Source organism: Schistocerca nitens, chromosome 10, assembly GCF_023898315.1.
Source record: "Schistocerca nitens isolate TAMUIC-IGC-003100 chromosome 10, iqSchNite1.1, whole genome shotgun sequence".
NCBI classification, from domain to species: domain Eukaryota; kingdom Metazoa; phylum Arthropoda; class Insecta; order Orthoptera; family Acrididae; genus Schistocerca; species Schistocerca nitens.
In genome coordinates, this window is record NC_064623.1 from 34,530,623 (window position 1) to 34,674,801 (window position 144,179).

The window sequence follows — 144,179 nt, forward strand, 5'->3', positions numbered from 1 at the left end:
TCCGCTGTGCCGTGCGTGTGATTATTGCTTGTACAGCCCTCTCGCAGTGTCCGGAGCAAGTATGGTGGGTCTGACACACCGGTGTCAATGTGTTCTTTTTTCCATTTCCAGGAGTGTATGTAGATGTAAACGTATATGTCTTAAGGAACACAAGAGAATATGTCACCTGTGCAATATGGACGAATCAGCAGTAGCAATCATGCACTGGGACCACAGAACCATCAAATTCGTTTCTGTGATACTGTGGTTTTTGCATAAGTAATCATTATTACGCAATGATGTACGGAGAGAGACCGCAGAAATTCTATATATCAAAAATATCTTCAATATACAATAAGAAGGGCTGAAATTAGAAAAGTTGTGGCCGATAGTACTAAACAAAACAAACAGTTCCAACACTCTCCCAGTGCAATAATCGTAACATACAGGAGATAGGCAAAATAATGTGAACACCTGTACTTACTTGGGAATGGTTTATTAACAAGGGGTTGGACTCCCATTTGCCCGTAATATAGCTGCAATTCTTCTTGGAACACTGGCATACGATGATTGTATAATATCCAGTAGAATGTTATGCCACTCTTCGATCAGAACCTCGGAGGCGGAGTCTGCCCTCCAATAGCGTCCGCAACGGTTCGATAATGTTCAAGACCGGGGACTGTGCTGGACAGGGAAGACGCTGCAGTTCAGTTGCACGTTCCTCATACCAAGTTTGTACTGTGTGAATGGGTGCATTATCAAAAATGGCTCTGAGCACTATGGCACTTAACTTGTGAGGTCATCAGTCCCCTAGAACGTAGAACGACTTAAACCTAACTATCCTAAGGACATCACACACATCCATGCCCGAGGCAGGATTCGATCCTGCGATCGAAGCGGTCGCGCGGTTCCAGACTGTAGCGCCTAGAACCGCTGGGCCACCCCGGCCGGCCGGTGCATTATCGCCCTGAAATATGGCATCATTGTTGGGGAAGAACATTTGAATCATAGGGGTGCATGTGTTCACCTATAATGTTCACATAATCGTTGTCTGTAAAACGGGCTTTGAGACTAATGATAGGACCAGCAGAATACCATGATATGGCTGCCCACACCATCACACTTCCGTCTCCATGCTTAACCGTTGGAATCAAGCAATCAGGATTGTAGGATTCTTTTGGCGTTCTCCAGACGTAACCCAGGCCCGATATTGGAAATAACGAAAAAGTTGGCTCGTAGGACTGTATGACGTGTTCCCACTGATCAGCCGTCCGCGATTTAGGCTCCTGACACCATGTTTTAAGCTTCCTTGCGTTGGTTGTCGACACTAGTGGTTTCGGTATAGCAGCTTGTCCACGAATATTCGCTTTATGGAGTTCTCGGCGGACACTGTCGATAGATACGTGGTCTAGAAGGTGGATATTGACGTCTGCAGTCCCTTTAGCCATTTTAGTTGGTAGAGCACTTGCCCGCGAAAGACAAAGGTCCCGAGTTCGAGTCTCGGTCCGGCACACAGTTTTAATCTGCCAGGAAGTTTCATATGAGCGCACACTCCGCTGCAGAGTGGAAATCTCATTCTGGAAACATCCCCCAGGCTGTGGCTAAGCCATGTCTCCGCAGTATCCTTTCTTTCAGGAGTGCTAGTTCTGCAAGTTTCGCAGGAGAGCTTCTGTAAAGTTTGGAAGGTAGGAGACGAGGTGCTAGCAGAAGTAAAGCTGTGAGGACGAGGCCTGAGTCGTGCCTGGGTAGCTCAGTTGGTAGAGAACTTGCCTGCGAAAGGCAAAGGTCCCGAGTTCGAGTCTCGGTCCGGCACACAGTTTTAATCTGCCAGGAAGTTTCGTTTTAGTTTTGTGTTGTTTTGACAAAATTTGTGTTGGCGTATGACGATCTCGTGCCCACTATTACGTTTACACGATGATGTTTTCCCATGTTTTGTGTAGGCTCTCATGACTGTTGAAATAGTTGCTCTTGCAACATTCAGTAAGTTGGCTGTCTTAACCGCGACGTTGCCGATAATCAGGTCCCCCATAATGTGCCCCCTTTGGAACTCTGTTAGGTCTTTCATTGCACGTCACGTCGGCCTATCAATGCTGATGCGAAGTGTGCACTATTCGTAAACAACGTGCCCTGAGGCTTTGTCCGTACAGTCCAGCGCAACACGTGCCTTACCTGTGTTGTAAACATCCAAACACAACCATCACATTATTTTAGCTATCCCCTGTATGTCTGATTCCACCATCTTAGGCAGCTGTCTGATGAAGCCACGAACCAGCCGTTACGTTGATATGTACAAACAGGTCGGCTTCCGACTTGGTCCGCAGCCTAATGCCCATAAACTAAAAGTCACTCATCTGCCCGTGTTCAATGTAGCTGAAGTCAGTGCGTTTCCCCATTTTCAATCCTTACCGTTGCTAGACTGAATCACCATTCGTGTCCGCTCCGCTTGTTCCATACCACAGTCGGTGGAGAAGGATCCCTTATGGGATCATTTTGCTGTGCGTCTGTCTGTCTGAGTGTTAAAAACCCTTTTTTTCGGGAACGTACCAGGTTGAAATTTATGTCATGTACGGTCTATGGTCCCTTGGTAGTGTAACAAAGTGAAGCTTGTAAGACAATGCAATCAACAGATACGGCAATGGAAGCCACATATTTTGATACACGCAAACTCATTATTTAAATCCAATATAGTACTTTCCGTTGACCCCGAATCATGAAATTTGGCAAGAAGGAAGATTACACTGTGCAAGAAAAGGAAAAAAAGAAAGTTGTTAATTCTTAATTATATAATAAGAAAAAAATGTCACTCTCCATGTTTCATACCTCCTGATGTAGCCTTGTCTAGTAATAATTTTATTTTATTTTATTAGTTTTCTTTTTTAATAGAAACTGTTATGTGGGAATGCTATTCCTATTTTGTGTTAAAGGTTTCCCTGTTTGCTCTATTGTTATCTATGTACCGTCCAATTTTTACTTTTTCATTGCATTACCACCACACTGTCAAAGATGTTACTGATTGTATGTAACTACTTCAGTCTGGACGTGTTACTTCTCTTCCAACGTTGTTTGCAAACATTGTAACTTCTTTGGTGATAATACTCAGTAAATGTCTGAAGATGGCCTTGTAAGCCGAAAACCGGTTAACAATAAAAGTAATATTGTAGAACAAAAGCAAACTGATGTTTTTCATTTATTAAAAAAGTATTTCTTTCGTCAAAACCAGTATCTTGTCTCCCACCATCCAAACTTCACAGAAGCTCTCCTGCGAAACTTGCAACACTAGCACTCCAGGAAGAAAGGATATTGCGAAGACATGTCTTAGCCACAGCCTGGGGGATGTTTCCAGAGTGAAATTTTACCTCTGCAGCGGAGTGTGCGTTGATATGAAACTTCCTGGCAAATTAAAACTGTGTCCCCAGACCGAGACTCGAAATCGTGACTTTAGCCTTTCGTGGGTTCAAAATGGTTCAAATGGCTTTGAGCACTATGGGACTTAACATCTGAGGTCATCAGTCCCCTAGAACTTAGAACTACTTCAACCTAACTAACCTAAGGACATCACACACATCCATGCCCGAGGCAGGATTCGAACCTGGGACCGCAACGGTCGCGCGGTTCCAGACTGAAGCGCCTAGAACCGCTCGACCACTGCGGCCGGAACTTTCGTGGGAAAGTGCCGTATCAGCTGTGCACTTGCCCGCTAAAGCAATGGTCCTGAGTTCGAGTCTCGGTTCGGGACACAGTTTTAATTTGCCAGGAAGTTTCACATCAGTGTTCATTCCAGATTTCTTTTCTCATTTATGATCCGACTTCAGACTTTAAACTAAAATGTTCTGGAAAGTCGCGGAATTCCCGGGACCTACATCAGTAAAGACGCCGATAACAGGCAAAAACCGTCGGGATTCTCCTCTCCCGGTAAGGGTCAACTGTCTATACACCTAATTGTGGAGAACGCACAGAGCTCGAATCCTATTCGCACCAGGCCACTTTTTCTTTATTTTTACAACAATCGGTATTACTGCCCTGTCTCTCATTTCCTAATTCGGAACCAATGAGCAAAAATCGTGCGGATTTTTTGTGCCGGAATACAGTAATAAGCCATCGCTGCTAGACATAACCCACTAGTCTGTGAGGTAGCTATAATTCCGCACCTTACAGGCACTCATCCACATACTTTGCTGTAATCTACAATCACAATTAGGTATCATGTGATACGTTGTACATCGTATACAAGGTGTTACAAAAAGCTACGGCCAAACTTTCAGGAAACATTCCTCACACACAAATAAAGAAAAGATGTTATGTGGACATGTGTCCGGAAACGCTTAATTTCCATGTTAGAGCTCATTTTAGTTTCGTCAGTACGTACTGTACTTCCTCGATTCACCGCCAGTTGGCCCAATTGAAGGAAGGTAATGTTCACTTCGGTGCTTGTGTTGACATGCGACTCATTGCTCTACAGTACTAGCATCAAGCACATTGTTGGTGATGTCTTGATTGGGCCCCATGTTCCTCCACCTACGCTCAATGGAGCACGTTATCATGATTTCATACGGGATACTCTACCCGTGCTGCTAGAACATGTGCCTTTACAAGTACGACACAACATGTGGTTCATGCACGATGGAGCTCCTGCACATTTCAGTCGAAGTGTTCGTACGCTTCTCAACAACAGATTCGGTGACCGATGGATTGGTAGAGGCGGACCAATCCATGGCCTCCGCGCTCTCCTGACCTCAACCCTCTTGACTTTCAATTATGGGGGCATTCGAAAGCTCTTGTCGACGCAACCCCTGTACCAAATGTAGAGACTCCTCGTGCTCGTATTGTGGACGGCTGTGATACAATACGCCATTCTCCAGGGCTGCATCAGCGCATCAGGGATTCCATGCGACGGAGGGTGGATGCATGTATCCTCGCTAACGGAGGACATTTTGAACATTTCCTGTAACAAAGTGTTTGAAGTCACGCTGGTACGTTCTGTTGCTGTGTGTTTCCATTCCATGATTAATGTGATTTGAAGAGAAGAAATAAAATGAGCTCTAACATGGAAAGTAAGCGTTTCCGGACACATGTCCACATAACATCTTTTCTTTATTTGTGTGTGAGGAATGTTTCCTGAAAGTTTGGCCGTACCTTTTTGTAACACCCTGTATATGAATATATAAAGGAGGCTGACATTGTTACGTACACCTTGTAAATAATTGTTAACGCTTATTGCGTGAAAGGTGACGGATTGTCTTCACTATCAGAATGGCATAATGAATGATTGCCTATACTAGTAGAGACTGGAATGCCAATGGTGATGAAACGGCAGCCAGAAGCTCTGGGTGGAAGGCCCTCACAGGTGTTGGTCCTGCTTAAAAACAGGAAGTAGCTAGACGGACGTCGTAGCACCTGAGTTCTGGAGCACAATAGGGTGACGGCCAGCCGCTAACAAAGAGGAACAAAGAAGCGGCACCTCGGATTTTTACTCAGAAGCGTACCATTGTACGAGCATATGTTTTTCCTCGTAAACTTTCCGCACTGGACGACAAAAGACTAAAATATGGTTGGTCGGCGTTCGGAAGAATCTGTAGAGAGGGAAAATACTCCGTCGTTTTCGGAATTACGAGGGTGGGGAGCCGAGCCTTGCTGGGAAGTCAGCGGTGGAGAGACGAGATCTTCCATTGTGAGTCCCCGCGTGTAACGGTCGCTCGGTATCAGCTATATTGGTACACACGGACTTGCTGTCTTTGCTCTCAGGAGAGTTTATAGTTAGAACAGTTAGGCACTGTACTGTTGCGAACCTATACGATTCTGGACTTCACCTCCGGGTTGGAAGTCGTCGTTGCGTATGCAGCATTCAGTAATTGAGAGCACTTATTCTGCCTATACTTACGTTGAGACGTTATCTGAACTCCGTCCTTGTTGCTGGGAGATCGCATTTCTCGTCTGTAGAACACAGAGAGGAGAAGACAGTATTAGAGTTTATTAGTGAGAGGACAGCCTTCTGCCGACCTAGTGTTTGAAAGAGTTTATTTTGTGTATCTGGAGTTCTTCTATCGTCGCAGTCGAGTACGAGAACCATCGCTTCGACGCACCGGACGCAGTACATTCGGTGATATCACAAATTGCTTCGGCTTATTAGGGCTATAAAGCTAAACAGGTGATCGCGTTAGTTTATTTCCACTGAGGTTCCACACCAACGAAGATCATATTTGAAAGTAGTGTGTTCTAGTGTCTGTTACGTAGATAATGTCAGACATTTTGCGTTATTTATGTTAGATCGCGTGGCCAAGGGGCAAAGTTGGGCAATTGATTAATAATTTTACTTAGGAAATATTGACATTTGTAATAAAGGGTGTTTTTTCAATCTACAATATATGTATAGTAAGAAACAACGTTTTATCATTTAGTAGTATTAGTTGCTTTAATCATTCATTTATGCTTAGATTGTAATTTATATGATAAAAAGAATTAAGAGTTCCTAAGATCTTTATTATTATTTTCAGCCATAATGTTATACACACAACACAAGATGGCGAACTGTAGAATGTGAGTCTGTACGATTATCGAGGTTTGTGGACCGTCACTGTGTGGAATAATTATTTGTTTCAAGTTTCTGCTACCAGTCACTTTTTATTTTATTTTATGCTTAATCTGACATAATGCAACGCGTTTCGAACATGTTCTGTTCATTTTCAAGCGTTAGTACATACATACACCCATACATAGAGAAATGTTACTTAAAAATAAACAGTCTTCAACGAGATAAGGCTAGAACAGTTTGTACATTGTTTTTTAATTTTTTAATGTAGCTGCTGGTGTGGCATTTTTGGGGGGGGGGGGGAGGAGGGGGGCAGTGTATATCTAGAAATCGAAATCAGTTATGTCTTCTGCTGGTTTTCTTCCTTGTGGTTGACTATGTATATCACAGCCTGTATCGGATGCAGATAGATTTGCATCAGTTATGTGTTACGAAAATAGTGTGAAAGGCTTTTATATGATAGTTGATCACTTACAATTTCATAATCTTGCTGCTTCACTCGCATCACTGGTGTAATAGCGGAGCTGTTGATTGACATTACACTATAGCACATTATATTTTGTCACTGATTGCCACTGCACAAATTGCTTCGATGTTATACACTCAACACAAGATGGCGGACTGTAGAATGTGTGTCTGTACGATTATCGAGGTTTTGTATCGATATTCTTGGTTCTAGTCAATTATTCACGTTGACATTTCTTGAATATATTGAGTTAGAACTGGCTTAAGACTGTTGAAGACTTTCGAGTTTTTCAATACGGTTATTTCATTAAGAATGTTATCTTCATGCCTTGTGCTATGTATGAAAATTTCCATTTCTTCCATGATATCCATTCTTTTACTTTTCCCTATTTTGTGCAAAATTTCGAGGTTGTCTTCGATTTTCAAAGGGTGGCCTGTGCCTTTAATTTGAGTTGCTACTGCTGATTTGTTACATTTATCAAGCCTGTTCTTTGAATTGGATTCTGAAATTTCTGCCTGTTTGGCCGATATAATATTTATTACATTGGCTGCAGGTAATTTTGTAAATGCCAGATGCATCAAGACTTGTATCTGGTGGTTTTATATAGTGAATAAGCTTCCTACTTAGGTTGTTGTTGGTGCTGAAGCTAATTTTTACTTCTGTGTTTTTGAATAGTCTTGCTAATTTGTCAGATACTATTCCAAGATTTGGCATTTTTATATATTTGACTGCTGGGGCACTGTCAGTTGTGAGTGTGGTTTGAAGTTTATTTTTTATCTGTTGTGACATGGTATTAATTAGAGAAGGGTCATATCCATTCTTTATTGCAGTGTATGTTATGGTTTCTATTTCTTGTTGGAGTTCTGTATGCTCAAGTGGAAATTTGTACAGCATTGATCTATAAGCAGCTTTTTTTTGTGGGAGGAGGGATATGTTGAGGAGTTTGGTATAGCGGTGTCAGTGCCAGTAGGTTTTCTGTAAACATTGAAAGCTACCTTTTGGTTCTGTTTTGATATTTTTATGTCAAGAATAGGTATGGTGTTGTCTTCTTCCTGTTCAAGGGTGTATTGAATATTTTTATGTAGGCTATTAAATTTGTTAAATATCTGCTTGTTGTGTACATAGTTCCGCGTAGTCAGCGCGTACACAACTTTCCCACTAGAGCGCGCCCCGCTAAGCACAACAGCGCAGGCGCAGCGCTCGTCCATCTCCACACTACGAGATGGCGCTGTCTTAGAGACGGGCCAAATTCTGCTTCCGCTGATCCGCGTATTAATGTGTAACGCAGCCAATGAGATTGCTGCTAACGTAGAACCTTTTCTCCTCGCAGATCACACTCGTGCAGTGGTACCCGAACGCGCGAGGTATTATAATGAGTGTACAGACCTCCGATTAGTCGGTCTGCATTTGTCTGTACCAGTCTGTACCAGTCTGCATTTGTCTGTACCAGTCTATAGTCAAGTTTCAGTCTGCGCCTAATAAGGTTATCATATTCCTGTACATAGCCATGAAAATAAATGAATAGACACTTCGTCAAGTATCAGAGATATGTGAGAATAAGGTTAACGTACCAAGACCAAAGGAACTTCAGATTGTCAATTGTAAATAGCATCCAGAATCAAGTTAAGTAAGGTTTATGGTTTTTAATATTTTAATAAATGTGTGTGAAAATTAATCAAGTTCTGTTTAAAGTTGGTCACCATCAATCTGCTACTCTAAGCGTGCAAGTGGCGTTTCTATCGTCTGACCTAACGGCAGAAGATAAACACGCCACGATAAGACCACGAGACATATTGCTGACACTCGCCTACTTCGTTAGAGCGACAAGTCAAATAATCTGATGGTGTGTGTACCGAAGGTCTTACGGTACGCACACCACACTGGCTGGCTGTGAGCACTATGGGACTTAACATCTATGGTCATCAGTCCCCTAGAACTTAGAACTACTTAAACCTAACTAACCTAAGGACAGCACACAACACCCAGCCATTACGAGGCAGAGAAAATCCCTGACCCCGCCGGGAATCGAACCCGGGAACCCGGGCGTGGGAAGCGAGAACGCCACCGCACACCACACTGCTTCAGGGGGTAGTCAGAGAGGGCCAAATCATCATTTTAGCATTTATCATTTTCCATTGCGCACAGTCAGTTTACACCCGCCTGGAGTAGCATCTTGGAAGTCTATCAGTGGATCTCGCTGTAGTCTTGAAAATGTGCGGCAGAGAAACGCATAAAACGAAAGAGTATTTTCCTGTTACGTCTCTGAGTTGGCAACTGGTCTCTCTGACAGGAAAGAGGCTCCGGAATGGAGACATCATACTTCCTGTGGTTCACTCATCCTGCGGAAAAGACATCCGCTACGCGTCTCCTTATACCGGACCCGCGCTCCCAGCGACCCCCACAGTGCGTGTTTCTACCTCGCTCTCAAAGGCTTACGATGCATCCAGCCGGCGTGGCTACGTCGCTGCTGGCCATACTGGCTGCCAATGGCACGGCAGTGCTCGACTGCGTCTGTACCCACGTTCAGCGCCGCTACCGGGACTACGGCTACGGCGGACAACTAATATACAGAGGCTACTGTCAAGAGTTCAGTGAGTACTCATTCGTCCAGTACGCGTCCACACTACGTTACCCACGTTGCCGTTCTGAACAACTGAGAGGCAGCTATAAAATAATGGGACCGGTGGTGTGAACGACTGATAGCTGCGGAGCGTGAACATAGAGTACGTACAGGATGTTTCACAATTCATGTAACACACTACTAGGTTGTAGAGGGGACGTAGCAGATCAAGTTTTACACGCGAACCGTTGTCCGCAGACTTCATCCATCTACACCTACATCTACATCTACATGGTTACTCTGCAATTCACACTTAAATGCCTGGCAGAGGCACCAAATTTCGAAAGCTTCTATTCTCTTCTTGCCCAAACTATTTATCGTCCATGTTTCACTTCCGTACATGGCTACACTCCATACAAATACCTTCAGAAACGACTTCCTGACTATACACGATGTTAACAAATTTCTCTTCTTAAGAAACGCGTAAGCCATACAGTAAAGCTGCATGCCCTCGGTAAAAATTACGGCCGTAGTTTACCCTTGCTTTCAGCCGATCGCAGTACTAGCACAGCAAGGCCGTTTTGGTTAGTGTTACAGTCAATCATCCAGACTGTTGCCCCTGCCACTACTGAAAAGGCTGCTGCCCCTCTTCAGGAACTACACGTTTTTCTGGCCTCTCAACAGATACCCCTTCGTTGTGGTTGCTATATGCATCGCTGAGGCAAGCAAGCCTCCCCACCAACGGCAAGGTCCATGGTTCACAGGGGGGGGGGGGGGGGGAATGGTACAAATGCAAAAACGCTTTATTTACTGTGCCATATATAGAAGACTTTTGCTACAAGAGATGTGATACACAGAGCATAATATATTCATTATAGAACAAGGAAATGTGAGTAATTAATGCGAAATCAGTATAAGAAGCCGAAAAATAGTAGATATATACCAGATAACATTAAAATACCAAAACCAAAATTTATTGATGTGGTTCCGACACATACAAGACATTATTCGTTGTCTTTTAGTATAATCCGTACACAGAGTCTGTAGAATCACAGTCATTTCGTTCTGTGGTATCTCTTGAGGAATGTCCCTCCGGGCAACATTAGTGACGCTTTCCATTGTGTTGGGCATTTTTCAGTCTTCGTGGTCTCCGTCTTTGACCATGTCCTCTTCTCTCTCCACTCACGGTTCTCGCACCCACGGTAACTGCTGTGTGGGAGTGGGATGTACTGTTGTGGAGCACGTTATAAATTGGAGGGATGTAGTTCTACGTCTCATGAAGATTTTTCCGTTCCTAAACTTTTATTTCAAACCCATCTTGAGAGAAAGCCTGCAGAAGACGTATAGATGGGGGACCAGTATTGGGCCTCCTAAAATCAGATCACAGTTTAGTGAACACTTGTACTGCATTTTAGAGCATTTCATTCGCTATTTCCAATCTACCTCTGTTCCTCCGTTGTATTTTGCTTCTTTCTGCGTCTTTAGCAGTTTTATCCGTTGCTATGGCTACCACGTCTGTAACTGAAATAAAGTTTTCCGTTTTCATTTCCACCACGGGAAACTTACTCCCGACCTGCTTCCCTGCTCCCATCCTGTCTTGGAGAGCAAATACATGGCTGAGTGTTTTTTTGGCTTCTAGACTGGGCAAAATCTTCATCTACATCTACATGTCTACTCTGCGATTCACATGGAAGTGCCTGGCAGAGGGTTCATCGAACCATTTTCATACTACTTCTCTACCATTCCACTCTCGAATGGCGCGTGGGAAAAAGGAACACCTAAATCTTACCGTTCGAGCTCTGATTTCTCTTATTTTATTATGATGATCATTTCCCCCTACGTAGGTGGGTGTCAACAAAATATTTTCACATTCGGTAGAGAAAGCTGTTGATTGAAATTTCGTAAATAGATCTCGCCGCAACGAAAACCGCCTTTGTTTCAGTGACTGCCACCCCAACTGGCGTATCATATCAGTGACACCCTCACCCCTACTGCACGATAACACGAAACGAGCTGCCCTTCTTTGCACTTTTTCGATGTCCTCCGTCAATCCTACCTGGTAAGGATCCCATACCGCGAAGCAATATTCCAGCAGAGGACGGACAAGTGTAATGTAGGCTGTCTCTTTAGTGGGTTTGTCACATCTTCTAAGTGTTCTGCCAACAAAACGCAGTCTTTGTTTCGCCTTCCCCACAATGTTATCTATGTGGTCTTTCCAATTTAAGTTGCTCGTAATTGTAATTCCTAGGTGTTTTGTCGAATTGACAGCCCTTAGATTTGTGCGATTTATCGTATACCCAAAATTTATCGGATTTCCTTTAGTACCCATGTGGATGACCTCGCACTTTTCTTTGTTTAGTGCTAATTGCCACTTTTCGCATCATACAGAAATTCTCTCCAGATCATTTTGGAATTGATCGTCTGATGATTTTACTGGGCTGTGAATTACAGCGTCATCTGCAAACAATCTAAGAGGGCTGGTCAGATTATCACCTAGATCATTTATGTAAATCAGGAACAGCAGAGGGCCTATGACACTACCTTGCGGAACGCCAGATACCACTTCTGTTCTGCTCGATGACGATACAGAACGTCAAAGCTACAGTCGCTGCGCCTGTAATTCAGTGTAAATATAGCTTGATCCGCGACGATTTACAAACATTTAAGGATGACGGAGACGGATAAATGTATCAATTTGAGTCAAGGGTCCTTGGCTCGGAAACGAACGAGTCGAAAGTTACAATCGAAAACCGTTCTGATGCCTCTGACAGTGGAATACATGATCGGCACTGTTCTTGCTAAGAATGTAGGGCAAGCAACTTTCAGGGCGGTAGTATGGACCAAAAGAAGGGAAAAAGGCCTTTAAAATGTGAATCGTCCCCTTAGAACAATTATACATGACTGTGCTTAAACTGACACACAATGTTTTTAGCGCAACGCAGTCTGACTTTCAAAAATCCCTACAAAAGGATGGCCCTGACTAACATTAACCTATACCTTTCACAAATCACTTATCTCATCAAAAATCTTGGTTACTCGAACTACTGCAATACAGCGAGCGCCACTACTGCCAGCTAAATAAAAGATTCGAACTACTGAAGGCACTAACTACTGATAGGCATAGTTAGCAAATGAAAGATTTTGATAGAGAACAAACAATGTATTTACCTCAATAGTGTTCAAAAGTCATAATGTATATAGCAGTTCATGACATCCAGTCTTACAAATTTCAAAACTCCGCCATCTCTCTCCCCACATCCACCAATGCTGTCGGCTCACCTCCAACTGCGCAACGCTACGCGCTGTTCACATCCATTTGCCCAACACTACAATGGCAGACAACAATGCAAACTAGTCACAGACTACACACAGCACAGCCAGTGATTTTTCATACAGAGCGCTACGTGGCGTTACCAATAAGAAAACCTAAACAGCCTACTTACTTAGCCCCCATGCTCCCCACAAAAAATTTTACAAATTGTTTTGGGCAGTGGCCAATAATGATTTGATAAAATTTTTCATAATTACAATAACAAAGATATCGAATGCACACACTTATTGATACAATGTTAGTCAAAAGCTAAAATTTTCTCACAGTCCATAAAGACAGTCCTGATCGTTCATCACAGTAAAATAGCAGTGTTTTTCTCAAAGTCTGAGCAGTAAAAGAAAATGCACACGGAAGTAGTGGATTTCCATGCAGTTTTGAAGAAGTAGTGTTGTCCTTCCAACGGAAAGACAGTGCTGACTCTCGACATGCAGACAGGTAATGGGCCACAACAGAGCAGACCCACAGCAGAGTCAGTCGAAGTTTTGAAGAATATTGGTAGGTAGGTCATCACAGAGTAAACCCACTGTAGTCCTGGTAGAGATTACGGTATTGGTGGGCCCTCCAGAGGTGCCAGACTTTGAGAAAAACACTGCTATTTTACTGTGATGAACGATCAGGACTGTCTTTATGGACTGTGAGAAAATTTTAGCTTTTGCCCAACATTGTATCAATAAGTGTGTGCATTTGATATCTTTGTTATTGTAATTATGAAAAATTTTATTAAATCATTATTGTGTTCAGATGTGTGTGAAATCTTATGGGACTTAACTGCTAAAGTCATCAGTCCCTAAGCTTACACACTACTTAACCTAAATTATCCTAAGGACAAACACACACACCCATGCCCGAGGGAGGACTCGAACCTCCGCTGGGGCCAGCCGCACAGTTCGTGACTGCAGCGCCCAAGACCAAAATCATTATTGGCCACTGCCCAAAACAATTTGTAAAATGCACCCCTGAGGAGCCAGTAGCACTTGTTCACCTTCGCTGCTGTGAAACAGTTCTCCTCTATTGAACAAGTGCTCATAGGCCTTACGGTATGCATTTTAGAACCCATGTTTACTGGATATTTTTGCTTTTTTGATCCTTACCACCACCGCTGAAAGTTGCCTTAGCAAGAACAATACCGGTACATGTATTCCACTATTAGAGGTATCACAGCGGTTTTCGCTTGTAACTTCCTAGTCGCCCGTTTCCTGTAGAGGTATTCTTACCTCAAATTGATACATTCATCCTTCTTCATCATGGGTTCCGACATAAAACTTCATCTACTGAGTCCCAGCTGCAACATCGAGAAGTGTGTAACAACTGTGAAACACTCACCTACACAGGGAGAAATGATCATCACGATAAAATAAGAGAAACCAGGGCTCGCACAGAAAAATTTAACTGCTCGTTTTTGCCGCGTGCCGTTCGAGAGTGGAACGGTAGAGAGACAGCCTGAAAGTGGTTCATTGAACCCTCTGCCAGGCACTTTATTGTGAATAGCAGAGTAATGACGTAGATGTAGATGTAGATCTATGCAGTGAACATAGCCTACTGCGTATGTTCTCAACATCAAACCGGGCTACTCACGTGATTCTGGGTCAACGTTGCTTGTCTTCAGTTTGCGGTGTGATAGCGAAACTTAAACATTGCCTTGACTGACACGTTTCTGCACGTCTGAGTTTTAGTAACAGCTGTGATACAGTCTTGTTGTTGCAATGGATATAAAGAGAAGTACGTGAAAGGACGAACAGCTACTTCTCATAGGTATGTAAAACAAATGTATAATTGTAAATGTCATATTGAGATGAGTGACTTTACATGTTGAAAAATATCGAGGCAAGGTACTATAAAGTCTTGTAGTGTACAGATGATTTCTGCGACCTTATGGCTATTTGTCTACGAGACACGTGCTAGATAAATTTGCAACTGTATTTGGTAAATTGCCAGGCAGTGTATACATTTTGGTGCTGTGTTCATACGCAGATAAAATTTATACTGGCAGTCTGATTAATTCCCTCCAATTTATGTAGGTTCTCAAACTCTTGTGCGTAACAAAATATTTCTTAATGAGACAGCTCCATATACAGTGTCATCATAATTTAATTAAATAAAACAGAGTCAGCAATATGCACCTAAAACAATATTGTTGGCGGTCACTTCTTTTATTGCTCCAAAATTGGAGCACTGATCTTGTATTTTTTATTTTTTTCTGCGTAGTGTATGGTTTCACTTTACTGATGAGATGGCGAAAAAAAGTTGCAGAAATTTTACTTCTCTATAGAACGTAGCATGGTAAATATAGGCCTGTCGGTGTGGCCGAGCGGTTCTAGGCGGTTCAGTCTGGAACCGCGCGACCTCTACGGTCGCAGGTTCGAATCCTGCCTCGAACATGGGTGTGTGTGATGTTAGGTTTAAGTAGTTCTAAGTTCTAGGGGACTAATGACCTCAGACTGATGACCTCAGATGTTAAGTCCCATAGTGCTCAGAGCCATTTGAACCATTTTTTTGGTTAATATAGAAAAATTAAAAGTAATAATTGACAGGCATGTGGTGCAAATCGGTTATTGTATGTACTGTAACAATTTAATGGATCCAAACGTGTTGCTTTTTCATAAAACTTTATGGCCGTGTACATACGCTCTGTCACGGAGTATGGGACCTCATAATAATCACCATCATCACAGTGTCGTTACAAGCTAATCAATTAGAGCAGAGATTCGAGAATATGAATAAGTGCAGTAGTAAAAGTAAAAAAAAATATTGTTGTGTATTACTTTTTTCGATTACTGAAAAAACATAAATATAGTGGAATCTGAGCTACGATATTGTGGTGAAGAATTACAATATCATTGCTCTTCACATCTTTAGGCCAAGTTCAGTTCCTGGCACCAAATTGTTAAAATGTCTGTGAAACGCAAATACAAAGTTCCACGGTAGGTGAGCCATCTCTACCAGCGAAGTAATAACACTCAAAACGCCATGCGGGCTAAAATGAGAAGTCCCAATACCACGTGACTTGAGCTGCAGAGACGCTGAGTTCTGCTCATCCGAACGCTCGCTCCACAAATATTTATGCTCTATGAGCGTGAAGCCTTCTTAATTGAACGCAGCACCTCTGTTGTCAGTGGACAAATCACGGTGACGGCGGTCTTAGTTTTTGTAAGCACTGTTATTTTGTTTTGGCGGAAAAATGTTAAGTGAAATAATAAGGCAGCGAATTGTCGTAAGGTTGCACATAAAACTTGCAAAAACCTCGACTGAAGTCTGCTACTAAAAGCAGTGTGCAGCGAAGATTGTTTATCACGTACGTGAGTTTTGGAGCCGTTGAAGTGTTTTCAAGATGGCCTAGAAGGCGTTGAAGATGACTCACACCCGGGACGCCCTTCATCATAAAGAAAGGTTGGAAATATCAATGAAGTACATAATCTGCTTCTATCGATAGTTGAAAATGTGGGAATTGCAAAGGATTCATAATGCAAATTTTACAAAACTAATTTAACACGACAAAAGCGCGATACAACAAAAACAAGCCCGTGAAAATGTTTGTATTGACATTTGTAATATAATGAAAACAATCCTGATTTATTGGAAAGAGTGATAAAATGTGACCATCTCGGTTTTTCACATTTGATCCACAAACTATGCGCCAGCACATGCACTGGAAGCAACGAACTTCACCGAGAGCGAAAAGAGCTCGAATGAGCAAATCAAGATTCAAAGCCATGACGATTGTTTTTCTTTTTCATAGTTAAGAAATTTTGTATCTTCATTGGTTTCTTGAAGATCAAACTCTTAATAAACATTTATACCTTAAGGTTGTTGCTCAGCTCCGTCAGAAAAAAGGAAAAAAAACGACACGAATTGTGGAAGAGCAAGTCATGGTTCTGCATGAAGACAACGTACCGGCTCACACCGCGTTGTCTGTTACGAGGTTTTTAACGAAAAACAGCATCCCAGTGTTAGACCACCCACCTTACGCGCCTGACCTAGCACTATTCCCCAAGGTCAAATTTGCATGATAAGTAATGAGAGAACGACGTAAATACTGCATCACGTAATGGAGTTGCAATATTTACGTTGTTAAAGGCAGTGTCCGAAGAAACAGTTGTATCGAGTGGCAAAAGAACAATAGTACACCGGATAAAAAAGAAGGAGAAACATGGTGAACGGTGTGAAAAAGGTCAGAACTCAAAGTTGTGCTTATATGTCAGTAATAAAGTGGTAGTGCAACCTCCAGGCGAGATGAGAGGAAGCGAAGATCAGCAAATCGTAAGTAATTACTTTTTTACATAAATAATCGCGAACTGAACTGTTCGATAATCTAAAAATAACAAAACTGTATCGTTATAGGTCCCACTGATGATGCCTTAGAACAAGAGAAGGCGAAACGGGTCTGGGAAAATAAATTAAGTGGCAGCAGGAAAAAGAGATTTTATTTACAAAACAAGTATTTCTATGCTTGCTGTGCAGGATGGTCACGCAAACTGAAGCTGTATATAGGGTGTCCCTTTTATCTTGACCACCCTAAATAACTGTTTGCCCAGATGCAGATTACAAAATGTTTCAAGCAAATGTTCTTAACCCGTCAGGGGGACATCAGTCAGCATGATTGCCTTCGTTGTAGCTTTCTTTTTTACAAAGATATGAACAGCGGTATGACTTTTTTAAATGGCACCCTGTATTTTTTATTCGGTAATTCATTTCCTCTACTAAAGACCTATTCAAAAATGTATTAGTCTACCATTCTCTGAAACACAACGCTATTAATTACATAACACTGACTTTGAGCCCGGGGTTACAAACTCGCCCACTTGCTGCAGTTGTCAGAAAACAAATGAAAACCAAGTAAAAACATAACAAAAAATTTACTTTTAGTCTCCTGTACCGTTGCCCAGGAGTAGAACATTCAAAGGTGCCCAAAGTGGTGACCCTGGACACCGGTACACTGGTGCACTCGTTGAATGAAAGAATTATTTACTGCTTTCTGTGTTTCCTTCTGAAGAGAATTACAAGCAAGCACAATACGTTCCTGCATGTCCTCTGGAGTTGTTGGAATATCGCGATAGACAGCGTCTTTAACGCGTCCCCAAAGAAAAAAGTCCAGAGGTTTTAAATCAGGAAACCTAGCAGGCCAAGTAACTGTTCCTTCTCGACCAATCCATCTGGCAGGATACCTTCGGTTCAGAATACGACGTGTACGCTAGGCATTATGTGCTGGACATCCATCGTGTTGATACCACATAAGCATTCTGGTTCTTAGCGGCACTTCATCCAGAGGAAGTTGGCATACGCTGTGCCATTCGGACCACCATTGATGAAATAAGGGCCAATAAATGTAGTACCGAGCATCCCACATCAGACGTTAACTCTCCATTGACGCTGATGTTACACCTGTCTAAGCAATCGTGGGTTGTCGCAGGACCAATAATGCATCTTCCTTGTTTTTACCTGTCCTTTGTTTGAGAAGGAAAATTCATCGGTAAATAGAACATTGGAGAAGAAGTTCGGGTTGGCGAGGATTTGCTGCTGTGCCCAGCGACAGAACTGTACACGATCTGGAAATCACCCCCATGGAATTCTTGTACATGGTAAGGATGGAACCGGTGACGTGTAATAACACGCTGTACGCTGGATTTAGGAATTCCAGTCTCGTGTTCAAGCTGTCGTGTGCTCACATGTGGATTCTTAGCAGCGGAAACGAGAACAGTAACTTCGGCAGCTTTGTCTGTGCGAGTGCTGCGACGATTGCGTTTTCGTGGGTTGAAACTTCCCGTTTCCTGAAGCGTCGCAACGAGACGAGAAAACATCCGCCGGAAAGGTGAGTTCTTGTCAGGATATCGCTCTCCGTACAGTTCCGCTGCCCGCGTAGCATTTCGCCTGCCTTCAACAACAACAACAACAACAACAACAACAATAAAAGAAACGTTATGTGGATGCAGTTTGTAGGAAAGACAGCCGTTACTGTATGCCTGCTCTACACAACAGTGTTTAAAAGGACTAAACTACTGTACTAAATGTACCAGTACATAAGAAAACAGTATTGCAATTACTGTTCTGCTAACTTACATTCCCCATACATGGTTAGCGTTTCTACCTTCTCTTCGTTGGTATACATTCCGCTCACACAACTCTTCAACTGACGATGGTTGACAGAATGAAGGGTGTGCAATCTACTTATGTTTACGTTTGTCCTCTGTCAACGTCAGCACGTGGATGTGTGTCATTACCCCGAGTACCTGCACTAAGCGCTGGGAGCGTCAACGTCAATGTTGTGTTGTGTAATTAATAACGTTGTGTCTTAGTGAATGGTAAACTGTCAAACATTTTTGAATAGGTCTTTAGGAGAGGAAATGAATTACCGAATCAAAACTAATGGGTGCCATTTAAAAAAGTCATACCGCTGTTCATATCTTTGTAAAAAACAAAGCTACAACATGCTGATTGATGTCCCCCTGACGCCTAAAGAACATTTGCTTGAAAAATTTTCTAATTTGCATCTGGACAAACAGTTATTTAGGCTGGTCAAGATAAATGGGACACCCCGTATACCCAGTCGATCGACGATGGGGTGTTGATGAAACATTACTAGCTACACTGTAGCGAGGTCTTTGCGGGTTTACTGAAGAAACATTAGTATTCCGTGATTTCTCGACGTTCGAAAGGCTATTTTTTAAATTAAATTCTTCGCCGAACTGTTTCTTACATCACCGAGTCTCAAAGAGACTCCCGAATTTCGACACATTTAAACCATACAGAGTGTCGAGTATGGGTACAGTGCTCTGTCATTGCCGATTTATTGGGCTGTAAGAGCCGTGTGTATACAACGGTGTCCCATGCATCTTTCCTCGACGGTACGACAAAGGAGTAAGTTTAGAAGTCATGCATCCCGTGCACCTTACGTGAATCTGAGAGGAAGAAACTTTAGTGTGCTCACGGTAAATGATAACAGCCAAACAGTACAGGATAAAGATTTATTGAAATCCTTGACCACGGTTTCGGTATATCTAAATATACCTTCATCAGAAACAAAAATACACCTAAACAGGAAACGTAGCACCATAAGTGAGATAGAACAAAAAAACAAACACTGATAGCTTTAAGTAACCGTGAAAATTACCAAAGTATTACAAGCACAAAAACTTTTAGTCACTTACTAAAATCATATCTTTCAGTGGAGATACGAGGGCTATCCACAAAGTACATTACGTTTTGGAATTAAAAATAAATAAAGTATTGGAATTTTTTTAATTATATACAGATGAAAGCCACACTTAAATACTACTTTTCTATATAGTTGTCATTTAAATTAAGGCACTTATCGTAGCGATGAACGAGCTCGGAAATTCCTTCGTCGTAAAATTCGGCCGTCTGCGCCTTCAACCACGTGGTTACCTTTTTTGGGACAGATAAGGTGTGATTTTTGTGGATTTCCTGGAAAGTGGCACTACAATAAACTCTCAAAGGTATTGCCAAACTCTGCACAACCTCAGAAGAGCAATACAAAACAAGCGCAGGGGAAAGTTGGGCTCAAACATCTTGCTGATTCACGACAACGCCCGGGCCCACACGGCAAATGCCACTCGTGAAGTTCTCGAATCTTTTAAGTGGGAGTTGTTTCCTGATCCGCCGTTCAGTCCCGACCTGGCACCGAGCGACTTCCACTTATTCCCAGCAATGAAGAAGTGGTTGGCTATGCAGCGTTTTCATGACGACGCACAGCTTCCAGAAGAGGTAACCACGTGTTTGAAGGCGCAGGCGGCCGAATTTTACGACGAAGGAATTTCCAAGCTCGTCCATCGCTACGATAAGTGCCTTAATTTAAATGGCAACTACGTAGAAAAGTAGTATTTAAGTGTGGCTTTCATCTGTACATAATAAAAAAAATTTCCAATACTTTATTTATTTTTAATTCCAAAAGGTAATGTACTTTGTGGATAGCCCTCGTATATGAAACAATCGTGCCAAAGGCGTCGTCCGTAGTTAAAATTAAAATATTACCACCATCTGTACAGCATAATTATGAAGAGAAGGTCGATGCGAACACGGCATATTAACAGTACTTAGACTGTGAACTACCGTAAAGAGGGTGTGGAAGCCCTAGGGCAGACAGTTTCATCGAGAGAGGGCACTTGTCGTATGCGCGAGGCACTCGCGCACATTAAACCCAGGTATACATACTGAGGCGCATCAAAATTTTAAAGGTTGTGTTATTTCAAACCCTCTGTCTTAATGAATAAAACATATGAGAACCATTTAAAACACCTACATACAACAGAAAATATGAAACCAATTTGCCCGTGTCCTAGTATCAAGCAGGTGAAGCTTGCGCTAAGGAACACATCTAACGAGAGAGAACAGTAGCGTTATGCGCAAGAACCTCGTGCAAAGTAAAGACTAGGATACATACTAGCGAAAACGAACAAAATGTTATAGTAAGTCGAAACCATCTGTCGTCGTAAATAAGAAACATAACAGAGTAATTTAACCCACACATATACATCGAAAACCGCGAACTACAACAATAAAAAATACGCAAAATCTCAACAAGACAGGAAAGGAGCATCTCACCAGCATCAAAAGACAAGAAAACTAGCTTCTAGTCAGCCAGACTATATTACGTTAGAGCAAGGAGGGTTGGTTCAAATGCCTCTGAGCACTATGGGACTTAACTTCTGAGGTCATCAGCCCCGTAGAACTTAGAACTACTTAAACCTAACTAACCTAACGACATCACACACATCCATGCCCGAGGCAGGATTCGAACCTGCGAACCGTAGTGGTCGCGCGGTTCCAGACTGTAACGCCTAGAACCGTTAGGCCGCCCCGGCCGGCAGCAATGAGGGGTTTGTCATATTAGAAACAATAGTATCCTAAGCAAATCACAGATTGGGTTTCAGAAGGGTTGCTCTACTGAGAATGCTATTTGCATGTTCACTCACTAGACTCTACAAGCATTAAACAATACAGTAGCACCGACTGGTATTTTCTGTGACCTATCTAAGATATTTGACTGTGTGAATCACGGTATTCTCCCAGCTAAATTAAATTTTTATGTTATTGATGGTAAAGCGAACCCATGGACTTTGTCATACACTCCTGGAAATGGAAAAAAGAACACATTGATACCGGTGTGTCAGACCCACCATACTTGCTCCGGACACTGCGAGAGGGCTGTACAAGCAATGATCACACGCACGGCACAGCGGACACACCAGGACCCGCGGTGTTGGCCGTCGAATGGCGCTAGCTGCGCAGCATTTGTGCACCGCCGCCGTCAGTGTCAGCCAGTTTGCCGTGGCATACGGAGCTCCATCGCAGTCTTTAACACTGGTAGCATGCCGCGACAGCGTGGACGTGAACCGTATGTGCCGTTGACGGACTTTGAGCGAGGGCGTATAGTGGGCATGCGGGAGGCCGGGTGGACGTACCGCCGAATTGCTCAACACATGGGGCGTGAGGTCTCCACAGTACATCGATGTTGTCGCCAGTGGTCGGCGGAAGGTGCACGTGCCCGTCGACCTGGGACCGGACCGCAGCGACGCACGGATGCACGCCAAGACCGTAGGATCCTACGCAGTGCCGTAGGGGACCGCACCGCCACTTCCCAGCAAATTAGGGACACTGTTGCTCCTGGGGTATCGGCGAGGACCATTCGCAACCGTCTCCATGAAACTGGGCTACGGTACCGCACACCGTTAGGCCGTCTTCCGCTCACGCCCCAACATCGTGCAGCCCGCCTCCAGTGGTGTCGCGACAGGCGTGAATGGAGGGACGAATGGAGACGTGTCGTCTTCAGCGATGAGAGTCGCTTCTGCATTGGTGCCAATGATGGTCGTATGCGTGTTTGGCGCCGTGCAGGTGAGCGCCACAATCAGGACTGCATACGACCGAGGCACACAGGGCCAACACCCGGCATCATGGTGTGGGGAGCGATCTCCTACACTGGCCGTACACCACTGGTGATCGTCGAGGGGACACTGAATAGTGCACGGTACATCCAAACCGTCATCGAACCCATCGTTCTACCATTCCTAGACCGGCAAGGGAACTTGCTGTTCCAACAGGACAATGCACGTCCGCATGTAGCCCGTGCCACCCAACGTGCTCTAGAAGGTGTAAGTCAACTACCCTGGCCAGCAAGATCCCCGGATCTGTCCCCCATTGAGCATGTTTGGGACTGGATGAAGCGTCGTCTCACGCGGTCTGCACGTCCAGCACGAACGCTGGTCCAACTGAGGCGCTAGGTGGAAATGGCATGGCAAGCCGTTCCACAGGACTACATCCAGCATCTCTACGATCGTCTCCATGGGAGAATAGCAGCCTGCATTGCTGCGAAAGGTGGATATACACTGTACTTGTGCCGACATTGTGCATGCTCTGTTGCCTGTGTCTATGTGCCTGTGGTTCTGTCAGTGTGATCATGTGATGTATCTGACCCCAGGAATGTGTCAATAAAGTTTCCCCTTCCTGGTACAATGAATTCACGGTGTTCTTATTTCAATTTCCAGGAGTGTATGTAACCTTAAGAGTGCAGAAAGTTGTACTTAGTAATTCTAGCAATAAAAATCAGGAATATGATTCTGACGAATGAGGTTCCTCAAGCTTCAGTCTTAGGTCCACTGCTGTTCCTCATACATGTAATCAAGCTTCCATCTATATACAACAAACAGAATTAGTTCTTTTTGCAGATAACACTGGTAATGTAATTAATTCAAGAACACCTACACAAACAGTAGAAATTGTAAACAAGGTTCATTAAAGTATCATGGACTAGTTTTCCGCAAGAGATTTCACCCTCAGTTTTATGTAAAAAGACACATCTTCAGTACTGCACGTCTAGGGATACTACGCCAATGACTAGTGTAAGACATGGTGAGGAAATAATTAATGTGAATCAACTATTGTGACTGAGTTATAGTGACAAAAGCCTCCCCAGTAGGACAGGCACCATTCACGTCATTCAAATGATGGAAAATCTGAAGATGACTCGTAATTAAAAGGCCGAAGCCGGTCAGGAGTTAACATCGGCTGCGATAAAGACTTTTTATAATAGCTTTTCTGTATTTTTATATCGCATATCTCTGACAACATTCGCATTGCAAATAAAGAATTGTGAAGGAACTTATGCAGTTCTGCGATTTGCTCCTCCAAACTGAATTTATCGTCAAGCTGTAATCCCAATAATTGAACACCCTCAGCTTCTTCTGGATACTTGTCGTCATATTTTGTGCATTAATGGCAGGAAATCTCTTACAAGTTCAGAACTGCATATAGTGTGTCTTTTCAAAGTTTAGTGACAGACTTGGCTACTAAACATTTACGAATGTTTGTAATAATTTCATGAAGCGATCGTTCTATGACTATAACTGATCTGTGATACTACACTATTGGGCATTAAAATTGCTACACCACGAAGATGACGTGCTACAGACGCGAAATTTAACCCACAGGAAGAAGTTGCTGTTATATGCAAATGATTAGCTTTTCAGAGCAAGGTTGGCGCCGGTGGCGACACCTAACACGTGCTGACATGAATAAAGTTTCCAACCGATTTCTCATACACAAACAGCAGTTGACCGGCGTTGCCTGGTGAAACGTTGTTGTGATGCCTCGTGTAAGGAGGAGAAATGCGTACCATCACGTTTCCGACTTTGATAAAGGTCGGATTGTAGCCTATCGCGATTGCGGTTTATCGTATCACGAAATTGCTGCTCGCGTTGGTCGTAATCCAATGACTGTTAGCAGAATATGGAATCGGTGGGTTCAGGAGGGTAATACGAAACGCCGTGCTGGATTCCAACGGCCTCGTACCACTAGCAGTCGAGATGACAGGCATCTTATCCGCATGGCTGTAACGGATTGTGCAGCCACGTCTCGATCCCTGAGTCAACAGATGGGGACGTTTGCAAGACAACAACCATCTGCACGAACAGTTCAACGACGTTTTCAGCAGCAGGGAGTATCAGCTCGGAGACTGTGGCTGCGGTTACCCTTGACGCTGCATCACAGACAGGAGTCCCTGCGATGGTGTACTCAACGACGAACCTGCGTGCACGAATGGCAAAACAGCATTTTTTCGGATGAATCCAGGTTCTGTTTACAGCGTCGTGATGGTCGCATCCGTGTTTGGCCGCATCGCGGTGAACGCACATTGGAAGCGTGTATTCGTCATCGCCACACTGGCTTATCACCCGGCGTGCTGGTATGAGGTGCCATTGGTTACACGTCTCGGTCACCTCTTGTTCGCATTGACGGCACTTTAAACAGTGGACGTTACATTTCAGATGTGTTACGACCTGTGGCTCTACCCTTCATTCGATCCCTGCGAAACCCTACATTTCTGCAGAATAATGCACGACCGCATGTTGCAGGTCCTGTACGGGCCTTTCTAGATACAGAAAATGTTCGAGTGCTGCCCTGGCCAGAACATTCTCCAGATATCTCACCAATTGCAAACGTGTGGTCATTGGTGGCCGAGCAACTGGCTCGTCACAATACGCCAGTCACTTCTCTTGGTGAACTGTGGTATCGTGTTGAAGCTGCATGGGCAGCTGTACCTGTACACGGCATCCTAGATTTGATTGACTCAATGCCCAGGCGTACCAAGGCCGTTATTACGGCCAGAGGTGGTTGTTCCGGGTACTGATTTCTCAAGATTTATGCACCCAAATTTCGTGAAAATGTAATCACATGTCAGTTCTAGTATAATATATTTGTCCAATGAATACCCGTTTATCATCTGCATTTCTATGTGGTGTAGCAATTTTAATGTCCAGTAGTGTATTTTATCAATATTAGATCTTGTGAACTCCGCTGTCCTTAATGATGGTTTCCTAATGACGCAACCAGCCACAAATACTTTTTAAATGTTTTATTTTAGTGACGTAACTATTTTCGAGCTACCTGCCCAAATTCAGATGCATATTTTCGGCACATAGATGTTTTTTGAAATAGATGACATGCTGTTGACCAAGCCATCTATGTAACGAAAATATTAGCCTTTGAAAACGGGCATGGTGTCCCGGAACTGGTTATTGCAGTAAAATAAAACATTTAAAAAGTATTTGTGGCTGGTTCCTTCACTCACCAACTATAACTGATTTGCTATTTACTGTAGTGTTGATCTCAGATGCAAACAAAATAAATTTGGTATCTGGTAATGTTATAGATGAAAGAAAAAAGAAGAGACCTAAAATGGAATCTTGTGGAACACCACATGTAATTTGTTTTCAGTTGGGTCACGCCCTTGCCTTCAAATAATGGTTCAAATGGCTCTGAGCACTATGGGACTTAACTTCTAAGGTGATCAGTCCCCTAGAACTTAGAACTACTTAAACCTAACTAACCTAAGGACATCACACACATCCATGCCCGAGGCAGGATTCGAACCTGCGACCGTAGCTGTCGCGCGGTTCCAGACTGTAGCGCCTAGAACTGCTCGGCCACCCCGGCCGGCCGCCCTTGCCCTCCCTTTTTTTCCTATCAGAGGTATAGGATTTGGACTATTTTCCAGATTTCCCTTTACACCGTAAGATTATAATTTGCATGTCGAATCATGCAGAAAACTTCATTCCATGTTGACGTTTGTTGGTTGCCACTATCACGGTGTTTCACCTTCAGTGGCTAGCTGTGTCGATGTAGACGGAATTTCTTAGTTAAAGCTTGTCTGAACAGTGTATAAAACCTCAATATGACTGAATGAACCTTTTGCAGGACAGTTTGACGTTTCTCTAAAGTGCGAGACCCTCCAGCAGCCCTCCATCGCGGTGTCAGCTTTGCTGCGTGTGTTACCGAGCTGGACGTTGGGACAGCGAATATTCGGGTCCGGGGAGTGCGAAGACGCCCTGGCGGTCATCCACGGACTTACCAACGACACGGCAGAGCCACAGTTCATCAGAGACCTCCGGTGCTTCCTCGCTGACGACTGTATTGATTCCTGCTCTGTACTGGGGTACGTACGCCGTGGAAGGCACCAACCACCTATCTTATATCTAATCGAAATTAATTACAAAACAGTGTACATAGCAAAGGCACGATTGTTACAAGGTAACCCGTTTCGATCATCGCATGATCATCTTCAGACCTTCATACTGATGGGCAATGGCTGTATATTGATCAGGAACGGCTGAATGACGATAATGAACTTCTTTTTGGTTCAGCTGTTCCTGCTCCATGTACAGCCATTGTCCATGAATATGATGTCGTAGGTCTGAAGATGACCAGGTGATGCTCGATACCCGTCACCTCGTAATAAATGTCTTTGTGATCTAGTCTCTTTAACATCCGCCCCCGGTAACTCTGTGGTCAGCGCGACAGAATGTCAATCCTAAGGGCCCAGGTTCGATTCTCGGCTGGGTCGGAGATTTTCTCCGCTCGCGGACTGGGTGTTGTGTTGTCCTAATCATCATCAATTCATCCCCATTGACGCGCAAGTCGCCCGAGTGGCGTCAAATCGAAAGACTTGCACCTGGCGAACGGTATACCCGACGGGAGGCCCTAGTCACACGACATTTACATTTTAGTCTCTTTTACGAGGGTCGTTCAGTAAGTAATACCTAAAAATTTTTCTCAGAACCTACTTATCGTTAAGTCAGAATTTGGTGACAATATACATCAACATGTCTGGTCCATGTCTCCATCTCGTTCTATGGCCGTACGCCAACGTTGTGGAAGAGCAAGTATTCCCTGCTGGTAAAAGCTCTTGCCCTGTAGCAGAAACCATGTTTTCACTGCATGACTGACACTCCCTTCATCTTCATATTTCTTGTAGAGAATCTTTAAGTGGCCCAAGGAGATTCCGAGGTTGTCAGACAGAGTTAGGTCGTGAGGTGTACGAGTGCCGCTGCCAGATAAACTCCCACTCAGTTCTAAGCAATATTCTTCCCACTAATCTCACAACCAAAAGCGAAGAAGTGGAAATTCCCATAAGAACTCAGTTCTAAAAAGCGTTTCACAGGCTGCAGTAACCGCGCGCCTGAAGTCATTAAGGGCCACTTTGGCTTGAAGTTCAGGCAATAGAAGATCTGGATACCACAGAGAAACGGAAAGAACGATGGGATTAAGAGCCACCCGGGATGCCTATCTAGCTCAAAAACAGACGCATAAGGTTGTAGAGTTTGGTCTACCACGTCGTGAATACTCAAGGCAAAACCACATTCAAACGAAAGGGGTTGTAACGAAAGTGACCGTGGGGCACGTTCTGGAGAACTATCCGCTCTAAGTTTTTAAAAGTGGTGTGAAAGTGCACAACGTGACACTGATTGCTACGACCTGGTTAACAGATTTAGACATTAAGCTGTGGATACATTGTGTGTGTACACTGATCAGCAAAAACATTGTGATCACCGACCCACTGTCTAAAAAAAGAAAAATACTCATCCAGGAGACAGCAGCGTCACCTGGCAAAGTTCCTGATAGTCAGAAACACGCACGATGCTTGCAGAGTCAGTGAGCGTGCTGTCCGTCTGGAGAACATCTTCAGCTGTCCCCATCGAGGTATATCAACAACGCCTGTCGGCAGCTGAGGGTTTCAATTAATTATCATTTGTTCAAATAACTTACGGGTTTGCTGCCGGGTGACATCGTCGAAAACCGCCGATATTTCGACAGGAGCACACCCTGCCATTCTCAAGGCACAAATGCAAGGAAGAAAAAATGTGCAAGCAAATGTAGTACTTCGGTTCACAGAGGAGAAACAAGTAAGACACCACACACAGAACAAGTGTCAACACAACCAAAGATATTTCTGATGTTGGTTATCTTTGGTTGTGTTGACACTTGTTCCGTGTGTGGTGTCTTCCTTGTTTCTCCTCCGTGAACCGAGGTATTAAATTTGTTTGCACATTTTTTCTTCCTTGCATGTAGCAAAGCTAATGCAGTGAGCGCTCAGCTACGATCTACTCTCTTCTGCAAGAAGGAAGTCAGTACCAAGACTAAGTTATCTGTGCACCGTTCAATCTTTCGACCAACTTTGTTGTATGGGAGCGAAAGCTGGGTGGATTCAGGTTACCTTATCAACAAGGTTGAGGTTACGGATATGAAAGTAGCTAGGATGATTGCAGGTACTAGTAGATGGGAACAATGGTAGGAGGGTGTCCACAATGAGGAAATCAAAGAAAAACTGGGAATGAACTCTATAGATGTAGCAGTCAGGGCGAACAGGCTTAGATGGTGGGGTCATGTTACACGCATGGGAGAAGCAAGGTTACCCAAGAGACTCATGGATTGAGCAGTAGAGGGTAGGAGGAGTCGGGGCAGACCGAGGAGAAGGTACCTGGATTCGGTTAAGAATGATTTTGAAGTAATAGGTTTAACATCAGAAGAGGCACCAATGTTAGCAATGAATAGGGGATCATGGAGGAACTGTATAAGGGGGGCTATGCTCGAGACTGAACGCTGAAAGGCATAATCAGTCTTAAATGATGATGATGATGATGATGCATTTGTGCCTTGAGAATGGCAGGGTGTGCTCCTGTCGAAATATCGGCGGTGTTCGACGACGTCACCCGGCAGCAAACCTGTAAGTTATTTGAACATTCGATTCACCGGGAAAAGTTAAGGTCTCACATAATTATCATTTATTTCTAGGGGTGCTGCACGGTCATCAATCGTATCTGTTCTTTCGGGAACAGTTACTATCTTCATATACACTGTTTGAGTTTGACTGAGGGTAGATAGTGATGGCCCGGAGGTTCGGACGAGCATTTTGGAAACTGCATGACTTGTAGGGTGTTCGAGGAGTGCTGTGGTGAGCGGCATCAAAATGTGTCGAAACCGAGATGAAACCACGTTCAGACGTCGTGGGGTTGGGCTTCCACCCCTCATTACAGGTGTCGGACACAGTAGGCTGGGCAGAGTGGTGAAACAGGACAGGCGGCGAACTGTGGCCGATCTAACATCAAACATCCTGGGAAGAGTGCAAGTGTGTCGGAACACACAGTGACGATGGGGCTTCGCAGCCGACGACACACGCATGTGCAGATGTTAACGACACGACACCGGCAACTGTCACTGCCAATGGGCACGTGACCATCGGCACTGGATACTGGTGCAGTGGCAGAGCGTCGCATAGTCTGATCAATACCATCTTCATCATTCCGATAGGTGGGCACGAATCAGTCACCTTCCAGGGGAACGGCTCCTTGACAGAATGAGATTTTCACTCTGCAGCGGGGTGTGCGCTGATAAGAAACTTCCTGGCAGATTATAAACTACACTCCTGGAAATGGAAAAAAGAACACATTGACACCGGTGTGTCAGACCCACCATACTTGCTCCGGACACTGCGAGAGGGCTGTACAAGCAATGATCACACGCACGGCACAGCGGACACACCAGGAACCGCGGTGTTGGCCGTCGAATGGCGCTAGCTGCGCAGCATTTGTGCACCGCCGCCGTCAGTGTCAGCCAGTTTGCCGTGGCATACGGAGCTCCATCGCAGTCTTTAACACTGGTAGCATGCCGCGACAGCGTGGACGTGAACCGTATGTGCAGTTGACGGACTTTGAGCGAGGGCGTATAGTGGGCATGCGGGAGGCCGGGTGGACGTACCGCCGAATTGCTCAACACGTGGGGCGTGAGGTCTCCACAGTACATCGATGTTGTCGCCAGTGGTCGGCGGAACGTGCACGTGCCCGTCGACCTGGGACCGGACCGCAGCGACGCACGGATGCACGCCAAGACCGTAGGATCCTACGCAGTGCCGTAGGGGACCGCACCGCCACTTCCCAGCAAATTAGGGACACTGTTGCTCCTGGGGTATCGGCGAGGACCATTCGCAACCGTCTCCATGAAGCTGGGCTACGGTCCCGCACACCGTTAGGCCGTCTTCCGCTCACGCCCCAACATCGTGCAACCCGCCTCCAGTGGTGTCGCGACAGGCGTGAATGGAGGGACGAATGGAGACGTGTCGTCTTCAGCGATGAGAGTCGCTTCTGCCTTGGTGCCAATGATGGTCGTATGCGTGTTTGGCGCCGTGCAGGTGAGCGCCACAATCAGGACTGCATACGACCGAGGCACACAGGGCCAACACCCGGCATCATGGTGTGGGGAGCGATCTCCTACACTGGCCGTACACCACTGGTGATCGTCGAGGGGACACTGAATAGTGCACGGTACATCCAAACCGTCATCGAACCCATCGTTCTACCATTCCTAGACCGGCAAGGGAACTTGCTGTTCCAACAGGACAATGCACGTCCGCATGTATCCCGTGCCACCCAACGTGCTCTAGAAGGTGTAAGTCAACTACCCTGGCCAGCAAGATCTCCGGATCTGTCCCCCATTGAGCATGTTTGGAACTGGATGAAGCGTCGTCTCACGCGGTCTGCACGTCCAGCACGAACGCTGGTCCAACTGAGGCGCCAGGTGGAAATGGCATGGCAAGCCGTTCCACAGGACTACATCCAGCATCTCTACGATCGTCTCCATGGGAGAATAGCAGCGTGCATTGCTGCGAAAGGTGGATATACACTGTACTAGTGCCGACATTGTGCATGCTCTGTTGCCTGTGTCTATGTGCCTGTGGTTCTGTCAGTGTGATCATGTGATGTATCTGACCCCAGGAATGTGTCAATAAAGTTTCCCCTTCCTGGGACAATGAATTCACGGTGTTCTTATTTCAATTTCCAGGAGTGTATGTGCAGGACCGAGACTCGAACTCGGGACCTTTGCCTTTCGCGGCAAGTGTAGGTTCGCAGGAGAGCTTCTGTAGAGTTTGGAAGGTAGGAGACGAGATACTGGAAGAAGTAAAGCTGTGAGGACGGGGCGTGAGTCGTGCTAGGGTAGCTCAGACGGTAGAGCACTTGGCCGCAAAAGGCCAAGGTCCCGAGTTCGTCTCGGTCCTGCACAGTTTTTATCTGCCCCGGAAATTTCAGTTCCTTGATATCTTTACTGTTGGACGGAGACAAGAAGGCGGCGACTCCATTATGCTCTGCGTAACATTCACGTACGCATCTACAGTGGGGCTCGTGCAAGGCACCACGACAGGCAAGGAGTATCTTACACTGGTTGCGGACTACGTATATCCGTGGCGATCATGTTTCCTCACGGCAATGGGATTTTTCAAGAAGATAATGCTCCTTTTCACAAGGCCAGGAGTGTGGTGGAGTTGTTCGAGGAACACAGTGGCGAGTTCCAGTTGATGTACTGGCCGCCCAATTCGCCAGATCTGAACCGCGTCGAACACATTTGGGATGTGACTGAACGTGACGTCAGAGCTCATAACCCCCCCCCCCCACCGCTCCACGGAATTTGCATGAATTACGAAACATGTGTCCGCAGATGTGGTGCCAGCTTCTTCCAGTGACCTACCAAGGCCTCACTGCTTCCATGCCACGACGTTTCAACGCTGTTATCCACGCCTAAGCTAGACATACCGACTATTAGGTAGATCGTCATAATGTTGTGGCTGATCACCGTATATGTGTTTTTTCTGGAAAGCTGTACGATAGTATCCTTCTGTGTTAGAGCATCATGGTCTGTTATAGTTTTGGACAGATGTGTGCGCAGGCCTTGCCGCAGTGGATACACCGGTTCTCGTCAGATCACCGATGTTAAGCGCTTTCAGGTGTGGCTGGCACTTGGATGGGTGACCATCTGGGCCGCCATGCGCTGTTGCCATTTTTAGGGGTGCACTCAGCCTCGTGATGCCAATTGAGGAGCTACCGAATAGTGGCGGCTCCGGTCAAAGAAAACCATCATAACGACCGGGAGAGCGGTGTGCTGACCACACGCCCCTCCTATCCGCATCCTCAGCTGAGGATGACACGGCGGTCGGATGGTCCCGATGGGCCACTTGTGGCCTGAAGGCGGAGTGCTGTACGCAGGCGTACTTGCATGTCTACAGATACTGGTCGCTTTACCAAAATGTGGCAGTAGTTACGCATACCACCTATAATTTACAGCGCAATAACTCATTCTAATACCGTGATTCATTTCCAATTACCTTTGTTCGAAGGAACGGGAGAAGGGGTGAGTTGGATTTTGCTTTCACCATTTTGTAGTACAAAATGTAATCAAGATTCAAAATATCACTTGTTACATCAGATGATTATGTTGTATTTCAAAGGTTGAACGACACGGAGTGGAACGTGGAAACACTGGAAACTGATCTGAGGGAGCCTATCCTATCCCAGTTGCTGCACGCTGTTCGGCGCATCACAAAAGCCATAAAAACCAGGAGACGATGTGCCGAGGGACGTCAATGGAATTTTCTTCAGAAGTACGTGAACAAAACTGGTGAGTGACTTATTTAGGAGTATGTTGCTTGGAATTGCATCCTTGGCGGAGAATTTCATTCATGTAATCTTGTCGGTTTATCAGCGAAGATGATAAATAAGAAACTCATTTAAACGTTGCGACAATGTGACGCCATGACTCTCCTGATAACGCAAGAAGTATTCACGAAGTATAGTATTGTTAAAGAAAGTGTAGTGTATACATAACACCTCCTAGTACCACTATGGTCAATATGAGCCCACAAGCACTATGGAAAAATATAACTCTCTTGATTTCTAAACTGTTGTTATTGTGGTCTTCAGTCCTGAGACTGGTTTGATGCAGCTCTCCATGCTACGCTATCCTGTGCAAGCTTCTTCATCTCCCAGTACCTACTGCAACCTACATCCTTCTGAATCTGCTTGGTGAATTCATCTCTTGGTCTCCCTCTACGATTTTTAGCCTCCACGCGGCCCTCCAATCCTAAATTGGTGATCCCTTGATGCCTCAGAACATGTCCTACCAACCGATCCCTTCTTCTAGTGAACTTGTGCCACAAACTTCTCTTCTCCCCAGTCCTATTCAATACCTCCTCATTAGTTATGTGATCTACCCATCTAATCTTCAGCATTCTTCGGTAGCACCACATTTCGAAAGCTTCTATTATCTTCTTGTCCAAACTATTTATCGTACATGTTTCACTTCCATACATGGCTACACTCCATACAAATATTTTCAGAAACGACTTCCTGACACTTAAAGCTATACTCGATGTTAAAAAATTTCTCTTCTTCAGAAAGGCTTTCCTTGCCATTGCCAGTCTACATTTTACATCCTCTCTACTTCGACCATCATCAGTTATTTTGCTCCCCAAATAGCAAAACTTCTTAACTAGTTTAAGTGTATCATTTCCTAACCTAATTCCCTCAGCATCACCCGACTTAATTCGACTACATTCCATTATCCTCGTTTTTGTTGATGTTCATCTTATATCCTCCCTTCAAGACACTACCCATTACGTTCAAGTGTTCTTCCAATTCCTTTGCTGTCTCTGACAGAATCACAATGTCATCGGCGAACCTCAAAGTTTTTATTTCTTCTCCGTGGATTTTAATTCCTACTCCGAATTTTTCTTTTGTTTCCTTTACTGCTTGCTCAGTATACAGATTGAATAACATCGGGGAGAGGCCACAACCCTGTCTCACTCCTTTCCCAACCACAGATTCCCCTTCATGCCCCTCGACTCGTATAACTGCCATCTGGTTTCTGTACAAATAGTAAATAGCCTTACGCTCCCTGTATTTTACACCTGCCACCTTCAGAATTTGAAAGTATTCCAGTCAACATTGTCAAAAGCTTTCTCTAAGTCTACAAATGCTAGAAACGTAGGTTTGCCTTTCCTTAATCTAGCTTCTAAGATAAGTCGTAGGGTCAGTGTTACCCCACGTGTTTCAATATTTTTACGGAATCCAAACTGATCTTCCCCGAGGTCGGCTTCTACCAGTTTTTCCATTCGTCTGTAAAGAATTCTCGTTAGTATTTTGCAGCAGTGACTTATTAAACTGATATTTCGGTAATTTTCACATCTGTCAACACCTGCTTTCTTTGGGATTGGAATTATTACACTCTTCTTGAAGTCTGAGGGTATTTCGCCTGTCTCATACATCTTGCTCGCCAGATGGTAGAGTTTTGTCAGGACTGGCTCTCCCAAGGCCGTCAGTAGTTCCGATGGAATGTTGTCTACTCCCGGGGCCTTGTTTCGACTCAGGTCTTTCAGTGCTCTGTCAAACTCTTCACGCAGTATCGTATCTCCCATTTCATCTTCATCTACATCCTCTTTCATTTCCATAATATTGTCCTCAAGTACTCGCCCTTGTATAGACCCTCTATATACTCCTTGCACCTTTCTGCTTTCCCTTCTTTGCTTAGAAGTGGGTTTCCATCTGAGCTCTTGATATTCATACAAGTCGTTCTCTTATCTCCAAAGGTCTCTTTAATATTCCTGTAGGAAGTATCTATCTTACCCCTAGTGAGATAAGCCTCTACATCCTTACATTTGTCCTCTAGCCATCCCTGCTTAGCCATTTTGCACTTCCTGTCGATCTCATTTTTGAGACGTTTGTATTCCTTTTTGCCTGCTTCATTTAGTGAATTTTTACATTTTCTCCTTTCATCAGTTAAATTCTGTTACCCAAGGATTTCTACTAGCCCTCGTCTTTTTACCTACTTGATCCTCTGCTGCCTTCGCTACTTGATCCCTCAAAGCTACCCAGTCTTCTTCTACTGTATTTCTTCCCCCCATTCCTGTCAGTTGTTCCCTTATGCTCTCCCTGAAACTCTGTACAACCTCTGGTTTAGTCAGTTTATCCGGTCCCATCTCCTTAAATTCCCTCCTTTTTGCAGTTTTTTCAGTTTTAATCTACAGTTCATAACTAATAGATTGTGGTCAGAGTCCACATCTGCCCTGGAAATGTCTTACAATTTAAAACCTGGTCCCTAAATCTCTGTCTTACCATTATATAATCTATCTGAAACCTATCAGTATCTCCAGGCTTCTTCCATGTATACAACCTTCTTTTATGATTCTTGAACCAAGTCTTATCTATGATTAAGTTGTGCTCTGTGCAAAATTCTACTAGGCGCCTTCCTATTTCATTTCTTACCCCCAATCCATAGTCACCTGCTACGTTTCCTTCTCTCCCTTTTCCTACTACCGAATTCCAGTCACCCATGACCTTATAAATTTTCGTCTCCCTTCACTATCTGAATAATTTCTTTTATTTCATCATACATTTCTTGAATTTCTTCGTCATCGGCAGAGCTAGTTGGCATATAAACTTGTACTACTGTAGTAGGCGTGGGCTTCGTGTCCGCCAAAATTTCTAAACTATTATTTTCAAAATATATTAATTTTTCCTTCTGAGTCAACTTTATCCAATTATGTTAATTAGTATATTTACAACATAATACAATTTGTTCATGGTTTTTGCACTAAGTTTCACTGGAGTCGATATTAACCCAAAATTAAATTGTTCGTTTTTTTTGTGTAACTTTTACGAAATTGAATGACATCTGTCACGGTGAACAGCTGCTATACTAAACACTTGAAGTATTCAAAATAGTATATCCACTTATTTTTGTACCCATTTTAGGGTCTCTTTCCTTAGCTGTTATATCATTCCTGGTACCAATGGGGTCAATATAATTCCATAAACACAATGGAACTGTGTATCTCCCTTGTTTACAAAGCAATTAGTTTCCAAATATGTAATTTGCTCCCTCTGAGTCGATTGTAACGAAGATGTTGATGATTAGTGGTTTAGTGCGCTACATGGCAAAGTCACAACGTCAAATTGTATCCACAGATGTTTTGCTGGGTTTTATGTTTTCAGTACATTTAAATTTATTCACGACTTCTAGCAGTGAGTACTTTTTGTATGTCCACCATTCTGATTGGAGGTTTGAGAGATTTCGGCCATACACTTATGTAATAAAATGGAACACTCACAGGCGTCCTTACGATGTTATTTTTTACGTGGCTACTAGTTTCGGTACCCCAGTACCAGGCCTTAACTGAGGCATACGCAATTCATCAATGGCCAACATCTGTGAACTGGTTTTCGCATACTATCTGTAGCAACGAGGTTTTGTCTCCAACATCTACTATCAACTGGTAGCCATATAATAAATAACATCGTAAGGATGGCCGTAGATGTTCCATTATCATAAAAATTTCTTTTCGTTTCTTGAAGCTAACATTTTTAAAAATAGAGTTATAGTCAACAGTTTTAGTATATGTTTTTATCTTAGTTCATTGAAATACTACCAATATATCCTGTGTAAGTTGTTAGGGGTCTTTACGACCTGAGTAGTAGTCAGTGAAAGAAAAACATCCTGGTAGTGCATGATAAGGTATGTTATGAAGCAACATGAGCAACGGACGAAAAATTCTGATTTAAAATGAACGTAAACAGTCTTGACCGCAAGAAGCCTTTATTTTTATGGTTGCCGGTTTCGGTCACTTGCCGACCATCTTCAGACCTCGTACCATGATGGTAGGCGGTGGCGGTGAACGGAGCAGGTGTTACGAACTCCACGAACGTCAGCTGCTCAAAGGGATAACCATTAGAAACGGTTTCTTGTAGTCGAGACTATTTATGTTGATTTTAACGTACTTGGAAAAACCGCTGTTCTCCGCTTGAAAAGTTCTCAAAAATTACTGAAAAATTCTTCTGATAACCAGATTACACCTGTGGTACCTAGTACGCTTAATAATCAACACAGACGTTGAGGACAAATTTCAGTTGATGGCAAATAAGCTCGTCAGACAATAAGAGTCTACAAGATGCTTTCATCTAAATGTACATGGTTGCCACGCAGTTCAAACTTAAAATGCCTGGCACAGCGTTCATCGGACCACCTTCAGACTATTTCTCTACCGTCCCACACTCGAACAGTGTTTGGGAAAATGCGCACTTAAATTTTTATGTACGACCACTGATTTCTCTTATTTTTTTACGATAATTTTTTCTTCTTCTGTAGATTGGCGTCAATAAAATACTTTCGTATCCAGAGGAGAAAGATGATGGTTGAAATTTTGTGGAAAGATCTCGCCTCAATGAAAAACGCCTATGTGTTAACGATTGCCACCCCAACTCGCTTATCATATCCCTCATACTCTCTACTCCGTTTCTCGATGTTACAAAAAGAGCTGACCTTCTCTGGACTTTCTCGATGTCCTCTGTCAGTCCTATCTGATAAGAGTGCCACACCACACAGCAGTATTCTTGCTGAGGATGGATAAGTGTAGTGTAGGCAGATACTTTAGTAGACCTGCTGCGTCTTCTATGTGTTCTGCCAATAAATTGATTTGCGGTCTGCACAATATTTTCTATGTGATCGTTCCAATTTAAGTTTTTCGTAATTGAAATTCCGAGGTACTTAGCTGAATTGAATATATTTATGTTTTATATCGTGTAAGCGACATTTAAAACATACCGTTTAGTACTCATCTGGACGACTTCACACATTTTGTTATTCAGAGACAAATGTCATTTTCCGCGCCACACAGATATCGTGTCTGTGTCATTTAACAATTGGTTTTGATCTTCTGATGACTTTGCTATACGGTAACTGACAGCATCATCTGCAAACTGTCTAAGAGGGCTGTCAAAAAAATGGTTCAAATGGCTCTGAGCACTATGGGACTTAACTTCTGAGGTCATCAGTCCCCTAGAACTTAGAACAACTTAAACCTAACTAACCTACGGACATCACACACATCCATGCCCGAGGTAGGATTCGAGCCTGCGACCGTAGCGGTCGCGCGGTTCCAGACTGCAGCGCCTAGAACCGCTCGGCCACTGCGGCCGGCGAGGGCTGTCAGATTGTCTCGTAAATTCATGTATAATTGAAGAAGTGTGTCCGTTTGTTTGTTTGTTTGTTTTTAATTCATACAAATCTACAGTTTTATCACATCTTGATGAAATTGTGATACTTTACCTTCAAGACAAGAGGAAGCTAACTTTCTACAAAAGATTTCGTAACCTGACTTGAAACATATATATATGTTACATATAAAGGAGAAAGGTTATTACCAAACACTCTAAAAATCCATTGCCTATTTAGTTCACATTTCTATACGATCCGCTAATGAACTTTTGGGCAGACATAGGCTACACGTATTCTTTTAACATACACCATATACAAATATGTACATAAAATATGTAAAGGAGAGACGTTGTTAACAAACATCTTGAAACGTACTTGACCGATTTACTTCATACTTCTTGGCTGATTTACTTCAAATTTCTACACTCAGATGGGAAAAATGTAGAATATTAATGAAGCATCAAACATGAAGCCGTGCTTAATGCGTAGCTAGAGGTCATCCCAAGTAGTACGTAAGTCTGTGCCTGACTTTCTAGAGCGGGCCCAAATGATTTTTCCTATTTGCTTTTTCTATGTTATTATTTTATTTGTTTGTCTAGAGAATTGCCTAATCAAATATTAAGAGCCGTTACTGGGCAAGTGTTGACGTAGGTTAGTTCTGCTTGGGTTCATTTGTGCAGGGCACGCTCTTGAATGTCAGGCATAGACTTACGTTCTACTTGTGATGACCTCTGGTTACGCATTAAGCACGGCTTCATGTCTATTCGATGTGCGTGGCTAGCATCTATATCTACATCCATACTCCGCAAGCCACCTGACGGTGCGTGGCGGAGGGTACCTTCAGTACCTCTATCGGTTCTCCCTTCTATTCCAGTCTCGTATTGTTCGTGGAAAGAAGGATTGTCGGTATGCCTCTGTGTGGGCTCTAATCTCTCTGATTTTATCCTCAAGGTCTCTTCGCGAGATATACGTAGGAGGGAGCAATATACTGCTTGACTCTTCGGTGAAGGTATGTTCTCGAAACTTCAACAAAAGCCCGTACCGAGCTACTGAGCGTCTCTCCTGCAGAGTCTTCCACTGGAGTTTATCTATCAACTCAGTAACGCTTTCGCGATTACTAAATGATCCTGTAACGAAGCGCACTGCTCTCCGTTGGATCTTCTCTATCTCTTCCATCAACCCTATCTGGTACGGATCCCACACTGCTGAGCAGTATTGAAGCAGTGGGCTAACAAGCGTACTGTAACCTACTTCCTTTGTTTTCGGATTGCATTTCCTTAGGATTCTTCCAATGAATCTGAGTCTGGCATCTGCTTTACCGACGATCAACTTTATATGATCATTCCATTTTAAATCACTCCTAATGCATACTCCCAGATAATTTATGGAATTAACTGCTTCCAGTTGCTTACCTGCTATATTGTAGCTAATTAATATGGGATCTTTCTTTCTATGTATTCGCAGCACATTACACTTGCCTACATTGAGATTCAATTGCCATTCCCTGCACCATGCGTCAATTCGCTGCAGATCCTCCTGCATTTCAGTACAATTTTCCATTGTTACAACCTCTCGATATACCACAGCATCATCCGCAAAACGCCTCAGTGAACTTCCGATGTCATCCACAAGCAATGTGAATAGCAACGGTCCTACGACACTCCACTGCGGCACACCTGAAATCACTGTTACTTCGGAAGACTTCTCTCCATTGAGAACGACATGCTGCGTTCTGTTACCTAGGAACTCTTCAATCTAGTCACACAATTGGTCTGATAGTCCATATTCTCTTACTTTGTTCATTAAACGACTGTGGGGAACTGTATCGAACGCCTTGCGGAAGTCAAGAAACACGGTATCTACCTGTGAAGCCGTGTCTATGGCCCTCTGAGTCTCGTGGACGAATAGCGCGAGCTGGGTTTCACACGACCGTCTTTTTCGAAACCCATGCTGATACCATCAACATATCAGGCGGCCAGACTAAATACAGTAACAAGTTACTGAAACAATCAAGATAGTTTTCAGTGCACTCGGATATTCAGTTAACACGAATGAAATGAAATGGCGTGTGACGAGGGCCTCCCGTCGGGTAGACCGTTCACCTGGTGCAAGTCTTTCGATTTGACGCCACTTCGGCGACTGGCGCGTCGATGGGGATGAAATGATGATGATTAGGACAACACAACACCCAGTCCCTGAGCGGAGAAAATCTCCGACCCAGCCGGGAATCGAACCCGGGCCCTTTGGATTGACAGTCTGTCGCGCTGACCACTCAGCTACCGGGGGCGGACAGTTAACATGAATAGAACCCACCAAGGAACGATTCGACGACTCCAGTTCGTTCACTTCGAGTAACATGCAACAGACGCGAAGGAAGTCGGTCCTGCAAATGTCAAGGAAATCCCAATCACCGTCGGCAGCGGATCTGCACTCAAACGGCTAACCACTCCGCAGCAGCTGCCCACGCTCCTCTGTCGTACCGACTCGGCCACTCGCCAGCGCCGCACGTCACTGCCGCTCACACAGCTGATACTCGAACTCAGGCCCGTGCAGAGCGAGCGCACCGCAGTTAATCAGCCGTCCGCCAAAGGTGCGAAGAAGACAAGCAGGCATCGAAAATCGACTCATAACGGTCGGGATGACAATCAGAAGCTTCCTGGCAGATTAAAACTGTGTGCCGGACCGAGACTCGAACTCGGGACCTTTGCCTTTCGCGGGCAAGTGCTCTACCAAAGCACATGCCCGCGAAAGGCAAAGGTCCCGAGTTCGAGTCTCGGTCCGGTACACAGTTTTAATCTTCCAGGAAGTTTCATATCAGCGCACATTCAGCTGCAGAGTGAAAATCTCTTTCTGGAAACATCCCCCAGGCTGTGGCTAAGCCATGTCTCCGCAATATCCCTTCTTTCAGGAGTGCTAGTTCTGCAAGGTTCGCAGGAGAGCTTCTGTAAAGTTTGGAAGGTAGGAGACGAGGTACTGGCAGAAGTGAAGCTGTGAGGACGGGGCGTGAGTCGTGCTTGGGTAGCTCAGTTGGTAGAGCACTTGCCCGCGGAAGGCAAAGGTACTGAGTTCGAGTCTCGGTCCGGCACACAGTTTCAATCTGAAAGGTAGTTTCATATCAGCGTACACTCCGCTGTAGAGTAAAAATCTCATTCTGGGATGACAATCGATGGAGATTGGCGCCAGAAGCGCACCAGCTCACTAGGCAGCATAAACACTCCGTAAAATAGTGGAATATAAACCGTTTGATGAGTTTAACTATATCGAATTTTGCAGCTGATTTTTCAGGTACCATAGCTATTATACAGGGTGTTACAAAAAGGTACGGCCAACCTTTCGGGGAACATTCCTCACACACAAAGAAAGAAAAGATGTTATGTGGACATGTGTCCGGAAACGCCTACTTTCCATTTTATAGCTCATTTTATTACTTCCCTTCAAATCACATTAATCATGGAATGGAAACACACAGCAACAGAACGTACCAGCGTGACTTCAAACACTTTGTTACAGGAAATGTTCAAAATGTCCTCCGTTAGCGAGGATACATGCATCCACCCTCCGTCGCATGGAATCCCTGATGCGCTGATGGAGCCCTGGAGAATGGCGTATTGTATCACAGCCGCCCACAATACGAGCACGAAGAGTCTCTATATTTGGTACCGGGGTTGCGTAGACAAGAGCTTTCAAATGCCCCCATAAATGAAAGTCAAGAGGGTTGAGGTCAGGAGAGCGTGGATGCCAGGAATTGGTCCGCCTCTACCAATCCATCGGTCACCGAATCTGTTGTTGAGAAGCGTACGAACACTTCGACTGAAATGTGCAGGAGCTCCATCGTGCATGAACCACATGTTGTGTCGTACTTGTAAAGGCACATGTTATAGCAGCACAGGTAGAGTATCCCGTATGATATCATGGCGGTGAATCGAGGAAGTACAGTACATACTGACGAAACTAAAATGAGCTCTAACATGGAAATTAAGCGTTTCCGGACACATGTCCACATATCATTTCTTTATTTGTGTGTGAGGAATGTTTCCTGAAAGTTTGGCCGTACCCTGTACATATCGGAGCCCTATCCTGCGCGGTTATGAATAATATAGCTCTTTCCCAATAGCTACAGACGCCACTAACCTCTCATATCTTTTCATTTCGTCAAACTGCTGCTGCGAGTTTTCCTCATTTTCCAGTGTTCTGTCGACAGCTGCTACGCCACCTGCTACAGAGCCAGTCACTGATAGACTCGCCGATGTTGGAATTATGGATGGAAGGAATCCACCGAGTGTTCTAGGCAATGGTAGGACACTAGGCGTCTTAATCAGTTACCCTTTCGAGTCCTATCTGCTGAAAGTGATTTTAATTGGCCTAGTGTGACCTTCTTCTTCTTCAGCTTATTCTTTGTCTTCAGTGAATGATGAGCAGCACTCGTAACTGAACTGAAGTTTACACCGATACCCAGTTTAAGTTTTGTGTGGACTCCTTTATCTACTGCTAGTGTGATGCTATGTTGCCTAATAGCGATATCCCTACTTGCATTCGTTTCCATAAATCCGTCAGCTAAACTTCTATCGGCAGCGTGACATCCTGGGAGATCTTCATTTGCTGCATACACAGTGTCGTGATGTCTGCAGACCTCTTGCCACCACACACAATTCACTTTTTTGGCTTTGTTCTTGACCTCCAGGTCATAATTGGGGATGTGACGTTGTGTAAGTAATTCGCCGATAGTAATACAACCTCTGCTGGTGTCTTACTATCATTTATGTTATGATACAGCACGGTTTGACATCTTTGATCTACGTGCTTGGCTACGTAGCAAATCATTGGCATCCACTCACCTGTTGTGTGATAACTGTCAGCAGAACAATATAACAGGAGCCTTATGCCCCTATCGCCTCATGAGACAGTCTACAACAAAGATAACTGGTTCACTAATTTTCTGGCAGCGCGGGATTAGCCGAGCGCTCTCTAGCGCTGCAGTCATGGACTGTGCGGCTGGTCCCGGCGGAGGTTCGAGTTCTCCCTCGGGCATGGTTGTGTGTTTTGTCCTTAGGATAATTTAGGTTAAGTAGTGTGTAAGCTTAGGGACTGATGACCTTAGCAGTTAGGTCCCATAAGATTTCACACACATCTGAACATTTTTGAACACTAATTCTCTGTAATTCTTCTGTATACCTATTTCACTACTGCTGCTGTCCTTTATAAGTTCTAGGGTTCGTTATTTCACCTTTGGAAGCTGTAGATATCTCCGATGCCCAGTTGAGGAGTTGTAATTTCACTATTTCTGTCTTGCTTCTCTGAAATACGCACACATCAAAAAAAGTTTTGCATCACCTCGATTCCGAGAGTTCCGGAACCTGTACAGAAAATTGGAACTGAGACCAACAGTTTATTGCTCATGAAAACCGCACATTGCATGTTGTACCACCGTACAGCGAGACCTGCAGAGGTGATGGTCCGGATGGCTGTGCACACCGGCTCTTCTAATACCCAGTACGACGTCCTCTTGCATTAATGCGTGACTACATTCGTCGTGGCCTACTATCCACAAGTTTGTCAAGGCACTGTCGGTCCAGATTGTTCCACTCCTCAACTGTGATTCGGCGTAGATCCCTCAGAGTGGTTGGTGGGTCACGTCGTCCATAAACAGTCCTTTTCAATTTATCCCACGCATGTTTGTTAGGGTTCATGTCTGGCGAACATGCTGACCACTCTAGTCGAGCGATGTCGTTATCATGAAGGAAGTCATTCACAAGACATGCACGATGTAGACGAATGCCTCGCCAATATGCTGCCGATATGGTTCCACTATCGGTCGGAGGATTGCATTGACGTATCGTACAACTGTTACGACGCCTTCCGTGACCACCAGCGGCATCCGTCGGCCCAACATAATGCCACCCCAAAACAGCAGGGAACCTCCACCTTGCTGCACTCACTGGACGGTGTGTCTAAGGCGCACAGTCTGACCGGGTTGCCTCCAAACACGTCTCCGACGATTGTCTGGTTGAAGACATATGGGACTCTCATCATTGAAGAGAACGTGATGCCAATCCTGTGCGGCCCATGCTGCATGTTGTTGGGCCCATCTCTGTATGGTGTCGTGGTTGCAAAGATGGACCTCGCCATGGACGTCGACAGTGAAGTTACGGATCATGCAGCCTACTGCGCACAGTTTGAGTCGTAACACGACGTCTTGTGGCTGCACGAAAGCATTATTCAACATGTTGGCGTTGCTGTCAGGGTTCCTCCGAGCCAAAATCCGTAGGTAGCGTTCATCCACTGCAGTAGTAGCCATACGGCGGCCTGAGAGAGGCATGTCATCGATAGTTCCTGCCTCTCTCTATCTCCTCCATGTCCGAACAACATCGCTTTGGTTCACTCCGAGACGCCTGGACAGTTCCCTTGTTGAGAGCCCTTCCTGGCAAAAAGTAACATTGCGGATGCGATCGAACCGCGTTGTTGACCTTCCAGGCATGGTTGAACTACAGACAACACGAGCGGCATGTCTCCTTCCTGGTGGAATGACTGGAACTGATCAACTGCCGGGCCCCCTCCGTCTAATAGGCGATGCTAATGGATGATTGTTTACATCTTTGGGCGGGTTTAGTGACATCTCTGAACAATCAAAGAGACTGCGTCTGTGATACAATATCCACAGTCAACGTCTATCTTCAGTAGTTCTGGGGTGATGAAAAACTTTTTTTGATGTGTGTGTCGGGAATCATCCACATTAAATTTCTGCTTACATGTCTCTATCTTTCAAATATAACTTTACACGACATTTAGGAGCTCATTATCATGAATGTCAATTGCTTTCCTTTCCGGGACACAGCTCGGCTGTCCAGGGCAATGCTTTGTCTGAGGCTAATAGTTAATTATATCGTCTATAAGCATCCACGTTCACGCTTTTATAGTTTGGGTCAAACATTCCATGATACTTGCCTTCATCTGAGGGAACGTTGACTGGTAGCTTGTTCCATATCGTTCCATCACCGTCTTATATTTTATAAAGTTCTTCATCATCATCTGTTTGCAAATTGTCTGGGATGTCATCGGTTACACAGGCATCAACTGCGAAACACCTGTGCAACTACCTTCCTCGTCTTTGTTTTCTCAGGTAAGACCCAAGCAAATTTCGGGTACATATCAGTAATCATTATGATATATTTGAAACTTTTGTTCTCCTGTAAATATTGACTGATATATATCTACCTTCCATAAGTCACTCAAACCTCGAATTATAACTTGCCTACATAGTGATGTTTTGCATGCTGGTTTATGCAGTTCCTGAACAACTGTCTCCAGAATTATTATATGAAACGTCTTTCTCTAAGCTCTGACATTAATGAAATGATTTCATTCGATTTTGTTTTATCAGCTGTAGCCGATGCTCTGAGCACTTGTAAATTTTCTACTATTTCTTTTGGGTCGCCATATTAATTTTCTTATTCTGACAATGAATGTTGATAGTGTCACCACCAGGTATCCCCGATAATGCTGGTTTATTTATGTATTTGTATTCGGAAGTATTTTGTTTTTAGCTTCTACTACATAGTTCTCTCAGGTGTAGTATCTGATCAGAAATTTCAACATCTCTTGGTGGATACCTGTCGAGTTTTGTATTTTTTGAGCGTATTAGATTCAATTATATGAGAAAATCAGCCAGCTAGTTTTAAGCGTTAAGTTTTATTAACAGCCCTTGACCAATGTTTCAACTGCTGTGTCGTCCGAACAAGACACAGCCGGGGCAAAAGCACCACAGACGGAAAGGTGCGAGCTGGTGCCAGTGCTATAGACACTCGCCACTTGCGCGAGTACCACCAGCGCCACGGGCGGCGCTGAAGATGAAGATATCGACTTCTCCTCGGCCAATTGCCGGCCGACTACAATCCGCCAATGACAGGACGACAATGGGCAGACGCCTTCTCGGAAGACGGAAGGGCAGCTCTCACCCACTTGGTTCATCATCCAGGGCTGACTCAGACGGGCAACGTTGTTTAGTGAACTCTCAGAAGTGAACAGACAGTGGTTGTAAATTGCATTTGCCATGTACAGTGAAGTTTACCTAGTATTACTTTTGAATGCATTACGGGAACAGCAGTGATCAATGTCTGATAAATAATTACTATTAAAAACAGTCTTGATCACGATTTATTTAACAAGGTGACCGGTTTCGACCACTACTGCGGTCATCTTCAGACCATTGAGTAGGAACCTCTTTCTGTTGGAGAATCACTACTCCAACAGAAAGAGGTTCCTACTCAATGGTCTGAAGATGACCGCAGTAGTGGTCGAAACCGGTTACCTTGTTAAATAAATCGTGATCAAGACTGTTTTTAATAGTAATTAACTAGGATTATTTGCAGTTACCCATTGTGAACCTTTTTTGTGTTGCAGACTAATATTTCAACAAGTAACAAGGATAAGTAAACCTTTTTAACTAATTTGTGTGACTTTGTTACTAATTTGTTATGGAACCGTCGTTCTCCTATCCTGTTACTATGCCCTGGTGCATAGCTGTGTAACAGTGGCAGGGAGAAATTGTCTTAGCGGTTTACTGCACCAGAAGCCATTTCTCGAACTCACAAACTCGGCCTACCGTAACAACAGTGGCAACTCGGCGCCCACAGCAGTAGCGAAGAGGTCTTTACAAAATCAACAATCATAAAATTGCCTCCTTCGGTAGTACATGGACGTAATAACGCAATATTTATTTCAAAGTAAAAAAGAGTTACCAGGTTGTAAAGGATGTACAGAATCACTGGGCAAAAATATTATAAGAAGGTAACTTACATATGTAGTCACATATTGACGATGAAAAATTTCAGAGCTCTAAAATTTGTCGTCGCCAGTATATGATTCTGAGCAATTTGTTTATTATATTTTTACCCACTGGTTTTGTAATTCTTTACACTTTGGTCATTCTTTTTAAATTGTGATTTAAAATTTTCCTCAATACGTGCGTATACTGCTGAAGAAGACAATTTTAGAATTAGAAGACGTCAAATCAAACACCTATCAGCTGTCCAAATTTCCAACTTGTTGTTTCATTGGCTTACCAGTGTCGGCGGTATATTACGCCTTCTTCAAGCCGCTGATCGATGTGTAGGAAGATTACCGCCTCTGGTCCAATGAAAATACAGGCCAGCATTCAGTGACTGGTATCTGTAGATTTTTGAGACAGTGATGACTTCAAACACCACCTCCTGACTGTTAGTCAAACATTTTGCAATTGTTGATATCATGTCAGGAGTTGTTAACAAACCTTTATACCGGCAAATGGTCTGCTGATTTCCTCAAATAATTCTCTATTACCAATATGTATAGAATTCTTAGTTAAATTTTCAGTCTGAGTAACCAGGATATGCGTTTCTTCCCTGCTCACTTAGTACATTATATCTATCGTACTATCAATATAATGTTGAATGAAATCACCACCAGTACATTATAATTCTTCTTCTTCTGTTTTTTTTACCTACTAATATTGTTCGACAGATTCTGTAACAGGTTTAAAAGTTTCTTTCAGTGACCGGCCTCTTTCCAAATCGTAGTTTCTCCTAGAGAGCCTTGCGTACTTCAACGACGTCTGAATTTTCATTTCAATGTAGAGACGAATGTTCTGCCTTTCCTTGTGTAATTCATCTGTTGTTTCAATATACACTCCTGGAAATGGAAAAAAGAACACATTGACACCGGTGTGTCAGACCCACCATACTTGCTCCGGACACTGCGAGAGGGCTGTACAAGCAATGATCACACGCACGGCACAGCGGACACACCAGGAACCGCGGTGTTGGCCGTCGAATGGCGCTAGCTGCGCAGCATTTGTGCACCGCCGCCGTCAGTGTCAGCCAGTTTTCCGTGGCATACGGAGCTCCATCGCAGTCTTTAACACTGGTAGCACGCCGCGACAGCGTGGACGTGAACCGTATGTGCAGTTGACGGACTTTGAGCGAGGGCGTATAGTGGGCATGCGGGAGGCCGGGTGGACGTACCGCCGAATTGCTCAACACGTGGGGCGTGAGGTCTCCACAGTACATCGATGTTGTCGCCAGTGGTCGGCGGAAGGTGCACGTGCCCGTCGACCTGGGACCGGACCGCAGCGACGCACGGATGCACGCCAAGACCGTAGGATCCTACGCAGTGCCGTAGGGGACCGCACCGCCACTTCCCAGCAAATTAGGGACACTGTTGCTCCTGGGGTATCGGCGAGGACCATTCGCAACCGTCCCCATGAAGCTGGGCTACGGTCCCGCACACCGTTAGGCCGTCTTCCGCTCACGCCCCAACATCGTGCAGCCCGCCTCCAGTGGTGTCGCGACAGGCGTGAATGGAGGGACGAATGGAGACGTGTCGTCTTCAGCGATGAGAGTCGCTTCTGCCTTGGTGCCAATGATGGTCGTATGCGTGTTTGGCGCCGTGCAGGTGAGCGCCACAATCAGGACTGCATACGACCGAGGCACACAGGGCCAACACCCGGCATCATGGTGTGGGGAGCGATCTCCTACACTGGCCGTACACCACTGGTGATCGTCGAGGGGACACTGAATAGTGCACGGTACATCCAAACCGTCATCGAACCCATCGTTCTACCATTCCTAGACCGGCAAGGGAACTTGCTGTTCCAACAGGACAATGCACGTCCGCATGTATCCCGTGCCACCCAACGTGCTCTAGAAGGTGTAAGTCAACTACCCTGGCCAGCAAGATCTCCGGATCTGTCCCCCATTGAGCATGTTTGGGACTGGATGAAGCGTCGTCTCACGCGGTCTGCACGTCCAGCACGAACGCTGGTCCAACTGAGGCGCCAGGTGGAAATGGCATGGCAAGCCGTTCCACAGGACTACATCCAGCATCTCTACGATCGTCTCCATGGGAGAATAGCAGCCTGCATTGCTGCGAAAGGTGGATATACACTGTACTAGTGCCGACATTGTGCATGCTCTGTTGCCTGTGTCTATGTGCCTGTGGTTCTGTCAGTGTGATCATGTGATGTATCTGACCCCAGGAATGTGTCAATAAAGTTTCCCCTTCCTGGGACAATCGATTCACAGTGTTCTTATTTCAATTTCCAGGAGTGTATATATATGGAAATGGAAAGGAAGTTCCATGCTGCTTGACAGGGCGTAGGGGAACGATGCGGGAGACGCGCACCGCCGTACTAGGCAAGATCCTAATGGAGATGGTTCGCCGTTGCCTTCCTACGACTATAATAGGGGTGAATGACGATGATGAAGACACAGCAACACCCAGTCACTCGGGGCAGGTGAAAATCCCTGACCCCGCCAAGAATCGAACCCGGGACCTCGTGCTCGGGAAGCCCGCGAGAAAGTTCCTCCGGTATCGACCATCACTCAGTTGCCTCGTTTTATTGATAAACAGAAACCTGATTTCAGCAATCTCCGCATGAAGTTGTAAATTCTTCGAATGTCATTTCGGGTCCTACAAGTGCCTCATAAATGTGTTTTAAATTCATATTATCCCGTTTGAAAGCAGTCACAGTTTTTGTATTATCTCTTATCAGTTCCTTTGATATCCAAGAATACGTCTGACTTAGGTAGGAGACGTCAACCTCTCTTTGCTTGCCAAAGCAGAAGTGTTTGATCTTGATTTTTCACTGTGACATCGTCGAATACAAACACAGCATTAGGTTTTACCCTGGCAGGTTGTGGACATTGCCACTTTCGGTAATAGGTTTATATGTAATTTTGTCAACGTTTGAAAGTATCTCCTCTAGTATTTGGCGTTTGGGTTCGATAATGCTTCTGAAAAGAAATACACATTTTCAAAGCAAACACCATCAGAATCCACTAGTAGGGACACAAGAACGTTTGTCTGCCCACAACGCAACTGATCGGCAATTATAGTTCTGATGCTGTGTGGCAATAGTGACCTATTTTTTTCCATTCTGTTGTTCTCTCAGATTTTTGGACTAATAGGTGACGTGGATGTTACGTCCTAGCGTTCATGGCGAGTACTACACGATTATACTAGCATACATGAGTTTATATAGGAAAAATGAACACAAATGTCACACACACACTCACACACACACACACATACTTCATTTATTTCTGAATATAGGCAGATATATACACATGCACAAATAAGAACACCATTCTATGCCAGCATGAAGTACATAATTCTGGGTATTGATGAGCAACCTTCATCATAATATTGAGCCTCATCTTCCACAGGATTTGGAGTTTCCTGCGACAGTTATAGTAAATCCTTCTGCAATGTTTCGTAGAAGCTATAAACATAAGGTAGCCAGATCAATCTCATATGGAATGCATGTTGAATAGCACAGCTGGATTACATTAAATTCTTCAGTGACGGTTCGTGCATGTGAGTCGATTGTATTTCGTTAAGAAGTTTGATCTTGTGAGCACCTGTACTACTGTAAGTGTTTCAGCATTTCGAGGAAAACTTGCCACAAATCACAACTGAGTTATCAAACAGTCTACATCTCTCTGTGGGAAACAATATCACTTCAATGCCACAATAAGATGGGTTTTCAAGAATGTCAACAGGGCTGAATTCGCCATCAGACGGCATTACAAACCTAACATTACTTCGGCGTGACTCAAGGTGAAAACTGTATTGTAAATTGTTATATGACGCTGCTGAGACGTCGTCCACAATGGGTACCCGACAACATCATCTGGAAATAGAAATCGAGTTAAATAATGCACACACAGCACACTGTACGCACACAAATACAGAAGTACATTGGCGTGACTTAGAGAAAGGTGGCCATTTAGTTTGACAGTTCATGGTGGCAAAGTTACCTACTCGATCACACATTGCTTATTGATGGTATGTACATTATTTTTGCAATGCAATGTGGGTAACATCATAAAAGTAGTGTGTGGTCACTGTACCGCATTTAGCCGTGTGGGAATTACTGTTGGAATGTTTGGTGGTACAGAAAATCTAAGATCTGCGTCTGTGGAATGAACCTGCTACCATAACTCTTTGTGGTACCTGCCATGATTACTACTGCACCACAATGACCACATATCATTACTCACCTTTTAGTAGGATTATGTACAAGTATCACTTCCAGATTTATTATTTGACACAAAACGTATTCTGTGGAACAAGTCCCACACATTCATGACAAATGAATTTTCGTTGCTCTGCTATAAAAAGCCCTGCTGACTGAGTGCTTCCCACATTTTAGGGGGGATATATGTTAACATCTAACTAATAGATTTTCATGTTTCCAAAAGCAGGTCAGCTGTAAATACTATAGCAGTTAAGTTCAGACTGGTTACAACTGTATGGCGAAAATATGTTTACATTTCCTAAGTGGCTTCCCACAAATAATCAACAGGTTTAGGCAGACCACTACCTACAAAGCATATCTCACTGATTTCTTGCTGAGTGAATAATACACCTGAACAGTTTTCCACATTGCAAAAAAGTTAAACATCTACGAATAGCAACTCACAAGGTTTCAGGTTATCTGTGATAAAACATCTTTCGTCTAGGCTATGAATAACAGTCAAGCTTGGACGCATGGAGAAAACAAACACCTTTCCTACAGGTATGAAAGTGTGAGACCTTAATCTTGTGCGTGAATACCTGTGTCAGGCACCACCCTACACCATATATTGTGGAAGAGTGACCCTTACTGTTTCCTATAGCTTATATTGACCCAGGTCTAGAAAGTACAGGGTGATTCAAAAAGAATACCACAACTTTAAAAATGTGTATTTAATGAAGGAAACATAATATAACCTTCTGTTATACATCATTACAAACAGTATTTAAAAAGTTTTTTTTTCACTCAAAAACAAGTTCAGAGATGTTCAATATGGCCCCCTCCAGACACTCGAGCAATATCAACCCGATACTCCAACTCGTTCCACACTCTCTGTAGCATATCAGGCGTAACAGTTTGGATAGCTGCTGTTATTTCTCGTTTCAAATCATCAATGGTGGCTGGGAGAGGTGGCCGAAACACCATATCCTTAACATACCCCCATAAGAAAAAATCGCAGGGGGTAAGATCAGGGCTTCTTGGAGGCCAGTGATGAAGTGCTCCGTCACGGGCTGCCTGGCGGTCGATCCATCGCCTCGGGTAGTTGACGTTCAGGTAGTTACGGACAGATAAGTGCCAATGTGGTGGCGCTTCATCCTGCTGAAATATGAATTGTTGTGCTTCTTGTTCGAGCTGAGGGAACAGCCAATTCTCTAACATCTCCAGATACTGTAGTCCAGTTACAGTAGCACCTTCGAAGAAAGGTGACGCTGACGGCTAGTCAACAGCGCCTCAAGCGAACAAATGTACAACTAAATGAAACTTTATAGCTCCCTTAATTCGCCGACAGATAGTGCTTAGCTCTGCCTTTTGTCGTTGCAGAGTTTTAAATTCCTAAAGTTATGGTATTCTTTTTGAATCACCCTGTATATTCTACTTACGTACACTCTTTAAGCTGATGCTGGCAAAAAGTGAAAATTGCACTTGTACAGAAATCTGATGCATTGTGTTGCTCACTAGTACGTAGTCTGTCTTTATGTCCAGAATTCCAGGCCGAGGTGCCGGTCTACCTGGAACACCTGTCCAGCTACACTCGAGACGCTGTGCAGTTGCTGTCAGTGGGTGTGACGACTCTCTCACAGCTGTTCATACCACTGGCATTCAAACTAATGGTGAGTGATATTTTATTTCCTCTTTTTATCTGTGTTGTATGTGGAAGGGGTAAGAGAACGACACACATACAGCGTCGCGTAGTCAGTCTCAGAGTTTGTTTCATGTACACTATGTGATCAAAGGTACCCAGACACCTGGCTGAAAATGACGTACAAGTTCGTGGCGCCCTCCATCGGTACTGCTGGAATTCCATATGGTGTTGGCCCACCATTAGCCTTGATGACAGCTTCCACTCTCGCAGGCAAACGTTCAGTCAGGTACTGGAAGGTTTCTTGGGGAAGGCAGCCCATTCTTCACAGAGTGCTGCACTGAGGAGAGGTATCGATGCTGGTCGGTGAGGCGTCGCACGAATTCGGCGTTCCAAAACATCCCAAAGGTGTTCTGTGGGATTCAGGTCAGGACTCTGTGCAGGCCAGTCCATTAAGGGATGTTATTGTAGTGTAACCGCTCCGCCATAGGCCGTGCGTTGTTAACAGGTGCTCGATCGTGTTGAAAGATACAGTCATCATCCCAGAATTGCTCTTCAACAGTGGAAAGGAAGAAGGTGCTTAAAACATCAATGTAGGCCTCTGCTGTGATTTTTTTTTTTGTCATCAGTCTACTGACTGGTTTGATGCGGCCCACCACGAATTCCTTTCCTGTGCTAACCTCTTGATCTCAGAGTAGCACTTGCAACCTATATCCTCAATTATTTGCTTGACGTATTCCAATCTCTTTCTTCCTCTACGGTTTTTGCCCTCTACAGCTCCCTCTAGTACCGTGGAAGTCATTCCCTCATGTCTTATCAGATGTCCTATCATCCTGTCCCTTCTCCTTATCAGTGTTTTCCACATATTCCTTTCCTCTCCGATTCTGCGTAGAACCTCCTCATTCCTTACCTTATCAGTCCACCTAATTTTCAACATTCGTCTATAGCACCACATCGCAAATGCTTCGATTCTCTTCTGTTCCGGTTTCCCCACAGTCCATGTTTCATTACCATACAATGCTGTACTCCAGATGTACATCCTCAGAAATTTCTTCCTCAAATTAAGGCCGGTATTTGATATTAGTAGACTTCTCTTGGCCAGAAATGCCTTTTTTGCCATAGCGAGTCTGCTTTTGATGTCCTCCTTGCTCCGTCCGTCATTGGTTATTTTACTGCCTAGGTAGCAGAATTCCTTAACTTCATTGATTTCGTGACCATCAATCCTGATGTTAAGTTTCTCGCTGTTCTCATTTCTACTACTTCTCATTACCTTCGTCTTTCTCCGATTTACTCTCAAACCATACTGTGTACTCATTAGACTGTTCATCCGTTCAGCAGATCATTTAATTCTTCTTCACTTTCACTCAGGATAGCAATGTCATCAGCGAATCGTATCATTGATATCCTTTCACCTTGTATTTTAATTCCACTCCTGAACCTTTCCTTTATTTCCATCATTGCTTCCTCGATGTACAGATTGAAGAGTAGGGGCGAAAGGCTACAGCCTTGTCTTACACCCTTCTTAATACGAGCACTTCGTTCTTGATCGTCCACTCTTATTATTCCCTCTTGGTTGTTGTACATATTGTATATGACCCGTCTCTCCCTATAGCTTACCCCTACTTTTTTCAGAATCTCGAACAGCTTGCACCATTTTATATTGTCGAACGCTTTTTCCAGGTCGACAAATCCTATGAAAGTGTCTTGATTTTTCTTTAGCCTTGCTTCCATTATTAGCCGTAACGTCAGAATTGCCTCTCTCGTCCCTTTACTTTTCCTAAAGCCAAACTGATCGTCACCTAGCGCATTCTCAATTTTCTTTTCCATTCTTCTGTATATTATTCTTGTAAGCAGCTTCGATGCATGAGCTATAAGCTGATTGTGCGGTAATTCTCGCACTTGTCAGCTCTTGCCGCCTTCGGAATTCTGTGGATGATGCTTTTCCGAAAGTCAGATGGTATGTCGCCAGACTCATATATTCTATACCCCAACGTGAATAGTCGTTTTGTTCCAAGAATGAGATTTTCACTCTGCAGCGGAGTGTGCGCTGATATGAAACTTCCTGGCAGATTAAAACTGTGTGCCCGACCGACACTCGAACTCGGGACCTTTGCCTTTCGCGGCACTTGCCCGCGAAAGGCAAAGGTCCCGATTTCGAGTCTCGGTGGGGCACACAGTTTTAATCTGCCAGGAAGTTTCAGTCGTTTTGTTGCCACTTCCCCCAATGATTTTAGAAATTCTGATGGAATGTTATCTATCCCTTCTGCCATATTTGACCGTAAGTCCTCCAAAGCTCTTTTAAATTCCGATTCTAATACTGGATCCCCTATCTCTTCTAAATCGACTCCTGTTTCTTCTTCTATCACATCAGACAAATCTTCACCCTCATAGAGGCTTTCAATGTATTCTTTCCACCTATCTGCTCTCTCCTCTGCATTTAACAGTGGAATTCCCGTTGCACTCTTAATGTTACCACCGTTGCTTTTAATGTCACCAAAGGTTGTTTTGACTTTCCTGTATGCTGAGTCTGTCCTTCCGACAATCATATCTTTTTCGATGTCTTCACATTTTTCCTGCAGCCATTTCGTCTTAGCTTCCCTGTACTTCCTATTTACTTCATTCCTCAGCGACTTGTATTTCTGTATTCCTGATTTTTCCGGAACATGTTTGTACTTCCTCCTTTCATTAATCAACTAAAGTATTTCTTCTGTTACCCATGGTTTCTTCGCAGCTACCTTCTTTGTACCTATGTTTTCCTTCCCAAATTCAGTGATGGCCCTTTTTAGAGATGTCCATTCCTCTTCAACTGTACTGCCTACTGCACTATTCCTTATTGCTGTATCTATAGCGTTAGAGAACTTCAAACGTATCTCGTCATTCCTTAGTACTTCCGTATCCAACTTCTTTGCGTATTGATTCTTCCTGACTAATGTCTTGAACTTCAGCCGACTCTTCATCACTACTATATTGTGATCTGAGTCTATATCTGCTCCTGGGTACGCCTTACAGTCCAGTATCTGATTTCGAAATCTCTGTCTGACCATGATGTAATCTAATTGAAATCTTCCCTTATCTCCCGGCCTTTTCCAAGTATACCTCCTCCTCTTGTGATTCTTGAACAGGGTATTCGCTATTACTAGCTGAAACTTGTTACAGAACTCAATTAGTCTTTCTCCTCTTTCATTCCTTGTCCCAAGCCCATATTCTCCTGTAACCTTTTCTTCTACTCCTTCCCCTACAACTGCATTCCAGTCGCCCATGACTATTAGATTTTCGTCCCCCTTTACATACTGCATTACCCTTTCAATATTCTCATACACTTTCTCTATCTGTTCATCTTCAGCTTGCGACGTCGGCATGTATACCTGAACTATCGTTGTCGGTGTTGGTCTGCTGTCGATTCTGATTACAACAACCCGGTCACTGAACTGTTCACAGTAACACACCCTCTGCCCTACCTTCCTATTCATAACGAATCCTACAGCTGTTATACCATTTTCTGCTGCTGTTGATATTACCCGATACTCATCTGTGATAGTGCCACGCAAAACAACAAGGGGTGCAAGCCCCCTCCATGAAAATCATGACCACACCATAACGTCACCGCCTCCGAATTTTACTGCTGACACTACACACGCCATGCCCGCACTCTCCCATCGGACCGCCACATTATGTACCGTGACTCGTCACTCCACAAAACGTGTTTCTACTGTTCACTCGTCCAATGTTTACGCTCCTTACACCAAGCGAGGCGTCGTTATATGTGGCTTATGAGCAGCCGCTCGACCATGAAATCCAAGTTTTCTCACCTAACTGTCCTTGAACTTTCAGCGCTTCCTGATGCAGTTTGGAATTCCTATGTGATGGTCTGGATAGATGTCTGCCTATCACACATTACGACTCTCTTCAACTGTAGGCGGTCTCTGTCAGTCAACGGACGAGCTCGGCCTGTACGCTTTTGTGCTGTACGTGTCCCTTCACGTTTCCACTTCACTATCACATCTGAAACAGTCGACCCAGGGATGTTTAGGAGTGTGGAAATCTTGCTTACAGGCGTATGACATAAGTGACACTCAATCGCTTGACCGCGTTCGAAGTCCGAGAGCTCCACGGAGCGACCCCTTCTGCTCTCTCATGATGTCTAATGACTACTGAGGTCGCTGATATATACCTGGCAGTAGGTGGCAGCACAATGTACCTATTATGAAAAACATATATTTTTGGGGTTTCCAGATACTTTTCATCACATAGTGTATACCTGGCTCACACTGTTGTTATCTTTACTTTTGAGACTGCAATGCTACCTCACTGCAAGACTTCTAACCTATCAGTACGTCTTCGGTGATTGTGGGGTTATTAGACTGAGAGCACAAGATTGCAAGGCATAAGGATAGAAAATACAGTTGTTTGTGTCTTTATTTCTTGTACTTTCGCAGAATTTGCCTAACAGATTTACGAAACTTAGCATTAGTCCCTATTGTACAAGCATAAACCTCTTGGCTACTTAATCATTGGAGATAGATCGACGTACTACTGTGCCGTATTTTATCTTACCATTTACGTATTTGCTTATTTGGAATCTGTTACTACCTGGGGCTGGAGGAGCGGGGTCAGAGATTATATTCCCAGCATAATTATAATGTTTGATTATGTACGTGGCGCGTAAATTTTTGTGTGATGGTGTAGTTGTTGTAAAGAGTGTTCTTATCCATCATTACTTTTGTGAAACAAATACTAACAAAGACATAGAGGGGATGGCCAGTGCTTACCTCAGCTCAGTAAAGCCGATAGATACACAAAACAGAACAGAAAATTTACATATCCTAGCTTTCGGAACTTTGTTCCTTCGTCAGGGAGGAGAGAGGAGAAAAAAGGGGAAGAAGGGAAAGTGGATTCAGTTACTCACAACCCAGGTTATGAAGCAACAGGGAAAGGTAAACAGGGAGGGTAGAAAAGATGGAGGCATGGGTGGCAGAGGGAAGCCAAAGATATTCTACTATAAGTACTGTGCCAGCTTCAAACCAAAGAGGATGCATACAGATGTAAAGAGGTATATAGTATAAAGATAAACACACGCATCTTTTCATCCTAAACAGTTGTGTTTATCTTTATCTTTATACTATATACTTTTGTATGCATCCTCTTTGGTTTGAAGCTGGCACAGTACTTACAGTAGAATATCTTTGGCTTCCCTCTGGCACCCATGCCTCCATCTTTTCTACCCTCCCTGTTTACCTTTCCCCCGTTGCTTCATAACCTGGGTTGTGAGTAACTGAATCCACTTTCCCTTCTTCCCCTTCTTCCCCTTTTTTCCTCTCACTCCTCTCTGACGAAGGAACAAAGTTCCAAAAGCTAGGATACGTAAATTTTCTGTTCTGTTTTGTGTACCTATCGGCTGTACTGGCCAGCCCCTCTATCTCTTTGTTAGTATTTGTTTGACATCTTTATATGAGATTTTCCATTAACCATCATTACTTTTCTAATGTAATACTAATTCATTTGCTACGGAAAATGTGGGAGCACTCCCTTCCTGTTTCAGTTAAACTGCCAAGAAATAGTCTAAATTCACGAAATGCATCTGGTTTACTGGTAGGAAACGTTCTATTGATATCAAATAATTCAGCTTTTTATTGCCATGAAAAATTCTCCTTTGAAGAAAGTATACCATTGCTGTTGTTGTGGTCTTCAGTCCTCAGACTGGTTTAATGCAGCTCTCCATGCTACTCTGCCCTGTGTCCTACTAACCGATCCCTTCTTCTAGTCAAGTTGTGCCACAAACTCCTCTTCTCTCCAACTATATTCAGTACCTCCCAATTAATTACGTGGTTTACCCACCTAATCTTCAGTATTCTTCTGTAGCACCACCTTTCGAAAGCTTCTATTTTCTTCTTGTCTAAACTATTTATCTTCCATTTTTCACTTCCATACATGGCTACACTCCATACAAATACTTTCAGAAAATAGTAGACTATTATATGGTTTTAAAATTGATGGCAGAATACTTGAGAAATGACCATTGCTTAGTAAACGGTAACTACTGTTCAGAATAATTTAATATCTTTATTTACTTTTTCCTGGATATAAATTGTTTTAAAAAGAATTCTGAATGTCTTGGTTACCTGTATCACTCTCACAAAGGTCTGCTCTGAGAATAAAATTCAAAGACGTGATTCACACAAATGTACCTCCTCCCACTGTAGTTCCTTTACCATAGTGTCATAATGTCACTATAACTAAAGAATGAAACACACAGCTATAGGTGTTTGTTCGTATCCTGGGTATGATTACTTGTCTACAAACACCAATACAGAATAACAGCGACAGGCTTACGTTGCCCAGTCTGAAACTCGTAAGATCAATAAACTGTGCTACATTCCGTCAAATGTTTAAGATTCGAGACACGTTTAGGAGGACTCTCTTTTAGAAGGTCGTTCGAAAGCTCAAATTAATATTTCCGGTCTCCCAACAACGGCAGCTGCCTTTGCGTGAACAACTTCAACTCCGCTGTAAATCGTAGAGCATTATATTCAGGCTTCTTACCTCGACAGCATGCATTCATACATTCAAACGTTTGTATTGTAACTACCTAGAAATAACTGCCGCTCTCTTGTCTGTTCTTATAGGCTGAGAATTGTGTGTGTTCAGTAAGAAATCGCTGGAGACTTTCTTTGCATTAGTATCGCAATGCCTGCGTAAAACTGTATGTGTAGTCATGCGCCCGCATTAATTTAAATGTTTTGTGATTGCGGTACCTGTAATTATAAGTTAAGATTTGCTGCTGCTTGTGAATATTATGCAAGTAAATCGAATTATTTTCTGTGTGTCTCAGGATAAACAGACTAATGACCAGCAGCTCCAAGGGTGGATTAATAACATGGAACATCTGAGAGACATGCTGGACACGAAATTATGGGGTTGGGTACAGGATATGGAACGTATCAGCGAGCAGATAGCGAACTACAAGGTGGAAGAGGACGTGGACAAGCCTGGGACGTACATAATAAGGTATAAACCAGTTTGTATTGAAACCTTTGTCCAATTATTTATGATTCGCGAACGTTTATTTAGTATTAGGCGAACTACTGAAATTATTTCATGCAGGATGGTGTAAACAAATGTGGAGGATTGACAACAGCAGAGGAGACGGTTACAACAATTAGCCGCTTTGAGATTACGATTAGTTTTCAGTTTCTGTGTTTGTCTTTTGTCTCAAAATGGGCTACATATTACGCAGCGGCTGAGTAGAGCCACCCATTACGAGCGACTGTTACTACTCGGACTAGCGAAAATACTACTAAAGTTTTTATTATTTATCGAAATACTGATAACCTGTGAAAGCTTGTGTTACCTGACAAGAAAGTTGAATATGTTGTCACCATAACACAACTGCACGGAACTATGCAGACGCAACGAAAATAAATAAATAAATTAGTAAATAAAATAAAGATAAAATAGTCACCTACAGGAGAAATCAAACTGATACCGTGTAATATCGCTTATCACAAGTTGCGACTTGGTCGCGGACTAAAACAGTGATCCAGGAAATGTAGAAGGAATTTCTTTTATTTCCTCCACTGATCACAAAACTTTTGGCCCTTAGGCTACCGGGTTCTGTCAGGAAAGACAATCTTCAGATCTGTTTTATTACGTGTCGTTGGTTTTATTACATTAGAAAATGTTATAAACCAGATATGAAGATGGTCATTGCTGACCAAGACCGGTAGTCAAAGGACCGAAATTTTTTTGGTCATTGGCTGAAATAAGAGAAATTCACCATCTATCGCATATAGTCTTTATAACGGCATCATTTCGGTGAGGAAGAGCGTCCACAAGTCATGTGGGTATCAGTAAACGAATAAAAATGTCATGTAGAAAAAAAAATAAAATAAAAAATAAATAAATTAAAAAAATAAATAAAAAAAATGTTCAAATGTGTGTGAAATCTTATGGGACTTAACCGCTAAGGTCATCAGTCCCTAAGCTTACACACTACTTAACCTAAATTATCCTAAGGACAAACACACACACCCATGCCCGAGGGAGGACTCGAACCTCCTCCGGGACCAGCCTCACAGTCCATGACTGCAGCGCCTCAGACCGCTCGGCTAATCCCGCTCGGCAGCTGCGTAGGGATGAGGATTAAACAACATTGGTTGTGGCCATAATTTTTTTGGATCTTTAAATCCGTTCTTAGCATAGAGCTAAATACTATAAGTTGCAAGCATAGGGCAACAGATATGATTGGCCACTGGAGGACGTATGGGGCCATGGAGCAATGAAGTTTGGAATCTCGAGGATGGTGAGTCTATCTTGTGGGTAACAAGCGAAAAGTTTTGCTTTACTTGCATTTTCAGGGAGGAGCAGGTTGTTAAGAAGGAGTGGGTGATGAGGGAAGAATTGTTGTTAATAAGTCAATGCGAAGCCTTCCAGTCCTCAGTTGAGTTTGTGGGTCGTGTTGTATCGATTTTGGAGCATGTCTGTCGCCAGTGCTGCGATGTTTCGGCATTGAGGATATCGCGGTCTGCTGCTATTGGTTTAGGGGTTAGCGTTCTTCCTTCTAGATCCTGGACACTTGGGCCTGATTCCCATCCAGATCATGGATTTTCTCCTCCGGAGGACTCGGTGATTGTGTTGTCCTCACCATTTCATCTCATCATAATCGTCGTGCAAGTCACGGAAGTGGCGGCAAAAATGGTTCAAATGGCTCTGAGCACTATGGGACTTAACATCTGTGGTCATCAGTCCCCTAGAACTTAGAACTACTTAAACCTAACTAACCTAAGGACATCACACACATCCATGCCCGAGGCAGGATTCGAACTTGCGACCGTTGCGGGCACGCGGTTCCAGACTGAAGCGCCTAGAACCGCACGGCCACACCGGCCGGCGAATCGGCGTCACACAGAAAGACTTACACTAGGTGGTCAAACTAGTCCAGATGAGGTCTGTTGGCCAATAATGCCATACGAAAATTTCATTTTCAATTCAACGATATCGTGGATGTGTAATTGCCAGTGATGGGTTTGTGTGTCCAGTGATGGGTGTGAAGAAAATGGCAGTAGTGGCTGCAGAATTCATAGTATGTTGCAAGAGCTTGTGGCGTGCGGAGATTCTGTGGGATACACGGAATGAGTGTGTGCGTGTGTGTGTGTGTGTGTGTGTGTGTGTGTGTGTGTGAGAGAGAGAGAGAGAGAGAGAGAGAGCTTGCAGCTGCAGTAAAGTTTTGTTGCAGGAAAGAAGTAGTGTTGGAGGTATCTTCATGGTCTGGAGGGTGGCAGGGTGGCTTCTGATGTGAATATGGATAAATTCCCTGTAAGCATTTCAGGTTTTGTGGTGGAGTTCTTGGATTGTTTTATGTGGGTTACTGTGGGCAGGTTTGAAGGTGGGGTGATTACGGTTGACCATTGGAATGATCGCTTCCATTTGGATAAAGGACTTCTGCATTTATACACTCCTGGAAATGGAAAAAAGAACACATTGACACCGGTGTGTCAGACCCACCATACTTGCTCCGGACACTGCGAGAGGGCTGTACAAGCAATGATCACACGCACGGCACAGCGGACACACCAGGAACCGCGGTGTTGGTCGTCGAATGGCGCTAGCTGCGCAGCATTTGTGCACCGCCGCCGTCAGTGTCAGCCAGTTTGCCGTGGCATACGGAGCTCCATCGCAGTCTTTAACACTGGTAGCATGCCGCGACAGCGTGGACGTGAACCGTATGTGCAGTTGACGGACTTTGAGCGAGGGCGTATAGTGGGCATGCGGGAGGCCGGGTGGACGTACCGCCGAATTGCTCAACACGTGGGGCGTGAGGTCTCCACAGTACATCGATGTTGTCGCCAGTGGTCGGCGGAAGGTGCACGTGCACGTCGACCTGGGACCGGACCGCAGCGACGCACGGATGCACGCCAAGACCGTACGATCCTACGCAGTGCCGTAGGGGACCGCACCGCCACTTCCCAGCAAATTAGGGACACTGTTGCTCCTGGGGTATCGGCGAGGACCATTCGCAACCGTCTCCATGAAGTTGGGCTACGGTCCCGCACACCGTTAGGCCGTCTTCCGCTCACGCCCCAACATCGTGCAGCCCGCCTCCAGCGGTGTCACGACAGGCGTGAATGGAGGGACGAATGGAGACGTGTCGTCTTCAGCGATGAGAGTCGCTTCTGCCTTGGTGCCAATGATGGTCGTATGCGTGTTTGGCGCCGTGCAGGTGAGCGCCACAATCAGGACTGCATACGACCGAGGCACACAGGGCCAACACCCGGCATCATGGTGTGGGGAGCGATCTCCTACACTGGCCGTACACCACTGGTGATCGTCGAGGGGACACTTAATAGTGCACGGTACATCCAAACCGTCATCGAACCCATCGTTCTACCATTCCTAGACCGGCAAGGGAACTTGCTGTTCCAACAGGACAATGCACGTCTGCATGTATCCCGTGCCACCCAACGTGCTCTAGAAGGTGTAAGTCAACTACCCTGGCCAGCAAGATCTCCGGATCTGTCCCCCATTGAGCATGTTTGGGACTGGATGAAGCGTCGTCTCACGCGGTCTGCACGTCCAGCACGAACGCTGGTCCAACTGAGGCGCCAGGTGGAAATGGCATGGCAAGCCGTTCCACAGGACTACATCCAGCATCTCTACGATCGTCTCCATGGGAGAATAGCAGCCTGCATTGCTGCGAAAGGTGGATATACACTGTACTAGTGCCGACATTGTGCATGCTCTGTTGCCTGTGTCTATGTGCCTGTGTTCTGTCAGTGTGATCATGTGATGTATCTGACCCCAGGAATGTGTCAATAAAGTTTCCCCTTCCTGGGACAATGAATTCACGGTGTTCTTATTTCAATTTCCAGGAGTGTATATATATATATATATATATATATATATATATATATATATATATATATATATATATATCTGAAGATTGACACCGATGATCTCGATAGTAAGTGTGACATTGCACTACCTGTGTTATTCCGAACTACGATACGCATGGTTGACGACATACGAAAGTTTGGATCTGGCCGTGAGTCCCGCTCAGGTAGCCAAACCATAAGGCGACCACTCGCCACAAGCGGGAAATTGGGGGTCGAGTCCCAGTCTGGCACAAATTTTCCATGTCGTCATTCCATTATACAGCTGATGGTAGTCCATATTCGCAACTGAGAATACATTTCATGCATTAGATGGTAAGTGTTGATGAGTGGTGTAGATCATATTCTCATCTGGGGAGATGATGGGACATTGTCTTTAGGGTGGCTCTGGAACCAAAGGCTGAAGACCTGCTGAGTGGGTGGGTGTACAAATGGGGTCGATGGATATTTATGTACTTTGGAAATATTTTTGGATTTACTGTAATAGGTTTCTGAACTGTAAGGACATCATGAAGACTAAAAGCTGAGGGAGGTGAACTGCAAAGTATATGTGGGTATATTGGAAAATGATAGTTGAGAGGTTTCATGTCTATGAATCCAGTAAATTATTTTATTTTACAGGGTTATTACAAATGATTGAAGCGATTTCACAGCTCTACAATAACTTTATTATTTGAGATATTTTCACAATGCTTTGCACACACATACAAAAACTCAAAAAGCTTTTTTAGGCATTGACAAATGTTCGATATGTGCCCCTTTAGTGATTCGGCAGACATCAAGCCGATAATCAAGTTCCTCCCACACTCGGCGCAGCGTCCCCATCAATGAGTTCGAAAGCATCGTTGATGCGAGCTCGCAGTTCTGGCACATTTCTTGGTAGAGGAGGTTTAAACACTGAATCTTTCACATAACCCCACAGAAAGAAATGGCATGGGGTTAAGTCGGGAGAGCGTGGAGGCCATGACATGAATTGCTGATCATGATCTCCACCACGACCGATCCATCGGTTTTCCAATCTCCTGTTTAAGAAATGCCGAACAATATGATGGAAGTGCGGTGGAACAGCATCCTGTTCAAAGATGAAGTCGGCGCTGTCGGTCTCCAGTTGTGGCATGAGCCAATTTTCCAGCATGTCCAGATACACGTGTCCTGTAACGTTTTTTTCGCAGAAGAAAAAGGGGCCATAAACTTTGAACCGTGAGATTGCACAAAATACGTTAACTTTTGGTGAATTGCGAATTTGCTGCACGAATGCGTGAGGATTCACTACCGCCCAGATTCGCACATTGTGTCTGTTCAGTTCACCATTAAGAAAAAATGTTGCTTCATCACTGAAAACAAGTTTCGAACTGAACGCATCCTCTTCCATGAGCTGTTGCAACCGCGCCGAAAGTTCAAAGCGTTTGACTTTGTCATCGGGTGTCAGGGCTTGTAGCAATTGTAAACGGTAAGGCTTCTGCTTTAGCCTTTTCCGTAAGATTTTCCAAACCGTCGGCTGTGGTACGTTTAGCTCCCTGCTTGCTTTATTCGTCGACTTCCACGGGCTACGCGTGAAACTTGCCCGCACGCGTTCAACCGTTTCTTCGCTCACTGCAGGCCGACCCGTTGATTTTCCCTTACATAGGCATCCAGAAGCTTTAAACTGCGCATACCATCGCCGAATGGAGTTAGGAGTTGGTGGATCTTTGTTGAACTTCGTCCTGAAGTGTCGTTGCACTGTTATGACTGACTGATGTGAGTGCATTTCAAGCACGACATACGCTTTCTCGGCTCCTGTCGCCATTTTGTCTCACTGCGCTCTCGAGCGCTCTGGCGGCAGAAACCTGAAGTGCGGCTTCATCCGAACAAAACTTTATGAGTTTTTCTACGTATCTGTAGTGTGTCGTGACCATATGTCAATGAATGGAGCTACAGTGAATTTATGAAATCGCTTCAATCATTTGTAATAGCCCTGTATTTAACTGTAGGCTCATGGGTTATCTGCGCTATTTCGTCTGTGTGGACGTGTGACTGCAGCGATCAGGTTTGTGGGATTGTAGGTGGCACTACTTGGATGTAAGCAGGGACATTAACAGGAGGTCGTGATGGTCGGTGCAGTGGTGCCGAATACGGTTGCAACTTCAGCCGCAGGCAATGGAGCTGAAGATGGGCGAGTCGTGGTGCTGGGACTGCAGATGGTTTTGGTGATGGAGTGGCTATGCCGGTGGTGGTGGAGCCTGTGACAGTGACAGTGCAGGCGACCGTGCTGATGCAGGAGCATTTGGAGGAGGCGCTGGTGTAGAAGCCTCAAAACTGGAGCTTGTCAGTGGTAAAACACTCGATAGAACGGGTAAGGGTAAGAGGTTATTGGTGAAGAACCATTATGTGACTGCAGAGAAAGGAGCTGAGGTGGTGGCGTAAGTTACATGGTTACTGCCGGTTGGACCTCGGTGCGAAGTCGCAGACTGTAGGACTATCAGGAGCAGTGGAATTCTAGTGGCAACGGTGGAGCTTTGGTAACGTCCTTCTAGTTCATGGACGACAGCATTACGCGCAACGTGTACGAGGTGCGGCTAGAAAAAAACCGGACTGATGCTGGAAAAAACATTTATTTACAATTATTTACAATTTCATGTTATCTCCTTCAATGTACTCTCCTCCTCGGTCTCTACACCGCTCCATACGAATTTTCCACTGTTCATACCAATGCTGCAGATCATTTTCGGTAAGTCCATACATTACTTCCGTCGCTTTTTCTTTTACTGCTTCAACAGTCTCAAATCTAGTTCCTTTCAAAGCTGACTTGACTTTAGGGAAAAGAAAAAAGTTACAGGGGGCCAAATCAGGTGAGTAGGGTGATTGATCTAAGATGGGAATGTTGTGTTTTGCCAAAAACGTCTTCACTGACAACGCACTGTGAGCTGGGGCATTGTCTTGGTGAAGGATCCATGACTTTTTTCTCCACAAATCGTTCCGTTTTCTCCGTACTCGCTCACGTAGGGTAGCCAGGACGCTAATATAGTAATGCTGATTCACTGTTTGTCCCTCTGGTACCCAATCAATGTGCACAATCCCTTTGATGTAAAAAAAAAAACAATCATCATTGCCTTGAATTTCGATTTTGACATTCGTGCTTTTTTTTGTCGTGGAGAACCAGGAGTTTTCCAATGCATCGATTGGCGTTTAGTTTCGGGATCGTAAGTAAAAAACCACGATTCATCGCAAGTAATAACATTTTGTAAGAAGGTGGGATCACTTTCAATGTTTTCCAGGATGTCAGAACAAATCATTCTTCGGCGTTCCTTCTGTTCAATTGTGAGACACTTTGGAACCATTTTTGAACACACTTTGTTCATGTTGAAACTTTCATGAAGAATCTGCCTAACACTTTCCTTGTCAACTCCTGTTAACTCAGACACTGCTCTGATTGTTAAACGGCGATCTTGTCGAACAAGTTTACCGATTTTTTCAATGTTTGCATCAGTTTTTGCTGACAATGGTCTGCCAGTGCGAGTGTCATCACTGGTGTCTTCGCGGCCATCTTTAAATCGTTTAAACCACTCAAAAAATTGTGTTCGCGATAAACAATCATCGCCGTACACTTGTTGTAACATTACAAACGTTTCACTTGCAGATTTTCCTAGTTTGAAACAAAATTTGATGTTAACACGCTGTTCTTTCTGTACACTCAACATTTTCCGACGCACAGACAAAACGTCAACTACTTAAAACAGACGCCACGGGCAGACTGAGTGCAGGAGGCAGATGAAACTCGATCAGTAGGCGGAGCGAGAGTCACGTGACAGGCCACGCGACTTTCAGCCTTATTGCATTCGTTTTATTGTTTCACCAGTACTAGTCCGGTTTTTTTTCTAGCCACACCTCGTATAGCTGTAATGTCACCATTTACACTAGGTCATCCGAAAACTCCACCAGTCCACATAATTACTGCGGTTGCATTATATCTGTAGCAATGACTCCAGGCCAACAGAAACAGTGGATCGCACACTGGCCCCTGGGACAGCCTTGCTGCATCACCAACGACTGCCTGCCATGGTAGCAATCTTCCAGGCATTTGTACAGACACGCTGGGCACTCCAATTCCCTTTGGCGAGGAAACGAATACGGCCACCGGAGGCTGTCTAAGGCATCTATAACGACAATAATCAGTCAAAATCACATTATTTATTGCGTCCTCTGTCGACAGGTTGCTTCGTGCACCAATGCACGAGGAGGGAAACTGTGTATGGTAGTCAATATTCCATCGTACTACGACGGTAAATTGTTCATTAGTTTCGAGGCTTTTCCGTATGCCTTTATTTACTGGAAATTACGTGCTCACCTCCTTCATGCGCTGAAACGTATTCTTTGCTTACCTTACGGAAAGAATCCGTTGCATCACATCAGCAGCATCCATCTGCTGGTCTCCATCCCCACACAAACCGCCGTATAATGGTAACCTAGACCATGGTCAGTAGCCATCTACCACCATCTGCGTCATGTAAAACGAACAGAATTCATCATGGCAAAGGGGTCTAAATGTGCCTAGCTCGTAAGTGGAGTTGGAATAGTACTGTACTTCCTAGCACAACGGTCAGCACCGGAATCATTGCAATGAAATGATCTGTAAGCCTTATTACCATAACATCACATGTCCTGGAAAGGATTACTTTCTGGTGATATGGGAGACTCAGAAATCTATTCGTTATCACCCACCTTCGCCCTTTAACTGACAATGTGGTTCTCAAGTAACGTTGATATCCAAAGACCGCTCTACTTAGCTTGCGAGGCCTTTGCGTTTTAATTGGCCATATTTAAACTTTCCACCATTCATAGGGCTATGGGGAAAGCAGTCGCAGATTGATTAGAACGATACTCAGACTGCAGTTATTAGCATGTACTCTTCACCTTGTTACACCGCCATCAATTTTGAGGCCTCTAGCCTCATGATCAGATGTACTCCATACCAAACGTCGGATCGATGTGCTGTACACTAGTCTTACAAGGGAACCTCCCCATCGCACCCCCCTCAGATTTAGTTATAAATTGACACAGTCGATAGGCCTTGAAAAACTGAACACAGATCAATCGAGAAAACAGGAAGAAGTTGTGTGGAACTATGAAAAAATAAACAAAATATACAAACTGAGTAGTCCAAGTGTAACATATCCAACATCTAGGACTTTGTAACACAAAGAGCGCCGTGGTCCCGTGGTTAGAGTGAGCAACTGCGAAACGAGAGGTCATTGGTTCGAGTCATCCCTCGAGTAAAAATTTTACTTACTTTATTTTCGCTAAGTTACGATCTGTCCGTTCGTTCATTGACGTCTCTGTTCACTGTAATAAGTTTAGTGTCTGTGTTTTGCGACCGCACCACAAAACCGTGCGATTAGTAGACGAAAGGACGTGCCTCTCCAATAGGAACCGAAAACATTTGATCGCAAATTCATAGGTCAACCGATTCCTCCACAGGAAAACACGTCTGAAATATTCTATACGACACTGGTGACGGCATGTGCGTCACATTACAGGAATATGTTGTCGACCCACCTAACTTGCACACTTGGCGAATGGGTAAAAAGATTCTTCTACCTTGCCCGATTTAGGTTTTCTTGTGGATGTGATAATCACTGCCAAAAAAGTGATGAAAACATTGAGTTTGTCGCATAAACGGCAACAAATGAATGCAACAGTTTCACAGTCGCACAGTTTTCCCTGTGCTCTGTCAAAACAAACGTTTTTAACGTTTTCAAGTTTTTCCGTGTGTAGACCGTCAAATCCTGCATGTGTCCAAGCAAATCTGAACATGTCCTGGAATTTTGGAGAGCAAAGTTGATCATGTCTGAGTGCATGAACTTTGTTAATTGTTTGAAAATAAAAAATTAAAACTTTTCACTCGACGGAGGGTTGAACCAGGGACCTTCCGTTCCGTAGCTGCTGACGGTAACCACGGGACCACGGTGCTCCTCAATGAACAGGTACCTTAATGTGACATACCTTGCACACGGACTACTCAGTTTGTATATTTTGCTTATTTTTTTCATAGTTCCATACAACTTCTTCCTGTTTTCTCGATTGATCTGTGTTCAATTTTTCATGGCCAATCCCTGTGCCAACTTATAACTAAATCTGAGGGGGGTGCGATGGGGAGGTTCCCTTGTTAGGACTATAGCTTATGAACATGAATTGTTCTGTGATAACTTGCACTGTCAAACGTGAAACCTACAGCACAACCCACGAAGAGACCAGGGACTGATTGCAGAACTATGTACACGAACATTTGTATGCAATAGTGATGCGTTATTTTGTCATGTTTTATGCCAGGAAGCCTATAGTGCTGCAAATCGAGGTACAAATAGGCGAAGACTGGCAGTGCGAAACGCATCGATTTCTGACAAATGTGCATACAGACGACACGTGCAGTCGTGAGCAGAAACCAAACGAAAGTGCAACCACTGACAATGGTTTCAACGAGTAAAACCAAACGTGAATGTTAAAAGAAATACACGTTTCAGTGGTTGTAAAGGCGGACTTGAAGTACTTTTCCCCTTTCAGTAATTCTTTTTCACGTCTGGAATAAAAATTTTGTAATTTTGTTTCCAAAGACAAGCTTTTCATATAGTAGAAACCAAAATTGGACTATTCAAAACCAAGTTATGGATTGTCCACTAAAGGGTACACTGCGACTTAAAGGTATAATGTTTAACAGTTTTCAGATTTTCTTATTCTGTAGTTTTAAAATCTAGAATTACTGTGACATCTGCTCTTAGATAATATACTTGTAAAATATTTACGAACATTTATTAGAAAAAACTGTACAAAAGTGGAATGATGCTGGTGACATTGTATTTTCACGTAAAGTTTATTTCCTATGGAACTATAGATAGTACATGTACCCTCTTGCAATTTGTACAAAGATGGAGATCGCATTTGGTGCACTGTACGTGCTTTGCACCAGGATTTTTGCACCTAGATGCTGATTTCTGCTGATCAAAGCATGGTAAATGATTCACAGGGTCATATCTGACGTCCTCGAGCGGTTTCAGTTCATTTGTTCGTTCTTCAGGCACAGATACTTCTGTTGCTTTATTTGAGGATCTGTCTCTCTTCTTTATAGTCCGTTTTCGTGCCATAATTCACGATTCTGCGATATACTTCTTCAACAGCGCATGAATTGAGACAAAATAGGTTCTTTCAAAACGTGATCCTTAGAAAGTATATAAAAATAACGCTCACCATCATGATTGTCTTCATCTAAATCTTCCTTAAGATAACCCACTGTCTGGGAAAGTTCAATATTCCCGGCAGCCACTGAAGAAAAATTGTTATCATCTTCAGATATATCACTATTTTCCCGGATTAGTAAAATCTCTTCCACACTGAGCTCTCCCTTATAATTCCTGATCATTGTTGAAATAATTCCAAATAATTAATAATAAAAAAATGTTGTAGAAATGAGGTCAAACACTTGGAACCAGCACACAAGCAAAGTGTGTATTGTGGTTGGCAACAAGAGATGTGGATGACGAAGGATACTTTGTGCACTGTCGTTGACGGTTGACGATTGTTTGAAACTTTGCCATCACAACTATAATTTCAATGGCTTATGATTACAACTAGTTTTTAAGTTACAGAAACCAGAATTTCAGTGAACACTTAGAAAAAATTATGCAGTATCATAAAAGCTAAGTAGTTGCACAGCCACAATCATTGCATGCACCAGAAATTAAAACATCGTCAACAGATGGTACTTTAATGGAGCCTAGTAGAAGAAAACGTCCACTACAAAGTAAGCTATGCCCAGTGGATTACGAAGCTTTTAGAACGAGTACATAGACTGAAAATAAAATCATCCACTACATTGGACAAAAACACCGAAAGGGTTAAGTGATCAAACTTTGCTGTCGTCAGCTGCATTAGTTGCAATGGACTGGGTAAGTGGAACTATTTGACAGTACATTCGCACTTATTGGAAAGACGTCATCCTTCTTTGAGAGTTCTCTCTTCAGCACCCTTGGGAAACAGAATTACTGCAGCTGTCCCATCAGTTAATCCAAATAAGGTACTTCCCTGCAGTTTGCCGGCCGTTGTGGCCGAGCGGTTCTAGGCGCTACAGTCTGGAACAGCGCGACCGCTACGGTCGCAGGTTCGAATCCTGCCTCGGGCATGGATGTGTGTGATGTCCTTAGGGTAGTTAGGTTTAAGTAATTGGCTCTGAGCACTATGGGACTTAACATCTATGGTCATCAGTCCCCTAGAACTTAGAACTACGTAAACCTAACCAACCTAAGGACATCACACACAACACCCAGCCATCACGAGGCAGAGAAAATCCCTGACCCCGCCGGGAATCGAACCCGGGAACCCGGGCGTGGGAAGCAGTTTAAGTAATTCTTGGGGACTGATGACCTCCGATGTTAAGTCCCATAGTGCTCAGAGCCATTTGCACCGTTTGAACCCTGCAGTTTAAATCTGTTTACTTGACGAGAACTAGATCCTGGAAGTTTCAAATCAGTGCAGACTCTGCTACAATCAGGAAACAATCCTATAGCCCATGTCTGTGTAGCATTCTTTTTTGCAGGAGTGCTAGTCCTGCAAGGTATGTAGGAGAACTGTTAAATCTGGAAAGTAGGCAAAGAGGTCACGATATACTGTTACGGGACTGAATAGTAAGGGGTAAAAATTAGAAAACTGTATTAAACCTCATTCACATTGCCACGACCAAACTCAATTCATGCCTGGGAACGGAGGAGGAACTAGGAAGCGAGCCAGTATGTTGCAAGTGGGTCTATGTCTTCCACAAGGGCATGAAGCAAGGAACTGTAACAGCAGTTAACATCCAGTTTTAAGCGAATATAGCAGAATAGGGGCGACACATGGAGTGATTACGGAGTGGGCCTCATGTCGTAGCGTCATGTCAGCTCCCTTTAAATACCCCAGCTGTGGCCATGAATTGATCATGGGGTCAATGGCATTCACAGTAATAGCACTTGATTACATTATTACGATACTGTAGTGAATCTACGTACTAGATGCTCCATCACAGTCTATGAACTAGCCGAAGATGTGCTTGAGATTAACGGCTTCATATGATGAACTTCTTGCTGCTCGCCATGTACCATCTATTGTTGGAGAAACTACATCTACATCTACATGGATACTCTGCATATCACAACTTAAGTGCCCGACTGTCTTCCGACAACTCCACATCGCAGGTTGCTGCCAGCACTGAACTTTTAGAAGCGAGAAACAAGGCCTCTAGGGTTCCACATTCCCATTCAACACTCAGGCGCCATGTGCTGAATCTACAAGCCAATAAGGAGGAGATCGACCACACGACTACCGACACAAGTGCATAGCGGATGGGCTACGGAGGGTCACTGTACAGTTCAGGGTGGGACTAGGTACACACCTACAGCCAGCCCAAGACCGCTTCATGGTGGTCAACGGCGGCGCCTGCTAGCCGGCAACCCGCCACGGCGACAGGGCGGCTAAACCTCACCTGGGCGTGCAACCCTGGAGCTGACTTGGCACGCATCAACCAAAATCCAACACACAGCTGAATGAGCGAGAGCCGACGCTGGTGTGGAAGAACAACGACGTATAAACATTGAGAACTCTAATAATATTTTAATAGCGCCGTTGACGCTTCACAGGTCCCCAACACCTGAGTTCAGAGAGAGGTGTCTCCACTTTCCCGTATGCAGTATCAAGAACATTAGGCTTGCAGCTGGTTGTAACAACCTGAGGTCATATGCGAATAGCAGGCGGACAATTGGAGAATGTGGTGCCAAACAACGTGGCACTACACAAAACTGGCGCTAATAGCATAGGCACATAGCGAACACACACGACACAGATCAGTAAGTCCACGGTAGTGGTGATAAGTTGAGAAAACTGTCCCGAAACACATGTGCTACAAAACGCCACTGTTTCCTTGCTCATGTACCCCGACATCAATATGGAATATGATCACCATGCACACGTACACAGGCCGCACAACGAGTTGGCATACTCTGGATCAGGTGGTCGAGCAGCTGCTGGGGTATAGCCTCCCATTCTTGCACCAGTGCCTGTTGGAGCTCCTGAAGTGTCGTAGGGGTTTGAAGACGTGCAGCGATACGTCTACCTAGAGCATCCCAGACGTGCTCGATGGGGTTTAGGTCTAGAGAACAGGCAGGCCACTCCATTCACCTGATAGAAAGCTACTCCTCCACGATGGCAGCTCGGTGGGGCCGTGCGTTGTTATCTATCAGGAGGAATGTGGGACCCTCTGCGTACCCTGAAAAGGCGGACATACTGGTGCAAAATGACGTCCAGATACACCTGGCCTGTTACAGTTACTCTCTCAAAGACATACAGGATGTACGTGCACCAATCATAATCCCTCCCCACACCATCAAACCACGACCTCCATACAGGTCCCTTTCAAGGACATTAAGGTTCAAATGGTTCAAATGGCTCTGAGCACTATGGGACTTAACATCTATGGTCATCAGTCCCCTAGAACTTAGAACTACTTAAACCTAACTAACCTAAGGACAGCACACAACACCCAGCCATCACGAGGCAGAGAAAATCCCTGACCCCGCCGGGAATCGAACCCGGGAACCCGGGCGTGGGAAGCGAGAACGCTACCGCACGACCACGAGATGCGGGCAAGGACATTAAGGGGTTGGTATCTGATTCCTGGTTCACTGTTCAGACTATACCTGGACTCGTTCGTGAACATAACCATGGACCACTGTTGCAATGACCGTGTACTGTGTTCGTGACACCTGTCTTTACGGGTTCTCCTATGAAGAGGGGAAAGAGGAATGCACCTTGCAGGTGGTGGTGGTGGTGGTTGTTGGGATGTTTAAGGGGGACTAAACAGCGAAGGTCATCAGTCCGCCACCTTGCAGGTCTCCGGGAGAGTAAACCCTGTCTGTTCAGTCGTCTGTAGACTGTATGTCTGGAGACAACTGTTCCAGTGGCTGCGGTAAGGTCTGGAACAAGGCTTCGTGCAGTACTCCGTGGCCGTCTGCGGGCAATGATGGTGAGATATCGGTCTTCTTGTGGTGTTGTACACTGTGGACATCCAGTACTGTAGCGCCTGGACACGTTTCCTGCCTGCTGGAATCGTTGCCATAATCTTGAGATCACACTTTGTGGCACACGGAGGGCCCGTGCTACGACCTGCTGTGTTTGACCAGCCTTCAGTCGCCCTAGTATTCTACCCCTCATAACGTCATCAATATGTGTTCTTTGAGCCATTTTCAACTCACAGTCACCATTAGCACGTCTGAAAACGTCTGAACACTTACTCGCTGCACCGTACTCTGACGTGCACCAACACACCTCTGCGTATGTGGACTGCTTGCTGCCAGTGCCACCATGCGACGACCGCAGGTGAAATGCACCGCATGGTCATACCACGAGGTGATTTAAGGGGGGTAGGACGTCAAACGGGCCGACACTTGGAGCAGGAGAGGCACCACAGGACAGTTTATTTTGTACTGTCTATACTTTTGCAAGTAAATTCATAAACCTTTGTCAGCATGACCAGGAAGGATTCAGGATTCACAATCATAGCAGTGGAAGTGCAAAAACGTAACAAAGTAAATTTTTTTTTACATATGAAATTTCATCATTTTTTCACTTACTGTTGGCTGCATTTGTTGCTCTAGGTACATTTTTCTTCACAAGTAAGAGAGATTCTTTGATGAATTTTGCACAGAATACAAACCATACTTACAGGTGTATGAAACTGTAGAATGTTCCAAATCTATTAAAAACTGTGGTAAAAATGGAGATAATTAACTACAAAATATGATTGTTTTTTCCTAAACATGAAGTTTAAAACGTAACAGCTCATTCATTTTTTCATAAATTAAATAGATTCTAGAGTTTCAGACACCTGTAAGTATGGTATGTATGCTGTGCAAAATTCTTGAAGAGTCTCTCTTATTTATGAAGAAAAGTGTACCTATAGCAACAAATGCAGCCAATAGTAAGTGAAAAAAATGATGAAATTTCACATGTAAAAAAAATTATTTTGTTATGTTGTTGAACTTCCGCTGCTACGAGTGTGAATCCTGAATCCTTCCTGGTCATGCTGACAAAGTTTTATGAATTTACTTGAAAAAGTATAGACAGTGAAAATTAAAATGTCCTCTGGTGCCTCTCCTGCTCCAAGTCAGCCCGTTTGACGTCCTGTCCCCCTTAAACCCCTAAACCGCCCACCAGAGCGTTGTTTCACCATGTATCAGCATTATCCTTAATTTATGAGCATGAGTGTACATCAGGCAGACATCGCCAAAGCTGTGATTGCTCACCTTACGACTTGTCAAGTTGTGCCCATCTAAGAGAAAATCTCGCACGGTCGTGGCTCTGTTGATGATTTCACTCTGTGGATCTGTTACAGGAATGTGCAGGTGTACGTTTCTGTAAGGAGTGCGTTATTTTTAAAGGATGCCAGGAGAGTATTCCACGCTTGCAATGTCTGCCACAACACTCGTCACAATTGCTGATACAGTCACAATTAAGACCTACTATGTACTTCCATTTGTACGTTACTCCACTATTGCACAACATTATAGTTTACATCAGATCAGTTAGCCATAAATGTTACGAGCTACCTTGAATTATGCCCTTGAGTTATGCCTGGTTAGCTCAGTGTGTGCTGTACGCGTGTTCCACCTTTATTTTATTGTGTACAGAGTTTAGTTAACACGAATTTTGATACATTACCTTCGGGTATAGCAAAGCCCAACAAATCATTCATGTGATTAATATAAATATCAAACGTTCACTTTCTTGCAACACACATGATATTTTTATTTAAGGGAGCATGTATTCTGTGCCGATTGTTACATTTGTGCAGTTTTCATTTCTCCAGTTTACATCTACAAGGAGTTCGTCAATACAGAACAGACAATACATTCTGACAAGGCCTAGGAACAGTTAAAATAAATTTATGTTATTTCCTGGCAGATTAAAATTGTGTGCCGGACCGAGAATCCTAACAGCTTTTTCCGCCAGTACCTCAACTCCTGTCTTTTACACTTCACGGGAGTTCACCTGCGAAACTTGGAGGACTAACGATTTTGGAAGAAAGGACACTGACATTTATGTTGTTTATTTACAGGGTGGTCAAGAACAGTCCGAAAAACTTTTGAAGGTGTTGCATGAAAGGTTGTGCTGAGAATTAATTGTTAAGAAAATATCCGAAACGCCACGCCGAGTTAATTAGCACTGGAGTGAGGGAATTAGAACGTTGGGCGAGGAAATTCAGGCGATTCGCCAGATACAATAAGTGTCAGTTATTCTCACAGTGAAGATGACAGCGCTCAAGACTCCCCAGCCTGTGGCTCGGATTCGATCCTTATACTGTTCCCTGACCAATTTTTGTATCCCTTTCTTGTTCGGATTTAGGAAACGAAGCGAAGAACAGGTTTTGGCAGCTACGTCTCTGGCGAATCACTTAGATTAGGGAGCGCATCGACTTGACTGGCTGACTTCAGTCAGAAATGGCGGAACGTACACTATGTGATCCAAAGTATCCGGACACCTGGACGAAAATAAAGGTTCGTGCCGAGCTCCATCGGTACTACTAGATGACAGCTTCCACGCCGGCCGTAGTGGTCGAGGGGTTCTAGGCGCTACAGTCTGGAACCGCGCGACCGTTACGGTCGCAGGTTCGAATCCTGCCTCGGACATGGATGTGTGTGATGTCCTTAGGTTAGTCAGGTTTAAGTAGTTCTAAGTTCTAGGGGACTGATGACCTCAGAAGTTAAGTCCCATAGTGCTCAGAGCCATTTGAACCATTTTGAACAGCTTCCACTCCCGCAGGCATACGTTCAATCAGGTGCTGGAAGGTTTTTTGGGGAATGGCAGCCCATTCTTCACGGAGTGCTGCACTGAGGACAGGTATCAATGTCGGTCGGTGGGGCCTGGCACGAAGTCAGCGTTCCAAAACATCCCAAAGGTGTTCTTTAGGATTCACGTCAGGACTCTGTGCAGGCCAGTTCATTACATGGGTGTTATTGTCGTGTAACTACTCCTCCATAGGCCGTACATTAAGAACAGTTGCTCGATCGTGTTGAAAGATGCAATCGCCATCGTCGAGTAGCTCTTCAACAGTGGGAAGCAAGAATGTAGGCCGGTGCTGTGACAGTGCTACACAAAACAACTAGGTGTGCAAGCCCCCTCCATGAAAATACGACCACACCATAAGACCACCGCCTCCGAATTTTACTGATGGCACTACACACACGTAGGCAGATAACGTTTAACGCGCTTTCGCTATACCCACACCCTGCCATCGGATCGCCACATTGCGTACCGTCATTCGTCAATCTACACAACGTTTTACCACTGCTTAATCGTCCAATGTTTACGCTCCTCATACCAAGCGAAGCGCCCTTCGGCATTTACCTGCTTGATTTGTGGCTTATGAGCAGCCGCTCGGCCATGACATCCAAGGTTTCTCACCTCCTGCCTAACTGCCATAGTACTTGCAGTGGATCCTGATGAAGTGGATCTGGGGAAGTTTTTAGGAGTGTGGAAATCTCGCGTACAGATGTATGAGTCAAGTGACAGCCAGTCACCTGACCACGTTCGAAGACCGTGAGTTCAATGGAGCGTCGCATTCTGCTCTCTCACGCATGTCTAACAACTACAGAGGTCTCTGATGTGGAGTAGGTGGCAGTACAATGCATCTAATGTGAAAAACGTACGTTTTTGGGGGGTGTCCGGATACTTTTGATCACATAGTGTATGGAATTTTTTTCTTAACAATTATTTCTCAGCACAAACTACCACGTAACACCCTTACAAGCTTTTCAGATTGATTCTGACAACCCTGTATATATATTCTTGCAGAAACAAAATGTACACTGGTATTAGTTATCGCCTTTTTGCAAATTTCTGTTCTTTATGTAAATAGTTTTAAGAATGTGTACAGCTTTGCACCAAGATTTGGATAACTTTGTAAAAAATGTTCAAATGTGTGTGAATTCCTAAGGAACCAAACAGCTTAGGTCATCGGTCCCTAGACTTACACACTACTTGAGGGGGGTAGGACGTCAAACGGGCCGACGTGGAGCAGGAGAAGCACCACAGGACATTTTAATTTCTACTGTATATACTTTTACAAATAAATTCATAAAACTTTGTCAGCATGACCAGGAAGGATTCAGAATTCACACTCATAGCAGTGGAAGTGCAAAAACATAACAAAATAATTTTTTTTAGATATGAAATTTCATCGTTTTTTCGCTTACTGTTGGCTGCATTTGTTGCCAAAGGACATTTTTCTTCACAAGTAAGAGAGATTCTTTCATGAATTTTGCACAGAATACAAACCATACTTACAGATGGTGCAAAATTCATCAAAGTATCTCTCTTACTTGTGAAGAAAAATGTACCTATAGCAACAAATGCAGCCAAAAGTAGGTGAAAAAGTGATGAAATTTCATATCTAAAAAAAAAATTATTTTGTTATGTTGTTGCACTTCCACTCCTATGAGTGTGAATCCTGAATGCTTCCTGGTCATGCTGACAAAGTTTTATGAATTTATTTGTAAAAGTACAGACAGTGTAAATTAAAATGTCCTGTGGTGCCCCTCCTGCTCCAAGTCGGCCCGTTCGACGTCCTACCCCCTTAAACTAACTTATGCTAAGAAGAACATACACACCCAGGTCCGAGGGAGGACTCGAACCTCCGCAGGAGGGCCGGATAACTCTGAAGTTCATTGTAATTCATCACAATAAAAGAGCTTAAATTACGAAAGGCAGAGGTCCCAGATTTGAGTCCCAGCCAACCATATCGTTTTAAAACGATAGGTATTGTGAAACCAGTGCACACTCCGTTACTGAGTGAAAATTCATTCTGTATATTTTCACGTTCTTGCGTACAGTGCATATGATTTTTTTTTTTTTTTTTAATTTTAACCGTGCAGCTTGTATGTTACAGGCTCCCGCTGTTGAATGATCGCCTGCTGTCCTATCACGGAAAGTACCTCTCCTTCCGTAACGAATTTGCTGCAAAATGCGAGGAGCAGCAGCCAGAGGCATCAGTAATGTTTGGTCTCGCCGACGCGCTGTACGGCTTCTATCGTCGACTCTGGTTCGAAGAACTACAGAGATTTCTCCCATCTTATGAACATCCCTTCAGCCTGAACAACCCACGACGACATTACGCACGTCATATCGACATTATAGGTAAGTTTAGTACTGGGACCTACCCACGTCATGTTTATGCGCTGATCTGATGGCTATCTGTATTCTGATACGAGGAAAGAGGTTCGAAACCCCCCCCCCCCCCCCCCCCACAGCCCCCATTATCGAGTTCAGGTCTCCTCTGATTTTCTGCGTCAAGCAAGGCAGTAGCTGATATTATTTTTATCTTTAATTATTCGATTGGTTGGTTTGTTGATTTGGGTGGGTGGGGGGGGAGGGGATGGAGGGGACGAGACAGCGAAGTCATCGGATTAGGGAAGGATGGGAAGGAAGTCGGCCGTGCCCTTTCAATGGATCCATCTCGCCATTTGCCTCAAGCCATTTAGGGAATAAGTTTCCTTCAATTTAGGTCTATGGTCACAATCTTTTTTGATTAACAGATTACCGGTTTCGGTCTTTAATGACCATCATCAGATCTGCAGCAAAAATTGGAAAAATATAAATACACTCGCAAACTGTATACAGCTTAAGAACAATACATAGAGCATATTGAAAAGTAGTACTGACAAAATTTACATTTGTGCGCTTCATAAAAACAAAGTCCTAATGTACTGCAACCATAGTGGCATCGTCAAATGTTAAATGCGGAATCAGCACCAGCATCGTCAAATACATATAAATCACATCGTATGCACGAGTCATGTTGTCAGTAAAACTACAGTTTAAAACAACCTGCCGTACAGTAGCCACAAGATGTTTATGTAGTAAGTTGACCAGATGTCGCTAATGTCGGCATATACTAGTTTTCAATAATTAATTGAAACAGCGAAAATAAAAGGGGGATACAATAGTTAAAGTCTGTAATAAGCTTATAAAGTATAAAAGGTGATACAGTAATAAAAAGCAATAAAAGGAAGAACACGACAAAAGTAATATTGTTAAAAAGACGAAGAGTTAAAAAACAATGGTTGACACATGGTCTAGTGCCAATATTCTAGACAATGACATAAATATTAAACACCGTTGATACTGCACCGGGTAATATTAAACAACATAAAACAAATCGCTAAAGGCGCCACAAATGGCAGAAAATGATGTGCTGCACATAATCAGCGCCCTCTGTTGGCGCTGACGCCAGAATTCCGCACAGGCGGAAAGTGGTTGAGGGAACGTGACCGGCAGAGGGCCCCTCGTACCGTTGCAAGAAAAGAATGATAAAATTCCGTAACAGTGGATGGTCCACATTATCTGATTAATGCAGCCTATGAAATGAATAAAGAAGGAACATTTAGGGAAATCACGGAAAACATAAATCAACCGTCGTCCTCCCGAATGCGAGTACAGTATGCTAAGCACTGCGCCGCCTCGCTAGGTTTTCGCTTGGTTGGCAGGTATCCACCTACACATAGTAAAATCTAACAATTATTTTCTGTGCGTTATTGACTCCTGGACGAAACAGCGTGCAAAAAAAAAAAAAAAAAAAAAAAAAAAAAAAAAAAAAAAAAAAAAAAACCACAGAGTACAGGAAGTTTTACTGTGCTTATAGGAGACAAAAATAAACATTATTTTATGTGACAAAAATATCAGAGGTGCTAGGGATCTATGAAGGTTTTGACAATAATGATGTCTAGATACATTGTTCAAACTGACGTGTGATAAATAGTGTTTTAGAGATGTTGCTGAAAATGTCGAAGAGAAAAAAGACAGAAATCCATAGGTCAGCAACATCTCAAAAACAATATTCATAACACGGCAATTTAAACTTCATCCCCGAACATGACTAACATCAAAACCTCCATCGGCTCCTAGGCCCTAGCAGGGAACAGAGCACTTCCGACATATACCTCACATAGAGAAACTGGTTGCTTCTATCTTCTCTAAAAACTATAAAATATTGTATACGCAGATTTTTACTCTGTTTATACGGCTCGTTTGAAAAACGATAATTAACATCTGTAACACAACAGTTGCTGTTGTTAATTGTTTTTCGTTTTTGCAGTGTTTTAAATTTCTCTTACACTTTTTGAATTTTCTGTTTCTCTTTCATTCATTCATTCATATATGTTCTGACCTAGGACAGGTCTTCACATCTAGCTATCCATGGACTGCTGTCTTTTGCTATTTTACTGTCTTTATACTATCCACCATCAGGTATCTTCTTCTTCCATCCACCGTTCCTTTCATAGCATCCTTGAGTAAACAATCTTTTCTCATTCGTTGTACAAGCCAGTTGTATTTCTTCATCCTGATTACCTTTAAAATTTCTGTCTCTTCTCAATCATTTCTCACATTATTTATCCAGTTTATCCCTTCCATCATCCCCCACATCCACAGCTCAAATGCTTTTGTTCTTCTTTCTTCCTCTTTCCTCAGTGTACATGTCTCAGTTCCGTACAATCCCACACTCCATGTAAAGCACGTCTCTAGTCTGTTTCTTAGGCCCTTGTCCATGCCCCCACACAGAAACCTCCTCTTATTATTAAATGACTTCTTGCGTATTGCATTTTCACCTCTTTAATGCACCTCATGTTTTCTGTAATTAGGCTTGCAAGATATGTGAAAGTACTAGCTTGTTCTATATTTCCTCTCCTAACTTCATAGTTGCTCTTACTTTTCTCTTCACGGGACATCCAATAATAAAATCCGCTGCAGTTGTAAAAATTATTTATTTCTAAAAAGGGAAGCACTACCCAGTTTCAGGACATGTTTCATCTTCAGGTGCTTCTGCAAAGTTTTGAAAAGAATAATACCTACCCACAAGGTTTACTTTTGCTTAGCTTTGATAATATAAATGGTGTTGACAGGCAGAAGAAAATGATCAACGGCATGAGGATGCAGAAGGCAATGGAAACCACTGCATTAAAGACACGTAACGTGTATCCACAGGACATGTGTCCTGTAATTGAAGAAGTGTCATGATGATCCCTCCATTGACAAAAGATTGGTTCCGAAATAGTTCCCCATTCACATCTAAGGGAGGGGCCTGCCAAGGGGGAGGTGACCATGAGAAAAAGCTTCAATAACCAACGAAAGGATAGCATTCTATGAGTCGGAGCGTGCAATGTCAGAAGTTTGAACGTGGTACGGTAACTACAAAATCTGAAAAGGGAAATGAAAAGCCTCAATCTAGATATAGTAGGGATCAGTGAAAAAAAAATGGCTCTGAGCACTATGGGACTCAACTGCTGTGGTCATAAGTCCCCTAGAACTTAGAACTACTTAAACCTAACTAACCTAAGGACATCACACACATCCATGCCCGAGGCAGGATTCGAACCTGCGACCGTAGCAGTCGCACGGTTCCGGACTGCGCGCCTAGAACCGCGAGACCACCGCGGCCGGCAGGGATCAGTGAAGTGAAGTGGAAAGAAGACAAGGATTTCTGGTCAGATGAGTATAGAGAAGTATCAACAGCAGCAGAAAGTAGGATTCGTTATTAATAGGAAGGTAGGACAGAGAGTGTGTTATTGTGGATGGGTCACTGATAGGGTTGCTCTTATCAAAATCGACAGCAAACCAATGCCGACAACGATAGTTCAGGTATACGTGCCAACGTCGCAAACTGAAGATGAAGAGATAGAGAAACTATATGAGTATATTGAAAGGGTAATACAGTACATAAAGGGAGATGAAAATCTAATAGTCATGAGGGGACTGGAATGCAGTTGTAGGTGAAGGAATAGAGGAAAAGCGTAAATGACAATACGGGCTTGAGACAAGGAATGAGAGAGGAGAAATACTAATTGAGTTCTGTAACAAGTTTCAGCTAGTAATAGCGAATAGTCTGTTCAAGAATCACAAGAGGAGGGGGTATACCTGGAAAAGGCCAGGTGATACTGGAAGATTTCAGTTATGTTACGTCATAGCCAGGCAGGGATTCCAAAATCAGATACCGGATTGTAAGGCGTACACAGGAGCAAATCTAGACAGATCACAATATAGTAGTGATGAAAGTAGGCTGAAGTTTAAGACATTAGTCACGAAGAATCAATATGCAAAAAAGTGGGATACAGAAGTACTAAGGAATGACGAGATATGCTTTAAGTTCTCTAAAACTATAGATACAGCAATAAAGAATAGCCCAGGAAACAGTACAGTTGAAGAGGAGTGAATGTCTCTAAAAAGGGCCATCACAGAAGTTGGAAAGAAAAACATAGGTACGGAAAAGGTAAATGCGAAGAAAACATGGGTAACAGAAGAAATAATTCAAATCATCGATGAAGGGAGGAAGCACAAAAATGTTCAGGAAAACTGGGGAATACAGAAATACAAGTCGCTGAGGAATGAAATAAACAGGAAGTGCATGAAAAATGTGAAGTAATCGAAAAACAAATGATTGTCGGAAGGACAGGCTCAGCATACAGGAAAGTCAAATCAACCATCGGTAACATTAAAAGCAAGGCTGGTAACATTAAGAGTTCAAAGGGAATTCCATTGGTATATGCAGAGGAGACAGCGGATAGATGGGAAGAATACATTGAAAGCTTCTATGTGGGGAAAGATTTGTCTGATGTGATAGAAGAAGAAACGGGAGTCGATTTAGAAGAAATAGGGGATCCAGTATTAGAATGAGAATTTAAAAGACCTTTGACTTAATATCAAATAAGGCAGAAGGGATAGTAACATTCCATCAGAATTTCTAAAATCATTGTGGGGAAGTGGCAACAAAACGGCTATTCCCGTTGGCGTGTAGAATGTATGAGTCTGGCGATATACCATCTGACTTTCGGAAAAGTATCATCCACAGAGTTCCGAAAACTGCAAGAGCTGACAAATGCCAGAATCATTACACAATCAGCTTAACAGCTCATTCATCCAAGTTGCTGACAAGAATAATATACAGAAGAATGGAAAAGAAAATTGAGGGTGTGCTAGATGACGATCAGTTTGGCTTTAGAAAAGATAAAGGCACGAGAGAGGCAATTCTGACCATGCGGTTGAGGTTGGAAGTAAGACTGAAGAAAAATCAAGACACATTCATACGATTTATCGACCTGGAAAAAGCGTTCGACAATGTAAAAAGGTGCAAGATAATATAATACATATATAATATTTACAAGACCTACAGGAAAATTAAAGAGACCTTTGGAGATAAGAGAACCACTTGTATGAACATCAAGAGCTCAGATGGAAACCCAGTTCTAAGCAAAGAAGGGAAAGCAGAAAGGTGGAAGGAGTATATAGAGGGTCTATACAAGGGCGATGTACTTGAGGACAATATTATGCAAATGGAAGAGGATGTAGATGAAGATGAAATGGGAGATAAGATACTGCGTGAAGAATTTGACAGAGCACTGAAAGACCTGAGTCGAAAAAAGGCCCCCGGAGTAGACAACATTCCATTAGAACTACTGACGGCTTTGGGAGAGCCAGTCCTGACGAAACTCTACCATCTGGTAAGCAAGATGTATGAAACAGGCGAAATACCCTCAGACTTCAAGAAGAATATAATAATTCCAATTCCAAAGAAAGCAGGTGTTGACAGATGTGAGAATTACCGCACAATCAGTTTAATAAGCCACAGCTGCAAAATACTAACACGAATTCTTTACAGACGAATGGAAAAACTAGTAGAAGCCGACCTCGGGGAAGATCAGTTTGGATTCCGTAGAAATACTGGAACACGTGAGGCAATACTGACCTTACGACTTATCTTAGAAGAAAGATTAAGGAAAGGCAAACCTACGTTTCTAGCATTTGTAGACTTAGAGAAAGCTTTTGACAATGTTGACTGGAATACTCTCTTTCAAATTCTAAAGGTGGCAGGGGTAAAATACAGGGAGCGAAAGGCTATTTACAATTTGTACAGAAACCAGATGGCAGTTATAAGAGTCGAGGGGCATGAAAGGGAAGCAGTGGTTGGGAAGGGAGTAAGACAGGGTTGTAGCCTCTCCCCGATGTTATTCAATCTGTATATTGAGCAAGCAGTAAAGGAAACAAAAGAAAAATTCGGAGTAGGTATTAAAATCCATGGAGAAGAAATAAAAACTTTGAGGTTCGCCGATGACATTGTAATTCTGTCAGAGACAGCAAAGGACTTGGAAGAGCAGTTGAACGGAATGGACAGTGTCTTGAAAGGAGGGTATAAGATGAACATCAACAAAAGCAAAACGAGGATAATGGAATGTAGTCGAATTAAGTCGGGTGATGTTGAAGGTATTAGATTAGGAAATGAGACACTTAAAGTAGTAAAGGAGTTTTGCTATTTGGGGAGCAAAATAACTGATGATGGTCGAAGTAGAGAGGATATAAAATGTAGACTGGCAATGGCAAGGAAAGCGTTTCTGAAGAAGAGAAATTTGTTAACATCGAGTATAGATTTAAGTGTCAGGAAGTCTTTTCTGAAAGTATTTGTATGGAGCGTAGCCATGTATGGAAGTGAAACATGGACGATAAATAGTTTGGACAAGAAGAGAATAGAAGCTTTCGAAATGTGGTGCTACAGAAGAATGCTGAAGATTAGATGGGTAGATCACATAACTAATGAGGAGGTACTGAATAGGATTGGGGAGAAGAGGAGTTTGTGGCACAACTTGGCCAGAAGAAGGGATCGGTTGGTAGGACATGTTCTGAGGCATCAAGGGATCACCAATTTAGTATTGGAGGGCAGCGTGGAGGGTAAAAATCGTAGGGGGAGACCAAGAGATGCATACACTAAGCAGATTCAGAAGGATGTAGGTTGTAGTAGGTACTGGGAGATGAAGAAGCTTGCACAGGATAGAGTAGCATGGAGAGCTGCATCAAACCAGTCTCAGGACTGAAGACCACAACAACAACAACAAGACCCAAGACGGAATAATAAGAGTGGACGACCAAGAACGAAGTACTTGGATTAAAAAGCGTGTAAGACAGGGATGTTGTCATCCGACCCTATTGTTCAATCTGTTCATCGTAGAAGCAATGATGGAAATAAAAGAAGGGTTCAGGAGTGGATTTAAAATTCAAGGTGCAAGGCTATCAATGATACGATTCGCTGATGACATTTCTATCTTGAGTGAAAGTAAAGAAGAAATACATGATCTGCTGAATGGAATGAACAATCTGAAGAGTACAGAATATGGACTGAGAGTAAATCGAAGAAAGATGAAAGTGATGAGAAGTAGGAGAAATGAGAACAGCGAGAAACTTAACATCAGAACTGATCCACGAAGTAGATGATGTTAAGGAATTCTGCTACCTAGGCAGTAAAATAACCAATGATGGACGGTGGAAGGGGGACATCAAAAGCAGACTAGCAATGGCAAAAATGGCATTCCTGGCCAAGAGAAGTCTATTGGTATCAAATATAGGCCTTAATTTGAGGAAGAAGTTTCTGAGAATGTACGTCTGGAGTACAGCATTGTATGGTAGTGAAGCATGGACTGTGGGAAAACAGGAACAGAAGAGAGTAGAAGCATTTGAGATGTGGTGCTTATAATGATCGCCTAGTCGTAGATATTGCTATAATCGCACTATTTCACTTCCATTTACGGAGCTTGTTAGCACTTGATGTTAGGTTGGCACAATTAAAAGGCATTGTGGTAATCGCTGCTGCTTGCTGGATCGCTGCTGTGTCTCGATGCTAATGCTGGCTCTATATCTGGTTGTCTAGGGGTAAAAAGATGAGGTCCCGCGTTTTTGATGTGCTTTTGATGATAAATAATGAGCGAAACCAACAAATATTTAAACTTCAAATATTTCTTACTCTGGTGGCCATCTTAATTCCACTGTCCACCAAAGACATTGACAAACACAAAGTAGCACTTCTTTTACATGTTCTTTGCAATGTTTATCCACCTCGAACAATAACACACATACACTTTACCAAAGTGACATTCAGACTCCGCTTCCGATCCTTCCTGCTGCTTGTATTTATGCCGGCCGGAGTGGTCTAGCGGTTCTAGGCGCTACAGTCTGGAACCGCGCGACCGCTGCGGTCGCAGGTTCGAATCCTGCCTCGGGCATGGATGTGTGTGATGTCCTTAGGTTAGTTAGGTTTAAGTAGTTCTAAGTTCTAGGGGACTGATAACCACAGCAGTTAAGTCCCATAGTGCTCAGAGCCATTTTGCTTGTATTTATAACCTTGTCAAAGAACTACTAAAAAGAGATATAGTTTATAAGTCACATGTACATCTGTTACCGTAATTTGTGCAGAAAAGTTATTAATTTATATCGAGTGACATAATTTAACAGGTTATTAAAATGACAGACAGATTTGTTTACTTGAAAGAAAAATTCTTTGTTACAAAAAGGTCGTTTTTTAGAAGTTTGTCAATTGACTTCTCTAATTTGCATAAATAAGTAAATAACATGAATTATTAAGAATTACATTGGTTTTCGTCTAAAATAGGAGTGTTTACGTGAATACTGAGTGAAAACGGTCCTAGTGAACAGATAGGTTTCACTGGGTGATTTTTATTTAAGGAGATCCAAAACACGTAAGTTGGCCACTATTTTTCGTACTTCATATAAATTATTTAAGATGAAATTAGTGTTTTTAGATGATGACATTTGCTGTATCAGTGATCAAGTGATATTAACTTACGTGTGGGTCAGTTATTCAGTATAATTTAGTGGGTTGACTGTTTATGGAGACATGTTATGCAATCATTATTAACATACACAATAACTTTTTTATAATCATAAATACTCGTTAAAATGGTTGAATTTGGAGGGTATCGCATACTTCGGTAAAGTAAAGCCTTTAATAGGTTCCGTTACATGCTACAGACGAATGATGAAAATTAGGTGGACTGATACGTTAAGGAATGAGATGTTTCTGTGCAGAATCGGAGAGGAAAGGAATATGTGGAAAACACTGATAAGGAGAAGGGACAGGATGATAGCACATCTGTTAAGAGACGAGGGAGTGACTTCCATAGTACTAGAGGTAGCTGTAGAGAGCAAAGCTGTAGAGGAAGACAGAGATTGGAATACGTCCAGCAAATACACTCCTGGAAATTGAAATAAGAACACCGTGAATTCATTGTCCCAGGAAGGGGAAACTTTATTGACACATTCCTGGGGTCAGATACATCACATGATCACACTGACAGAACCACAGGCACATAGACACAGGCAACAGAGCATGCACAATGTCGGCACTAGTACAGTGTATATCCACCTTTCGCAGCAATGCAGGCTGCTATTCTCCCATGGAGACGATCGTAGAGATGCTGGATGTAGTCCTGTGGAACGGCTTGCCATGCCATTTCCACCTGGCGCCTCAGTTGGACCAGCGTTCGTGCTGGACGTGCAGACCGCGTGAGACGACGCTTCATCCAGTCCCAAACATGCTCAATGGGGGACAGATCCGGAGATCTTGCTGGCCAGGGTAGTTGACTTACACCTTCTAGAGCACGTTGGGTGGCACGGGATACATGCGGACGTGCATTGTCCTGTTGGAACAGCAAGTTCCCTTGCCGGTCTAGGAATGGTAGAACGATGGGTTCGATGACGGTTTGGATGTACCGTGCACTATTCAGTGTCCCCTCGACGATCACCAGTGGTGTACGGCCAGTGTAGGAGATCGCTCCCCACACCATGATGCCGGGTGTTGGCCCTGTGTGCCTCGGTCGTATGCAGTCCTGATTGTGGCGCTCACCTGCACGGCGCCAAACACGCATACGACCATCATTGGCACCAAGGCAGAAGCGACTCTCATCGCTGAAGACGACACGTCTCCATTCGTCCCTCCATTCACGCCTGTCGCGACACCACTGGAGGCGGGCTGCACGGTGTTGGGGCGTGAGCGGAAGACGGCCTAACGGTGTGCGGGACCGTAGCCCAGCTTCATGGAGACGGTTGCGAATGGTCCTCGCCGATACCCCAGGAGCAACAGTGTCCCTAATTTGCTGGGAAGTGGCGGTGCGGTCCCCTACGGCACTGCGTAGGATCCTACGGTCTTGGCGTGCATCCGTGCGTCGCTGCGGTCCGGTCCCAGGTCGACGGGCACGTGCACCTTCCGCCGACCACTGGCGACAACATCGATGTACTGTGGAGACCTCACGCCCCACGTGTTGAGCAATTCGGCGGTACGTCCACCCGGCCTCCCGCATGCCCACTATACGCCCTCGCTCAAAGTCCGTCAACTGCACATACGGTTCACGTCCACGCTGTCGCGGCATGCTACCAGTGTTAAAGACTGCGATGGAGCTCCGTATGCCACGGCAAACTGGCTGACACTGACGGCGGCGGTGCACAAATGCTGCGCAGCTAGCGCCATTCGACGGCCAACACCGCGGTTCCTGGTGTGTCCGCTGTGCCGTGCGTGTGATCATTGCTTGTGCAGCCCTCTCGCAGTGTCCGGAGCAAGTATGGTGGGTCTGACACACCGGTGTCAATGTGTTCTTTTTTCCATTTCCAGGAGTGTAACTGTGGACGTAGGTTGCAAGTGCTACTCTGAGATTAAGAGGTTACCAGAGGAGAGGAATTCGTGGCGGGCCGCATCACACTGGTCAGGAGACTGATGACCCCACGCACTCCCCCCCCCCCCCCAAAAAAAAAAAAAGTATTTTTCTTTTAAAAATCTTGCGGGTGCACTTGAAGACGGGACATACGTCCTGAAACCGGGTAGTGCTTCCCTTATTAGAAATAAATAATTTTTACAACTGCAGCGGATTTTATCATTGACCATGTTCTTACTGTTCTTGCACTTACCACCGTAAATTTGGTCTCTTTCTTATTAATTTTCATTCAGAATGCTTCACATGTCGTATTTAACTTTTCTAACATCCCAATTGCAGTTCTTTCGCTGTCTGCCAATGACACCATACTATTCGCAAATCGAATACGTTCTATCCTCATACCTCCAACTCGCACTCATATTTTTCCTTTCAAGCATTTCTGAATAATATGCACCAAATGTACGTCAAAGCGTGTTTGGAAGAGACGACTCCCTTGAATCACTCTCCACCCAATAGTGCATTCCTCATCTAATTCGTAATCAACCTTGTATCCCTTCAATCAACATTCCCTTCAATCAACCCCATTCTTCCTTTGAATATCCATTAACTTATTCCACTGTACTCTATCAAAAGCTTTCTCCAAGTCAATGAAAACAGTATGAACTTCTTGTCCAGTATATCTGTCACACGTAACTCTCTAAAGTCGGATTGCATCTCTTGTATCTTTTCCTCTTCTAACTACACCGAGTGAGGTTGAAACGTCCCCTTTGAACAATTATACACGACTGTGTTTAAACTGACCCACAATATTTTTAGCGCAACGCAATCTGATTTTCAAAATTCCCTACAAAAGAATGGCCCTGACTAACATTAAACTATACCTTTCACAAATCACTTACCTCACAAAAATCTTGGTTACTCGAACTACTGCAATACAGCGAGCGCCACTACTGGCAGCTAAATAAAAGATTCAAACTACTGAAGGCACTAACTACTGATAGGCATAGTTAGCAAATGAAAGATTTTGATAGAGAACAAACAATGTATTTACCTTAATAATGTTGAAAACTCATAATATACATAACAGATCATTGTATATCCTATAAATTTCCAAACTCCGCCATCTCTCTCCCCACATCCACCACTGCTGGTGGCTCACCTCCAACTGCGCAACGCTACGCGCTGTTCACATCCAGCTGCCGCTGACCAACACTACAATGGCAGACAACAATGCAAACTAGCCACAGACTGCACACAGCACAGCCAGTGATTTTCGTACAGAGCGCTACGTAACGTTGCCAATAAGAAAACAGAAACAGCCTACTTACAAGGTGGCGTAGTGGTTAGCACACTGGACTCAAATTAGGGGGATGACGGTTCAATCCCGCTTCCGGCCATCCTGATTTGGATTTTCCGAGATTTTCCTAAATCGCTCCAGGCCAATGCCGGGATGGTTCCTCTGAGAGACGACGGCCGACTTCCTTCCCCATCCTTCCCTAATCCGATGAGAACGATGACCTCGCTGTTTGGACTCTTCCCCCAAGCAACCCAACCTCCCTCTTCTAAATCAATATTGTGCCTCTGCAATACTTTCCCAGTCTTCCGAGAACAGCTCTGTTTACCACTCTTACTATAACTTTTACTACACGAGAAATGAGATTTGTGAGTGAAAATTCTCTTATTTCTTGGCATTGCTTTCCTTCTCAGTCACTATTATTACTGCTGCGAGAAAGATATCTGGCCATTCATATTTATCTGCGTAGATGAGTCATCTCTTTCACACAACTGCTCCCCAGACTCTTAACCATCTCTGGTGATAATCCATCAATTGTACGTGCTTATCATTCTTCAACTCTTTTAAAGTTTTTTTCTACTTCTACTTCCAGGATGCAGCATCTTTTGTCTCCTATTTTTCTTTAGTGAATAATATTTCAACTGTAATTAAACAGTTAATTACACAAGAAAAACTGCCTTTATTGATCTTAGAAATGTTGATACTCTGAACTGTAATAAGCCTGATAGACTCTGTATGATTAGGTATTACCAGTACAGTTTGTTGAAGTTCCACCCACCGACCCCCAGCATATGGCCAGCAAGGGGCAGGAGGTTGTACAGCGGGGTAGAAGACACAGTTTCATAATTTGCAGTGATGTCGCTACACGCGTGCTTCCTGGTTTGAATTGGCACGGCACTCCAATCACTTCGTAACGTTTGCGGTACATACACACATACTGTGTTGTTAGATCGCCAGTACCGACAGCGATTGGACGCAAAATAGTCCCGGCCCGAAGTGGACCAACTTCAACCAGCTGCAGATGAACTACAAATTGCGACATTGTGAATAGATGAACAAAAAGTAGTAGCAGTGGTGAAGAACCGCTTTTAGAAAGTCGTCGTTTAAGTGAGACGGGCGAGCGCGAGACCCCAAACTGCAAGGTATGATACGGTCGTGGTGAAAACAAGTGACGCCGTCACGGTCGCTGTTAGTAGCCATCTTCCATCAGTAGCTCAGCTACTATTTTCAGCAAAGACTCCTATCAAAATACACTATGTGATCAAAAGTATCCGGATATCTGGCCTTAAATGACTTACGAGTTCCTGGATTTCAATATGGTGTTGGCCCAACCTTTGCCTTGATGACGGCTTCCATTTCGCAGGCATACGTTCAATCAAGTGCTGGAAGGTTTCTTGGGGAATGGCAGCCCATTCTTCACAGAATGCTACACTGGGGAGCGGTATCGATGTCGGTCGGTGAGGCCTGGCACTAAGTCGGCGTTCCAGAACATCCCAAAGCTGTTCTATAGTATTCACGTCAGGACTCCGTGCAGGCCAGTCCGCTACAGGGATGTCATTGTCGTGTAATCACTCCGCGACAGGCCGTGCGTTACGAATAGGTGCTCGATCGTGTTAAAAGATGCAATCACCATCCTCGAATTTCTCTTCAACTGTGGGAAGCGAGAAAGTGCTTAAAACATCAATGTCGGTCTGTGCTGTGATAGTACCACGAAAAAAAAAACAAAAAAAAACAAGGGGTGCAAGCCCCCTCCATGAAAAAACCTGACCACACCATAACACCACCACCTCCGGATTTTACTGCTGTCACTATACAAGCTGGCAGATGACGTTCACCGGGCATTCGCGATACCCACACCCTGCCATCGGATCGCGACATTGTGTACCGTGTTTCGTCACTCCACACAAAGTTTTTCCACTGTTCAGTCGTCCAATGTTTACGCTCCTTACACCAAGCGATGCGTCGTTCGGCATTTACCGGCGTGATGTGTGGCTAATAAGCAGCCAAAAAAAAAAAAAAAAGGTTAAATGTGTGTGAAATATTATGAGACTTAACTGCTAAGGTCATCAGTCCCTAAGTTTACACAGTACTTAACCTACATTATCCTTAGGATAAACACACACACCCATGCCCGAGGGAGGACTCGAACCTCCGCCGGGACCAGCCGCACAGTCCATGACTGCAGCGCCTAAGACCGCTCGGCTAATCCCGCGCGGCTATGAGCAGCCACTTGACTATTAAATCCAAGTTTTCTCACTTCCCGCCTGTCATAGTACTTGCAGTGGATCTTGATGTAGTTTGGAATTCCTGTGTGATGGTCTGGATAGATATCTGCCTATTACACACTACGACCCTCTTCAACTGTCGGCGGTCTATGTCAGTCAACAGACGAGGTCGGCCTGTACGATTTTGTGCTGTACCTGTCCCTTCATGTTTCCACTTCTCTATCACGTCGGAAATATTGGACCTAGGGATGTTTAGGAGTGTGGAAATCTCGTGTACGGACTTATGACACAAGTGACACCAAATCACCTGACCACGTTCGAAGTCCATGAGTTCCGTGGAGCGCCCCATTCTGCTTTCTCAGAATATCTAATGACTACCGAACACGCTGATGTGGAGTGCATGGCAGTAGGTGGCAGCAAAATGCACCTAATATGAAAAACGTATGTTTCTGGGGGTGTCTGGTTACTTTTGATCACATAGTGTCTGTGCTGAACAATTATATTTCTTCATTTCTTTGCATTTTTTATTATTTTCTGCTTATTTTCTGATTACAAGACTCCTTCATCCCTTACTTGATCATTCCATCTCCCTACAGTATACCAGACATGGATTGAGCTTCGTAACTGTTTCATAACTTCTCGGTTGGTAGTGTGTCAGTCCATTTAAATGAAGGCAGGCGAGTGGCTTCAGCTTGTGCCCAGTACGTGGGAAAATTAATTGCTGCCTCTGGTCTCAGCTTTGACCACTTGATTCAGTCAAGTTCGTCCCTAGTTAGAGGCGGCTGTAAACTGATTAATTGATAAACTGAGGAGGTGAACGGTTGTTAACATACACTTAGAACAAAGTTAACATCAAAGTAGTCGTGTAATAGAACAAGGACCTTTTCAAAACGTCAAAACGTCTACACGGATACTCTGCAGATCACACGTAAGTGCCTGGCAGAGGGTTCATCGTACCACCTGCATAATTCTCTATTATTCCAATCTCTTATAGCAGGCGGAAAGAATGAACACTTATATATTTCCGTACGAGCTCTCATTTCCCTCATTTTATCGTGGTGATCGTTCATCCCTTTGTAGGGCGGTGTCAACAAAATATTTTCTCATCCGGAGGAGAAAGTTGGTAATTGGAATTTCGTGAGAAGATTCCGTCGGAACGAAAAAAGCCTCTGTTTTAATGATTTCCAGCCCAAATCCTGTACCATTTCATTAACACTCTCTCCAATATTTGGAGATAATGCAAAACGTGCTGCCCTTCTTTGAACTCCGTCAATCCTATCTGGTAATTATCCCTCACCGCGCAGCAGTATTAAAAAAAAAAAAAAAAAAAAAAAAAAAGAAGAACAAGTGTAGTGTAGCCAGTCTCCTTAGTAGATCTGTTACATTTTCTCCTGCCAATAAAACGCAGTCTTTCGTTAGCCTTCCCCACAACTTTTTCTATATGGTCCTTCCAATTTAAGTTGTTCGTAATTGTAATACCTAAGTATTTAGTTGAATTTACGGCTTTTAGATTACACTGATTTATCGTGTAACCGAAGTTTAACGAGTTCCTTTTAGCACTCATGTTGATGATCTCACACTTTTCGTTATTTAGGGTCAACTGCCTATTATCGCACCATTGAGATATCTTTTCTAAATCGTTTTGTAGCTTGTTTTGATCTTCTAGTGGCTTTATTAGTCGATAAACGACAGCGTCATCTGCAAAAAACCGAAGACGGTTGCTCAGATTGTCTCCCAAATCGTTTATGAACAGCGACGGACCTGTAACACTACCTAGGGGAACCTGCGGAACAGTTGCTGCTAATAACTCACTGCTTACAACCATAAACAGAACACTGATACATAATTCTGGGCCATTACCACTGGGTATATCTTTATTGTGCACTATTTTAACCACTGATGGTGGATGACTTACTTAAACCACACCTTGTCTTATAGGCCAGAGGTGTTTGTGACTTCAGCTACTTTTAGTGTATGAGCGCCACCACCAGCTACTTGCTATGATTGTTTTGCAGGTGAAGAGTGGCAGCTGGAAGACAAAAGCAACGCTACCATCTCTGTGGACGCTGGCTGCCTGGAGCTGTTGGTGAGCGCCCTGGACCACCCCACGTGTCCACTGGAAGACCTGCCACCGGAAACCATTGAGCAACGCGAGCAGTGCCGCGTGCAGCTGTGGAACGACCTGGTTCAGGGGTCGACCCACGTACCCGAGACCAGCCACCGCAGGGCGAACGTCAGCCTCTGCCTCTTGGCCTGGATGACAGCCAACTCGTCCGGAATTTGTCAGCACGTCCCATTTAGTATGATTCAGTCCGTGGATGACGCTCGCTGCGTTTTCGATAGTCCTGACGACCAATCTTGTCCGAAATCGAACACTACAGATGCAATATGCTCTGTTTCCAGAGCTGTTCTGTTGCTCAAGTGTCGTGATTTCTCTTCACACACGTATTTCGGGGAATGTGGCGCGTCCATGGACCACCGTGGGTGGTACTCACCAACGTGGAGACGAGCCTCGGAAAGGAACATACAGCCACCAGAAATTTTACTGACTTACAAAAACGATGTAAACAATGTCACCTTGAAATAAAATGATTTTGAAATAAAGTCTGAAATTTTCATAAATCTCATTGTAGCAATAAATATTTGATGTGTGAAACTCTCTCGACACATCGAAATTAAACACATAACCAGTTTGTAGTTGCCACACACTTGCTCTTATCATTGCTCTTATCAAATTAACAGTAGCAACGATTATAGAAAATTGCTTGCCCTATATAACCACATATTTTTCAAAATTGTTTCAACCAAATTTCATTAATTAAAGCAATATTCATAAAAGCATCATTAATCAAGTATGACTGAGTGAACTAAATCTCACAAACTTCATGACTTAGATGGAACAGTTTTTCACATTGGTGTTATTGTGGTCTTCAGTCCTGTGACTGGTTTGATGCAGCTCTCCATGCTACTCTATCCTGTGCAAACTTCTTCATCTCCCAGTACCTACTGCAGCCTACATCCTTCTGAATCTGCTTACTGTATTCATCTCATGGTCTCCCTCTACGATTTTTACCCTCCACGCTGCCCTCCAGTACTAAATTGGTGATCCCTTTATGCCTCGGAACATGTCTTACCAACCGATCCCTTCTTCTAGTCAAGTTGTGCCACAAACTCCTCTTCTCCCCAATTCTATTCAATACCTCCTCATTAGTTATGTGATCTACCCATCTAATCTTCAGCATTCTTCTGTAGCACACACATTTCGAAAGCTTCTATTCTCTTCTTGTCTAAACTATTTATCGTCCATGTTTCACTTCCGTACATGGCTACACTCCATACAAATACTTTCAGAAACGACTTCCTGACACTTAAATCAATACTCGATGTTAACAAATTTCTCTTCTTCAGAAACGCTTTCCTTCCCATTGCATTGGTACTTGCATTGTTTAATTCATAAATTTCGGGGGTATTATAGTATTTGAGAGTTGTAACATCGCGTTTTAGTACCTGAATAGTGTAAAATCGCGTAGTCTCCTTCCGCCGCCGAGCAGTGTGTCAGCAGTGCGCAAGTAGCAGCATTACTGCATTTACTAGGCAGTCTTGTATTTTAATAACCGTTTAAATTTTGTGTCGATTTGTTTGCGCTCTCTGTAGATTAGTTCAGACGTTCTTTGCACAACAGTTTTTAGCATGGATAGGGACTGCAACTGCTGTGTTCGGATGCAGGCTGAGTTGGCATCCCTTCGCTCCCAGCTTCAGGCAGTGTTGGCTTCGGTCACACAGCTTGAGGCTGTTGCCAATGGGCATCACTGTGGGGGTCCGGATGGGGGTTTGTCGGGGACGGCCAGCTCGTCCCACGCATCCCCCGATCGGACTACGACTGTGGCAGCCCGGGATACTGCCCGCATTGAGGCTGATCCCTCACCTGTGGTAGAGTGGGAGGTCGTCTCAAGGTGTGGCAGGCGGCGAAAGACATTCCGGAGGGCTGAACGGAAGGCCTCTCCAGTTTGTCTGACGAACCGGTTTCAGGCTCTGTCTCAGGCTGATACTGATCTTCGGCCTGACATGGCTGCTTGTCCTGTTCCAGAAGTTGCCCCTCAGTCTGCAAGATCCGGGCGGTCGCAGAGGGTGGGCTTACTGGTAGTTGGGAGCTCCAACGTCAGGTGGTTTATGGGGCCCCTTAGGGATATGGCAGCAAGAGAGGGGAAGAAAACCAATGTGCACTCCGTGTGCATACCGGGGGGAGTCATTCCAGAGGTGGAAAGGGTCCTTCCGGATGCCATGAAGGATACAGGGTGCACCCATCTGCAGGTGGTCGCTCATGTCGGCACCAATGATGTGTGTCGCTATGGATCGGAGGAAATCCTCTCTGGCTTCCGGCGGCTATCTGATTTGGTGAAGACTGCCAGTCTCGCTAGCGGGATGAAAGCAGAGCTCACCATCTGCAGCATCGTCGACAGGACTGACTGCGGACCTTTGGTACAGAGCCGAGTGGAGGGTCTGAATCAGAGGCTGAGACGGTTCTGCGACCGTGTGGGCTGCAGATTCCTCGAATTGCGCCATAGGGTGGTGGGGTTTCGGGTTCCGCTGGATAGGTCAGGAGTCCACTACACTCAACAAGCGGCTACACGGGTAGCGGGGCTTGTGTGGCGTGGGCTGGGCGGTTTTTTAGGTTACATGGCCTCGGGCAAGTACAGAAAGGGCAACAGCCTCAACGGGTGCGGGGCAAAGTCAGGACATGCGGGGACCAAGCAGCAATCGGTATTGTAATTGTAAACTGTCGAAGCTGCGTTGGTAAAGTACCGGAACTTCAAGCGCTGATAGAAAGCACCGAAGCTGAAATCGTTATAGGTACAGAAAGCTGGCTGAAGCCAGAGATAATTCCAGCCGAAATTTTTACAAAGGTACAGACGGTGTTTAGAAAGGATAGGTTGCATGCAACCGGTGGTGGCGCGTCGTCGCTGTTAGTAGTAGTTTATCCTGTAGTGAAGTAGAAGTGGATAGTTCCTGTGAATTATTATGGGTGGAGGTTACACTCAACAACCGAGCTGGGTTAATAATTGGCTCCTTTTACCGACCTCCCGACTCAGCAGCATTAGTGGCAGAACAACTGAGAGAAAATTTGGAATACATTTCACATAAATTTTCTTAGCATGTTATAGTCTTAGGTGGAGATTTCGATTTACCAGATATAGACTGGGACACTCAGATGTTTAGGACGGGTGGTAGGGACAGAGCATCGAGTGACATTATACTGAGTGCACTATCCGAAAATTACCTCGAGCAATTAAACAGAGAACCGACTCGTGGAGATAACATCTTGGACCTACTGATAACAAACACACCCGAACTTTTCGACTCTGTATGTGCAGAACAGGGAATCAGTGATCATAAGGCCGTTGCAGCATCCCTGAATATGGAAGTTAATAGGAATATAAAAAAAAGGGAGGAAGATTTATCTGTTTAGCAAGAGTAATAGAAGGCAGATTTCAGACTACCTAACAGATCAAAACAAAAATTTCTGTTCCGACACTGACAATGTTGAGTGTTTATGGAAAAAGTTCAAGGCAATCGTAAAATACGTTTTAGACAGGTACGTGCCGAGTAAAACTGTGAGGGACGGTAAAAACCCACCGTGGTACAACAACAAAGCTAGGAAACTACTGCGAAAGCAAAGAGAGCTTCACTCCAAGTTTAAACGCAGCCAAAACCTCTCAAACAGAAGCTAAACGATGTCAAAGTTAGCGTAAGGAGGGCTATGCGTGAAGCGTTCAGTGAATTCGAAAGTAAAATTCTATGTCCCGACTTGACAGAAAATCCTAGGAAGTTCTGGTCTTACGTTAAATCAGTAAGTGGCTCGAAACAGTATATCCAGACACTCCGGGATGATGATGGCATTGAAACAGAGGATGACACGTGTGAAGCTGAAATACTAAACACCTTTTTCCAAAGCTGTTTCACAGAGAAAGACCGCACTGCAGTTCATTCTCTAAATCCTCGCACAAACGAAAAAATGGCTGACATCGAAATAAGTGTCCAAGGAATAGAAAAGCAACTGGAATCACTCAACAGAGGAAAGTCCACTGGACCTGACGGGATACCATTTCGTATCTACACAGAGTACGCGAAAGAACTTGCCCCCCTTCTAACAGCCGTGTACCGCAAGTCTCTAGAGGAACGGAAGGTTCCTCATGATTGGAAAAGAGCACAGGTAGTCCCAGCCTTCAAGAAGGGTCGTCGAGCAGATGTGCAAAACTATAGACCTATATCTCTGACGTCGATCTGTTGTAGAATTTTAGAACATGTTTTTTGCTCGAGTATCATGTCGTTTTTGGAAACCCAGAATCTACTATGTAGGAATCAACATGGATTCCGGAAACAGCGATCGTGTGAGACCCAACTCGCTTTATTTGTTCATGAGACCCACAAAATATTAGATACAGGCTCCCATGTAGATGCTATTTTTCTTGACTTCCGGAAGGCGTTCGATACAGTTCCGCACTGTCGCCTGATAAACAAAGTAAGAGCCTACGGAATATCAGACCAGCTGTGTGGCTAAATTGAAGAGTTTTTAGCAAACAGAACGCAGCATGTTGTTATCAATGGAGAGACGTCTACAGACGTTAAAGTAACCTCTGGCGTGCCACAGGGGAGTGTTATGGGACCATTGCTTTTCACAATATATATAAATGACCTAGTAGATAGTGTCGGAAGTTCCATGCGGCTTTTCGTGGATGATGCTGTAGTATACAGAGAAGTTGCAGAATTAGAAAATTGTAGCGAAATGCAGGAAGATCTGCAGCGGATAGGCACATGGTGCAGGGAGTGGCAATTGACCCTTAACATAGACAAATGTAATGTATTGCGAATATATAGAAAGAAGGATTCTTTATTGTATGATTATATGATAGCGGAACAAACAATGGTAGCAGTTACTTCTGTTAAATATGTGGGAGTATGCGTGCGGAATGATTTGAAGTGGAATGATCATATAAAATTAATTGTTGGTAAGGCGGGTACCAGGTTGAGATTCATTGGGAAAGTCCTTAGAAAATGTAGTCCATCAACAAAGGAGGTGGCTTAAAAAACACTCGTTCGACCGATACTTGAGTATTGCTCATCAGTGTGGGATCCGTAGCAGATCGGGTTGACGGAGGAGATAGAGAAGATCCAAAGAAGAGCGGCGCGTTTCGTCACAGGGTTATTTGGTAAGCGTGATAGCGTTACGGAGATGTTTAACAAACTCAAGTGGCAGACTCTGCAAGAGAGGCGCTCTGCATCGCGGTGTAGCTTGCTCGCCAGGTTTCGAGGGGTGCGTTTCTGGATGAGGTATCGAATATATTGCTTCCCCCTACTTATACCTCCCGAGGAGATCACGACGCACGGAGGCTTTCAGACAGTCGTTCTTCCCGTGAACCATACGTGACTGGAACAGGAAAGGGAGGTAATGACAGTGGCACGTAAAGTTATTTTGCTCCCCAACTAGCAAAACTCCTTTACTACTTTACTAATCTAATCCCCTCAGCATCACCCGATTTAATTCACATGGCTTACATCAAAACTCTGACTACTTCCAACAGCTAAAGAATGCATTAAGTCCAACAAACTCAGATATTTCATAATTTGCTTAACCAAGTTTCATTAAATAAAACAATATTCATAAAACCATTATTAATAAAATATAACTGCAATAACTAAAACTCACAAGCTTCATAACTTACATTGTAACTGTTTTTCATATAATTCATATCAAAACTCTAAAACTATTTCCAGAACTAAGGGGGTGCATTAAGTCCACGAAATACAAATCTTTCAAAATTTTCTTAGCCAACTTTCATTAATTAAAACAGTATTCATAAAACCACAATTAATCAAATCTCAAACATGCTTCAACTAACATAGAAACTGGTTTTCATCTAACTTAGGACCCTGTTAAGAACATTAACCCAGTTAAGTCCAATAAGTTCAGATCTTTCCGCAATTGGTCTGAAGATTTCTGACAAATTAACAGTATTGTTCAAAAATGGCTCTGAGCACTATGGGACTCAACTGCGGTGGTCATAAGTCCCCTAGAACTTAGAACTACTTAAACCTAACTAACCTAAGGACAGCACACAACACCCAGCCATCACGAGGCAGAGAAAATCCCTGACCCCGCCGGGAATCGAACCCGGGAACCCGGGCGTGGGAAGCGAGAACGCTACCGCACGACCACGAGATGCGGGCTAGTATTGTAATACATTCAATTTAATAATAATAACATATGAAATCGTCTTAACATGGGACCGCCTCAACTTTACGATAAATTGGTGGTGGGCGCCAACAAACCGAAAGGTTCTAACAGATACAGGATATGCACGGACCAGAATGTGAATTAAAAATATACTGAACTTTGATCTACAAGTAAGCTTGCGGAATACCACAACGCTCCACCGGCAACATGGAATTACCGCACGTTAACAACGTAAACATAGACACCGATCCAGGTTCTCAATTTTCACTCTTCCATCGTGATACCACGATCGGAGCTTGCTTGCGTCGACCACCGCCAATTATCCGAAACATAAACGCATCAGCGGCAGACAACATTCTGACGCAACAGATACACAGGGATATTAACCCAGCCAGTTATCAATAAACCTTTACTTCTATGCGGCACAAATGAACCTTAAGCAGACTTAACATACGTGACAGTGGAGATTTGATTAGACAGCCTCATTAAGCAACAAATAAAATAATAAAATAGAAAAGGGATTAGGGAAAATATATCGGCCCGCTTCTGAACAACTTACGCACTACTTGGTATGCATTAAACACGTGTTATGTATTGCTATCTTTACGACGTTTCTCATCGAGCCATATACGTTATCTCGCATTTCTAGCTGCTTCTCTCACAAAAATTCAGAGATTCATGGTCGCAACCAGCCCAAGCCCTTCCTAACCATCTAGAAAAAAAGGAGCTGAAAAATTATTAGTTTAATTACTTTAATAATTTAATTACAAGTACGCAAATGCCGGCCGCGGTGGTCTCGCGGTTCTAGGCGCGCAGTCCGGAACTGCGCGACTGTTACGGTCGCAGGTTCGAATCCTGCCTCGGGCATGGATGTGTGTGATGTCCTTAGGTTAGTTAGGTTTAAGTAGTTCTAAGTTCTAGGGGACTGATGACCACAGCTGTTAAGTCCCATAGTGCTCAGAGCCATTTGAACCATTTGAAGTAAGCAAATATCTTTAAGTAACCAGATAAATAGCACTCCATGTCGTGCATGAAGTAGCTTGATTAATTCAGGATTGGAAATCGGATTAAGTGGGTAAGATCAACACCACAGAATTTATCTTTAACGTAGATTATTTATTGTATCTAATTATTTAGTTGCACATCCTGACTAGAAATATTTAAGCAAGAATTACGTGGGAATGTAACAGAGCACAATTTAACTACAGCATGAAGAAACACACAAGATGGGTGTGGGAGAACATTATACTATCATCTCCTTTGCATTAATACCATAAAAATATCTCAGTGGCATTTGCATTACGATTCTACCCATGCACTATTCTGGACAGAGGTTTAAGCAATGCACAAGGCTGTGCGATAATTATTTAACATTCTAACTGCGTCTGCTGCTTGCAAACGGCCGAACTAGGGCACGTGGTGCATTCTGACTCAAACTGTTGTGCTGCTTTGTAGAAGGCGCACGAAAGAACAGATATTCATGCAGAAATTGTAGCTCATTAAACAAGCAAACTGTTAAAATAAAGCCTACTGCGGTGCCGTGGTGGACCCGAAGGGTCATTGATTACCAAACACGTGGCACAAAAATCGACACACAAAGACAAAAGCAACTTCCACAAAATATAAGATTAAGAATAATTAAAAAAAAATAACTCGCTTCGCACGCTTCAGTTTAGCTAAAGTTCTTAAGTATTTCACCAGTTAAACGTAACGAAGTCCTAACTCAACCTGATTCCTATCACCAGAAACCCCCCTTAAGAGCTACGATCCGTACTCACCAAGCGTTCACCGTAGAGTGCCCCTTTCTCTTTCCAGATTACCCAGCTCCTCGTGCAGCGGAAGCTACCAGAGGGGTAGCCCTCCGTCACCAACCTCACACACAGAAACAGCCTTCGACACAGCCTTCGACTAAGATGGGTAAACCTCTCTGTTCAGGTACTGGAATCCTAAGTTGGTCATCCTGTGCTCTCCTTCGAACGAGAAGCAACATCGTCTGCTCCCAGCAGACGATCACCAACTCAGCGTTTCCCACAAAACAAAGCCGAAACCCCACATTAATACACACATATAATATTCAATAGGCCTTCTCTGAGTGCTCAGTCTTTCTGGAAAAGTTCATGAATTGAGCTAAAATCAGGTAATAAAGTGAATAAATTGTACCGAATTCGACAAGCGTCTTATGAACGACTTCACAGAGCCATTTCACACGGCTTCATGTCTATTGGTTGTGGGTCACTAGCACTCCGTTAAATGCCGTCAACATATCAGGCAGCAAGATCAAAGGTCACCGAAACAGCCAAGTTTTCAGTGCACTGTGGTATTAATTATCATGAACAAAAAAAAAAAAAAATGGTTCAAGTGGCTCTGAGCTCTATGCGACTCAACTTCTGAGGTCATCAGTCGCCTAGAACTTAGAACTAATTAAACCTAACTAACCTAAGGACATCACACACATCCATGCCCGAGGCAGGATTCGAACCTGCGACCGTAGCGGTCGCTCGGCTCCAGACTGTAGCGCCTAGAACCGCACGGACACTCCGGCCGGCTATCATGAACAGAACCCACCGATGAACACTTCGACGACTCCGGTTGACTTTGAATCACATGCACGAGACACGGAGGAAATCTGTCCATCACATATCCAAGAAACCCCAATCACCGTCGGCAGCGGATCTGCATTACAAACACGCTCCTTCGTGGAACCGACTCAGCCACTCGCCACGCTCCCTACAGGCACAACGCCAGACGTGGCTGTCGCCGACCAGCTGATACCCGAACTCAAGACCCAGATAGCACGCGCTCCGCGGTTAAGGGGGGGTAGGACGATAAACGGGCCGTCTTGGAGCAGGAGAGACACCACAGCACATTTTAATTTCCACTGTCTATACTTTTACGAATAAATTCATAAAACTTTGTCACCATGACCAGGAAGGATTAAGGACTCACAATCATAGCAGTGGAAGTTCAAGAAAATAACAAAATAATTTTTTTTTTACATGTGAGAGTTCATCATTTTTTCACTTCTATTGGCTATATTTGTTGCTATAGGTACACGTTTCTTCCTAAGTAAGAGAGATTCTTCGATGAATTTTGCACAGCATACAAACCATACTTCCAGGTGTATGAAACTCTAGAAATTATTTAATTTGTGAAAAAATGAATGTGCTGTTGCATTTTAAACCTCATATTTAGAAAAAACTCAAATTTTATAGTTAATTATCTCAATTTTTACCACAGTTTTTAATAGATTTGGAAAATTCTAGAGTTTCATACACCTGTAAGTATGGTTTGTATGCTGTGCAAAATTCATCGAATAATCTCCCTTACTTGTGAAGAAAAGTGTACATATAGCAACAAACGAAGCCAATGGTAAGTGAAAAAAAGGTGAAATACAAATGTAAAAAAATAAATTATTTTCTTATATTTTTGAACTTCCACCACTATAAGTGTAAATCCTGTATCCTTTCTGGTCATTCTGACAAAGTTTTATGAATTTATTTGAAAAAGTATAGGCAGTGGAAATTAAAAATTCCTGTGGTGTCTCTCCTACTCCACGTCGTCCCGTTTGACGTCCTACCCCCGTTAAACAGCGATCCGCCGAAGATACGAAGCCCAGCACGCATCGAAAATCGACTCAGACGATCGCGGTGAGAGTCGATGGGGGTCTGGCGCCTGCGGCGCACCAGCTCAATATTGTTTTCCGCTTTTTGACTGGTAGAGTGTACATGTACGTTCCCCATTTACATAACTTACCGGGAAAGCTATTCTCGTCCTTTCAGATCACAGGTACAATCTAGAGCTTGTGTTCTGAGGTCTTGTATCGCATAACGGGCGTCCACGACTTATTTAGGAAGGTGCAGCTGATAGTGCTAATGGATCTCTGCTCTATCTGACTCAACACATTCGGCTACCAAATGTATACATGCGTTTGTCATCTCTAGCTTCCCAATGACCTCGAACCTACTGAAACAAACAACGTATTCCGCCGTCAGCTGTTGTTTGCACTATTACCCTGGAACACAGCACTGGCAGCAAGTATTGCTTTGGAAAATATGAGCAAACGTCACCTGTTCCACTGCCAAATAATATTTCTCGCGTGGGTCGTAAGTAGGCTGTTTAGGTATGAAAATCACTGGCTGTGCTGTGTGCAGTTTGTGGCTGGTTGGCATTGTTGGAATATTCGCCATTGTAGTGTTGGGCTGTTAGATGTGAACAGCGCGTAGCGTTGCGCAGTTGGAGGTGAGCCGCCAGCAGTGGTGGATGTGGAGAGAGAGATGGCGGAGTTTTGAGAGCGGATCATCTGGACGTGTGTCCATCAGAGAGAATAAATTTGTAAGACTGGACATCATGAACTGATATATAATGACTTTTGAACACTATAAGGTAAATACATTTGTTTGTTCTCTATCAAAATCTTTCATTTGCTAACTATGGCTATCAGTAGTTAGTGCCTTCAGTAGTTAGAATCTTTTATTTAGCTGGCAGTAGTGGCGCTCGCTGTATTGCAGTAGTTCGAGTAACGAAGATTTTTGTGAGGTAAATGATTCGTGAAAGGTATAGGTTATTGTCAGTCAGGGCCATTCTGTTGTAGGGATTATTCAAAATCAGATTGCGTTGCGCTGAAAATGTTGTGTGGCAGTTTAGTGTTGATCAGAATAAGTAAAGGGAGAAATGTCTGAGTACGTTCAGTTCTGCTGAGCTGTTTGAAAATCAAATAATGTAAGAGGTTTATCAGCACAGTAATTCATTAATTTTTCTAACGGGACGTTTCAGGGTTCACTCTCAATAGTTCTCACTGCGTCTATTCTTGGACTGGTGGGGTGCGTGCATCAGCTAGGACTGTTAAGTAGAGTTAATACGATCCCTAGAATGGGACGACACCGGCACAAAGCATAACGCAGTTTGTGTTCTGTGTTCATACAGCCGCCACAGTGGTGCAGAGACCACTGCTGGTGTTTCTTTTCCCACCAGTCGCGAGAAACCCAACAAAGGGGGTCACTGCCGGCCGCTACGGGCGAGCGGTTCTAGGCGCTTCAGTCCGGTTCAAGTGGCTCTGAGCACTATGGAACTACTTAAACCTAACTAACCTTAGGACATCACACACATTCATGCCCGAGGCAGGATTCGAACCTGCGACCGTAGCGGTCGCTCGGTTCCAGACTGTAGCGCCTAGAACCGCTCGGCCACTTCGGCAGGCTTCAATCTGGAAGCGCGCAACTGCTGCGGTCGCATGCTCGAATCCTGCCTCGGGCATGGATGTGTGTGATGCCTTCAGGTTACTTCGGTTTAAGTACTTCTAAGTCTAGGGGACTCGTGACTTCAGATAGTAAGTCCCATAGTCTTTAGAGCCATTTGAACCATTTTTGAAAGGAAGTCACCGTACAGTTTCCGGCTGTGTTATCGTCATAGTAATCTGCATGAGTATATTTCTGAAAGGACTGCCTTCATTACACACTATGCTAAAACCTGCGATCAGTTGACAGTTTAGAATGTAGTGAATCTCACAAAACGAACTGTGACCAATATTATAAAACCACTGCCTCATTTTTATAATTTGACTTTATTTGACATTTGTGCAGGTTAACATCTGTGTATGCCTTTCTGTCCACCGAGCTTAAATAATTACTAAACAGAATTTTATCTACAGGGGAGTAAGAGGGGAGTTCTTATTTACTTCTGCCTTCAAATCACGTGATGAAACGAATGCGCATGTATGCATAATAAATATCAACTTCTGAATTTAAGTAAGAAGTCTGGAAGGTAGGAGACGAGGTACTGGCAGAAGTGGAGCTGTGAGGACGCGGCGTGTCTCGTGCTTGAGCAGCTCAGATGGAGGGTGCCGGGTTCGATTCCCGGTCGGGTTGGGGATTTGTCTCTGCCCGGGGACTGGGTGTTTGTGTTGTCCTCATCATTTCATCATCGTCATCGTGACAGTGACTAGATTTGACTGAGTAAATAATTACATTATGAAAAAAATTGGGACTTTGTACGGGTGCTGATAACCGCTCAGTTGAGCGCCCCACAAACCAACCATCATCATCACACATTAAACAGACCAAAGACGAAGGAAACTTTTGAGCCGGCACGGTAGCTTAGCGTGTTCGGTCAGAGGGTTAACTGCCCTCTGTAATAAGAAACTGAGTTAATGGATCATCGACGCACTTAAACGGGTGTCTTACGACGCCCGCCCCGAGCAGATGCAACGAGCAAAATAAGACTTTTTTTTAAAAAAAAATATGGTAGATCACTTTCCAGCGAAAGGCAAAGGTCCCGAGTTTGAGTCTCGATCCGGCACACAGTTTTAATCTACTAGGAAGTTTCTACAAAATTATATAATATCAAGTATGTGCCAAAGACGAAGACAAAGCAAGAACTTAATGTTCATGGTGACTTATTTCAACTGCCGTCCAATTTACTCTCTGTATGCATTTACTTGATTTTGTCACATGTTTCAAACTGCATAGCCACTTTATATGTAACTAACTGCCTCTTGCAATGTCTTACTCTAAGTGGGACAACCTGAGGTTCGACCTTCGACTGTCTGGAACAGGGTCGACCATGGCGTGCAGAACTGCACGCGGGCATCATGCGCTGCACACTTGCGGTCTAGGACTCATACTGCGTCGGCTTCGATTGGTCCTCCTCGAACGTACCCGCCATAGCACGATATTGCATTTAGCATTGTGGTGCAGCGTTTTTCAGTAAGCACGACATTCTTAGTTTCGGCAGAATCGTGGTGTGTAAGTGCTGTTTACCCTTCGCTATTTGTTCATTGTATTAAAGAAAGCTACAGGTTCAGCAGCTGTTTGAAAAAAAAGAGGCAATCTAGCGACCTATCGTCACAAGCTTTTAAAAAGGAGACGAGAAGGATGAGGATTCTCAGTGGCGATTATCCGGCCACATAATCGAAGGGCACCACAAACTTTCTGTGGAACGACAGTACACCATCAAGCAGAAAGAATTGAAAGATGTAGTTGACGACGAAAGAGCAAAAATTTACAGCTATCAAATGGTTCAAATGGCTCGGAGCACTATGGTACTTAACATCTGAGGTCATCAGTCCCCTAGAACTTAGAACTACTTAAACCTAACTAACGTAAGGACATCACACACATCCATGCCCGAGGCAGGATTCGAACATGCGACCGTAGCGGTCGCGCGGTTCCAGACTGAAGCGCCTAGAAACGCTCGGCCACAGCGGCCGGCTTACAGGTATCGACGGACAGGATTTGTTGTTCTGTGCGTCATGAAGGACTTTTTGCTAAATTTGAATTCATGCAGCACGTGATAAAATTGGTGGCAAAATAGAAAATTTTCTGAAGTAGTGCGCTTTATTACGCCGTCAGATACAACAGTTTTCGAAAGACATGAACGGAGAATATGGAAATTTTATATACTCTGGGAAGTACGTTCATGAAGTCGAGAGGCACGCCTTCTAACAACCCTACCACAACAAAGGTCAAAAATTAATTATGGTTGTAGTGTTGCATACGCTGCTAAGTATTGCATTTTCGGGCCACAACAAATTTATATTATGTGGCAGGTGTCATTAGAGCACAGTTAATAAAGTCATTTCTTGAAATAATGGATAAACTAGGCACTCATCTTTTCGTGTTTCCCACGCTGGTCTCGTTGTGAACTCATGGCTAAATCGTCGAACATCTAGGTAGTGATGATTATAAGCTCGGATGCAAAGAGGCCTAGGTGTTATTCTGCGATATTCGAAAGTTTTATAGATGTGTTTCATAAACCATTCTTGAAGATTAAACTTTTGTAAGTTAGGACAATGGCGATGTAAAAAAATAATCAGCACTCCGAATCTAAGTTACACTTCTTTTTTATTACTTTTGTTGCAATATCACGTAACTCGTTCCAAAACATCACTTCACAATATAAAACATACTTGAAAATATCTACCTCAGTGTTAAAGTTCACATTTCATAAACTGACTACAATTTGCGTCTTTTTAACATGACGACCAAAAAAGCTTGACTCTCTAACAACCGCTTACGCGCCCAAAAATCAGAGTTACAAGTACGTCAATGATCATAGTGACAAAAGAAAGTATACACATAAGAATAATATCATTGCAATATATACATATCGATGTATCGAAGAACCTCTACATTAATGAAGTCAAATCTGACTGTTGTCACAGAAATATATTAACTATTTTACAGAAACACAGTAGAATATTGCTGGTATCAAGAGGTTGAGGTGAGGTATCGTAATGGTTACGTAATTCAAGTACCATTACAACCTGCAACGAAATTTCTATTTGAAATTCGCTATTGTTGAATTTATGAGGGAAAAACGAAAGCAGGAAGGAAAATTAGAACATACGTCGCCTTCTAAGTGGACTTCTCTGCACACTGTCCACAGTGCAAAGTGAGAAGCAGTTTGTTTCTGATTTTTGGAGATGCATTTAACAAGAAAAAAGCAATGTGGAAGGGACAAATTCTGACAAAAGTCGCCGCGTATTTGCCTAAGGTAGTTGACGTTAATCAAAACCCGAATTTTGAAGAAAGAATTGTGGCTTTGAAAGAAATTTTCTAAACAATCTGAGGACACATACAATCTTATCTGTTTTGAAGACATTTACGAGACCGTTTCGTTTCGGCTGAAATTGCTCCTGTGTATGTACAGATGGAACTGGCTGATCCGCAACGCAATACCGTTTAGAAGACGAGTTGTTTTAAGTCAAAACTGTTCAGATTTACGTCGTTTTTCTCAGGAAGACTTTACACGTCTTCATAATGATATTACAAACGTAGTAAAATATTTCGATCAATATATGTGTGTGAAGGGCTTACTTTGAATAAGAAACTAAACACGTCAAGGCAACGTGAGCGTGAAACTCCGTGATATTGTCTGTGTCCGTCCATATGCCGACAGAGATAGAAATTATATTATCACTTCAGTGCGCTAAAACTGGTGCCAGACACAGGGATCCGTGTGGCATTGTTTTTGATGTCTTGTCCGAAAATTACCTTGAGCAGACAGAGAACCAACTCCTGAGGGTGACGTCACAGACCTCCTGGCAACAAACAGACCTGCACTTATCGAATCAGCTAACGTAGATGAAGGCTGCGACAGCGTCTATGACGACGGGTCCTACAAGGAATGTTAGCAAAAGGTAGGAAGATATATTTGCTTAGCAAGGGTGACAGGATACAAATTTCAGAATACCTCAGCAGTTAGCATCAAATATTCGGTGATGAGGACGAAGATGTGGAGAACAAATGGAAAAAATTCAAAGGCGTCGTTCAATATGCCCTAGACAAATTCGTTCCGAGTAAGGTTTTGAGGCATGGGAAAGATCCACCATGGTTTAATAGCCGTGTTAGAAAAGCGCTACGTAAACAAAGAGCACGTCATCTCAGATTCAAGAGAATTAAAAACCTAGCAGACAAACAAAAGCTGAACAAAGCGAATATGAGCGTAACGAGAGCAATGACAGAATTCAATGATTATGAAAGTAAGACATTGTCAACCGACCTGAGTAAAAACCCTAAGAGATTTTGGTCGTATGTAAAAGCAGTAAGCGGGTGAAAATCATCTATTCATTCCCTCAGCGACCAAACCGGCACCGAAACGGAAGATAATAGAGAGAAAAAAATTGTTCAAATGGCTCTGAGCACTATGGGACTTAACATCTATGGCCATCAGTCCCCTAGAACCTAGAACTACTTAAACCTAACTAACCTAAGGACGTCACACAACACCCAGTCATCACGAGGCAGAGAAAATCCGTGACCCCGCCGGGAATCGATCCCGGGAACCCGGGCGCGGGAAGCGAGAACGCTACCGCACGACCACGAGCTGCGGACTAACAGAGAGAAGGTCGAAATATTGAATTCGGTCTTCCGAAGTTCACCACGGAAGATCATAACACTGTCCCTCCTTTCAACTGTCGGACAAACGTCAAAATGGTAGATATTAAGACAACTGATCGCGGAATTGAAAAGTAGCTACAACCGCTTAGTAGTGGAGAGGCGTCAGGACTATATGAGATACCCACAACGTTTTATAAAGAATATACTGAATAACTCGCTCCCCCTCTAGCAGTAATTTATCGTATATCGCTTGAGCAACGAAAGGTAACTCATGACTGAAAAAAAAGCGTAGGTCATTCCCGTTTTTAAGAAAGGCCGTAACACAGATCCACACAATTGTTATTGTTGTTGTGGTCTTCAGTCCTGAGACTGGTTTGATGCAGCTCTCCATGCTACTCTATCCTGTGCAAGCTTCTTCATCTCCCAGTACCTACTGCAGCCTACATCCTTCTGAATCTGCTTAGTGTATTCATCTCTTGGTCTCCCTCTGCGATTTTTACCCTCCACGCTGCCCTCCAATGCTAAATTTGTGATCCCTTGATGCCTCAAAACATGTCCTACCAACCGATCCCTTCTTCTAGTCAAGTTGTGCCACAAACTTCTCTTCTCCCCAATCCTATTCAATACCTCTTCATTAGTTACGTGATCTACCCGCCTTATCTTCAGCATTCTCCTGTAGCACCACATTTCGAAAGCTTCTATTCTCTTCTTGTCCAAACTAGTTATCGTCCATGTTTCACTTCCATACATGGCTACACTCCATACAAACACTTTCAGAAACGACTTCCTGACACTTAAATCTATACTCGATGTTAACAAATTTCTCTTCTTCAGAAATGATTTCCTTGCCATTGCCAGTCTACATTTTATATCCTCTCTACTTCGACCATTATCAGTTATTTTACTCCCTAAATAGCAAAACTCCTTTACTACTTTAAGTGTCTGATTTCCTAATCTAATTCCCTCAGCATCACCCGATTTAATTTGACTACATTCCATTATCCTCGTTTTGCTTTTGTTGATGTTCATCTTATATCTTCGTTTCAAGACACTGTCCATTCCGTTCAATTGCTCTTCCAAGTCCTTTGCTGTCTCTGACAGAATTACAATGTCACCGGCGAACCTCAAAGTTTTTACTTCTTCTCCATGAATTTTAATACCTACTCCGAATTTTTCTTTTGTTTCCTTTACTGCTTGCTCAATATACAGATTGAATAACATCGGGGAGAGGCTACAACCCTGTCTCACTGCTTTCCCAACCACTGCTTCCCTTTCATGCCCCTCGACTCTTATAACTGCCATCTGGTTTCTGTACAAAATGTAAATAGCCTTTCGCTCCTTGTATTTTACCCCTGCCACCTTCAGAATTTGAAAGAGAGTATTCCAGTTAACATTGTCAAAGCTTTCTCCAAGTCTACAAATGCTAGAAACGTAGGTTTGCCTTTTCTTAATCTTTCTTCTAAGATAAGTCGTAAGGTTAGTATTGCCTCACGTGTTCCAACATTTCTACGGAATCCAAACTGATCTTCCCCAAGGACCGCTTCTACCAGTTTTTCCATTCGTCTGTAAATTATAGACCTATATCGTTGACGTCAATCTGTTGTAGAATTATGGAACATGATTTATGCTCAAGAATTATTACGTTCTTGGAAAATGAACATCTCCTCTATAAAAAAAATCAACATGAATTCAATAGGGATTCCGCAAACAGAGATCCTGCGAAACTCAGCTCGCTCTGTTCCTCCATGAGGTCCACAGCGCAGCGGACAACGGCCCTCAGCCTGATGCCGTGTTCCTTGATTTCAGTAAGGCATCTGACACCGCCCCGCACTGCTGCTTAGTGAAAAAATACTAACTTACCGAGTATCGGAGCAGACCTGCGATTGGATTCAAGACTTTCTTGCAGACAGAATTCAAAACGTCGCTCTTAACGGAACTAAATCGACAGATGTAAAGGTAATATACGGAGTACCACAGGGAAGTTTGATAGGACCGTTGCTGTTTACAGTACATGCAGGGTGTCCCAAAATAGTGATACAATCTTTGAAACTGAACATCTCTTTAATGAAAGGGGTTAGAAATACGATTGTAGTGGTGTTGGGTGCCTCATGGTCCGACTTAAGGTGGTGAATGTTCAGACTGGTGTCCGTCCATCGCAATACACAGTCCACAATGAGTTACGACCGAGCGATATGCCAACTTTCTTGTTTCCAACGGAATAGCGTCACAGGCTTGCTCAATTTTCTCTCTAAGTTCATCTAGTGTGTGTGGTCTCGCAGCGTAAACTGTATTCTTGAGAGTACCCTACTGAAAGAAGTGTAGAGGAGTTAAATGTGGAGATCGGGAGGGATACTCCACACTCCCTCTTCGTCCTGTCCATCTGGCAGGGAATGTACGGCTGAGAAATGCCCTCAGATCCAGGTGAAAGTGAGGTGGCGCCCCATCCTGTTGAAAGTAATAATCTTCATTTCCAAACACTGCGCTGAGAGAAGGAGTTATCATCTCCAACACTTCCAAGTACGAGTCACCAGTGACAGTGTTGTTCAAGAAGTAAGGCCCGATTAACCCTCTAGAGGAGAGATCACACCAGGCTGTTACTCCCGGTAGATTGACATGCCTTTTCTCGGTTACGTATGGATTCTCCCTGGCCCAGTACATGCAGTTATGGCAGTTAATGTTCCATTAAACGTCGCTTCATCTGACAAAATAATTCGATCTCGGAAACGTTGTTCTTTTTTACATCTGTTAATGAACCACTCACAAAATTCGCTTCGCCAGTCAGGATCATCCTCGTTAAGAACATGGAGAAGTCTTGGAATGTAAGGCTTAAAGTTCTGAGACCGCAAAATACTGTGAACACTGCCTCTGTAGATCCCAGTCTCACGAGAGCATTGCCTCACAGATTTCTTCGGTGATGGAGGGTATGCCTGGATTACTACATCAACACTCTCATTGTCTGTTGCACTTCTCTTTCGTCTGCTATGTTCCTTCACCATATCGTGCACCGTTCCATCGACTTCAAACTTATCTCTGATTCTTGTAATTGTTACTCTTGTCGGTGGTGGTGTTCCAAATTCAACTCTCCAACATCGGCGTACCGCACTCCCAGACTCTGTTTTCCAGTAACACTTTAGCACCCATTTCCGTTCTTCAAACGATAACGCCATGTTTGCCGACAATCCTGAAACAAAAGAAAGTATTCTCATGTTTTCACCGCCTTCTAAATTATTACCCATAAAAATTGTATTTCTGTCACCTTTAATTAAAGAGATATTCTGTTTCAAAGAGTGTATACATTATTTTGGGACTGCCTGTATATAAACGATCTAGTAGAAAGCGTCGGATACTCTTTAAGGATATTCGAAAGTGATGCAGATGTCTATACCAAAGTAGCAACGCCGCAAGAGAATAAGAATTTGCAGACGACCTGCAGAGAACTGATGAATGGTGCCGACTCTGGCAGCTGACCCTGAACGTAAATAAATGTAACATATTGCGCATACACAGGAAAAGAAATCCACTACTGTATTGCTGCACTACTGAAGACAAAGAGCTGCAGACAGCGCCTACCGTAAAATATATAGGCGTAACTATCCAGAGCGTCCTTAAGTGGAATGACAACATAAAACATAAACAAGACTCAGATCCATCGGAAGAATCTTAAGGAAATGTATCTCATCCACGAAAGAAATGCCTTATAATGCGCTTGTTCGCCCGATTCTTGAGTATTGTTCATCTAGCTGGGATTCCTACAAGATAGGACTGATAGAGGAGATAGAGAAGATCCAACTAAGAGTGGCGCGTTTCGTCACGGGACCGTTTAGCTGGCGAGAGAGCGTAACGGAGATACTAAATAAACTCCACTGGCAGACGTTACAAGAGAGGCGTTGTGAATCACGGAGAGATTTACTACATACTTCCACCCAGGTACATCCCGAGTATTGACCACAAGGAGAAAATTCCGTAAGTTAGAGCCAATACAGAGACTTACCGACAAACATTCTTCCCACACACTGTTCGCGATTGGAACAGGGTTGTAGGGATGAGGTAGTGGTACCGAAATTACTCTACGCCACATGCCGTTAGGTGGCTTCCGGAGTATCATCTGGGTGTAGATAATACAAATTTTTTTTTATTTATGATGTGCATTATTGAAAAATATCAAATATAAAACTTAGTGATGTGTAATGTGACTGCATTCTAATCTAGATGTGGTACATTCATAGTTTCGCCCTCCAACCCTCTCCTGATGCTCAGACACCATGCTGCTGGGGAAGGGGAAGCTTGTAGTCAGGTGAGAGAGCTATGGCATGCATGCCAGAGCACTGCTTGTGTCTTGAATTCTTGGCCGTCCTTGCAGGGAAATTGCCTTTTTCTAGCAGTTTTACGTGAGTTTCACCTCTGGCAATATTTTGTATACCTTGAAATTAACCAGTCGTACTACATTAAACTTCTGGTTGAGACAGAATTTCTATTTGCATGGTTATTTAACGACAAACACAATTATTCAATTTATGTTACCTGAAATAACTGAAATTTATATGTGTCTTAAGCACATAAGTTTTCTAATTTGACTACAATATACAGATAAATTAATTCTTATATAAAGTCAGATGTACAGGGACGAAGAAGCAGTTGAAGCACAATGGTGACTCGAGAACTGAGCAAAACAGTTTGTTGGGCTGATCAGCAGTTCGATTCGTGTGAAAGACACCAAAAGTAATAGTAAAAGACAGTACTAATTAATTGTCAGTGTAGATATGTTTTGAAGTAAAAGCTTAGGGTTGGAGAACGGTGTTGTGTCAGAGAGGGGGAATGAGACATGACGAGTGGGAGAGGCAGGAAGGTGCTTCAGAAGACGTAAAAACATTAGCTATCTTTGTGGAACATACTTTAAAGCAAGTCTTCTCTGCTGGAGTTCCAAGTGTATGTTTGAAAAGAAGTACTAAAAAGCGTGTGTGTCTTGCGTGCTGCCCAAAAGCTCTAAAAGAACTAATTATGCACATGCCCCTCACAATTTATTACTTAACACCACAGAAAGAAAAGAAGATCTGCAAAATATTTATTGCCCTTTAATAGTTACTGTGCCTGCCCAAAAGAGTTGCTCGCTCTAACTCTGTTCTTTAGTACTAGGTTCGTTTCCCACTGAAACCATTGTTAGCGCATTTGAAATAAATAAATGTAACTAGTTGTAGTCTCAGAAGACACTGAACTATTTTTACAAGTAAATACTACCTGTCCAAATTGTATGCAATTTTCCAACACTTAAAGAAACAATTGTCAGTACCTCTGATACAAAAAGGAATACGAGTACCTAAATTTCCACTAAAATACAAACAAATGGTTAAATTTTCAATCACCCTGCAGTAGCATTTTGCGAGATCATAAGACATCAAATGAAGCCACACGCATCAGATTTTCAGCCCCACAAAAATTTGCATCAGTTGGTAAATAAGTATCGAACACAAAATTTAACTAAACTGAGTTTTTCTTATCCAGACAAGAAATAAAAAATGAGTGATGAAAAAAGACGCGTTAAGTGAAACAGCTGTGTTGCAGAGATCACCTCAGTTTCAGATCAGCTGCTACATCATCACCAAAATGAAGTATGCTCACATATCATCAGTGGAAACCAATGAATCAGGATGGCGTGTATGTAATTAATTGGAAGGTTCCCATGGGACCAGTCCTGGAAGTATAAACTTTTTGAACATTAATACTGGCAATTTAAACCATTTGAAAGCCAATCCAAAGCTAATTCTGGCTATGTAAGACATTCGAAAACTAATCGTTAGTCTGGGCAATGTAAACGAGTTGAAAGGTTGATCTTGGCAGTAGTTGTCAATTGAAAGCTAAGTGTCGTTTTCACTATTTAACTACTGAAACCAAAAATTTGGACTGGTTGGAACTGATTACAGCCGTTTCTCCGACAGACCCTAGTAAAGTGGTCAAAAATTACGTACATAACGGAATAGAGACTCAGCAGTTGCAGAAAGAAATGAGTAATTAGTAATACAAGGAGAGAAGTCGAACTACGTTAGAGCAAAGATTATGAAAAAAACATAAGTGTGTTGGAGATCGCCTAATAGACGATCGTCCATGCAACGGAAATGTTTAAGATGTTTATATAACCTGCTATAACCTTGTACATTATTTAAAGAGACAACATTAATCCCTGAACACAACACAATCTTTTGTCTGAACATTTGGTGAGAGGTGACCTGTAACATATGCTGGCTTTGGTGCTGTATTTACAATCAGTTTGCTGTACATATAATCAGATAAAAATGCTGAAAAGTCACTTAATATACTGTAATACTCGAGGTGTTGGGATATTTATACATCTACATCTACATTTATACTCCGCAAGCCACCCAACGGTGTGTGGCGGAGGGCACTTTACGTGCCACTGTCATTACCTCCCTTTCCTGTTCCAGTCGCGTATGGTTCGCGGGAAGAACGACTGTCTGAAAGCCTCCGTGCGCGCTCTAATCTCTCTAATTTTACATTCGTGGTCTCCTCGGGAGGTATAAGTAGAGGGAAGCAATATATTCGATATTACGTTTTTGAGTGCCAGCTCAGTTAAACAGGGCGTGAAATCAAAGTGTGGCCTGTTACAGACAGTGAACTTAAATACCCACGCGGTTATGGGAAGAAGCAAAGTAAGATTCGGAAAAGCAGCCATATGGACACCAAATTTGTTAATAACTTACTCTACTAGAAAACCATTCTTTTCACAGAACGTGCAGACGTACAGTGAGCCAGGTTAATCAATATCAGAATTAAAACTACGTACAGATGAAATATACACTACTGGCCATTAAAATTTCTACACCAAGAAGGAATGCAGATGATAAACGGGTATTCATTGGACAAATATATTATACTAGAACTGACATGTGATTACATTTTCACGCAGTTTGGGTGCATAGATCCTTAGAAATCAGTACCCAGAACAACCACCTCTGGCCGTAATAACGGCCTTGATACGCCTGGGCATCGAGTCAAACAGAGCTTGGATGGCGTGTACAGGTACAGCTGCCCATTCAGCTTCAACACGATACCACAGTTCACCAAGAGTAGTGACTGGCGTAATGTAACGAGCCAGTTGCTCGGCCACCATTGGCCAGACGTTTTCAATTGGTGAGAGATCTGGAGAATGTGCTGGCCAGGGCAGCAGTCGAACATTTTCTGCATCCAGAAAGGCACGTACAGCACCTGCAACACGCGGTCGTGCATTATCCTGCTGAAATGTAGGATTTCGCAGGGATCGAATGAAGGGTAGAGCCACGGGTCGTAACACATCTGAAATGTAACGTCCACTGTTCAGAGTGCCCTCAATGCGAAGAAGAGGTGACCGAGACGTGTAACCAAAGGCACCCCATACCATCACGCTGGGTGATATGGCGATGACGAATACACGCTTCCAATATGCGTTCACCGCGATGTCGCCAAACACGGATGCGACCATCATAATGCTGTAAACAGAAGCTGGATTCATCCGAAAAATATGACGTTTTGCCATTCGTGCACCCAGGTTCGTCGTCGAGTACACCATCGCAGGCGCTCCTGTCTGTGATGCAGCGTCAATGGTAACCGCAGAGATGGTCTCTGATCTGATAGTCCATGCTGCTGCAAACGTCGTCGAACTGTTCGTGCAGATGGTTGTTGTACTGCAAACGTCCGCATCTGTTGATCGAGACGTGGCTGCACGATCCGTTACAGCCATGCGGATAAGATGCCTGTCACCTAGACTGCTAGTAATACGAGGCCGTTGGGATCCAGCACGGCGTTCCGTATTACCCTCCTGAACCCACCGATTCCATATTCTGCTAACAGTCATTGGATCTCGACCAATGCGAGCAGCAATGTCGCGATACGATGAACGGCAATCGCGATAGGCTACAAACCGACCTTTATCAAAGTCGGAAACGTGATGATACGCATTTCTCCTCCTTACACGAGGCATCACAACAACGTTCCACCAGGCAACGCCGGTCAGCTGCTGTTTGTGTATGGGAAATCGGTTGGAAACTTTCCTCATGTCAACACGTTGTAGGTGTCGCCACCGGTGCCAACCTTGTGTGAATGGTCTGAAAAGCTAATCATTTGCATATCACGGCATCTTATTCCTGTCGGTTAACTTTCGTGTCTGTAGCACGTCATCTTCGTGGTGTAGCAATTTTAATGGCCAGCAGTGTATTTTGTCGACAGGAGTCGTGGGATACTTCCTAATGTCGTCTTGGACCTTCTTTTGTCCAGTGCATTGCAGCAGTTCGACCTGGCGTGGGCTCAGCAAGTCGTTGGAAGCCCCCTGCAGGAATATTGAGGCACTCAACCTCTATAGCCGTCCGTAGCTGCGAAGCTGTCAGTGCAGTATTTTGCGCGCGATCTTATCTCTCAGTCATTTCCTATACATGCTGCATCAGTGGCGATATCATTCTCTCGAACTGCCCAGAGTGTTCTTGAAACCAGTCGCGAAGAATTGTGTCCTGATGACTTGGCGCATTCCCATCCAAAAAAATTCCATGGTTATTTGGGAATGAAGTCCATGATTGGCTGCAAATGATCTCCAAATAGCCGAACATAACCATTTAGAGCCAACGGTCGGTTTAGTTGGGCCAAAGGATACTGTTCATTTCATCTAAATATAGCCCACACCATTCTAGAGTCACCACCAGGTTGGACAGTGCCTTATTGACAACTTGGGGCTATGGCTTCGTCGGTTCTGCATTACACACGAACCCTATCGTCAGCTCTCACCAGCTGGAATCGGGAGGCATGTGTCCAGGCGACGGTTTTCCAGCCATCTAGGGTCCAACTGATACGGTCACGATGTCGTGCTGTAGGCAAAGCCACTCTGCTGCCATAGACGATTAAGGCCAAATTCGCCGCTCTGTCCTAATGGCTACGTTCGTCTTACGTCCCACATTGGTTTTTGCAGTTACTTCACTCAGTGTTATTTCTCTGTTAGCACTGAGAACCCTTCGCTAACAGCACTGCTCTCGGTCTTTAAACGAAGGCCATCCGGCCACTGCGTTGTCTGTGGTGAGAGATAATGGCTGAAATCTGGTATTCTCGGTACATTCGTGATACTGTGGCTCTCGCAATAACAAATTCCCTAACGATTTCCGATATGGAACGTCCCACACCTCCCGGGCCTCCAACTACCATTTCGCATTCACAGTCTGTTAATTTCCGTCTTGCGGCCATTATCGTATCAGAAAGCTTTTCACATGGAGCACTTACAGGGTGTTTCAAAAATGACCGGTATATTTGAAACGGCAATAAAAACTAAACGAGCAGCGATAGAAATACACCGTTTGTTGCAATATGCTTGGGACAACAGTACATTTTCAGGCGGACAAACTTTCGAAATTACAGTAGTTACAATTTTCAACGACAGATGGCGCTGCAAGTGATGTGAAAGATATAGAAGACAACGCAGTCTGTGGGTGCGCCATTCTGTACGTCGTCTTTCTGCTGTAAGCGTGTGCTGTTCACAACGTGCAAGTGTGCTGTAGACAACATGGTTTATTCCTTAGAACAGAGGATTTTTCTGGTGTTGGAATTCCACCGCCTAGAACACAGCGTTGTTGCAACAAGACGAAGTTTTCAACGGAGGTTTAATGTAACCAAAGGACCGAAAAGCGATACAATAAAGGATCTGTTTGAAAAATTTCAACGGACTGGGAACGTGACGGATGAACGTGCTGGAAAGGTAGGGCGACCGCGTACGGCAACCACAGAGGGCAACGCACAGCTAGTGCAGCAGGTGATCCAACAGCGGCCTCGGGTTTCCGTTCGCCGTGTTGCAGCTGCGGTCCAAATGACGCCAACGTCCACGTATCGTCTCATGCGCCAGAGTTTACACCTCTATCCATACAAAATTCAAACGCGGCAACCCCTCAGCGCCGCTACCATTGCTGCACGAGAGACATTCGCTAACGATATAGTGCACAGGATTGATGACGGCGATATGCATGTGGGCAGCATTTGGTTTACTGACGAAGCTTATTTTTACCTGGACGGCTTCGTCAATAAACAGAACTGGCGCATATGGGGAACCGAAAAGCCCCATGTTGCAGTCCCATCGTCCCTGCATCCTCAAAAAGTACTGGTCTGGGCCGCCATGTCTTGCAAAGGAATTATTGGCCCATTTTTCAGATCCGAAACGATTACTGCATCACGCTATCTGGACATTCTTCGTGAATTTGTGGCGGTACAAACTGCCTTAGACGACACTGCGAACACCTCGTGGTTTATGCAAGATGGTGCCCGGCCACATCGCACGGCCGACGTCTTTAATTTCCTGAATGAATATTTCGATGATCGTGTGATTGCTTTGGGCTATCCGAAACATACAGGAGGCGGCGTGGATTGGCCTCCCTATTCGCCAGACATGAACCCCTGTGACTTCTTTCTGTGGGGACACTTGAAAGATCAGGTGTACCGCCAGAATCCAGAAACAATTGAACACCTGAAGCAGTACATCTCATCTGCATGTGAAGCCATTCCGCCAGACACGTTGTCAAAGGTTTCGGGTAATTTCATTCAGAGACTACGCCATATTATTTCTACGCATGGTGGATATGTGGAAAATATCGTACTATAGAGTGTCCCAGACCGCAGCGCCATCTGTTGTTGAAAATTGTAACTACTGTAATTTCGAAAGTTTGTCTGCCTGAAAATGTACTGTTGTCCCAAGCATATTGCAACAAACGGTGTATTTCTATCGCTGCTCGTTTAGTTTTTATTGCCGTTTCAAATATACCGGTCATTTTTGAAACACCCTGTAGATACAAAAGACAGCTCCGCCAATGCACTGCCCTTCTGTACCTTGGGTATGTGTTACTACCGCCTTCTGTATACATGCATATTGCAGTCCCTTGACTTTTGTTACCTTAATGCGTATCACTTTACAGAAGTATGAAACGGTCGGTCGCGAAATGGAAACCACAGTGAAAATCAAAATTGTTTTATTCGCAACGGTTAGCTACACTTTCCAGCTACTTCTTATCTACACAGTCGCCGCTCAGACTTAGACACCTGTCGTAGCGTTGTACCAACTTATCAATTCCCTCGTTATAGAAGACAGCCGCCAGTGTTTTCGACAATTTTCCAATCTGGAGTGCAGCTCGTTGTCTGTGTCAAAATATTGTCTTCATAGCCAGTGGTTCATCTGAGCAGAGATGAACCTCAGGGGTAGCCAATTACAGACTGTATTGTGGGTGAAATGCTGCAGGAGCATCTGAATTGCCCCTGCAGAGTGCCGCCGAAAATTGTCGTGTAGAACGGACCGCATGACAGTTATGTTATGTAGATTGCATAGCTTCAGGCGAAATCTTTCGTCAGGGCCTCATACTTTGCGGAAGACGCTAATTTCTAGCCATCTTTACGTTCTCACAGTGAGCTCGGAACTGAAAAGAGCGGCGGGTGTACTAGACACACTGCCCAAAGCATCTGTGCAAAGCTTCATCAGATTGTCACTGTGTTTTCCATTTCGCGTCCCATCGTTCCTCACTTTCCGAACAACCCTCGTATAAAATACTGATGTCGAAGAATTGAGCTCACTTGTTACTGAATAAGAAGGGTTTTTAATATCTAGCATGATCGCGGATGGCAATACAATGCATAAATATTCTTCTCAATGTGGACATACAACTCATACGTGTCCACATAGAACTAAGTTCCATTTTCTATCAGAATGGAAAGTATGAACAAAATACATGTCATGCTTGACAATGACAACAGAAAAAGAAATTCGATGTTTATGAATGCAGCTGTACATTTGCAATGTACTGATTAAGCCAATGCCATGCAGTGATTTCACCAACGGTTTTGGAGTGGGATAAAGTGAAACAGTAACTGGCCAGTACATGGTCGAGCAGAACCAAGACAAGAACAAGAGTGGTTATGGTACACAACGACAAATTCAAGCGAATTCGCACGGAAAGCTTCCGATAGGCCTCTGCAAACCAAAGATCCTCCCAGGAGACATGTCACACATCCAGCTAGGCCAAAGACCCACGCAAAACAGTACACCATGAATTGCAGAGTGTCCGCATGTGCACCTTTTTGGAGAAAGTGTGTGTGTGTGTGTGTGTGTGTGTGTGTGTGTGTGTGTGTGTGTGTGTACATTAGGAGTGGACCCAAAATTTAACCCTGTGGGAATCCCTTTGTGATTTCTCCATAGTCACTAAAAATTTGTACCTTCTTAAATTGTTTGAATTATTCGGCACAACGTTTTGCGTTCTCTTTGTTAAGTACGATTCGAACCAGCTGTGCATAAAGCCATCAGTTTAGTAAAACTGGAGGTTTTCTCAGAGAGTAACATGATCAACATTATCAAACGCCTTGGAAAGTTCACAAAAAGTACCAATTGGCAATATTTTATTATTTAAGGCTTCCACAGTTTGATAAGCGAATGCATAAAATAGCATTCTCTGTCGAGCCCAGTTAACTTAGACCATGCGGTGGAAGGTGCTGTCAGAGAGAGCAGTGACACAGTGCCATATTCAGGGACGAGATTTTGCCTTAGCTTCAGTGATGATGATTTGTTATTCTAGCATCTATCGCAAAAGTGACATTTGCAGGGATGAACATGGCAGTGATGTACAAGATGAGCTCTGAACGTTAAGGGATTGTAAAGATATGCCCAAAGTTTGTAAACTAATGGTGTTTTCTAGGGACAGCAATCTGTGTGGGATTCATTCAAAAAAATCATTTTTTTTGTCATTTCTGCGATGGCGTAAGGAATGTATCTCTGATAAGTCAGATTCATTGATTTTTATTGCGTACTCCTTTGCCTCCTGCCACCTGTTTCTATGATGGCAAGAACAGAAGGTATTTCGGCACTTCTGTTGCACACTAATCTAGAAATAGGACAGGTCATTTCAACATGGGGACTCTGCTGCTCTCGAGTATATCTTCCGAGACGTTCAGCCGCTGAGTAATTTGGCTGCTGTTCAAAGAAGGCGAGACAAACATCGTCGGCGAAGTTGTGTAACCGGGTGAGATGTTAAGTTCTTTGACCTCCAAAATACGTGGGTCCTGCCTCGCCGCAGCTTCTCTGGAAATAGACTGAACCCTTTCGACACCGTCTGCTCGATCCTTGAGTGGATGCCGGAGGAACCTCAAGCGCCAACTTCTTTGGCCAGCATTCAGATAGCGACGCACTGAATGTCCTTGGTTAAGAGGAGCAGATCTGTGCTGCGTAAGTTCTATGACCCAGTCAGTGAGCTACTGTTATTCAAGTAACGCGGAAACAATCCGCACTGTTTACAATCGCCAAAACAACGGCTCATTAAACCGTACTTTCTAACCAGTCTTTCCTCGACACAGTTCGATTACTGAGCAAATTACAGGGTTAGGTTAATGGAAGTTCGCGAAAGGACGCCATGACTTTTATTGCGTTTTGTTTGGTTTTGTGCATATTCCAGTAAGCTATATTATACACTACTGGCCATAAAAATTGCTACACCACGAAGATGACGTGCTACAGACGCCAAATTTAACCGACAGGAAGAAGATGCTGTGATATGCAAATGATTAGCTTTTCAGAGCATTCACACAAGGTTGGCGTCGGTGGAGACACCTACAACGTGCTGACATGAGGAAAGCTTCCAATCGATTTCTCATACACAAACAGCAGTTGACCGGCGTTGCCTGGTGAAATGTTGTTGTGATGCCTCGTGTAAGGAGGAGAAATGCGTACCATCACGACTTTGATAAAAGTCGGATTGTAGCCTATCGCGATTGCGGTTTATCGTATCGTGACATTGCTGCTCGCGTTGGTCGAGATCCAATGACGGTTAGCAGAATATGGAATCGGTGGGTCCAGGAGGGTAATACGGAACGCCGTGCTGGATCCCAACGGCCTCGTATCACTAGCAGTCGAGATGACGGGCATCTTATCCGCATGGCTGTAACGGGTCGTGCAGCCACGTCTCGATCTCCGAGTCAACAGATGGGGACGTTTCCAAGACAACAACCATCTGCACGATGAGTTCGACGACTTTTGCAGCAGCATGGACAATCAGCTCGGAGACCGTGGCTGCCGTTACCCTTGACGCTGCATCACAGATAGGTGCGCCTGCGATGGTGTACTCGACGACGAACGTGAGTGCCCGAATGGCAAAACGTCATTTTTTGGAATGAATCCAGGTTCTGTTTACAGCATCATGATGGTGGCATCCGTGTTTGGCGACATCGCAGTGAACGCACATTGGAAGCGTGTATTCGTCATCGCCATACTGGTGTATCACCCGGCGTGATGGTATGGGGTGCCATTGGTTACACGTCTCGGTCACCTCTTGTACGCATTGACGGCACTTTGAACAATGGACGTTACATTTCAGATGTATTATGATCCGTGGCTCTCCCCTTCATTCGATCCCTGCGAAACTCTACATTTCAGCAGGATAACGCACGACCGCATGTTGCTGGTCCTGTACGGGCCTTTCTGGTTACAGAAAATGTTCGACTGCTGCTACTCTGGCCAGCACATTCTCCAGATCTCTCACCAATTGAAAACGTCTGGTTAATGGTGACCGAACAACAGGCTCTTCACAATACGCCAGTCACTTCTGTTGATGAGCTGTGGTATCGTGTTGAAGCTGTATGGGCAGCTGTACCTGTACACGCCATCCAAGCTCTGCTTGACTCAATGCCCAGGCGTATCAAGTCAGTTATTACGGCCAGAGGTGGTTGTTCTGGGTACTGATTTCTCAGGATCTATGTACCCAAACTGCGTGAATATGTCATCACATGTCAGTTATAGTATAATATATTTGTCCAATGAATACCTGTTTATCATCTGGATTTCTTCTTGATGTAGCAATTTCAATGACCAGTAGTTTACTTTAAACACCGCCGTGTTACACTTTGCAATTCAGAGCCCTATCGCGTCGATCTAGTAATGCACATCACAAGCAGTACCTCAACCGATACTGAGAACACAATAAAAAATTTAGAAGCGTTACTTTTCAGCACGACCTCAAGATTACTGTTTCCCTGAGCATTTTTAGACGTCCATCTTTCGTTGATGAGTTTAGGTATTTCATCCGCTACCCATAGTTTTTTCGCAGTTGCCTTCCTTGTACATGTACTTCTCTGTCCTACTTCTGTGACTGCTCTTTATAGAGATGCCCATTCCTCTTCGTCTGAATTGGGCACTGTGAAATCTTCAGTAGTATTTTTCCTTGCTGACTCTGAATGTCGTACTTGGTCAATAAATGTGCTTCTTCTCTCTCCTGCAATTTCGGACTGAAAAGATTTCTAATCGTTTCGTTACTGTCTTCCACAGTGTCCACATTTCAACATTTTTAAGAAGAGTGTTACAACTATAGCTTTTTATCAACCTTGTCCTGGTCCGAAGGTTCATATTTTTGGAATTTCTTAGCAAACCCTTTTCTTAGTCCATCTTCCATCTATTTGAATGTGCGAGTAGCAAAAGTGGCCAATCTACTCATGTGTCTCCTGGCCGACTACCTGATGTGCACATCGTTATCTGAGTCTTGATTTTTCACGTAATTAACCTCTATTACCGTAGTAGGCAACGAATACAATAAGAAATGGCCAAAAAGTAGACACTCAATTGTTTTAAGGAAATGGCTTCACTATGGAACCTCTAGGTCATGCAGTTTTCAACCGACCATTATTCCATGCGATATATTTGAAAAGAAATTAGCATATCTCCCAGATACAGTCCCACATCTCAAAGCTTCGATGAACTCATAACGCCTAGAACAAATTATAGTCCTAAACAATAAGCAAAAATGAGTCAAAAATTTCATAATTTTTTATCAAAACGATGTACTGTCTCAGTGATTTCATTTCGAAACAGCATATAATATCAGTGGAACAAACCCAAATTTACGTTACAGTAGCTTTAGATGTACTTACTGAGTAGTGGCGCCACATTTTATTTCGCTTGGGCCTTGTATGGCGCCACTGGCTCGGGTTTACTACCGATTTACTATTTGTTCAGTAGGTATCTTTGGTCGAAGTCGGCCTAGGAGGCAGTGCTGGCTGTGTGGTGTGATTCTGGATGGGCAGGCAGTTGGTCTGAGACAGCCGAGATGGACGTTAGAGCCGAGATGTTTGTGACGTCGGGTTCCTGTGTGAGAGCTAAGTTGGGCTGTTTGGGCCAAGTTGGTCTGCGAAAGCCGCTTCCGTTCGACACAAGGAACTAGCTGCTGGACGGAGTGGTGTGTGTGATGCGTGTCCGTTGGTTGGTGGGGTCTGCCTTCCTCTCTTCCGCCAGCGAGTGCGGGCCTCCGGCTGTGGAAAGGGGCAACTTGGTGGCCGTCCGATAGTTGGTTAGCGACACCAAAATTCACTGGATTCTATGGACCGCCGCTACACATTGCTCGCAGCCTGGTTCGTTTGTTCAAGCTGGACCGATTTGCCGGATACGCCACCCGACTGTCAGTTAAAAATTACCACTGAAGGCACCTCTTGCATCCATACAGCGCCGACACCTTACACAAGATGCATATTAAGTGTGGCTTCGTCCCACTGCAGTTGGTTGAAAAGAGAATCCTTGTAGTCATATTTCTCCAAACTGTGTCCTTAAGATTTACACTGAAAATTTCGCATGAACTTTAGGTAACTGGCCCTTTTCTTCTTCTTCTTATTATTATTATTAAAAGCATGTTATATATCTCCAGACTGTGACCTTAGTATTTAAATTGCAAGGTTCACCCGACCTTTTGGGTAGCTGGACTATTATTATTACTATTAAAAGCATGTTATATTTCTTTCAAAATGTGGCCTTAACATTTGAATTTCAATATTTACTTCTTTGATTTTAAGTTAAATTTTAAGTAATCAATAAATTGTTATTTGTATGAAATAATAACGAGTTGATTTGTGGGCTCGGTCCTTCCTGTTTTCCTTAACTACCAATTGTCCTGTTCACTTACTTTCACCGTCAATGATATCCTCAATATAACCAGTATAAAAAAGCAGTATGTCATAATCTTCTTCAATCACGCAGCAATATCTCCACGCCAGTTGTTACTTCGAACGCTATAAGCGGCTGCTACAATGCACTACAACAATGTCATTGGCGGTTCCATGCTAAAGGCGCTTGCGTTCAAAAGAAAATTAATGAAATGGTGATTCTGGGCAGAAAGCATTGGTACTCAAAAAGCTAATTTAGTGAACCATTCAATTGCCTTTTATTCTGTTGGCATATCTCTGTAAGACCGGTTAGGATCTATCAAAAATAGTGGACCTAATATTCAACCCTGTGGTACATCAGCTGTCATTTGCACACAGCCACTTAACAGTTTCATTTAAACAGGAGGCAAAGACCACTGAAGGTAATGCATTACCCAGGTGACTAGCATATTGTCCGAGGAGCTTACTTTAATGACAGTAACTGAAAACAAAAAATCAAATGGCTCAAATGGTTCTGAGCACTATGGGACTTAACTTCTGAGGACATCAGTCCCCTAGAACTTAGAACTACTTAAACCTAACTAACCTAAGGACATCACACACATCCATGCCTGAGGCAGGATTCGAACCTACGACTGTAGCAGTTGCACAGTTCCAGACTGAAGCGCCTAGAACCGCTCGGCCACAGCGGCCGGCGACTGAAAACAGATGCAACTGTTTCGTCGGACATTTAGTACATCACTCACAGTTGCATGCTGCCCACGTATAGGTGGAGCTAGAAGGAGGACTAAAATGAGGAAGGACAAGAGATGACTTCTTGGACGACCTGAAAAGACGCCAGCGACATTGCAAAACAAAACATCTGACCACCAAAAGGTGTATAGGAAGAAAAAGAGATCTTACAACTTCTGGCGACGTCGTCTCGGGTGCTCCCAGATTTACTGCGAACGAAAGAAAAACGTGTGAGGGGAGAGAGACAATGCGAGAGGAGGGAAAAAGAAGGAGAAGAGATTTGTTCCTGCCGGGGCGGAAGTAATTTGTAACTTTGATTTGTGTCCGAGAGAAATGAGACAAGGCAGGGTAAGTCAGTAGATGGAACACGGAGGACTGGGGAGACGAGAAATACGGTGGAGAAAAACAGACGGTGGAAGGCGGTAGGGAGGAGGCAAGGTGATACAATGCTGGAAAGGTGATCCCTGTTTAGATGGACCTCAGCAGGGGAGGCCAGAGGAAGCTTCTGTAACTGAACTAGCAACCCGGGCCAGCTCCGTACAGGTAGCACTAAAAAGGATGGGGCACGACGTTCGGATCACGCTGACGGAGTTACTTCAGACATCGTACACTTTTAGTAATCCATTAGCACAACATACACTGAGGTGTCAGAAGACGTGGGTTAGCCATATGTAGAAAAAAAACGATTTATTTGACAAAAAGAGCTTCACAAACTGAACGAGTTAATAACACCTTGGTCCACCTCTGGCCCTAACGCAAGCAGTTATTCGGATTGGCATTGATCGATAGAGTTGTTTGACATCCTCCCGAGGGGATCATAGAAATTCTGCCCAATTGGCGTGTTAGACCATTAAAATGCCGAGATGGTTCGAGGGCCCTACCTGTAATGTTCCAAATGTTCTCAACTGTGACGACCTTGCTGGCTATGGAAGGGTTTGGAGAGAACGAAGACAAGCAGCGGATGAGAACCAAACAGGCCATGCTATGAAAACAAATCGCACGCCAGAACATCACTCATGGTTGTCGGGCCAGATGGCGGTCGACAGTGAGGTTGGAACGCCATCACTGTCTGGGAAGTCTCCAGACACGTCTTAACTGGTCATCAGGGCTCAGATCGAAGAGGGACTTATCACTGAAAGTTCTGCTCCAGTCAACGAGAGTCCAAGCCCCGATGCCCAGAGGAATAGTGTCTGACTGCCGCTGGCCATACGACCAGACAACCAGCAGTGATGGTCTGAAGTGTCACTTATTTTCGTAGCAGGAGCTCTTTGGTTGTCGCCCGCAGCATCCTTACAGCACAGCGGCACTTGGGATATTCCGCAGCCCGCTTTGATGCCCATTATGGCATCCTGGGCTTACGTTTCAGCAAGATAACGCCCGCCCACACACGACGAGTTTGTCTAACTGCTTGTCTGCATGCCTACCAAACACTATCTATGCCAGCAAGGTCGCCGGCTCTCTCCCCAGTTGAGAACGTTTGGAGCGTTATGGGCAGAGCCCTCCAACCAACTCGGGATGTTGACGATCGATCGCGCCCGCTTTGATGCCCATTATGGCAAGTCATCCTGGTCTTACGTTGAAAGGTGGCTACACTGAGCCACAGCGACAGAGATCGCTAGAGAGCATTGTTCCGCCGCCTCCACGGGCAGTGATTATTGTCATAGTGGGCAGTGCTTGTTCAGGACTCGTAGTAGTCAGTTCGTGTTGAGATGTGCTAGGAGCGCAGTGCTCGCTGAGATGAGATATTGGGGATTTCTGGTTGAGATGTGATAGTAGCGAGTCGGTGTGAAGAGATTGTAATGTTTAAGAGTGCTTTTCATCAATATAAATTAAGGTAACAAACTACTTTTCTTTTCTCTCTCATTATTTCAATGTCCTGAATAATGCGTCATTACAGGTTCAGTCAACAAAGCATCTGGCTTGTGTTCTTGTATTAGAGTGTAATTCTGGTTTTCTTGAGTAATTATGGTATTTTTATTTTCTTTAATTAATTCAGTATAAATGATATTGAAAATTTCTTGTGTTGTTGAAGAAGAACCGTGCCAGATGCGTACGTTGAGTCATACTTCCACACACAGAACAGTTACACTTGTGCTTTTGTTTCGTAGGTTTTATAGTTGCTGGGGACTTAATTAATTAATTGTGTTAATGAAAATTTCCATTTCATTCTTTGTTGTTGCTCTATGCAGTCAGATAGCGTAATAATAACTAGTCAGGGCCAACCGTTTACGAGACTTCGTAATCGGACAGACAGCTACTAAAGCAGAAAATAAAAATATTTTCATTGATACATAAATAAGCCCCCATGCACGTGGCGACCACTGCTTCGGATCGTCCCTTGGAATTCTTCTGATTGTAGAAATAGTAGACAGTAGGATTGTTGTAGTAATTTGTAGTTTAGTAATTATAGTCTGTTTTGCATGTGTAGATTTGGTAATTGTTATTCTTATAATGGTATTTTTTTTCTCTGAATTTGATTTGTTGTCTTGTATACGCGTTTGACGATTTAGTGCAATTATTTCAATTGTTCGTTAATCGTGTTTGAAGGAAACATTTCGAGTGAATGGCATTGTTGATGATAAAGAGGCATTGTGTGTAATTTTCGTACAGTGACGAGTTTTGTATATTTTGTAAATGATTACGCGATCGATGAAAAAGGCAAAAACGATGGATAGTCAGGATGACGAAATTGTTAACATGGCGAACTCGCCAACAGAGGAAAACAGTATGATGGATAACGAAGTGGAAAACAATTTAATAAGTAAGGAAAATAGTCCGGAACCAGTTCAAAATTTCTCTCAATCAGAAAATTCACAGAATACGAGATTAGCGACAGAAGATATGGAGCAGTTGATGAGTGCTATATTAAATGTGGGATCACAGTTACGATCTGAATTTAAAACAGAGATGGGAACTTTACGATCTGAATTAAAAACTGATATGGGAACAATGGAAACACAGTTTCGATCTGAATCAAAAACACAGATGGAAACAATGGGATCACAGTTACGATCTGAATTGAAAACAGATAGGGAAACACTGGGATCACAGTTGGGATCACAAATAGGAACAATTAAAGCAGAGATGGAAACAATGGAAACACGGTTAGACTCACGAATAGGGACATGTTTCAAAAACATGAAGGATGAATTAAAGAAAGAGATTAGAGAGGAAGTACAACCGATTTTAAATGCTCACAATAATAGATTAATTGTAGTAGAGATTAGACAAAGGGAACAGGATAGAGAACAGGAAGAAAGAGATCGCGTGATAGTACAAAAATTTTCGGAGTTAAATTTACAACGTGCACACGATAAGGAAGAAATATTTGAGAGAATCGAGGAATCCGTTCCAAATGACAGAATAAATAACTTAACGCAACAGTGTGAACAGTTAACTACTAAATGTGACAATACTGAAACCCGAGTCGCGACACTTACGGAAGACGTAAATAAACAGAAAGAACAAATAGGTGATTTATCGGAAAGAGTTGAGGAGATTTCAGATAAATTGACAAGTCTTAGTTTAAATGGGGATAGAGATTCAGATGATACAGCTCCATTACCATTTGCAGAAACCGAAGAGTACCAGAACATAAATAAGCATGTTGAAAATCAGGGAAAGTTTAATGAACGCGTTAAAAGGGAAGTAGAGGCATTACGAAAGCAAGTCAAACAAATCGAAGGTGAAATTGTAGGAAAAGACAGCAAAAGAAATTTAGAATCACAGGTAGCAGAAGGGTTTGAAGAAAGTAATTTGTTTCATTTACGGGATGCAACAAGAGAGCGCCAGGCGCGCGAACTTGACAATAATCGACATTCAAACTGGGACAGACGCGGTAGGCCTTTGTCGCCACGAGGCGAAAACTTTGACTATAAACACTTTTTGACTGTTCGGAAATTTAAGATCTTCCGCAATTCTAAAAATGACATACATCCATGTGCATGGTTAGATCAATTTATGTATGCACTCCCACCAAATTGGCCACTAAGTCACAAACTGGAATTTATGTGTGGATATTTAGAAAACGAACCGGCGACGCGGATGCGTGCACTCATTAGAGATTGTAATAATCTGAATGATTTTTATCATGCATTTCTATCGGCATATTGGTCCGAAAACACGCAAGACAGAGTCAAACACAGTCTTATTATGCAGCGTAATTTCAAACAGTCTGAATTCCGCACGCCAGCAGAATATTTTGAAGACATGATTCGAAAGAATCAGTTCCTTTCCAACCCTTACAGCCCGACTGAATTAATTCGCATTTGTTTAACTAAGCTGCCACAATCCATAAGACAAATTGCTTTAGCCGGAAGATGTAAAGACGACATTGAGACTTTTAAGACTTTGTTACAAGAACTTGAGTATGACAACGACGACGGGACTTCTTGTAATTTTTTCAGTAGCAGTAATTACAATACATTTTCAGAGAAAAGGGATAGTGATCGGAACGGACGTTATTTGGGTAACTTTGAGAATGACAGACGTAACAGACAGGACAATAGATACCAGCCTTATGACAATAACAGACGTTCTAACAGAGATTACACAGACAATTATAACGGTAATTCTTACCGGAATGATCAATCATATGGAAACAGTAATCGGTATTATCAAGACAGAAATTATTCATACAATAATAGAAACTCTTACTACAGAAACAACCAGGGTAGTAGGTCTAACAATTTCAGAAGTGACAGTCGAAATTATACAAGAAGTAGTTATGCAGACAGACAGGAAAACAGAAATTTTAATAACAGACACAACCAAGAATTCGCATCTAACAGACAGGAAGGACCTAATTGGCATCCTCCACGTGACAGAACTTCAGAGAGACAAGTGCAATTAGTAGAAATGGATCCGCGAAATGACGCGAATAATCAAAGACGCGACGCAAACAATCGACAATGACTAGCAGCTTCGGCTTCTGGCACCAATATAGACGGTTCAGAAAGTAATGACACTACAACTTTACACTACGTACGCCTGGAAGATATGAGAGACATTTTGCTAGATGAAAAGGGAAAATAATGTAGACGCATTTTTACATCCTGTTATTGAAGTATGTCTGGGTAAGAATAAGTTCACTGCAGTTTTAGATTCTGGGAGCCCATTGAACGTCATTAGTGAATCAGTTTTTCGTATATGTGAAAGAACTATTGCCTGTCCTGTGTTACCTATTTCTAAAACTACAATTCGAGGAGCGATTTCTGGAAAAGGTGTGGAAGTTAAACAACAGACCAACCTAAATTTCATTTGTCAAGGATACGAATTTTCTGCTAATTTTATTATTGTTCCATTACTCAGTACACAGATTATATTAGGTATGGAGTTTCTTAACGCACATAAGGCAATTTTGAACTTTAAAGAAGGAAGTGTGAATTTGACTGTTGCCGGAATGCCGAAATGTTTGAAATTTTTCGAGTGTTTAGCAAGATCAGAATCAGATACAAAATGTTTAAGGTTTCTTACTTCTGATGTTTTCGTTGAGCATTATGACGACAATGTGTTTATTCATGACAATGACAATAGATACAGAGACGCGATGGATGATATAATTAGTAGCGAAGAATTAATTAATGAAAAGGTTAAGAAAGCTGAAGTGCCAGATGACGTTGCAAGAGAAGAGCTGCACCATATTTTGACTTCACATGCTACAGTGTTTAGTCATCACACAGGAACTATACAAGGCTTACAATATTTATTTAAAGTAAAAGAACACACACCATTTCGCGGAAAAACGTACGCTATTCCTTTGGCTTACAGAGACAAGGTTAAGAATGAACTTCAATACATGTTAGATCAGGGCATTGTTGAGCCAGCAGTCAGTCCTTATACCAGCCCATTACACGTTGTTCTTAAAAAGGATGGATCAATTCGTTTGGTTCTGGATTCCAGACAGATAAATAATATTATTATTCCTGAAACTGACCGTCCACAGAATTTAGATGAACTTCTTCAACATTTCCATGGAATTAAAGTTTTATCCACGATTGATATGCGCGCAAGTTTTTGGCAAATAGAACTCCACCCTGATTGTAGAAAATATACTGCCTTTTTAGCCTTTGGTAACTGTTACCAGTTTCGGAAATTACCGTTTGGACTTACTGTATCTTCTGCAGCATTCATTCGTAGTTTAAATGAAATTTTACCTGTTTATCTTCGTGACAATATTACTTCTTATGTTGACGACATTCTTATTGCTAAACGTTCTTGGAGTGAGCACAACAAAATTTTGGATTCATTATTAAGTATTTTTGCACGAGTTGGCATGACAGTGAACTTAGAAAAATCTGAATTTGGTCGTTCTCAGGTGAAATTTCTCGGTCACATTATTTCTACAGAAGGTATTCTCCCTGATCCAGAGAAACTAGACGCTATTCGTAATTATGCTGTTCCTACCACAAAACGTGATGTTCGTAGTTTCCTTGGTGTTTGTAATTTTCTTAGACGTTTTGTTAGATTGGACAATTTGGCCACACCTCGTTTATGTGAACTATCTGAAAAAAATTCTAATTGGTGTTGGGATGAGGAAGCTCAGTCAGAATTTGAACAACTTCGTGATGCTTTAGTTGCTGCTCCACTTCTTTCACATCCGGATTTATCTAAAGATTTTTGTTTGGCGACGGATTCATCATACAAAGGCCTAGGTGCACACTTATTTCAAGAGATAGAAGAAAACGGCGTTGTAGTACAGAAGACAATTGCATTTGGAAGTCGTGTTCTCTCTAAATCCGAAAAGAATTATTCGATTACGGAACTTGAAGCTTTGGCTGTTGTATGGGCTTTCACAAAATTCCGCACATTTTTGTTTGGCAGACATACTAAGGTTTACACCGATCATCGAGCTCTGGAATTTCTTATGTCGACAAAATTAACTCACGGCAGATTGTCACGATGGGCGTTGTACCTACAGGAATTTGACTTTAGTATTGTTTACATACAGGGATCTTCAAATATTGTTGCTGATGCTTTATCACGTGCACCTATGGGTTTGAAACAAAGTGCTGAAGAGGACTGCAAGGGAAACAATTATTGTCTGATGTATATTCAAGGTGTTGCGTTTGAGAATTTTATTTCTTCTTCGCTCCAGGACATCGCTAAGGAGCAAAATAAGGATCCAATCTGGAAGGACATTAAGGAGAAGTGGAGGAGAAAGGAAAGCGTAGCGATTAGACAGCATTATTTAGTTCGCAATGACATTCTTTTCAAACGAAAATCGGTCGAAAACTCTGTTTGGTTAGTTTGTATTCCTGATGAGTGGGTCAATAAATTGATTTGGTACACACATTTCAGTTATGCGCACTTTGGTCCCAGAAAATGCTTTCATAAATTACGAGAAAATTGTTACTTCAGTAATATGGAAAAACGTATTCGATCTGTTCTTGCCAAATGCAAATTATGTCAAATGGCTAAGCCTCCAACGATTTCTCACAGAGCACCGTTGTTTCCCATCATTCCAGCGAAATTAAAGGAGATGGCTGCAGTCGATTTGTTTGGTCCAGTGGTTCGTTCTACTAATGGTTTTGCGTACATTTTCGTAGCAGTGGAACTGACATCAAAATATGTGTGTTTTACACCTTTACGCAAAGCAACAGCTCGTTCAGTATCTAATGCTTTCATCAAACATTTTCTTAAAGAAGTTGGTCATGTTGATAAGGTTATATCAGATAATGGATCACAGTTTCGCTCTAAAATTTGGCTTCGTACTCTACGGCGTCGTAAGATTAAACCAATTTTCATTTCACTTTTTCACCCTCAATCTAATCCTTCAGAGAGATGGATGAAGGAAATCAATAAATTGTGTCGTCTTTATTGTCATCAGAATCACAGAACGTGGGATCAGTATCTTCATATTTTTCAAAATATTCTGAATGAACTCCCTAATGATTCAACTTCTTTACCGCCTACACTGATATTAAAAAATAAAGCACCGACAAATCGCATTTCTGAAATCGTTCCTTTTCCGCCTTCACGAAAACTGCGGCACTCTGAAGTTGTGAACTACGAAATATTGCGTCTGCGGCTGCAAGAAGAGAGAAATCAGCTAAACGTCCTGGTCGTTTAAAAACTTTGTCAGTTGGTCAAAAGGTGTTAATTAAGTCTCATCGTTTGTCTCATAAAGGAAAAGGCTTGTGTCGCAAATTTTTTCTGCTTTATAACGGTCCATATAGAGTTCGCAAAATTATTCATGATAACACTGTTGAAGTAGAAACTCTTAAATCTCGACGCTCTAAAGGAATACATCATATATCAAACGTAAAAATTTTTGTGGAATGACATGCTTTTGAGAAACTAACAGCTACATGTAAACATGCGGAGAGTACAAGGATACCGCGCTGTGTTTTGGCGGCGGCACATACTCAAAGCAACAATCAGTCTGCGCGCCGCACAAGGCAGTCGTTGACCGCAAACAATTACTTCTTACGTCACGCGCCTACAGCTGATCGAGCGCCCAGTGTGAATGCACTGACAGCCGTAAACAAATACACAGTCTAATTTCTCGGATTAAATTCTGTATAAAGCTATAAGGACTTCAAAAATTATGTTATTAACGTTCAGTATTTTTCAGGATTTGGTTGTGTAAAATATTTAAGACCTTCAGGTAAATTCGGTGCGTGTCCGACGTTAAGACGACTTGCTTTGGAGGAAATTTTCAGGAAGAATGTAATTTCGAAGATGAAACTAATAAACTAAAAAGGTAACGATTAATTGAGTTTATTTTTCAGGTAACAGATTTCCATTTAGGTACGTACTTTAGATGTAATTTGCTGCTCGCGATTACGTGATTTATATTTTGTGCTAATTTCATGTTCTATGAATTTACTTGTGAAGCGACGTGCTTGCGCACATTAACTGATTTTGACAATGATGGATTAATGAACAGGGTTGTTATTTGTATATATTATGCATCGCTTGGCTGCTATGCTTTTTCACTGATGTCATATTTTTTTTTATTATGTGCCTGCTGTGCTTATTTATTTAAATTGTAATTGCCACCTGATTAGTTGTGCTGTTATGTATGTAGGTTACACTTTGTGATTTATCTGCTTGCGCCTTCATGGGTACTTATTAAGATTACATATGAACATTTATTTGCTTATGTCGATGTGATGCTAATGACCTGTTTATTGTGTAAGGCATGTTTGCTGCTGTGCGTATGGATTGCATATTTACACATTTCTGTTTTGTTGTCATAACTACTCTTCAATTTAGAATATAGCAATGCTGATGTACAGTGTACGAACATAGAGTTTAGGTTACACTGTGGTATTAATTATAGATTGTTCGCTTGGCAGAGCCTCGTTGTAAGAATTGTGGTGCATCCACTTGTTGACATTCTGTTCTCTACTGGTGTATTTACTCGCTATTGCATGTTTTGCTTACGCTTAGTGCCTTATATTTTAAGATAAGAAAATGAACTGCTATAATTCGACGAACGACATTAGTACAAGAAAGTCATAGAAGTCACATGAGCTGAGGTTTTATGGAAGCTGTATAAATTTATGCTGATAGGAAGGAAGCTAACGACATGACATACCGATACTAGGTTTAGACCATTGACAGTATTACACTGCATTTTCGTGAGCAATTGAAATAGGAAGTGACACTTGACACAAAAATACTCCACATGTTTGCTTCTGTTTGCCATAATTTTGAAGTGGTGTACACACTGTGAAATATTGTGATCATTAACACTTCGTAATCGTACTTACTTACTGAAAGTTATTCGAACTAAGTCTGTTAGAGGTCATGTACGCATTTCTTTTATTTAATGATGGACAAGGAACCAAAATGTATCTTATAATTTATAATGAGTAGAAAATTTGGGTAAGATGGATTACACAGAGGTTGTGTGTGGACACTGTGTCTTCGGATTGTATGGGATGCTGAATTGAAGTTGCACTAGGATTTTGTCTGTACTTGTTCGAGGAGACTGACTAGAGGAAAGAGTTGTTATGGAAGTGAAATGATATTGGCAATAAGGTTTATAGGTATCGACGTATTGAAGAGATATTATTGAGGTATTATTGAGATTATGTGAAGTTGAGGATTATTGGAGTTTTCGTGGACAAGAGGTAAGGTAAATGATATTGATGATCGACGTATTGAAGAGGTATTAGTGAAGTATTGAGATTATGTGATGCTGAGGATTATTGGAGTTTTGGTGGATAAGAGGTAAAGTAAGTGAGGAGCATATTTTTTTTCTGTTGGTTTATATGGAACAAGGAGGATGAAGATAGCAGACTAGAACACTAAAGTGGAAGGAAGATTGTCTATACACACACTTGTTAAATCACTAAGCAGTATATACTTTTTTTTGAGAGAGGAAACATGTGCATATCTTGGCTCACTGACAGTTGTTCTGCAACCGTACATTTGATCTGGCTTGGCAAACATTGGTCTTGACATGATGACTATGACGTTGACTTAACTATTATTGACTGTTATACATTGCTGCCACTAGTACTTGGTACACATGATGAACATCAAATCTTGGACAGAGTTACATTTACACAGTTAACACTATTCAATTACACAGTAGCACTAATGTGGATGAAAGATGAGTGAGTGTGTTTTGTGTGTTTTCCTTTTATAATCCCAGAGAAGTGATCCCAACCTATCTCCTAAATATTATTTCACTTGTTTGTTGTGGCTTGCACTGACACCCATAAATATTATAGGTTAACTGTTATTGTGTACTGTAATAGTTAATGTGACAATTACCTGATATCATTTGTGTGTTTATTATGATTTGTATGTTTAGTGTAAGAGCATTGATAATAATTTGTTAAAGAAATTGTATGTGTATTCAAACTATTGTTCATGCCTGAACTGTGTGATTAGTGATGGTGCTGCACTTTTCAACATGATGTGTGACATTTGGTCATGTTTAATTTCTGCTGATGAACTGTGTGATCAGTGATTGTAAAAAAAATTATGGACTGTTACTTGTACCTTTTCTACAATATTGGTGCCACTAGGACATGTTTAATTTCTGCTTATAAACTATGATGAACAGTGTGATCAGTGACAGTGTATTTTATGGAACTGCTTCTGCTGAGAAATGTGACTTGTTGCTGTGTGTACCTGCTCAACATTGCTGGGTACCACTGATGGACTGTTTCTACTGAAAAGATGTCACCTGTTGCTGTGTGTACCTGCTCAACATTGCTGGGTGCCACTGATGGACTGCTTCTACTGGAAAGATGTCACCTGTTGATGTCTGCACCTACTCAACATTGCTGGGTGCCACTGATGGATTGCTTCTACTGAAATGAAGTCACCTGTTGCTGTGTGCACCTGATCAACATTGCTGGTGCCACTAATGGACTGCTTCTACTGAAATGGTGTTACTTGTTGGTGTCTGCACCTACTCAACATTGCTGGGTGCCACTGATGGACTGCTTCTACTGAAAAGATGTCACCTGTTGATGTCTGCACCTGCTCAACATTGCTGGGTGCCACTGATGGATTGCTTCTACTGAAATGAAGTCACCTGTTGCTGTGTGCACCTGATCAACATTGCTGGTGCCACTAATGGACTACTTCTACTGAAATGGTGTTACATGTTGGTGTCTGCACCTGCTCAACATTACTGGGTGCCACTGATGGACTGCTTCTACTGAGATGATGTCACTTGTTAGTGTCAGCACCTGTTGACCATTGCTGGGTGCTACTGCTGGAACTGTCAACTGCTTATTCTTGAGCTATGGAAAGCGTTTAAGTGAATATTTGTATAAACTGATTTTGTGTGTATTACTGTTTGTGAAAAGTTATGAGACTCTTACCTGCACATATTCGTCATCGCTGACGCTATTGATTGAACTGTTTAACCACATAATACTTGTGTAAACTATTATGTAAAGTCACATGCATGAAAGAATTGGTATTGCTTACTGTATTTTATATATTAGGTTATTGAAAGGTCAGTGCAAAGCCAAAATTTTATCTAGTTATATGATATTTACGTATTAATATTATCTTTTATTTTTGTCTGTATTTTTTTTGACGAATTTGGTGGTATTTTCACCACCAATGCTGGCAAAAATACCATCAAATTCTAGCCGTGGAGGAAGGGCATATGAAAGGTGGCTACACTGAGCCACAGCGACAGAGATCGCTAGAGAGCATTGTTCCGCCGCCTCCACGGGCAGTGATTATTGTCATAGTGGGCAGTGCTTGTTCAGGACTCGTAGTAGTCAGTTCGTGTTGAGATGTGCTAGGAGCGCAGTGCTCGCTGAGATGAGATATTGGGGATTTCTGGTTGAGATGTGATAGTAGCGAGTCGGTGTGAAGAGATTGTAATGTTTAAGAGTGCTTTTCATCAATATAAATTAAGGTAACAAACTACTTTTCTTTTCTCTCTCATTATTTCAATGTCCTGAATAATGCGTCATTACAGGTTCAGTCAACAAAGCATCTGGCTTGTGTTCTTGTATTAGAGTGTAATTCTGGTTTTCTTGAGTAATTACGGTATTTTTATTTTCTTTAATTAATTCAGTATAAATGATATTGAAAATTTCTTGTGTTGTTGAAGAAGAACCGTGCCAGATGCGTACGTTGAGTCATACTTCCACACACAGAACAGTTACACTTGTGCTTTTGTTTCGTAGGTTTTATAGTTGCTGGGGACTTAATTAATTAATTGTGTTAATGAAAATTTCCATTTCATTCTTTGTTATTGTTCTATGCAGTCAGATAGCGTAATAATACTCGTCAGGGCCAACCGGTACGAGACTTCGTAATCGGACAGACAGCTACTAAAGCAGAAAATAAAAATATTTTCATTGATACATAAATAAGCCCCCATGCAACGTGTCAGCAAGATAATGCCCGCCCACACACGACGAGGTTGTCTACTGCTTGTCTTCATGCCTGCCAAACACTATCTATGCCAGCAAGGTTGCCGGATCTCTTACCCAGTTGAGAACGATTGGAGCGTTATGGGCAGAGCCCTCCAACCATCTCGGGATTTTGACGATCTATCGCGCCAGTTGCGCAGAATTGGTCACGATATCCCTCAAAATGGCAAATGGCTCTGAGCACTATGGGACTCAACTGCTGAGGTCATTAGTCCCCTAGAACTTAGAAAACCTAACTAACCTAAGGACATCACAAACATCCATGCCCGAGGCAGGATTCGAACCTGCGACCGTAGCGGTCTTGCGGTTCCAGACTGCAGCGCCTAGAACCTCTCGGCCACCACGGCCGGCACGATATCCCTCAGGAGGACGTCCATCGATCAACTCCAAACAATCGCTTGCATAAGTTCTAAAGGTGGATCACCGCGTTATTCACTTGCTCAATCTGTGACGCAATTTCTCTCGAATAAATGGTGCATTTTTTTATGAAATTCTAATCTTTTGTTTGTCCCTACATGTACGTCACACCTACCGATTTCCGTCCCATTCGGATAACTTCTTCGTGGTGTTTCGTTTTCTTTATCTTAAGAGTGCACATAATTTGCAGACGGAACTATTATGTGGCCGTAGTAACAAGTACTTGACGGCAGCTATTAAGCGCTTGGAAGAACAATAGCTTGAAAAGCAAAAACAGTGGCTTGTTTTTACTTCGCTGAGGAAGCATTTAGTTGCGTTCGATGCAGACAATCTTGAGTCTAGGCTTCCGAAGAATCCCGATACTGAGCAAACCCCCACATCTGCGGAGTTGGTATTCTGAGTGAATGAAAAGTTTACCCCACTGGTCTCTGTGGGTGTCTGTAGAAGCTTAAGTATCTGCAAGGACATGCTATGGTCTAATAGAAACAACATTATATTTTAACATTGTGGCGATGCTTAATACCTTTAAGTACAACAGCTTCATGGTTTTTTTTAATATTTATTTTATTCTTCTGATGACTGATGATTTGATGTGCTTGATTGTAATTTTGTAACTCAATAAACTAAAATCGGAGAAAGAGAATTTGTCGAGCTACTTGAGTAAATCAACAGCTTACACCCCGTTTTATAGGATTCCGTATTTCAATCGGTAAAAGCGTAATCCTAATAGGATGATGACAATGATGATGTTTGGTTTTTAGGGAGCTCAACTGCGTGGTCATCAGCGCCCGTACAAGATCCCAATTTTTACACAGTCCATTTTCTTTTCACAATCCAGTCTGGTCACTCTCACAAATGATGATGAAATGATGAGGACAACACGGACACCCGGTCCCCAGGCAAAGAAAATCCCCACCCCGGCCGGGAATCAAACCCGGGACCCCATGATGCAGGGGCAGCAACGCTAGCCCCCTAGACTACGAGCTGCGGACCCCATTATAGGATGACTTTGTTGTCCGTCTATCTGTATGTCTGTCCGACTGTTGAGACTGGGAGGCGTATCAAGCAGAAATTTATGACACATAATGTCTATGGTCCCTTGGTGCTTAAAAAATGGCTCCAAGCACTATCGGATTTAACATCTGAAGTGATCAGTCCCC

General features: G+C 43.4%; 1 protein-coding gene across 1 annotated transcript; it reads left to right on the forward strand.

Annotated features, from left to right (window-relative positions):
* Window positions 1-9,379: 9,379 nt before the first annotated feature.
* LOC126210185 (uncharacterized) lies at window positions 9,380-96,646 on the forward strand. Its single transcript, XM_049939349.1, has 7 exons — window positions 9,380-9,562; window positions 26,564-26,801; window positions 32,919-33,088; window positions 52,992-53,119; window positions 59,918-60,093; window positions 79,915-80,162; window positions 96,040-96,646. The coding sequence occupies exons 1-7, from the start codon at window positions 9,409-9,411 to the stop codon at window positions 96,609-96,611; spliced, it is 1,686 nt and encodes a 561-aa protein (XP_049795306.1). The 5' UTR covers window positions 9,380-9,408; the 3' UTR covers window positions 96,612-96,646.
* The last annotated feature ends 47,533 nt before the right edge of the window (window positions 96,647-144,179 follow it).

Excerpts from the sequence above, each read along its gene's own strand:
- LOC126210185 (XM_049939349.1), top strand. The coding sequence starts at position 9,409 with ATGCATCCAGCCGGCGTGGCTACGTCGCTGCTGGCCATACTGGCTGCC. Across the intron at positions 53,120-59,917 it reads CACTGGCATTCAAACTAATG|GATAAACAGACTAATGACCA; the intron begins GTGAGTGATATT and ends TGTGTGTCTCAG. Across the intron at positions 80,163-96,039 it reads ACGTCATATCGACATTATAG|GTGAAGAGTGGCAGCTGGAA; the intron begins GTAAGTTTAGTA and ends ATTGTTTTGCAG.